The sequence below is a fragment of the Mus caroli genome, unplaced genomic scaffold, assembly GCF_978045245.1.
Source record: "Mus caroli unplaced genomic scaffold, Mus_caroli_1 scaffold_6, whole genome shotgun sequence".
In the NCBI taxonomy this organism is placed as follows: Eukaryota; Metazoa; Chordata; class Mammalia; order Rodentia; family Muridae; genus Mus; species Mus caroli.
Genome location: NW_028227261.1, coordinates 28,702,594 through 28,838,167, shown reverse-complemented (window position 1 = coordinate 28,838,167; position 135,574 = coordinate 28,702,594). Strand labels below are relative to the sequence as shown.

Sequence of the window (135,574 nt, the reverse complement as noted above, 5' to 3'; positions counted from 1 at the left end):
GAAGGAAGAAGAAAGGAATATCAAAAGACAAAAAAGAAAAAGAAACTCAGGGATGAAATCAATAAAATAGAAACAAACAAACATAAAAGAAAAATACAAAGAATGAGGGGTTCTTTGAGAAAATCAATAAGATTCACAAACCCTCAGGCAAATTAACAAGAAGGGAGAGAAAGAAGAACCAAATTAACAAAATCTGAAAACCAAACAGGGACATAGCCACAGACACCAAAGAAATCCAGTGAATGACAAAGACATACTTTAAAAACCTGCAGCTCAAAGATGGAGAAGGGGTGGTGACACACACATTTAATCCCAGCATCTGGGAGGCAGAGGCAGGTGGATCTCTTGAGTTTGATGCCAGCCTGGTCTACAGAGCTAGTTATAGGACAGCCAAGACTACACAGAGAAACTCTGTCTCAAAAAACCAAACCAGTCAAACAAAACAAAACAAAAAACAAAAACAAGCAAACCTATGAACTCCACCAAATTAGAAAATCTAAAAGACATGGATAAATTCTCAATATGTATCAAAGTGTACTGGCTGGTTTTGTGTGTCAATTTGTCACAAGCTGGAGTTATCATAGAAAAAGAAGCATCCCTTGAAGAAATGCCTCCATGAGATCCAGCTGTAAGGCATTTTCTCAATTAGTGATCAAGGGGGGAGGTCCCCTTGTGGATGGTGCCATCCCTGTGCTGGTAGTCCTGTGTTCTATAAGAAAGCAAGCTGAGCAAGCCAGGGGAAGCAAGCCAGTAAGTAACATCCCTCCATGGCCTCTGTATCAGCTCCTGCTTCCTGACCTGCTTGAATTCCAGTCCTGACTTCCTTTGGTGATGAACAACAATGTGGAAGTGAAGCTGAATAAATCCTTTTCTCTCCAACTTGCTTCTTGGTCATGATGTTTGTGCAGGAATAGAAACCCTGACTAAGATGAATTGGTACCAGGAGTAGGGTATTCATGTGACAACGTGACCATGCTTTGGAGAGGACTGTGGAAGGAGTTTGGAACTTTGGACTAGAAGAGCCATTGGGAGTTAAGAGCTCTGTGGGAGTTTCTGTGGGAGGTTGGAAGATAATGTTGAGAACAGTGCAAATGATGGAGGCCTGGCTTGTGAAATTTCAAAGGAAAGATTAAAGACTCTTATCAGGGCCATTGCTATTTTGATTGTGAACATTCTGTGTTTTGGTTAGCGGGGGCTGAAGGGTCAGCTGTGATTAACAAAATACCAGAACTACTAAAGTGAAACCTTTGCATTGCTGGAACTATTGATTCTGGTTAGCTAGAGCTAAGGAATTAGTGGTGATTAAGAAGAGACCAGCATCATGGAGGTGAACTCTTCTGGGAGGTGTTTTCTGAGAGCACAAAGAGACTGTGTTCCAGAGATAGCCAAGGTTGTACCTGGTGTTGCAGCTGGACTTGGTAATGTGCAAAAGTCACTCAGGGGTGGTACTGGTTTTGAAGGCATGAAGGAGTCATGAAGAGCAGATGATACTTGGCACTATGAGAGGCCATGGAAGGCCATTGGTGAAGGTGCAGCCTCAGTTGCAGTTGATGGTCCAGGACTAAGGGAGTCATGCAAAGCAGTTGAGACTTGGCACCATGAAGAGAGTCTATGAGAGGCTATTGGTGAAGCCTAGTAGCAGTGGAAGACAGCAGTGTTTTGGAGATGCTGGTACCATGAGATGGCCACCAAGAAGAGCAGCAGCAATGGAGTAGATCAACCTGAGCTGTCTACAGAGGACAGAGCTGGAGAAGTGATGGCAGCCCTTTGGAGGAGCCCAGAAGATCATGAGCGGATCTCAGACATTGGATGGTTAGAGTTTGATTTTGATTTTAATTGTGACTGTGCCCTGATATTTTTCCCTCTAGAAAGAAGAAAGTATTTTAGTGGAGCCTACAGTTAAGAGAATTTGAATTATAAAAAGACTTTGAATTTCAAAAGAGATTGAATATTTTAAAAGGATTGAAATTTTAATATGTAAGAATTTGTAAAGACTATGGGACTTTTAAAGTTATTTAGATCTTGAGGATGAATAAGAAAGTAAAGATTGAGGTTTAATAGTGATGTGTTGTGTGTCAAGTTAACAAGGGGTCAATTGTTCTGGCTGGTTTTGTGTGTCAACTTGACACAAGCTGGAGTTATCACAGAGAAAGAAGCCTCCCTTGAGGAAATGTCTCCATGAGATCCAGCTGTTAGGCATTTTCTCAATTAGTGATCAAGGGTGGAGGGTCCCTTGTAGGTGGTGCCATCTCTGGGCTGGTAGTCTTGGGTTCTGTAAGAGAGCAACCTGAGCAAGCCAAAGGAAGCAAGCCAGTAAGGAACATCCCTCCATGGCCTCTGCATCAGCTCCTGCTTCCTGACCTGCTTGAATTCCAGTCCTGACTTCCTTTGGTGATGAACAGCAATGTGGAAGTGTAAGCTGAATAAACCCTTTCCTCCCCAACTTGCGTCTTGATGTTTGTGCAGGAATAGAAACCCTGACTAAGACACAAAGTTAAATCGAGATCAGATAAACAATTTAAAAGTACCTATAACCCCTACTGAAATAAAAGCAGTAACTAAAAGTCTCTCAACCAAAAGAAGCCCAGGGACAGATGACCTTAGCACAGAGTTCTACCAGACTTTCAAATAAGAGTTAACTTCAATATTCCTCAAATCATTCCACAAAACAGAAACAGAAGGAATGTTGCCCAATATTTTAATGAGTTAAATAAGTTAATAATAATAAATAAGTTTAATGAGTTAAACAGTTATTCTGATACCTAAACCACATAAAGACCCAAAAAGAAAGAGAATTACAGACAAATTTTCTTTATAAACATAGATCCAAAAGCTATCAACAAAATACTTGCAAACTGATTCCAAGGACTTATCCACTACGATCAAGCCTCATCCCAGAAATGCAGGGATGGATTAACATTCATAAATCAATAGATTTAATCTACTATATAAACAAAGTGAAAGAAAAAACACACAATCATCTCATTATATACAGAAAGGTTTTATATAAAAATCCAGCACCTGGGCTGGTGAGATGGCTCAGTGGGTAAGAGCACCCGACTGCTCTTCCAAAGGTCCAGAGTTCAAATCCCAGCAACCACATGGTGGCTCACAACCATCCGTAACGAGATCTGGCGCCCTCTTCTGCAGTGTCTGAAGACAGCTACAGTGTACTTACATATAATAAAAAAAAAAAAAAAAAAAATCCAGCACCCTTTCACGATAAAAGTCCTGGAGGGATTAGGGATGCACAGGACACACATCAAGACCTTTCATGATAAAAGTCCTGGAGGGATTAGGGATGCGCAGGACACACATCAAGATATAAAGGCAATTCACAGACAGTCCATACCCAACATCAACTTAAACTGGAGGGAACCTCAAAGCAATTTCATTAAAATCGGGAACAAGACAAGGTTGTCCACTCTCTCCACACCTATTCGTATAGTATTTGAAGTCTTAACTAGATTAATAAGACAACTAGAGGAGATCAGGGGGACACAAATAGGAAAGGAAGAAGTCAAATTATCTTTATTTGCAGATGACATAATCCTAGACATAAGTGGCCCTAAAATTTCCACCAGGAAACTCCTGTAGCTAATAAACACTTTCAGCAAAGACGCAGGATACAAGGTCAGCATATAGACGTCAGTGGCCCTCCTATAGACAAAGAACAAGTGGACCAGTAAAGAAATCAGAGAAACGGCATCTTTCACAACAGCCTCAAATAATATAAAGAACTTTGGTGTAACTCTCACCAAGCAAGTGAACGACTTATATAATAACAAGTCCTTGAAGAAAGAAACTGAAGAAGATATCAGAAGAGGGGAAATTTGTCTATGCTCATGGGTCAGTAGCTTTTCACATAGCAAAAGTGGCCATCCTACTGAAGCAATCCCCAGATGCAGTGCAATCCCTGTCAAAGTTCCCATCCGACTCTTTATAGAACTTGAAAGAGCAATTTTCTGCTTCATTTGGAAACACAAAAATCCAAGGGTAGGTAAAACACTCCTGAATGATAAAAACAAAAGTGCTGGTGGTATTACCAACCCCAATCTCAAACTGTGCTGCAGAGCTACCATAGTAAGAACAGCATGGCACTGGTACAAAACTAGAGACAGCCGGGCATGGTGGTGCATGCCTTTAATCCCAGCACTCGGGAGGCAGAGGCAGGTGGATTTCTGAGTTCGAGGCCAGCCTGATTTACAAAGTGAGCTCCAGGACAGCCAGGGCTATACAGAGAAACCCTGTCTCGAAAAACCAAAACAAAATAAAAAAAAAAAAACTAGAGACATTGACCAATGGAGCAGGATTGAAGACCCAGAAATAAGTCCACATACTTACAGACACCTGCTGGGTTTTGTTTGTTTGTTTGTCTTGTCTTGTTTTGTTTTGTTTTGTTTATATAAAGAAGCCAGAAATACACACTGGAAAAAGAACATCTTCAACAAATGGCGCTGCTCAAATTAGGTAAAAGAATGCCTATAGAAGACCGCAAATAGAGCCGTGCTTATCACCCCTGCACAAAACTCCACTCCAAATGGTCAAAGACCCCAGTAGAGAGATGCACAGAGTATGACAGAGAGAACATGGGGAACAGGCTTTAACTCATGGCACAGGAAAAGACTTTCTGAACTGAACACCATTAGCATGGACAGTATGATCAACAACTGATAAATTGAAACTCTTCTGTAGGGCAAAGTACATCATCACTGGGGCAAAATGACAGCCTACAGAACGGGAAAAGTTTGTTTGTTTGTTTGTTTCCAACTACACATCTGTTAGGATAATATCCAAAATATATATTTAAAACTTAAAAAAAATAAAGATTGGACATTGGCAAAACAACTCAATTTTAAAATGGGGTACAGATCTAAGAGAATCTCAAGGAAGAGAACTTAAGTGGCCGAGAAGCACTAAAAGAAATGTTCGACACCCTTAGTCATCAGGAAAATGCAAACCAAAGCTACCTTTAAGATTTCATCTTACCTCCATCGGAATGGCCAAGATCGGTAACACAGATGGCAGCTTATGCTGGGGAGGATACGGAGCCAGGTGAGCAGTCATCCATTACTGAAGGAGGTGCAAACTTGTACAGCCACTATGGAAAGCAGTGTGTTAGTTCATCAGAAAGATGGAGACCCATCTAGATCCAAGAGCCAGCAATACACCCAAAGGACACTTCATTCTACTACATAGACACTTGCTCAGCCGTGTCCACTGCTGCTCGATTCATAATCATTTGAAATTGGAAACCACCTGGAGGTCGGCCAACAGATAATTAGAGAAAGAGAGTGTGGTATATTTCCACAATGGAAGACTACTCAGCCATTAAAAAGAAGTGAACCCATGAAATTCACAGGTAAATGGATGGAACTAGAGAAAAAGTCATCCTCAGAGAGCTTACTCAGACCCAGAAAAACAAATATTCTCTGATATGTGGTTGAGTGCTGGTTCATCTTGTGTGTCAACTTGACACAAGCTGGAGTTATCACAGAGAAAGGAGCCTCCCTTGAGGAAATGCCTCCATGAGACCCAGCTATAAGGCATTTTCTCAATTAGTGATCAAGGTGGGAAGAGTCCAGCCTGTTGTGGGTGGTGCCATCCCTAGGCTGGTGGCCCTGGGTTCTATAAGAAAGCAACCTGAGCAAGCCAGAGGAAACAAGCCAGTAAGCAGCACCCTCCATGGCCTCTGCATCAGCTCATGCCTCAAGTTCCTGCCCTGTATAAGTTCCTGTCCTGACAATGTGGAAATGTAAGCTGAATAAATCCTTTTCTCCCCATCTTGCTTCTTGATCATGATGTTTTGTACAGGAAAACATGCTCCGCAGCATAAGCTGCCATCTGTGTTACTGATCTTGGCCATTCCGATGGATGTAAGATGAAATCTTAAAGGTAGTTTTGGTTTGCATTTTCCTGATGACTAAGGGTGTCAAACATTTCTTTTAGTGCTTCTCAGCCACTTAAGTTCTCTTCCTTGAGAATTCTCTTAGATCTGTACCCCATTTTAAAATTGAGTTGTTTTCTCAATGACTAAGACAGGTGAGCTGTTAAGTCATAGATGAGCAAGCTATAGTCCATATAACCAGTTTAGGTAGAGAGTAAGGGACTAGAAGAGGTCCGGGACTGGAATGGGAGGAGCAAACAGGGAGGGGGAGGCAGGAAAAGTTGGTGGATGGAATATGGGCGGGACGGCTAAAATTAAGGGTTACTTGAAGGGTCACATGAAAACCTAATACAGCAGAAACTCCCTAAAATACATACATCTACAAATGCAATCTAAATGGAATCACCTAATTACGGGGGAGAGAGCCCCAGCTGAACAAATGGAGTTTTCTGTAGTGGGAATATGTTACATCTAATCCAGTTTTTGGCCAAATGAGTCCCATAGGAGTCCCCCAAACAACCCAGTCCATTGCCAAGGCTACTGGTTGCTCTCCACAGCCAGACGATACACAGAGACGAAGAGACCTTGGGACAATCAGCCTTATAAGGGACGCCTCCATCAAATCCATCCCTCAGGGCCCAGGAGCCCTGAAGAAGAGGGAGTGAAAGGGTGTAAGGGCCTGAGGAGACAGAGGACACTAATGGATCTGGATTAAGACTTTCTAGACACAACAGGGCTGACACACATATGAGCTCACCGAGACTGAGACAGCATGCACAGGGCCTACGAGGGTCTGGACTAGATCTGGACTAGATGGGATCCCAGAGCTGAAAGAAGTGGACACCGAAACGAAAGGGACACACGCCCTCCATCCCTAACCAGGAAGGAAGCTAGTTCCAATTGATAAGCCTCTTGCAAATGAAAAATTGGTTTTCTTCAAGGGAGTCTCACTGGGGGGAACAAGCCACTCTTAAGGGCAGGCTCCATGCCCAGAAGTAGATGCACAACCCAAAACAAACCCAACTGCATCTCTGGAGGTTCTTTGTCTCACAGTTAGGTCAGGGGGTTTTTGTTATCATTGTTCTCCCTTACAGGATCTTTGCGTATAGGTTATGTCTTCTGGTTTGGGGTTTCTATGGGATTCCTGTGTGTGTGAATGTGTGTGTCTCTGTCTACACGTGTTTCTCGTACTTCCCCTTTGCCTGTCTGACTCCTTTGATTGTTTTTCATGTCATTTCATTCCATTTTATTATTAGTCCTTAGATGCCAATCTGTTTTCTAATGAGATACAGAGAGAAGATGGATCCAGGTGGGAAGAGAGACGGGAGGAATTTGGAGGAGTAGGTGGAGGGAACCCTGTAATTAGAATATATTGTATGGAAAAATCTATGTTCATACAATATATGAAAATTCATGAAAAAATTAAGTCTTAGGTATTCTGTGGCGGTGGCCTGAAACTGACCAAGATTCAGGAAAGGGGGCGTGTTCTCTACCACAAACCATCAGTTCTGTTCTTGAAAGGAACTATCAAGTCTTCTGTAAGCACCGTATACTCGTTCTGTCACCTACTGTCTGTAATACATGGCTTCAAGGCTGATGTGTTCTTACCTGGCTGGCAGGTTAAAGAAAGGAAGAGGGGATGGAAGGCTTTCACTCCAAACTGGTTCAAAGCCCCTTTGGTAAGAACTAGTCACATGGCTCTATGGATGCAAGGAGCAACAGACTCCCCTCAGACCCATAAGATCGATCGAATGTGCAGGCTGAGCATCGAGTCTCTCAGCCACGGCCTCTGCCTTGGGTTATGATGAGGCCTGAGTAAGAAAGAGGACACAGTAAGGCTTTGAACATGTAACCCACAATAAATGTTAGCCATGGGTAAGCATCTCAAAGCCTGAGTCAGAAGGGAAGAACTTTTCTTCTTCTTCTTCTTCTTCTTCTTCTTCTTCTTCTTCTTCTTCTTCTTCTTCTTCTTCTTCTTCTTCTTCTTCTTCTCCTCTCCTCCTCCTCCTCCTCCTCCTCCTCCTCCTCCTCCTCCTCCTCCTCCTCCTCCTCCTCCTCCTCCTCCTCCTCCTCCTCTTCTTCTTCTTCTTCTTCTTCTTCTTCTTCTTCTTCTTCTTCTTCTTCTTCTTCTTCTTCTTCTTCTTCTTCCTGCAGGCTGCAGCTGTGGCTCCTACTCAAAGGCAAAATCGAGCATAGGAGGAGAGACAGCTCAGTGGCTGAGAGCTGCTCTTACAGGCTGTTCTTCCAGAGGACCATGATTCCATTCTCTGCACCAACACAGCAGCTTGCAGCTATCTGTAACTCCAGTTTCAGGGTATCCCACGCCCTCTTCTGGGCCCTACGGATACTTTCCTGTATGAGGCACACAGGCATACATGCAGGCAAAAACACCTATACACATGGAAAATACGTTTAAACAAATTTCAACCAAAGGAAAGAACATAGGCGTGCTCAGATAGAAGCCCCAGAGGCTGGAGAAAGAATTCTGGGATTATTGAGGGGTCTGTGAGGCAAAGCCTGTCCTTAGTGTTTAATCTGCCGCTGTCACAGCCACAGAAGATAGTAAGTCTTACGATGGGCCATGTGCTGGGGTGGGGGGTGGGAGGGAGGGAGAGTAGCCCAGGCTAGCCTTAAATTAACAATTCTCTTGCCTCTTGATAGTGGATCTCAGGTTTGAGCAACCACATTGATCTATATTGTTAAGCTTTCATAGATATAAGTAAAGTGTGTGAGTGTATGAGTGAGTGAGTGTGTGTGTGTGTCTGTGTGTGTGTGTTGCATACATATGAATGTGTACATGTCATTTATTGTTCTCCATCTTTTTCCCTTGAGACGGGGTCTCTTATTGAACTAGAAGCTAACAAGCTTTCAGGACGGCCTTTTCCATGGCTCACAGGTGTACACAGCAAGGCCCAATTTTTTTTTCCTTAAAGCTTTATTTATGTCTTGTGTATGAGTGTCTGCATGTATTTAAGTGCACCACGGACCTAGAGTGTGCAGTACATAGAGAGGCAAGGAGGGGGCACTAGATCCCCTGGAATGGGAGTTATAGATGGGTGCTGGGGTCTTTGGTCCTCTGCAAGAGTGGTGAGTGCTCTTACACTGAGCTCCTATACCTAACATTTTATGTAGGTGCTGAGATTTGAACTCTGGTCCTTGTACTTCCAGAACAGACACTCTTTATTTGTTTGTTTGTTTGTTTGTTTGTGTGTGTGTATGCCCATGACTACATGCACATGCTTGTGGGTGTACCTCCTCTGTGTGCACAGGATCAGGGAGGGATTCAGATGTCCTTCCTCTATCTCTGCCTTACTCCTTTGAGTCAGAGTCTCTCCTTGAACCTAGAGTGTGCTTCCCCTCCCCCCCCTTTGGGTTTTCGAGACAGGGTTTCTCTGTGTAGCCCTGGCTGTCCTAGAACTCACTCTGTAGACCGGGTTGGCCTCGAACTCAGAAATTCGCCTGCCTCTGCCTCCCAAGTGCTGGGATTAAAGGCATGCGCCACCACGCCCGGCTTAGAGTGTGCTTTTTGTTTGTTTGTTTTTTGTTTAGTTTGTCTGGAAGCCAGCAAGCCCCAGCAATTCGCCAGGCCTTGGCACCCATATTCTCGGAGCTCTGTGCATGCATGGGCTTGCTCCATGATGTAGGATTCCAAATCATGCCCTAGTGCTTGCCCAGCAAGCACTCCTCCCCCACTAAGCTATTTCTCCAGGCCAACATAACTAAGCTTTAAACCTCCAACTTATAGCAGGGAAAGGAGTATTAAATTATTTTTAAAGCCAGCACTTTGTTTTTGTTTTTGTTTTGATAAGAACTTGCTGTATAGCCCAGGCTAGTCTCGAACTCATGATCCCCCTGCCTCAACTCCCTGAATGCTAGGATTATAAACATGTGACCCCAGGCTGAAGTAATTTACTTCTCTCTCTCTCTCTCTCTCTCTCTCTCTCTCTCTCTCTCTCTCTCTCTCTCTCATATCTATATATTGGGCCAAGGATGCTAGACAAATGATCTATCACTGAGCTATACCTCCAGCCTTCAACGTTTGTTTAAATAGATTATTCTAGAACAGACTGAACTGGGACCGAAACCATCACAGCATTTCACGTTTCATAAAAAACAAACGCTGTTTTATGGACTCACACCGTACATCTATCTCTCTGTGTGTCTTATGTCTTGACTCATGCTGTGCACTGTTTTCAGAGGCGGAAGTCTCTGCCTAATTCACTGATGCCAATGATGCTAAGAAGGAGGGGTTATTCTCAACCCTGTCCTATAGATCAGGAAGCAGCAGCAGCAGCAGCAAGAGGTGACCTCACTTGCTGGGTTAAAGCAGAAAGGGTCCCAGTCAGAGTCTGCAGCCCCAGTCTGCCTGCTGACCCTCGCTGTGGTATCTGGCAGAAGGTTTCTCTCATACATCAATGGCTCTCTGGCTTTAAGCTTCTTCGAGTCAGATCTCTGCATTGTCACACCTGAGCATCCTGAATTATTGAGTGAGAAAGGAGAGTCTGGACAGAGCTGATGAAGATTCTTGGCTTACCCAAACTCCAGTCCGGCTCCTGATGCCCCTCCTGGGTCTCTCTGTACATTTCTTTGTAGATCCAGTTTCACAAGTACCCAAGCTAAGTCTGGTAGGCGAGAGCTTCCATCCTGGAGATCTGATCATCCTTGATAGCCTCCTACCAGTCGCCCATCCTGCCTTCCCTCTCATCTGATGTCTGACCATCCTGGCCTGCCTCCAGCAAGAAGCCAGTTAGTTCGGTTTAAGCTCCAACTTCCCCTGATGTTTCTTTCCTCTTAATCATGTTCTTCCCACTGACCCTGCCTGCTCCTTATCTATAAATCCCCTCTTGTTCCCACTGTATTTGCATGAGTCTACCCTCTTCCCCATTGCAATCCCACCATAATGGTTCTTATCCTCTGTGATAGCCCTGAAGGAAGTCTGTTTCCTGTGTTTTAGAGAGTACTGTTGATTTAAAAAAAACAAAACAAAACAAAACAAAACAAAAAAACCAACAACAACAACAAAAAAACAAACAAAGTACAGGAGGCAGGTCTCAGGCTAGGCTCAGCCTAGTAGAGCTTGGTGGAGACCTTCCAAAAGATACCTGGGTCTCTGTTACCTCAGAAAATGCCAGAGTAAAGAGCCAGCCCCGTCTTTAGCCCAGCAGGTATAAAGACTTAGGAGTGTTGGGCAGAGTCAGGAGAGGACGGCCAGCTGAGGTGCAGGATGGGGGATGATCGTTGTTGTGGTTTATAGAAAGGGAAGGAGAGAGGGGATGTGTTTGGTGGAGGTACAGTAAGGTGTGGGGGAAGGGTGTGCCTCTGCAGGCCCGTGCTGAGGCATCCCTGCCCTTGAGGGACCAGCCACAGGACAGTATAGAATAGTGTTTATTCAGGGCATGGGAGGGGAGTTGAGAGAAAGGCAGAGAGAGAGAGAGAGGGAGAGAGAGAGAAGAGAAGTAGAGGCTGGCCATGAGCACATGGAGGGTGGGGGAGGGGAATGGGGGGAGAGAGGATAAGAGAGCAAGAGAGAGAGGAGGGGGCAAGCAGCCGCTTTTATAGTGAGTCAGGCACACCTACAGCCAGGTAACTGTGGGGCGGAACCTAGACTAACAATTGTCACTTTGACTGAATCTAGAATCAGCTAAAAGACATGCCTCTGGGCCGGTCTGAGAGGTCAGTTGTAGGAAGGCTTGACTAGGGGGAAGAGGATCCCCTCTCAAAGAGGATGTTCCCTTCAAGGGTGGCTCAGTGTGAAGAAGTCTGAGGGGTGATGGGGCCACTTTCTGCCTTCTGCTCCTTGTTGGCGTGAGCATCTGCTCTATTTGCGGGCTTCTCCGGTTTTCCCAGGTAGCCTGAACCAGGGCTTCTCTGGAATCTTCCAGGCTTTTAGCACTACCTCAAGACTGCTAAAGCATCCAGCTTCCTGGACCGAGGGAGCCATGGCGTCCTCGACCTCTCCAGAATGCCCATATCTGTATTGTTTGACTGCTTAGCCTGTGCCGTGTAACCAACCTATCGAACCCTTCCAGAGAACTCTCGTACTGACAAGAAGTCAGGCGTGAAGACACCATTTGGTCTCAATGGCCAGTCAGAGTATAAATGAGAATTAACCACAGAGAAATAGTGAGTGGTTTTAGAGGTGTAAAGAAGACATTACGCAGTGTCCTGAGGTTCACACAGATGTTTCTAGAACTCAACAGCACAGGAGGGAAAACCATGATTAAGAATCTCAACCCTGTGACCCAGGACTGGGGCAAAAAGATTGAGGAAACACAACATTTGACGTCAGCAGAGGCCTCTGCTGTTCCCAGGGCTGCACAGCAGGCCCTGTGCAGAGCAGGAAGCCAAGAGCTACTCAGAGGGCAAGCAGCTGTAAGGCCTCCTCTGGGAAGACACCCTTTGATCTCCCCAACAGCCAGGGGGTCTGGCTTCCTCCATCCCAGAATGCCTTCTCCAGGAGAGATTGCTGAGGTCACGGAGTCTGACCCCCACTGAACAGACAAGGCTCGTGGAATCATGAGAGATCCAGTCAAGGTCACGCAGGGAGCCAGCACGGACAAGTTAGGACCAGGATCCAACCCCCAACACCACCACCGTTCCTTCTGTTTTTGCTCTTTCAGCAGGAAGCCTGCAGGGAAGGCGAGTTCTCTGCTGTGGAGGGGGTCCACTTCCTGCCAAAGCCAAGCGAGTTCAAAGGCCCCTGGATGGTCTGGGATCTGGACCGTCCAAGCAGGAGACAGGGATCCTTTAAGTCACAAAGACTTCTTTATTCTTTGAGATTTTAAGTGGACCGAAGCCAATTCCCTAACATTCTTCCTTCTGATGTGGCCCTTTGGCAAAAAATTACGCTGCGCATATACTGGGCTTGGTGCCAGGCGCATCCTTCACAGACACAATCTTTTGGGGGGGGGCTGGGGTATTGTTTCATGGTTTCCCAGATGAGGAAGTAGAAGTTCAGGAGGGTGAAGACAGTTGCTCCAGGTCACACAGCTAGAAGCTGAACCTAAGCTTGTCAGGTTGCAGAGCCTTAACCAGAGCTGGCCTTTGGGTCACTTTAGGGCCATAGGGAGCTGTGTTCCAGCAAGCTGAGGCTGCCAAAAGCCAACAGTAGATGCCTGCCAAAAGCCAACAGCTTTGAGTGTAGAGATAGAGATGACAAGGGGTAGAACTGACAGAGTCCCGACTGTGTGTCTGTCAGCCATTCTGCTAAGCATGCTGATGTATATGAACACTTCTATAACCGTCACAATTGCACATGTCGGGGTGTTCAACATCTCTTTGTATATAGGCAGTAAGAGCAGAGGTGCAGGCAGTCGAGTGGTTGGTCAGACGTCAAACACGGAGGCTCTCCATCGCCTGTAGTGGGAGCTTCACGAACTTCGTCTTCCTGCCTCCACCTCACACCGTCCTTGAAATGACAAACCAGAACTCAGAGACACGGGTAAGTAGACAAACACCATGGGACCCATGGGCTCCCTCCCACCTCTCGGGAGACTGTGAGCAGCAAGTGCCCATCCCCACCCCACCCCACCCCACCCCACCCTATCCCACCCCACCCCAGCCACCTTGGTTTGAGCTGTAAGGAATTCGTGAAATTGCAGGGAGAAATTTGGTGACTTGATCTTTTCAGGAGCCAGCCTCCCTCACGCCCTGATAACATTTCCTTATGATCAGAGCATGAATGGAGCAGTGTCTGCCTTTGTCTGCAGATGTGACCACTGTTCAATGAAGAAGGAGTTTTCTTTGTGTGTCTTGGCAGGAGGACATCCTTGACTGAAAGTCTCCCCTTGCATCTCATTGGCCATGACGAGGTCACATGCTTCTCACGACAGGAGGAATAGAAACACCGCCGTTGGCTCCGGCCAATCATGACTGTCAGATCGTAGCCTGCCCTCGGAGTGTTTAGCTTTCTGGGAACAGGACCAAAATCCCATGCCTTCGCTAAGGAGCTATCCTACACCGTGCAGATAACAAACAACATGCTCAGAGAACTAGAAAATAATCAAGAGGTCCAGCCAGCCTACAATGCCAAAGGAATTAAATCTGCGTGTTACACAGATTTCTGCACTAATGTGTTTATTACAACACTATTTACAACAGCCAAGATGGTAAATTAGCCAAGGTATCTGTGGATGGATAACTGGGTGTACTGGCTAGTTTTATGTCAACTTGACCCAAGCTAGAATCATCTGAAAAGAAGAAACGTCAAGTGGGAAAAAAAAAAAGCTTCCAAAAGATCAAACTGTAAACGAGCCAGTAAGGCATTTCCTTAATTAGTGATTGATAGGGGAGGACTCTCAGATTCATGGGCTGGTGGTCCTGAGTCCTATAAGAAAGCAGGCTGAGAGAGCCACGTGGAGCAAGCCAGTGAGCAGCAGCCCTCCCCTGGCCTCTGCATCAGCTCCTGCCTCCAGGGGCTTGTCCAGTTTGAATTCCGGTCCTGATTTCCTCCAATGATGAACAGTGATATGGAAGTCTAAGCTAAATAAACTCTTTTGTTATCAACTTGCTTTTGGTCATAGGGTTTCAAAACAGCAATAGAAACCCTAACTAAAACAGTAAGGAAAGAAAATAGAATATGTATCATGGAATATTACTCAGCCATAAAAAGAAGGAAATTCTGTCTTCTGCAGACCATGGATGGGACTGAAAGATGCTGTGCGAAGTGAAATAAGTCAGACGCAGAAAGGCAAACACCATGTGTCTCCATCGATGTGTGAGTAGTAAAAAAGTTGATTTCCCAGAAGTAGAGAATAGAATAGATCAGGACTCACAAGAGTGGTGGAGAGGGTCCAGGCAAGCAAGCACTGTGACCTGGATGCAGGTTCTCACTTGCCCACGGGCTCCTTATGTGCCCTTGACAGAGGCCTGGCTCTCTCAGGATTCCACTGGCCTCATCTGTCCAATGGGGCCAAGCTCCATAGCCTGACAATAGGTACGATACAGCACTGGGCACAGCATGGTGGTGGGGACAGTATGGCAGTGGTAGTGTGTCTCCAGTGCATCAGGGACTGAGAGAAAGCTACCCTCACTCACTCACTCAGTTGACATGTATTGGCAGGACAGCTCTTTGTGGTGGATACTCAGAGAAGATGGAAACCTAGCATGCAGCTGGCCATGATGAGCCCGCCCTCCAGCTAGGGAGACTTGGAAACAGCCATATGGGTGAGGATGACCACGGTGAACTGGGACTGTGGTGCTCTGGTGCTATGAGAGGAAGTTTCAGAGGGGGTTACAGAGATGTCTCTGTCAGTGAAGGGGTTGCATTGAAAGGATGAGAACCTGAGTAAGGAGCTCCAGTGTCGGCTTAAAAGGCCGTGTGCAGAGGCAAGCACCTATCATCCCACCATAGAGGGAACGGGGATGGGAAGGTGCCTGGAGCCTGCTGCCCCCCAGTCATGACAAGGAATGGAAGCACTCCAGAGTCAGTGAAAGACCTCGTCTCAAGACTAGAGAGGATCTGATGGCAACCGTTGGCCTACACACACACACACACACACAGAGAGAGAGAGAGAGAGAGAGAGAGAGAGAGAGAGAGAGAGAGAGAGAGAGAGAGGCTGTGTGACTTTTCAAAGCTACCTCATTTAACATCTCTGTACCTTACATTCACTGGGAAATGCTATTGTCCAGGACCATTAGAAAGAAACCAAACAGCAGACAAAGTAAGCTGCCCAGTGGTTGGGCAATAACAAAAGTAATAACAATCCTGTGGATCCTCACGCAATCAACAATACAGTGGGATAGCATGGTGGCTGTGCTGCTGACTCTGCTCTGCGTGTGTGTGTGTGTGTGTGTGTGTGTGTGTGTGTGTGTGTGTGGTGTGTCTGTGTGTGTGTGTGTGTGGTGTGTCTGTGTGTGTGGTGTGGTGTGTGTGTGTGTGTGTGTGTGGTGTGTGTCTGTGTGTGTGTGGTGTGAGTCTGTGTGTGTGGTGTGTGTCTGTGTGTGTGTGTGTGGTGTGTGTCTGTGTGTCTGTGTCTCTGTGTTCTGTGTGTGTGTGTGTGTGTGTGTGGTGTGTGTGTGTGTGGTGTGTGTCTGTGTGTGGTGTGTGTGTGTGTGGTGTGTGTGTGTGTGTGGTGTGTGTCTGTGTGGTGTGTGTCTGTGTGTGTGGTGTGTGTCTGTGTGTGTATGTGTGTGTGGTGTGTGTCTGTGTGTGTGGTGTGTGTCTGTGTGTGTGTGTGGTGTGTGTCTGTGTCTCTGTGTGTCTGTGTGTCTGTGTGTCTGTGTGTCTGTGTTCTGTATGTGTGTCTGTGTGTGTCAGTGTGTGTATGTGTCTTAGCTACTTTTCCATCTCTGTGATAACATGCCCTAACAGAAGCATCTTAATGGATTTATTTTGGCTTACAGTTCTGGAGAGATAAAGTCCTTTACGGTAAAAGAGACACCAGAGGTGTGGGCACAGGAGCAGGATAGTCAAACACTGCCTTCCACACTCAGGAAGCAGAGTGCAAACAGGAAGTGGAGCCAGGCTATAAAGCTCTAACGCTTGCTCCCAGCTACCCACTTCCACCTCGGTGAGGCTCCATCTCCTAAAGGTTCTATAGTCTTCCCAAACAGGACAACCAAGTGAGGACCAAGTGAGTTACTGGGGGACACTTGATATTCAGCCCACAACAGTGTATATTCACAGAGACAATGTGTATCCACAGAGAGGCCGACAAGACTATGTCAAGGTTAATTCCTCAAGAGACATCCGAAGGTCTGTCTTCTCTACTTTCTGCTGAGCCAAGCCTCCAGAGGACAACTTTATGGAGCTGTTTCTGTCCTTCCTCCTTTAGATGGATGGAGTCTGGGAATCGACCTCTGGTCACCAGGCTGAGCCATGTTACATGGCAAAGAGCTTGCTGATGACGCTAGGCTGAATGGCCAGCAAATCCCAGGGATCTGCCTGACACAGCCTCCCAAGCCCCGGGACAGCAAACATGCCCCACCACATCCGGCTCTTTACATCAGTGCTGGGAATCAAATTCAAGGTCCTCATGCTTGCACAGAAGACACTTTGCCAACTGAGCCATCCCCCAGCCTCACTGCCCACTTTGAGCAATGCCTTCACCTTCTAATGCCCTAAATCTCTCCATCTGAAACACAACGCCAATTATAGAGGATTACTGGAAAGGTTAACTAGCCCTCTGTGTCGAAAGCTGTTAGCACAGAGTCTGACACACAGTGGGTCAACAAATGCTGGCAAAGGTTGTTAGTTTTTATCCTTCTGGAATTAAATGTGGGAATGCAGTCAGGTAGGAGATTTGCAAAGCCATTCTCATTTACATCTCAATAACAGAGGTGTTTGTCATAGCGATGTCAGCAAAGCTGTGACAGTTCAACACCCTCAACGCCCCCAGATTTCTGTTGCATTTATACTTTCCTCCAGAGTATCACTCTTCCTATTTCTCTGCCACTGACATCGTGGGTACCACACCTTGAGAGGCAGCCGTGGTTAAGATAAACAAAGCAACGCCCAGCCCACGGCAACTGCAGTTTTCAGCTCCTGTGATATTTAACCAATCGCCAGCTTCAGGGTGCAAACGGTGCTCCCTAATTGATTCATCAAGCGCTGTACAGATCAGGTTATGACAAAAGGCCCGGTGGGAGGATTGGGTGAGCACCGAACCCTTAGCATTGAACCAGGCGGGCTGAGGAGCAGTCAACGAACACCAGCCTCTGTCTTTGTCAGTGCTGACTCCTGTGAGCTGGAGAGAGCCAGGACAAGCTTTGCCTCCATTGTAACCATGGGAGCTTCCTCAGACTTCTGTTATTGTCCTTGTTCTGAGGGTGGTCATGCGCCAGATGGATGCCAGATATACATGGTTAGCAATAGCAGCTAACACTAACTAAGCAACCGCCAGGTTCACCTTCCAGATTCAATCCTTGCTAATGAGGAAGGTCAGAACACCACTCTTAGCTTACAGCTGAGGAAATAGAAGCAACAAATGTTAAACAGGGAGGGCTTGAAAGGTTGTTTGGTCATCAATAAAGTTGCTGGACTTGCATAGGTGAGGGCCTGAATTTCAATCTCAGAATCCACACGCACAAAAGCCATGCATATGTATGATCCCAGCTCTGGGGAGGCACACACAGGTGAATCCTGGGGGCCTGCTAGCCAGTCAGCTTAGCCCACTTAGGACTCACCAAGTTTCCAGGCCAGCGAGAAGCCTTGTCTCAACAATAAGGCAGACTATACCCAAGGAATCATATCCAAGTTGCCCGCTAGTCTCTGCACACATATACACTTGCGCGCCACCGGCCCCCTCCCCCAATACATACAAGATTCAATAGGGCTGAGGACACAGTGCAGCAAGCCTGGGTTTTGTTCCCGGCATCCCTAAAAAAAATAAATAAAAGTTAAATAACCTGTTTAGAGTTGCAGAGCAAACGAAAACACCAGCTGCTACCACGTAGTCTTTCTTTCTTTCCTCTTTTTTTCCCAAGTAGGGCTTCAGCTGTCGAGTCAATGAAGGCGCAGCTACGTGTAGAAAACACAGCTGGGTGTGTGGCTTGGTGACAGCGAGCTTGTCTAGCACGTTCATGACCTTGGATTCTGTCGCCACTACCCCGGGGTGGGGAGAGGTGGGGGCATAGCTGTCAGTGATGCTGGTCTCTAGATTTTAGGCTGTAGGGATGTGGGTCGAATTTTCCCTTTCATTTTTATTTATCTGTGCCTTCTATATATATTTTTTTTTCCATCAGAAATACATCTTGGAGGAAACAATCAAAAGTAATGCTTTAAAAGGGTGTGGCGAGAGCCTGGATGGACGGTGTCGGGGGTGGATTAATGATCAGCTGCAACTGGCAAGGCAGGGCAGGGAAGGTGTGAGCCAGGGTACTTGACTGGGGTGAGTACGGATGAAGGAAATGAACACGTCTTTATTTCTTCTGCGGATGGCGTGTCACCATGCGCGTGATGGTCAGAGGACAACTCTGGGGAGTTGGTTCTCTCCGTTCACCATGTGGTGTGGTCTCTAGGGATTGAATCAGGTCACCAGTCTTGGTGGCAAGCACCTTTACCCTCTGTGGCATCTTGACCACTGGGTTACAGAGAATTTAGAACACAAGATAAAGATGTCAGGAGGAGGAGGAGGCAGCTGACTGGGATCTGTTCATTCACCCTGTAGGTGACTATTACAGCGCATCTGAATGCCCATGACAGACATGTTTCTGGCCTCATAGAACCTCTGTGCAGCCGGGGGAAGACAAATCATTGTGAGACGCTTTGGTCTGACAACAGAAAAACCGAGAGTTGAGGGGACTTCAGAGTTTGGTGGAAAGCCAGCTAGACTGGCTTCCCCTTTTAAAGCATTCAGACAGACGTGGGAGAAAGTAAGGGGCTTCCATGAGTTCGGGAGGAAAGTCCTTCTTAGCAGAGAAGAGCGATGTTGAAGATTGCATCAGCAGGAACTTCGTCACCGAGGAACTGGCGAGAACAAACAGCTGGAGTGAGGTGGGGTGAAAAAGTAGACCCAGGAGCTACCTACCGAGCCACTCGCTCTGGGGACAAGCTGGATGAGACAGACAGCTGACTGAGCTTCCAGCAGAGGAGGGGCAGACTTGACCTTCATCTCAGAAGGGTCACTGAAGCTGGTATGTGGGGCACAGACAGGGGCAAAGTCGATGGTAAGGGGTCCGTGTGGCCAACCTGGAGAGAGATAACAGAGTCACCCAAGTGGCTGGATCCAGGAAGTTCCTGCAGTACACCATTAGCATCCTCAGCTTCCAGCGAGTGTAGTGAGGGAAAAGATGCCTGGGGCAGCCCAATCTTGAGGAGCTGGTGTTCCTGGGGAGATTCCCTTCTGGTCCTGTCTGTTTGGCGTTGTATCTGTATGGGTGTGCTTCTCCTTAATTTGGGGACTTTTTTTTCTTTCTGTGATCCTGTTGAAGTTCTATCTATGCCATTGACTCTGGATTCTTCTTTATCTACATCTGTGATTCACATGATTGGTCTCAGCACAGTCTCCTGCGTATTCTCTTGGTGTTTAAAGCTGTTTGTATTCTTTGCTCATGTGATCCAATTCTCCTACTTTATCTTCAAGTTCTGATATTATGTCTTCTACTTGATCCATTCATCGGGAAGGCTGAGTGAGTTGTATAAACAGGTTAGTGAGGGTTTTGTTTTGTTTTTTAATTACATCATGACTTTAGTTTGGGTTTTCCTTGGCATTTCTACCTCCTTACTGAATTCTGTTTTCAGATCCCAAATTGTCCTTGTCGTTTGATTCAGCTGGATTGTTTGCTACTTGGATTTGTCTCGGGAACTTATTCCTGTCCACTTTAAATTTAGTGAGCTGTTGTCTTTAAACTCCTTGAACTATTTGATCATGTATATAGTTGTTCTTTTAAATTCTGCATCCTGCAATGGTCTGTCTAGGTACTTCTCATTGGAGTACATTCCCATAGGACTGGTGAGACTGGGAGGGTGGACGTGGGAGTGGAACATACTATCTTGACCTTCCCTGGTGTTTGTGGTTTTGTGGTGTGACCCGAGAGTGTGGATTTCTTGAGTTGGATGTACATCTGGTGTGAGATTCTGGGCATCCTCTCTGAGTGGAAGTTTGGTTTTGCTTTTGTTGTTTCTCACCCTGGCTTGATCTTAGATCAAGTGTGAGGAGGGAGCTGGTGGGTCGAACCTTCCGATGCTCAGTGCTGATGAACTGGAGGAACAGGGACGTTTCCAATCCAGTGGTAACTGTGCAAGCAAACAGGGACAGTCAGGATGTCTCAGTGGTTAACAGCACTGGCTACTCTTCCAGAAGACCTGGGTTCAAGTCCTAGCATTCACAGGACAGCTCATAACCATCTGTAACTCTAGTCTAGGACATCTGATGCTTTCTTTTTCTCCACAGGCCCCGGGCATGCATGTGTATGTGTAGGTGTACAGAAAATGTTTAAGCAATATGCTCATCACATAAAATAAAAATAAATTTTAATTTAAATATATGGTGCTGGAGAGATGATTCATTGGCGGGGGGGGGGGGGTGCAGAGAAAGCACTGGCTGCCCTTCCAGAGGACCCCGGTTCAATTTCCAGCACCCACATGGCAGCTCACAACTGTCTAACTCCAGGGTCCAAAACCCTCACACAACATACATATTTACATACATACAGGCAAAACACCAATGCACATAAAATAAATTAAGGGCTGGTGAGATGGCTCAGTGGGTAAGAGCACCCGACTGCTCTTCCGAAGGTCCAGAGTTCTAATCCCAGCAACCACATGGTGGCTCACAACCATCCGTAACGAGATCTGGCGCCCTCTTCTGGAGTGTCTGAAGACAGCTACAGTGTACTTACATATAATAAATAAATAAATCTAAAAAAAATAAAAATAAAAATAAAATAAAATAAATTAAAAAAAAAAAGCTGGGCATGATAGTCCACACCTTTAATCCCAGCACTCAGAATGCAAAGACAGGCAGATCTCTGTGAGCTTGAGGCCAGCCTGGTCTATAAAGCAAGTTCAAGGACACCCAGGGCTCAACACAGAGCAACACTGTCTCAAAACAAAAACAAAAACAAAACAAAGCAAAAAAACAACAAAACCCCAAACAAACATTAAAAAAAAAAAACATGCCAATGAGATAAATACCTGAATCTTCTTGAGCTGATGTGTTGGCTGCAATACCCTAGCTAAGCTTTAGAGTATGAATATGCGGGGCCAGGGTCTGAGACACTCAACAAACCAGTGCATGGGCTGTGCAGCCGAGGCTAGACCTGGGAACTGGAGACAGCCTGGGTGGATAGGGGTTCCTGGAAACTCACCAGGTTGAGCCAGTATACTGGATGCATCACTAGGGCTAGGCTAGGACAGGACAGGGCAGGCAGGAGAGGGTGTAGGCCACCAGCCTGAGCTGGCACACAGGATGTGAAACTGAGGCTAGGGGTAAAGGTTGAGGATGGCTGGGTGTGGGGAGCCGCCCTCACATTCGCCATTACAAGATGGCGCTTACACCCTGTGTTCTAAGTAGTAAACAAGCAAGCTGCGCATGTGCCGGGGTAGTTTTCCACTCCATGTGCTCTGCCTTCCCCGTGACGACAACTGCAGCCAATCAGGGAGCGACACGTCCGAGGTGGAAGACAATCCTCCATAAAAGGGACGGGGTTTCGCCATTCTCTCTCTCTTCTCCTCTGGCTCCTGAAGAAGTAAGCAATAAAGCTTTTGCTGCAGAAGATTCCAGTTGTCCTGAGCGTGTTCTTGCCGATGGGGACAAAAGCTCGGGATAGCTGGGGCTTGTGAACTGGGAAGATAGAGTCATCACTGTCTGTGAAGAAAACAGTGCCCAAAGGCACATTTGCAGAAGGCTAGCCAGGAATTGCTGGAAGGTGTGTGGAGTTTACGGTGATTTTCAAATATCCAGGTAGAGAGGTCTGATATTACATGCTGGGAAGACATACAGAGGGAAGGCCAGGGCTGGAGACAATCAAAGCACAGATGGCTTTGAAAGGCCATGTAGGGGGCTGGCGAGATGGGTGTACAGGTAAAGGCACTTGCTGTCAAGTGTCTGACCTGAGTTCCATCCCTGAAACCTGCATGGTGGAAGGAAAGAAAGAATTCCCACAAAGTATCCTCTGACCTCCCCATGTGTGCACTTGTGCACGCGTGCACACACACACACACAAATAACTGCAGTAAAGTTTGTTTTAAAAAGAAGGGTATGAGGAAGAGGATTTAGGAGCCAGCATAGAGGGGAAACGTGGATACTTCTTCAGTGACAGAGGACCCAGAAGATGGAGCAGCCATTGGAGGGAGGGTGATGGTGTGTGTGCTCGCTTTGAGGCAGAGAGTGGGCTGGGCACCTGGGTCAGAGACAAGAGTGGGGAACCTGAGCGGGGCATGGTGGCACACGCCTTTAATCCTAGCACTTGGCAGGCAGAGGCAGGTGGATTTCTGAGTTCAAGGCCAGCCTGAGCTACAAAGTGAGTTCCAGGACAGCCAGGGCTACACAGAGAAACCCTGTCTCGAAAAACCAAAAAAAAAAAAAAAAAAAAAAAGAAAGGAAGAAAAAGAAAGAAGAAGGAGGAGGAGGAGGAGGAGGAGGAGGAGGAGAAGAAGAAGAAGAAGAAGAAGAAGAAGAAGAAGAAGAAGAAGAAGAAGAAGAAGAAGAAGAAGAAGAAGAAGAAGAAGAAGAGGAAGAAGAGTGGGCAACCACAGAGAAGAAATAAAACTCGATGCAAAGGTGAGCACTTTCCCAAGTCCCAGAGCCAGGGCAAGCAGCTGTTGGTGCTGGTGTTCCAGAGCACACCAGTGAACCCCTCAGCAGTGTGTACTGTTATTGCCCGCGCTTTTGTGTCCCCCTGGTAAGAACACGCTCAGGGCAACCGGAATCTTCTGCAGCACAAGCTTTATTGCTTACCCCATCAGGAGCCAGTGGAGAAGAGAGCCAGAGAGAGAGAGAGAGATGGCGGAGCCCTCTCCCTTTTATGGAGGACTGTCCTCCGCCTCGGACGTGTCGCTCCCTGATTGGCTGCAGCCCATCGGCCTGAGTTGTCGTCACGGGGAAGGCAGAGCACATGGCGTGGAAAGCTACCCCGGCACATGCGCAGCTTGCTTGTTTACTACTTAGAACACGGGTGTCAGTGCTATCAGCGCCATCTTGTAATGGCGAATGTGAAGGCGGCTCCTTACATACTGTGGAGAAAACACATCAGAGAAGAACTGGAAAAGGCAGACCCTGCCTGCCCTGCCCAGGCTGGTCACCATCTGCGTCTCCAGGGTTCCTGAATGAGCGACTCTGGAGACACCTGAGGAAGGGTCAGACAGAACGGAGTTAGATCTGAGAAGCTGAGCGGGAAGTCAGAAAGCAACCCCTTCACAGCCTATGCCCAAGCCACAGCCTCCAATATAAAACAGTTTTATTTGAGAGTTTGTCTGTCTGTCTGTCTGTTTAGTAGCACTGGGGATTTCAGACAGGGCCTTACACACCCTAGCAAATGCTCTGCCAGTGAGCCACGTGCCCAGCCTGCCTTACTTTCTTTTATCTATTTATTTATCTATTTATCTATCGATCTATCTATCTATCTATCTATCTATCTATCTATCTATCTATCTATCTAAGGTTTGGGGACAAGGTTTCACTAAGGTGCCCAGGTTGACTTTGGACTCCCTCCATAGCCCAGGCAGGCCTTGAATTTGGGATTAATCTACCTCAGCCTCCTGCATAGCTGATCCCTTCGTTCATCCACACAGCTGATCTATGTCCAGAAACTTTTAATCCTAAGGGGGAAAAGGAAAACTCAAAACACAGGAAAGTAGGCAGTAAGTACAATTTCTGTTTCTGCTGACATGGCATGTTACAGACTCCAAATAACATAGATGGAAATGTGTGTGTGTGTGTGTGTGTGTGTGTGTGTGTGTGTGCGTGTATGTGTCTGTGTATGTGTGTGTGCATGTGTGTGTGTGTATGTGCGTGTGCATGTGAAGGGGTATGCATGCACACATGTTACAGTGGTCAGTTTACATCTAAGTCAAAGGAGACAAAAATATAAATATATGAAGATATAGTATACCAGAGGCTATGGTTTTAGAGCTTTATTGTAGAAGATTGTTAGCCAGGAGTGTTTTGTTGGGACTGGGGGAGGGGCGGGCAAGGGGATCTCGGTGAGTTTTCAGACCAGCATGGGCCACATAGAGAGTTCCAGGCCAGCCAGGGCTCCATAGTGAGATCCAGTCTCAACAGAAAGAGGAGGAAAAGAAGGGGGGAGAGGAAGAGAATACAGCAGGGATTGAGACAGGGTTCGAGACAGTGTTTCCTTGTAGGAGTCTGAAAGTCACACTGGTTCCATCGTCTTCCTCCGCCATGGTTTCTGTGGGGCATTCGGCCTCTGGTTCCATCAGAGACACTGTGAGATTTGATGTCTTCTGTCCTCTGGCTGCTCCTCACCTCTCCTTCAGGCTTCTCCTAAGTACTCTGTTTTCTACGTTTCAGTGTCTCCCGGCTTCAGTCTGAGCATTTCTTTTGGCCTATGTCGAGTCTGCTAATTCTTTCTCTACCTGCGTCCAATCTGCCGTCTGATCCACTTACTGAGTTTCAACTGCCATACTTGCTAGTTCTAGAATTCATTTTTACAATCTTCATCATTTATGTTTTTCTTCTGAGACACCCATCTTTTTGTTAAGTCATCAATCCCATTAATCGCTATTATTATTATTATTATTATTGGTTTTTCGAGACAGGGTTTCTCTGTAGGCTGGCTGGCTGTCCTGGAACTCACTTTGTAGACCAGGTTGGCCTCGAACTCAGAAATCCGTCTGCCTCTGACTCCTGAGTGCTGGGATTAAAGGCGTGTGCCACTATGCCTGGCTTAATCGCTATTATTTTTAAAGTCTGATGATAGGGCCGATGGGATGGCCCAGTGGGCAGACACACTGGTCGAACAAACCTTGAAACCTGAGTTCAATCCCTGAAAGCCATACAAAGGTGGGAGGAGAAGGGGGGGCTGGAGAGATGGCTCAGTGGTCAAGAGCACTGGCTGCTCTTCCAGAGGATCAGGTTCTGTGCCTAGCTTTCACATGGGCCGCTCACAACAATCTGTAATTCTACTTCCAGGGCATCTGATACCCTCTTCTGGTCTCCAAGGATACCAGGCATGTAAGTGATATTCAGACACGCATGCAGGCGAAACACTCAATATCCAAAAATTTTAAAATTTTAAATATTGTCTACTGACCTCCACACACTTGCTGTGTAGTACACACCCACTCACCCACCACCACCACAAATCCCCACCACACAATAATTTTAAATTAAGAAATAAATAATAAATGCCTAATCATGGTCACAATTTCCTGTGGAGATTTTTTTTCCTCTCCTGGGGTTTTAGTCAGTGTGTGTGTCTTTGCATGTGTGTGAGTCACACGTCTCATCACAGTAACAGCCCCTGAGAGAGCAACTTGAAAGAAGAAAAGATAGAATAAATCTCAGGGTTTCAGAGTTTCAGCCCACGGCTGTTTCCACCATTGCTGATGGCCGGCAGTGAGGTATGACACAGCGTCACTGACGCAGCAGCAAGAGGTGACAAGAGGCGATAAGAGCAAGGTCGCTCACCTTGTAGCCAGGAAGCCTTTCTGCTCAGACAGAATTCTTTTTTCTTTATCTTTTGATCTACTGACTTTCATGCATGGTGTTGCCCAGTTTAGGATAGGCCTTCCCTCCTTGGTCGCTCTTCTCACTAAAAGCCCTACTAGACGCACCCGGAAGTGTGCGTCACTGATCTGCCAGGCACTTCCTCAACACAGTCAGGCAACACAGATCAAGATGAAACACCACCAAGCTGGAGAGAGGGCTCCATCAGTAAACTGCTCTGCCGTACATTGTAAGGACCTGGGTTTGAGTTCCCAACACCATTTCAAAAGTCAGGGGCCCTGTCACATGCCTATAATCTCATCAGTGAGGAGACAGAGAGAGCAAGACCTCTGAAGCTTGCCGACTAGTAGCCTGGCTGAGAAAAAGATCTCATCTCAAAAAAATAAAAAATAAGGTGGAGTGCAAATGAGGAAGACATCTGATATCTACTTCTGGCTTCCATATACACATGGACACAAACATGCACAATCTCTCTCTCTCTCTCTCTCTCTCTCCCGTGTGTGTGTGTGTGTGTGTGTGTATGTGTGTGTGTGTGTTTCACATACTTGCACACAACCATTACAAGGTGTTTAGTGGGGTTTTTTAGTTCATTAAAACTGGTCATCATGTGTGAAAAAAATGTAACAATACTTTGATGTTCCACCTCACCTGCTTCTTCTCAGGGGAGGATATGCGTTTGCTTCACGTGGGCCGTGGAGGCGGCCAGCTCACCTCAGTGAACCCACACAGATCCAGAGCTGCCTTTCAGTCTATGGCTCAATGACTAGTCCGTCTGAGTCACTCACGATCATCCACCGTGACTAGTGCCACAATGGAGGTCAACATGGTGCTGTCAGAGCGAGGGCTGTGGGATGGGCCTGGGAGCAGGTTCTGTCTGAGCCAGGACACTGCAGGAAGAAGATCTCTTTCAGCGCGACACCCGAGTGGAGGCTCCCTCCGACAACAGCAACCATTTGAAGATACAGATCATTCCAGACAGCGAGCTAGCGATGCAAGTGGCCTGCGGCAGAAATGGGTTTGTTATCTCTGTGGAATATAAAGAAGGCAGGATGGTGTGAGGTAGAGAGCAAGGCTGGCCATTAAAGCCTTGGCAACGAGTGTCGATCTCATTTCAAATGCAGTGGGAAATTATTAAAGAACCCTGTCCAAGGGAGTGATGTAATGTGATTGGTGTGTTTGAAAGATCACTCTGGCAGAAAGACCAGAAAGGCTGCCTGGAATCCTCCTGGTGAGAGAGGACTGACCTGGACTAGGAGACCAGGCAAATGAAGAAAAATAGAATCTGGGCTGTACTGTGGAAGATGGTAGAAGGGTTTGTGTTTTAACACAGGCCCAAAACAGAGACACCATGTCTGGTGATTAGATTTGGGGTTGGTGAGGAAGAAAAAGAAGTGCTTATGCGAGCCGGGTGGTGGTGGCGCACGCCTTTGATCCCAGCACTCGGGAGGCAGAGGCAGGCAGATTTCTGAGTTCGAGGCCAGCCTGGTCTACAGAGTGAGTTCCAGGACAGCCAGAGCTACACAGAGAAACCCTGTCTCGAAAAAAGAAAAAAAAGAAGTGCTTAATCAATTGAGTGATGGTAGAGCCACTGCCAAGATGGGGCATGGGAAAGGCATAGGTTCAAGGAATAGAAGCCAAGAATTCCATGGAAAAGCCATTTACCTTTTACACAGGTGGCATTAATTGTGTCCTTTGGTTGCAAGTAGCAAACTTGCTTAGGTCATTTTGACCTAAGCAAAAATGAGAGCTTATTGGCTGACACTGTTGAGAATTAGAAGCTCATGAGTAAGTTGAAGCAGGGGCTGTAACTGTGGTAGACACATAGACTCAGGGCTCTTGTCACCAAGGATATTAGTGATTTTCCTATTGCTGTAGTCAAACACAGTTACCAAGGCAACTTACTGTTGTTGTTATTATCATCATCATCACCACCACCACCATCACCATCATCACCATCATGGTTTTTTGAGGCAGAGTTTCTCCCTATAGACCTGGCTGGCCTTGAACTCAGAGATCTGCCTGCCTCTGCCTCCTGAGTGAGGATCAAAGGTGTGCGCCACCACTCTTCCTTACTGTGCACACAGTGTGACCATCTGTCTTAGTTTGAGTTTTATTGCTGTGAAGAGACACCATGACCATGGCAGCTCTTATAAAGAAAAACATTTCATTGAGACTGGATTATAGTTTCAGAGGTTTAGTCCATTATCATCAGGCCAGGAAGCATGGCAGCGTGCAGGCAGACATGGTGCTGGAGGAGCTGAGAGTTCTACATCTTGATCCACAGGCAGCAGAAGGAGACTGTGAGCCACATTGGGTGTAGCTTGAGACCTCAAAGCCCATCTCCCATAGTGACACACTTCCTCCAACAAGGCCACACCTCCTAATAGTGCCACTCCCTACGGGCCAAGCACTCAAACACAGGGGTCTATGGGGGCCTTACCTATTCAAACCACCACACCACTTACCTCATAAACCTGCGGCTTGATTTTCCCTGCCATGATGAACTGAACCCTCAAACATCGAGCCAGAGTAACGCCCCTTTTCTTGTGTTGCTTTGTCAGACATTGTGTTACAGGGGCAAGAAAGGTGACTTGTACCCCAACCAAGGGCAAGATAAGCTGAGACCGTGAGATATTAACTTATGGCTCCAGGAACATACTGGACACACCATAAGCTTCAGACATCAGTCTCGCTGAACCCCCAGTGTGGAGAAGCAGAATGTGGGTCAGCCTTGGAGCTGCATGGTGAGTTTGTGGATCTGATCTGGGACTCTGAGGTTTGCCAGACACCTGATGTAGGTGTGTTCTTTATCCTCTCTGAGCCTCACTGTAAACCAGGGGTTAAATATATACACTGGGTGGATTTCGACAATTAAAACTTATCTTAGGCCAGGCATAGCGACACATGCCTTTACCACAGTACTCGGGAGGGAAGCAGGGTCAAGGGGGTTCAAGGCTAGTCTGGTCTACAGAGTGAGTTCCAGGCCAAACAGGTCTGAATATGCAACCCTGTCTAAAACATGCAAGCACACACACACATACATCACTTCAACCAATAAATACCCTGATGCTGTGTTTTGATAAAGGGAGACATGACAGAGCCAGAACCAATCCAATGAGTTGATCTGCAAGAGCCAACAGGGTGGAGGAAGCCGGGATGGACCCTGGCAGCAGGGAGGAAAGGCCAGCTCATGCAAAGGGCAGGAATGCCTAGGGCTCTCTGCCAATTCCACCTCAAAGCTGGCCTTGGCCCAAGCCTGCCTGATGAGGGCCCTTCCAGGCTCCCCACCCGTAGTCAGGACAGGTCCCAGCCTGTACCCCACTCCTCTGCCTGCAGCTGGGGTTTGCTGTAACCCCACACATTCCTTTAGAATTGATAAGATTCTGAAAGCCACACCCTCTACCCACTACCTTCTGGAGCTAGATAGGGGTGAGGCACTCAACCTTCCCCTCCACCCTACAGGCCAGCTGCTGGCGACCAATCCCACTCTGTGAACATACATGCCAGTCTTTCCTCATAGGCTTAAAGAACCCCCAGAGGGCCCCTGCCCATCTCGTGCTGACCCTGCCCCAGCTATTTTGTGGGGCTCCCCTCCTCAATCCCCACCACGCACCCGTCGGCTTCATTCTTTCCCGCCATGTGTGTGCTGGCTTCTTTTTATGTCAAGTTGACATAAGCTGAGGTCTTCTGGGAAGGAGTCTTCATTCAGAACACGCCTACGGGTCTGTAGGCAAGTCTGTGGGAGGTTTTCCTGATCGGGGATCAGTGTGAGAAGGCCAAGCTCACTGTGGCAGGTGCCATCTCTGGACAGACAGTCCTGGGGTGTGAAAGAAAGCAGACTAAGCAAGCTACATGGAGCAAGCCACTAAGTGCCACTCTTCTGTTTCGGTTCCTGCCTTGAGTTCCTGCCCCTGCGTTCCTGGATAACGGATTACAAGCTATAAACGGAACTAAACACTTTTCTCCCCAAATTGCTTTTGGTCATGGTGTTTATCACAGCAATAGAAACCATAACTAAGATATCATGAAGTCCATAAGTTAAAAAAACTTGCAGGTCTGTGCAGCCTTGGGAAGACCATGACTTGAGGGGTGAGCAAAGGCGCCCCAAACCCTCAGACATTCTTCATCTTTATTATGGCTCATGGATACCAGGTATCCCGGGTCTCTGAAGGAAGCTTGCAATGTTTTTTTTTAATATTTTTTAAAAGATTTATTTATTTTATGTATATGAGTTCACTGTAGCTGTCTTCAGACACTCCAGAAGAGGGCATCAGATCCCATTACTGATGGTTGTGAGCCACCATGTGGTTGCTGGGAATTGAACTCAGGTCCTCTGGAAGTCAGTGCTCTTAACCCACTGAGCCATCTCTCCAGCTCCTTGCAATGGTTTTTTATGAGTGTCGATGGCGGTCCAGATAGCCAGACTCCCAAGGCCTCTTCTCTCATCTTCCTAGATCTCTTCCAATCAGTGGCACCTTCGTGCACACCAAGATGCCCGATATTGGGTACAGAACAACCAGTGTTTTGGGGGTCCCAGAGGACAGCTCTTGCCTTCTGGAGTGAGTACAGGACTTTGACTCATTACTGTGACCTGGAGCAAGCAGCGGAAACCTGCACATTTCCGTCACCTCACCTGGCAGTCACCTACGAGAGATGGTAGACCAATCACCTAAGTGGGATTTGATGAAAGAATGTTCTGGAAGAGCTGAGCAGGAGGCGAGCAGCATAGCAGCTGTCTGTAAACAGCAGTAGTTGCTGTCATTATCAATATAAGCAAGAGAACAGGAGTCTAGAGCAGTTCAGGCCTTGGGTGGAGGGGAGGGAGCTGCAGCCACACCCTCCCTCCCCCACTCTGCGGGGAGCCCTGGGGAGTGAATTACTCCTCATCTGCTGGCCCCTGCCCCCACAAGGCCCACACATCATTCCAGCCAGCCCTTCTCTGCTGCCACACTGGTGAGTCTAGTAACTCTGAGGCAAGTGTCTCAATGTCCCTTGGTCACAGTTGTGCCCTCAGAAAGCCATTCCTCTGTGTTCCCTTCATGAGCCAAGTGAGGGCCCCCTTGGGCCTGCCTTACTTCTAGCCTGAGGGAGAGGCAGGGTTACCCCAGTTAGAAAATGGCTCCCCATCCCTCTATCAGACCTTGAGTGTAGCAGTGTTGGGGGAACAGCAGGGAAGACAAAGGAAGGAGATGACCCCTCCCCCTGCTCTGAATTAGTCTTAGATAACTCTTGTTCTAGGGCAGGAGTGGCCTTAGGATCTGTGGACCTAAAGATGGGGCTGCGAGGGACTGGACACCCCTAGAGTCTCAAACTGAGCCTGGTGCTTTCAGACTTCCATCATTTTTGGCAAAACTGCTGTCCACTGGGCCCCCAGGTAGAACATCCGGCAGCCAGTCAGAATCTGACCATTAGATCCCAATGGTCCCTCACTCCCAAGCCTCTCCCATAGTGTGGGTCCTCACAGGCCTGCTAACCTGCACTATTTAACTGTTTAGCCCACAGGGAGTCTGTTTAGACACAGAAGTCTCAAACCTGGCTGGGAAGGAGCTCTGCCTCACCTCCACAGCAGAAGCTGGGGCCAGTGAGAGGGGGCAGAGGCTGATGCGTCTAGGCTCCAGCTCTCTCTCTCTCTCTCTCCCTCCCTCCCCTCTCTCTCTCTCTCTCTCTCTCTCTCTCTCTCTCTCTCTCTCTCTCTCTCTCTCTCTCTCTCTCTCTCTCCCTCCCTCCCTCTCCCTCTCTCTCTCTCCCTCCCTCTCTCTCTCTCTCCCTCCCTCCCCCTCCCTCCCTCCCTCCCTCCCTCCCTCCCTCTCTCTCTCTCTCTCTCTCTCTCTCTCTCTCTCTCTCTCTCTCTCTCTCTCTCTCTCTCACACACACACACACACACACACACACACACACACACAGATGCAGGTCCCTCTGATCTGAACGTGAATCTTGCCCACTGCTGCCCTCCACTGGCCAGAGGCAGAGTTGCTTCGGTCTCTTGGGAATCTGACTTCCAGACATATGGTTCACCTCAAGGGACCCTAAGATACCTGATACTCTAAAGTTAAATCCTTAATAAACAAAGAGCTCTTAAAAAGCAGTAGGATGGAACATCTCTGCACATGCTTTTAATCCCAGCACTTGAGGGGCAGAGGCAGGAGAATCTCTGTGAATTCCAGGCCAGCCAGGACTACACAGATAAATCCAAAAGAAAAATGAAAGCAGGTAATAGGCGTAGTTCATTGGCTCAGGCTTACATTCTTCCAGTACCTCACCCACCCCCACTCTCGTTTTCTCTCTCTGTCTTTGTCTCTTCCCCTCCGAACTCTGTGTGTGTGTGTGTGTGTGTGTGTGTGTGTGTGTGTGTGTGTTCAGGTCCAACTCAGCACTTGAGAGGCAGAGGCAGGACAATCTCTGGCATCCATCTCCACACATCATGCACACATATAACAATAAACGAGTAAGTAAATAAATGGTGGATTGACTAGGGCTGGAGAGATAGCACAGCAGTTGGGAACACTAATTCTCTTGCAGAGAACCTGAGTTTGATTCCCAGCATCTTCTTGAGGTTGCTCCCAATTGTGAATAATGCCAGCTTCAGGGGATCCAGCACCCTCTGCTGGCCTCTGCTGGCACTGCACTCACATGCACATACCCACACACAGATATGTATACATGGGTAATTAAAATAGAAATATTTCCCAAAAAATGCCAAAAGACTCAGTGGACCATGGAAAGGGAACATGAAGTTGGGAAGGAGAACTGACACAAGGAGGGTATGGGAGGAGTTGGAGTGGTGGGGGTTGATATGAACCAAATACATTGTATGTATATAATTAAATTCTCAATGAAATTTTAAAATGCCAATGGAGGGACAGCAGAATGTCCCCACAGGTAAAGGAGCCATGAAATCTGATGACCTGAGTTTGATTCTCAAGGCCCATGTAGTTAAAGGGGAGAAATGACTATAGCAAGCAGTCTTTTGACATCCGCATTTGTGTTTACTTCACACACACACACACACACACACACTAAATAAAAATATTTTAAAAGTTTTTTTAATGAAAGAGGAAAGACATTTAAAGATGTTCATTGTGGCAATGTTGAGAATCTTACACAAGAAAGTAGAAGCCACTCGACATAAAGCTGTAAGTCCGTTGTGACAGTGCATACATCCAATCCCAGCACTTGGCAGGCTGAGACAGGAGGATCTTGAATTCAACCTTGGCTACACACAGAGACACTCTCTCAAAAAAAAAAAATTTCAGTCACAGTCTAAGGTGCTGGGGATCACAATATGAAAGGGATGTAATCTACCTAGCTCCTGTTATATTTTTTCATCATTTCACATTTAATTTATGTTTCTTAATACTAGAACTGAGTTTCTTTTAAATAGCATATACTTTTTAAATCTTAAAATTTTTCAAAAGTCAGCCCCTCTTTTTAAAAATTTATTCAATCTGAATGTCTCTGCTTTTAGATTGAAGTCTTTAAGCCTTTTACATTTAATATAATTTTACTATTTTGTTTCTACCTGTTATTTTTATAAAGACCTATTTATTTGTGTGTGTGTGTGTGCCCATATTTATATGCAGGTCTGAATGTGCCTGTGCACACTCACAAGGCCAGGAGAGAGCACTAACTGTTCTCCTCAGTCTCTCTCCACCCCTGAGTCGGCCCCTCTCCCTGAACCTGAGGCTTGCACATTCCTGGCTAGACTGGAAGCCCATAGGACCCAGTGACCTTTCCGTCTCTGTCTCCCTGGGAACTCAGGTCACAGGCCTGTGCAGGATGTCTGGCTTGCTATGTAGACATCAGACTTCCAACTCCAGTTCTCACGGTTGCACAGCAAGCTCTCTTAGCCAGCCAGCCTTCTCGCTGGTCCCTCCTCTTGTCCTCTGTTCCCCTTTCTCTTTTTCTGACTTCTCTGGGCTTTCTATAATTATATTAGATGTTATGTGTTGGCTTCCTAGTTAGGTCAGTGTGATTCTAGGAGTTGCTTTATGTATACACTATATACATTAGCACCTCAGCGATATCATAGCGCTTATCAGGAGTGTAAGAACTAGGGGGTGGCTGCTCTTCCAGAGGACGCAGTTCAATTCTCAGCACCTACATGGTGGCTCATAATTGTAACTCCAGTTTCAAGGGCTCTGATCTGATGCCCTCTAATGGCCTCTATGGACAGTATACACACACACACACACACACACTGAGAGACACAGAGAGAGACAGAGACAGAAAGAGAGAGAGAGAGCTAAAAATAAATTTAAAGAGTGTAAAAGCGCATGACCGTGTGCCCCACTGTGCCCCAATGGCCTCTGAGATGCTGACACATATCTTTTCTCGACTTAGAACACTACAGTCATCAAGCATTATTATGCAACTTTGAATAGTTCATTGTATTTTAAAGTGATTTAAGTAACTGGAGCCGTTCTATTTTGCCCACACAGTTATTACTTCCGTTGGCTTATTATTTCTTTATGTGGATCTAGCATCCCATATTCTCCTGTGTGAACAACTTCCTTTAACATTTCCTGTAGGGAAGTATTCTCATGTACAAAGCACTAGGATTCGGTTCCCTAGCACCATAGACACACAGACAAAAATAATAAAATAAATAAAATATGAAGATAACTAGAATTTTCCTCCTTTTTATTATCTAGTGATTTTTATATGATGCTAGGTGTTGTCAATTTCATTTGCCTTCTTGAGTACTGGATATTTTTTATGCTATAAACGTTGGCTTTATTCTAAACATGGTTGAGTGATTTAGGAATAATTTGGTTCTTTCTGTCTTGCTCTTATCATGATTGCCAGGATCAGCATTTAAACACAAGTTAATTTCCCCGTTGCTGAGGCCCAAGAATTCTGAGACTTTCTGCTCTGGCTGGTAGGCACGGCGGGCACTCTCCCTCTGCTCTGGCTGGTAGGCACGGGCACTCTCCCTGGTGGGTGAACTCAGTAGTCAGTACCACAGAGCCTGCTCTCTGTGTTTCTCAGTCCTACCGACTGCTTCCCCAGCCTCCTTGGAGCCCCAGCTCTGTCTCCTCATCTCAGGAAGGCATCCAAGGCCCAGCGTGGGCTGTCCTCTGGTTGGAGTCTTGCTCTAGGTCTTCAGCAGGTGCACGGGGTGGATCTCATCTGGCGTGTCTCACTGCCCTTTGCTCCCGAGTGTCCAGGATTCATCATCTACATATTTTATTCCGGCTTAGTTGTTCCAGGTAGGGACATAAATCTACTTCCTGTGATTTCATCCTGGCAGGAAGAGAATTCTTCCCTTTGTGAGGCTAGCGACCTTAAAAAAAATCTTTTTATTGATTCTTTGTTAATTTCATATCTTGCAACCTAGTCCCGCTCATCTCCCGGTCCCCTCATATCTGCCTGCGAACCTTGTAACTTCCTCCCCTAAAATAAAGAGACATAAACATAAACAAAACAAAGTATAGCGATCATCTCATTGTGGACACTGTAGTGTGTCACAGTGTGTCCCACAGTACATCCCTCTGTTCACACATCTTCTCTTGCAAATGTCCACTGTGGTGAGTCATTGATCTGGTTTGAGATCTCTGGCTCCAGTGACACCATCAATATGGGATCCTCACGGGGACTGGTTATCCTGTTGTTGCCCTGTGTCACGGAGATCCTGCAGTTTTGGATCAACCGAACTGGCCCTTTCACGAGGCCCAACCTTTAGCGGATGATAAAGATTTTGGAGTGGACCAATTCAGAACCTTAGATCTTGATCTGGGTGGTAGCTGATCTGGACCAGGACTAGTTATCTAGCCACCAATGTCACCATCAGCAGGAGGTAGGGTCAGCTCCCCGGCTCTCAAGCCTTCTGGATAGCTCACCCGCACCCACACCTCCAGAGCCAGCACCATTGTGTTGCCCAGTCAAGGTAAAGGTCCCACTCTCCTAAGTGCTGCAGCTTGCGAGGGGCTGGTTCTCACATCCTAGGGGCATGCAGTGCTAGCTCCACTTTTGCCCGGGGAAGGTGCAGGGACTGCTCTCCCCAGAGTACAGCCAGTGAGGGGGCAGGGCTAGCTTTCTGCTCCCAATGCCCTTAGGGCCAGCTCTCAAGTCTAAACGCAGGTGGCAAGGGGGAGGGGGAAGGGCATCACCCCGCACCCACACCAGAGTGGTGGGGTTAACTCTCTGTGCTCTCTCTTTCTCTCTTGCCCTCCTTCGCAGCGCCTCACCTGCACCCGCTTCACCAGGGCCAGTTCTACTGTGCAGCCCAAGCAAGGTGCAGGGCCGGCTCTCCTGAGTGCTGCAACTGTCAAGGGGCAGGGCCTTAGTGACTTTTTACTAACATTCATCCTTCATACATTATTTGAGCAAATGTTTAAATATTACATTTAAATGAAAAGCGAACATCACTTTTTAGTAAACCATGGATAAGCATCGAGTCCATGTCTAATTGACAGTCTCTTTGTCTTCAAAGGCCAGCTGGCTGAATGTAGGTTTGTAATTGTCCTCTGGCCACTTGGAAGCTGTGAGAACATTGGCATCTTTCGCTGCTGCTGAAAAATTGGCTTCAGACAGAATATCGTTTATTTGTGGGCGTTTCTTTTCTGTGGGGTTTCGATGCCTTCTCCTTTGTCTTTATTGTTTTGTAATTTCTCTCCAACATGTCCAGGAATGGAATTTTTCCCTTACTCGGAACACATTGTGTCTTTTCATTCCTGAGGCTTCTTTGTCTTCACTTACAGAAAATTCTTTACCCGTCTTTCTTCAAATGCTGCTCCCGCTATGGATTCTTTCCGAAGCTACCAATCTACTGGTCTTACGTAGCTGCAGCTTCTCGTCCACTGCTTCTAAGTCTCTCTCCTGTTTTCTATTCGTCTGCAAGATTGGCTCCAAGCTAGAGGGATTTTTTTAAAGGATTATTTATTTTTATGTAATGAGAATTTTGCCCGCATATATGTCTGTGCACCACATCTGTATAGTGCCTGTGCAAGGGGTGTCTGATCCCCTAGGACTGAAGTTAACAATGATTGTTAGCCTCCATTTAGATGCTGGGACTTGAACTTCCGGGGGAGCAGACGATGCTCTTAATCTCCAGCCTCATGAGTGGATGTCTGTGCTAAGGACAGCAATCTCAATCCTTCTAGTACCCTCAGGAGCAGCTTGCTAGGTGATCTCCATCTTTCAGATGAGAAACATCGAAACACAAAGAGGTGTTCAAATACACCTTAGGCTGGGAATACCGAAGACTCAGCAAGCTAGAGTTGCGTGTTCATTCACTTATATGCATGTGTGACAACAGTGGTTGAAGAAGAGGCAGCCATGATTTTGGAGGAATCATGGCAGGGTGGGTGGGCAAGGGAAGGGTAGGCAGAAGTGGGAAATAATGTAATTATATGCTAGCTAGATACAAATTATTAAATTAAAACTACATGCAGTTTCCTTTTGGACATTTCCACTTCGGAGAGGCAGGAGGGATGGCTCTGCGTGTGTATACTTTATTATTTTTAAAAAGTCTCAAAAAAAAAAAAAACAGACACTGAAATTGACCAGGTCCCAAATCTACAGATCTCAATGACCTTCTATACAGTTAGAGTAGCCATTCTGAAACTGTGGAACTTAAGACTGGATTTTACACTTTCACTATTGAATTTGAATGTATGTATGTATGTATGTATGTATGTATGTATGTATATTTGGTTTTTTCGAGACAGGGTTTCTCTGTGTAGCCCTGGCTGTCCTGGAACTCACTCTGTAGACCAGGCTGGCCTTGAACTCAGAAATCCACCTGCCTCTGCCTCCCAAGTGCTGGGATTAAAGGCATGCACCACCACTGCCTGGCTGCATCCTTTTTCATAGTTCATGACCATTCAGTTTTCAAAAGTTCATATCTGTTAATTCAACTTGGTTCTTTTAAAAACATTTTTAAAATGAGTGTGCAATGTAATGGATCTCATCAGGGCATGCTCTTACACCCCCCCCCCTTGCCTCTGTCTGGTGGTCCTCCCCTCATCCCTGCCTCTCTGTCTGGTAGTCCTCCCCTCATCCCTGCCTCTGTCTGGTGGTCCTCCCCACACCTCTACCTCTGTCTGGTGGTCCTCCCCCACACCCCTGCCTCTGTCTGATGGCCGCCCTCTTCCTCCTGAGCCCCACCCTGCCGATGTCATATCATATTTATTCTCTTATCCTTCCCTTAAGATCTCTTCCCGCCTGCATAGAAGCCTTTCAAGTTCGTGACCTCAAACCACCTCCCAAACATCCTTATATGTGAGGACATAAAATTCAAATCTAGGACTCAAATGACAGGAAATACCTGCAAGGATGCTGAGTCTTTGCTGGGGGGCGGGGGAAACTGGTGTGGCCACTATGGAAATCAGCACAGAAGTTTCTCAAATCAAAACCCTAAAAGTAGAACTGCCATGTGACCCAGCTGTGCCACCCCTGGCTCTGTCCCCCAAGGACTCTAAATGCTATCACAAAGATGCTTGCACATCTGTGCTGACTGCAGCACTATTAACAATAGCTAAGAGCTGGGCAGCGTGGCACACACCTTTGATACCAGCACGGGAGGGGGAAAGGGGCAAAGGCTGGTGGGTCTCTGAGTTCGAGGCCACCCTGGTCTAAAGTGCCAGGACAGCCAGGGCTGCACAGAGAAGCCCTGTCTCAAAACAAAACACCTAAGAAATGGGACCTGCCCAGAGGCCCGATAACTACAGAGAATTCAATGCTCCCTTCGTTTCTCAAAACCCCTGAGCCATCACTCCAGCCCGTAATTCTGTTTCTTTTAAACATTCTTGCATTGAAGTCTTTTGGGTCGTTTTGCAGGCCTATTTTGGGGAAGGTGCACTCCTTCAAGAAAGAACTTGTCCCTTAACCACAGGGAGTGCTGTCAGCTGGCAACCTCGAGGTGTGGATGCCTCAGCCTCTGAGTCAGGGCCAGGCTCTTCCCTGGCAGCCCCTGACACTGCCTGAGCAAGGGATGGAGGCGGGGCCCTTCTATTGCTGCTCACAGAACTTCTCTGGTGGGCAGTATCTGTTCTATGGGTCCTCTTTGCTCTTGTCAGATTTTTGCCATGTTTGAGGTTCTCAAGGCCCATCCCACCCCCACCCCCACCCTTGCTTGCTTCTCACCTTTATCTTGTCAGTCACTGTCCCTGGATGTACCCCTTCCCTGCTACCTCCATCTGGGACTTGACTTTGTGGAGGACCCATCCAGTGCAGGGCATGGCCTGCCCTGCTCCCTTTGTCTCTCCTGACCTGACCTCTCCCATTCTCATTCAGACTGGTTTTTGTTGTTGTTGTTGTTTTTACTAGATTCTAGAAACAGTGGGAGCTGTTTTGTGTGGAAATCCCATACATCTTACAAGGTGGTGCAGTGTCCTGGGTCATTTCCCAAGAATTCCTTTAGTTTAATCAGTTCTAAGAGAAATTTGATGTCTGTTTCTTGCCTAGGGTTCTCCCCAGGCACCAATCTCCCTGAAATACAGTTAATGCAGGTGCAATCCCACACTCTACCAGTTTAGACTGTGGTTATCACAGCCTCTTCTCTACTTACATGCTTGAAGTCTGGTCTCATATTTTAAAATGTATTTGCCAGCTATGTGGCACACAGCTCCCATCCCAACACTCAGGACGTTAAGGCTGAAGCAGAAAGCTTGCACATTTAAAGCCAGCCTGGGCTACAAAATGGCTTTGAAGGACTGGAGAGGTAACAGTTAAAAGCACAGACTGTTCACACAGAGGACCTGAGTTCAGTTCTCAGCACCCACTTCAGGCAGCTTACAAACACCTTTAACTTCAGCTCTAAAGGGCCCAACGCCCTCTTGTGGCTTCTGTGGGCACTGCACACAGGTACACAAACCCTTGCTCTGTGTGCGCGCGCGCATGCACACACACACATGTATACACATAATTTAAAATGAAATAAAAACAAAATGAATTTGAGGCCAAGCCTGGACTATATAACAAAACCCTTAAAATAAGTAAATAAAATAAAATTAATTCATCTCTTATCCAGTGTTTTTATATATTTAGGGCAAGAGATGAAAAGGGTTTCTTCCTATCTTACAGTACCTTGCACTCACAGAATTAAAACCCAGGAACCTGATATATGAACATATATATATATGTATATATATATATATATACACACACATATATATATGTATATATATATATACACATATATGAATATACATATTTATATATGTATATATAAACCATATATATGATGTATAGAACTTTATTAATGATATTCAAGAGAGTAGGAAGGGGCCGGGCATGGTGGCGCATGTCTTTAATCCCAGCACTTGGGAGGCAGAGGCAGGCGAATTTCTGAGTTCGAGGTCAGCCTGGTCTACAGAGTGAGTTCCAGGACAGCCACAGAAAAACCCTGTCTCGAAAAAGACAAAAAACAAAAAACAAAAAACAAAAAACCAAAAGAGACAGAGAGAGAGAGAGAGAGAGTAGGAAGGGATCCCTAGGCCCCTCCTGTTATTATGGGGGTCTGGGATGAAAATTGTGAGGGAGATGCTCATTGTTGGGGCTCAAGTTGGGATAGGAACTCCTCAGCAACTGAGGGCCTCTCTCTTGCTCTCAGTGTCCTTGCTGGGGCGGGTGGTCCAGGGTTCCTTATTCCTTGAAGGCCATATAGGCCATGAGGTCTACCACCCTGTTGCTGTATTCATTGTCATACCAGGAAATGAGCTTGACAAAGTTGTCATGGAGAGCAATGCCAGCCCCAGCATCAAAGCTGGAAGAGTAGGAGTTGCTGTTAAAGTCGCAGGAGACAACCTGGTCCTCAGTGTAGCCCAGGATACCCTTCAGTGGGCCCTCAGATGCCTGCTTCACCACTTTCATGATGTCATCATACTTGGCAGGTTTCTCCAGGCAGCATGTCAGATCCACAATGGATACATTGGGGGTAGGAACATGGAAGGCCATGCCAGTGAGCTTCCTGTTCAGCTCCGGGATGACCTTGCCCACAGCCTTGGCAGCACCAGTGGATGCAGGGATGATGTTCTGGGCAGAGTCATGGCCATCAGACCACAGCTTTCCAGAGGGACCATCCACAGTCTTCTGAGTGGCAGTGATGGCATGAACTGTGATCATGAGCCCTTCCACGATGCCAAAGCTGTCATGGATGAACTTGGCAGGGGGCTAAGCAGTTGGTTGATACAGGATGCATTGTTGACAATCTTGAATGAGTTGTCATATTTCTTGTGGTTCACACCCATCACAAACATGGAGTCATCGGCAGAAGGGACAGAGATGGTGGCCCTTTTGGCCCCACCCTTCAAGTGGGTTCTGGCCTTCTCCATGATGGTGAAGACACCACATGGAGACTCCACGACATACTCAGCACTGGCCTCACCCCATTTGATGTTAGCTGGGTCTTGCTCCTGGAAGATGGTGATAGGATTCCTGTTGATAACAAGCTTCCCATTCTTAGCCTTGACTTGCCATTGAATTTGCCATGGGTGGAGTCATACTGGAACATGTAGACCATGTAGTTGAGGTCAGTGAAGGGTCGTTGATGGCAACAATCTCCACTTTGCCAACTGCAGAGCAGATGGCAGCCCTGGTAACCAGGTGCCCAATACTGCCAAATCCATTCACACCGACCTTCACCATCTTGTCTATGGGATGAGGCTGACACTGCATAAGAAGATACAGCTGTCTCTGGAACAGGGAGGAGCAGAGAGCTGATGTATAATCTTGAATGAAGTCTTGCTTGTGACTTCTGTATAGCACATAGAGCCAGTGAGGTAGTGCGGTGAATGGAGGTATATTGGGAGCCAGACAGATCCAAGGCTTTCTTGGAAACCTTATTGAAATGACAAATGGGGACACTGGTTCTGTGTCCTTGTCCAGAGCAGACTTGGTAAGACCCAGTCTAAGGTTAAAGGTTGCGACTCGAAGGAATTAAGTCTTTTGGTTCCTTGGAACTCGGCTTTCCCTCCTGAATGGCTGTGTTTTTCCATCCCGAGGCAGCTATGTCTGAGGTAGTCTATGTTTTCTTTGCCAACATTGTTTGGTTTAGCTTCCTGCTGACCTTGCCCATTCTCCCCCTGCAAAGAGTGTATGAGATGCTGTAGTTCAGGCTAGGCGTGGTAGCAAATGCCTTTAATACCAGCACTTGTGACCATCCTGGTCTACACATCGAGTTCCAGGACAGCCGGAGTGACAGAATAGAGAGACCCTATCTCAAAACAAACAGACAAAACCACAATGCTGTACTTCTTACTAACTTGCTTGGCATCAATCATCAGCTTACACGAGACTTCCCGTCACCTTTATTCCTCTGCTCTGATACGCCCACCTGACACCTCACCCGTATTCCTGCAGGTTCGGGCACAGGTGCTTGTTGCTGACTCTAATGGCCTGCATTCCATCCCTAGAGCCCTCACGGCGGAGGGGGAGAATCAGCCTGCATACGTTGTCCTCTGACCTCCACACAGGTGCTTGGCATGTGTGCCTCCCACACACACAAAGCAGGTAAATAAATGTAAAAAGTATCTTACATGGATATATATATACACACACACACACATACACACACACACATATATTAATAATACAGTTTGTTGACTTGGTCATCTTATATTTGGTTGAGAAACACTGCAGTGTCCAGGGAAGTTGCAGAGAAGTCACATGTTGGCATCACAGTTTCTCCTCATCAGGGCTGTGCCTGCGAAGAAAGGGGCTGAGGGCTCAGGCGTGCTACGGCAGAACCTATCAGCTTCCCACTCATCCCCCCAGTAACTTCCTCCTGCCTGGCGAGCCCACCCTTCACCAAGGACACTGGGATTTGCTGTGTAAATACCCCCACTTTCTTGCTCCAGAGACAGGTTGATTCTGAGGCAGATTTTGTACAGTTCACTGCTGAGTGAGCTTTTCTGTCTCTTATCATTTCCCTTTTCTCTCCAGTGTAACTGAGCTCCCCCCCATAAAGAATGCTAGTTTAACTCAAGTCCTTGTTTGGGGTTGGCTGCTGGTGTTCAGCAAGGCAGCTTGTACCATAAGCATCTTAAAAAGCAGATTCTGGGCCAGTGGCTTAGCAAGCAAAGATGCTTGCCACCAATCCTGCAGACTTGGGTATGGTCCCTAGGCCCCACACGGTGAAAGGGACACCCTTTCGCCCTCTCACAAGTCGCCCACCTCCACATGCAAACCATGGCACATGTGCACATGAACACACAGAATAAATAAATGTAATTTTAAAAACCTTTAACTCGCCAGTCAGTGGAGCACACCTTTAGTCCCAGTGCTTGGGAAGCAGAAGCGGGTGGATCTCTAAGTTTGAGGCCACAGGGATCTGCAGAATGTATTATAGGACAGCCAGGGATATACAGAGAAACCCTGTCTCTCTCAAAAAAAAAAAAAAAGATTTAAAAAAATTTTTAAATAGCGCTCGAGAGAGAACTCAGTGGTTAAGAGTATTGACTGTTTTCCCAGAGGACCTGGGTCAGATTTCTTACATATCTTACATATGGTGGCTCACAACTGTCTGTAATCCCAGTTCTGGGGATCCGATACCCTCTTCTGGCCTCCACAGGCACCTGGCATGTATGTGGGGCCTAGATATACATGCATACAAAGTACCTATACATATAGAATAAAATACTTTTAAAAATATTTTTTAAACTAGGTCCTTAGGAATCATTCAAGAATTGAACAAATTGCCTGCCGAGGTCAGCAAGTTTCCCCTTAGCTTGTGGTCCGGACCCTGGAGCTGGTCTTCGATACTTTGTGGGTTCTTCTTTTTCCCACCCTTTATCCCCCACCCCCAGTTCCACCCCTATTACTAAATAGAGGAGAAATGACGACAGAAGAGAGAGAGAGAGAGAGAGAGAGAGAGAGCCCTGACTCTATGTTCTTTCTTCTTTTATTTCCTCTTTGAGCATGGCTCCTAACAAAGTGAAACCAACCCCTCTGAATGACCAACCACCACCAACCCCACCTCCCTGGGCTCTAGCATTTATATAGCCTCTGAAAAGTTCCCAGAATTCCACACATCACACAATTGCAGAAACTATCTGCAGCTGCCAAAACCATGCCTCTGCTAGAGCATGAGGCAGAGCATAGCTGCTGCAGACAGTCTGAAGGAGCCCCAAATCCCCACACCTGGGATTAAAATGAAAGCATATTCTTGTAATATTTCTGTGTGGGGTTTTTTTTTAAAGAAAATAAATTCTAGAATTGTCACTACAGAATCCCGTTCTAAGGACTTGTGTATTGTTAACTGGGGCTGAGATACAATCAGTATACAGAGGTATAGTGGGTAAGTGTCTCTGCATACAACCCTTTGCCAGAGAGCAGTAGGTCCCTTCCCTTGCCTGGAGGTCACGAAGAGGCCTCACCTGTTACCTGCTCTCCTCAGAATCTGCTGTTACCTCCTCTGTGCCATTAAGGCCATGACTAGGGTCGAGTCTCAGAACGTTAGCCTTGGGAGCTGCTATCTCTGCCTGGGAAAATGAGATTCTTGTACAAAAGAATTTCGGGCCCCAGTTAACAGGTACTAAGAGAGAGATGGAGAGCATGGCTGGGAACGGACGTTGAGGCTGTTGAGTGGGGGAAGGGATGGAACAAAGAGATGGACGAGCATTATTGATGAGGAATCTGTCCTGACCTTCAGCATTTACCTCTCTGAACAGGATACTTGGAGCGGTTTCTGGTACTGAAGGGAAGACCGTCAGAGTCCACCCCAATACAGTGATCTCAGCACTAGTTTAAGCTGAGAATGTCAGTAAACCATTGATGGTGTGGAGAGCATCAGGAAGTGTAACAGAAACGGTAGAAGTGCTCAGGGCTATAGAGACGGCTCGGTGGCCAAGAGCACTTAGTGCTCATTCAGAAGGCCTGAGCTTTGTTTCCAGCAACCATGTCAGGAAGCTCACGGCTACCTGGAACTCCCGCTCTAGGGGTTTCTGCTCTTCTGAACACCATGGGTACCTGAACTTCACACACACACACACACACACACACACACACACTCATGCTAATACACATGCCTGTACACACACATGAATAAAACAAATCTTTCTTTCTTTCTCTCTTTCTCTCTTTCTCTCTCTTCCTCTTCCCCTTTCTCTCTCTCTCTCTCTTTCTTTCTCTTCCTCTTCCCCCTTTCTCTCTCTTTCTTTCTTTCTCTCTCTCTTCCTTCCTTTCTTCCTTTCTTTCTTTCTTTCTTTCTTTCTCTCTCTCTCTTTCTTTCTCTCTCTCTCTCTCTCTCTCTCTCTTTCTTTCTTTCTTTCTTTCTTTCTTTCTTTCTTTCTCTCTCTCTCTTTCTTTCTCTCTCTCTCTCTCTCTCTTTCTTTCTTTCTTTCTTTCTTTCTTTCTTTCTTTCTTTCAGGAGTGTTCTTTATCCCCCCCCCCCCCCCCCCGGGAAGCAACATCAGGAACAGATACCACGGAAGGCTAGTGAAACAAAAGAAGCCGGCAATGCTTTCAAGTTTAGCCGCTTTGGGGGGGAAGCGTTCTAGGGAAGCGTTTGGAGAGCCTGAAACTCCGAGGATGGGCATCCTTGTGTTGGAAACTGGAGCTCCCGAGCGTTGGGAAAACTGCAAAGTGGGTTCAGCTGCTGCCAAGGAAGGCGCTGCTGATGCCAGGGTGAAGAAGTGTTGCCAGGGCGACGTTACAGGAACAGGAAGCCAATAGAAATAAGCAAGCCCCTTCTTCCTGCTGCTGCGTTCCCAGCATCTGCCCTGCGCTCTTCCCTGGCAGCGCAAAGCGGAAAGCAACCGTGGTCTTCCGAGCCAGCTCCAGCATCACGCACGGCACGGATAGAAGGTGAATGTGACATGAAGAGGCAATCGCTGAGCTAACAAAAACACGGATTAACATAAATGAAGGGAATGTACAAGTTTCCAGAACTAGAGAATTCAGTTGAGAAGTGAGCCTGCTGGAAGAATGACACTGTTTAACATAGTAGGGCCATTTGGAGGCTGAAGAGGTGGCTCAGCAGTTAAGAACGCTGGGCTGCACTTTCAGGGGACCGGGCTTCAGTTCCCAGCACCAACTATACGTGACTCCAGTTCCAGAGGAAATGATAACCTCTCCTGGCCTCCACAGTCATTGTATGTTCAAGGTGCATACACTCACAAGGCAAACAAAACACCTACTCAAATAAAATAAAACAAAACAAAACAAAATAAAATACAGAGGCCCCACCAGTTGTGTGTCTCCCCCGATGTTTCTCTCATTGGAACAAACAACAATGAACCCTGGAGTCACCAAGAGCTCATGGGTGACCGTCCATTCCAGGTAGGTGGACAGGAGGTAAGGTTGCTGCAGGAGCCAGGTAGTGGCTCTTAACGCACCAAGAGCAATGTGGAACGCGACCATCAGCAAAGTCAGAAAGCCAGCCAAAGGCTTTTTTCTTTACCCACGGAAATCTATGGGAACCTCGAAATCCTAAACTGACAGCAATGGGCACTGTTGGCCAAATAGACCAAGGGTGTGTGGTCTGATGGCCCAAGGAGCCACTAGCACTGAAAATCGCTGAACCCAGAGCCCATTGTCGGCAGGAGAGACTAGGTTCTATGCTATTGTCTTATTTTCTTATTTGGTGTTATGTTGTTTGAGACAAGGTCTTGTGCCACTCCGGCTGGCCACAAAGTCACTCTGAGTTTGAGGATGGGGTCGAACTTGTGCTCCTCCTACCTAATCTCTGGAGTGCTGGGGCTACAGGCAGGCATGCACCATCATAGCCAGTTTTATGCAGTGCTTGGGTTCAAACCCAGGGCTTTGTGTTAGATCTCCACCTACTTGGAACAGATGGCGGTACGCATGCTCAGTCTTACCTCAGGGACCGGAGCGCATGCTTGGTCTTACCTCAGGGTTCTGATGCATTACAGGAACTGTCATTCTGGTTCACTGTGACGACGATCACATGTTCATCTAGCCTGACGAAGGGGAAGCAGCAAGAGTTATGGAGGCCCTGTAAGACAAAGGCAGGTGTTGTGTGAATTTTCCTGGGTAGTCGGGAAAAAGGTCCATTTACCCTTAGATATGGTACCAAGGGCAGAATAAGTCCACTTTGGTGTGGCTTGGTGAACCATTGAGTTTATTTATTTGGTTGGTTTTCGTGTGTGTGTGTGTGTGTGTGTGTGTGTGTGTGTCTGTCTGTCTGTCTGTCTGTCTCTATGTCTGTTGCACACATATGTATTCTCTCACCCATGCATGCACAGGGTCAGAAGAGGATACCGGGTATCCTGTTTTATCAACATCCCTCCTACTCTCTTGAGACAGAGTCTCTCACTGAACCTGGAGCTAGGTTGACAACCAGCAAGCTCTGGTGACCTTGTCTCCATGTCCCACAAGGCTGGGATTATGGGCATGTGCACAGCCACTGTTAGCTTGCCACACGAGTGCTCCAGATCTGAGCTCAGGTCTGCCTGCTTGTGCACCAGGCAATTTTCCCCTCTAGCCCCAATGGGACCAACCTTCTGCTTCTTTAGGGTAATGTTGGTTACTCTGATTCCAAAATGGCAAATGCTGTGTCATACTAGGAGGGAATGAGAGGACAAGAGACAAAAGATTCAGGGCTCTGACCCAACTCCTAGGGATAACGTGATTCAGGACAGGTAGTAACAGCCTTTCCAAGGACCCAGACAGACTATCATATTGTGGTAAATATGATTTTGGCGGTTTACCCCACTTAAACCATATAGCTCCCAAATAAAAGATACAGAAGCCTTTATGTTTAGAGTGAGCCGTAAAGCATTAGAGCTGGGCAGATAACCCTCTGTCTGCTTCGTCTAATTCCCTGTCAATAACCCCGAGATATCACATCCCATGATCCACCTGGGCTGCTCCTACTCCACCTGGCTGGCCCTCATGGCCAACACTCATGATTTAACTACGTACACCATGGAGACCTCTCCTTTTTCCTCTCTCTCTCCTGGTCCCTACCTGAGCCCCCAAGCCTGAGAAACTTCACTCTGCGTCCTCTCTTCTGCTCAGCCCAGGCAGTAGGCATCTTTATTCACCAATCAAGGATGCCTTGGAGAGCAAAGTTTACGTAACGAACGCTGGTGTGTGTATATATATATATATATATATATATATATATATATATATATATGAGGATCTCCTCTTCTTGGAGCAACCTGATCTTGGGGTACAGAATTCAGCATTCAGGTAGCACCAGACCAACCCCCTATACTATCCGACTTTCTACTTACTACTGAGAAAGAGGCATTCAGTGGACCTCGAAGTTTTAGAGACAGGTGCATCTCATGTGAGAATGCTGCTTCAGTCCACTGACTATGTGACTACTGCCCATGCAACAGAAGTATACTAGTGTATAGAGACACGCTGCGGAGCCCTTGACAAGTTTCTGTAAGAAACACCAGGGATTCTGGAGTAAGGACATGTGCTGTACATCCAGGGATCAGGATCCGTCGATATTTGAAATACTTGGCATTGCTTTGAAGATACTGAGCAGTTAGCCGTTAGCCATACGGGACCTGACCTCACCATGCAACCAGAACTTGCCATTGTAGGTTGTGTCTTAGCAGCTGTACCAATCCAGTCAGGCATGTGCACCACAGAAGCCGGATCAGCATTTCTGTTTACACAGGAGCCTCTTCTCCCACACCTGTGAGGTCCTGGGAGATTCCTTCTGACCAATTGACCCGAGGAGGAAGAACATCTGGCCTTGGCTTCTGGAGTGTATTGAGCCCAAGAATCTCAGAGTGAATATGTATTGTTGACGTGGGCACAGCCATGTCAAGGACGGAACCCCATGGGAATTCAGCGGAGCCTTTCTCCAACCTGGGGCCAGGCTCAGAGTATGACAAAGCCTTCCTCAGGTCCAAGTCCAGATGTGTGTCAGTGTGTGACAAAATAACAGCTGCAGCTTCCTCCTCCTCCCAGATGCTCGCCTGAGACTGTTTGCCTACAGATGTGTCCTACCAAGACTGGCTAACTCCTCCTGACCTGTACTGTATAGGAGAAACTCACTGCTGTTCCAAGTTGCTGCAGTAGTCTGTGACTCCATCAGAGCCCGTGGCCCAGCTGACTCCAGCTTTTCTGTACATGGGTCTGTACGTCTGTACTGTCTTCATTTCCTCATTGTTCCAGGTAGTTCTGCTGGGTGTGGTGCTGGAGATTGACTGATGGGAGACAAGAGTTCTTTCTGCACTGCAGTCCCTCTCAGGGGACCTGAAGAATGATGTTTAGGGATGATTCTCCCCACTCTCACCCCCCTAGAAGGCAGAACTTCAAGCAGTCTGGCAATCAACTCCTCGGCTTGGTGGAGAAAGAAAAGTAGAAAGAAAAGCAGTTTGATTGGTTTAGCCAATTTCTCAGGAACTTGTGAAAAGTGGGATTTTAAAGATCACACATAAGGTCTAAAGAAGAATGGCTCCTCCAATGATCTTGCCTCTTTTCTCAAACATTTATGCCTGACTGGCTAATGAACCAAAAGCCACAGTGGCAGAAATAGATGCCACGTGTGGGCCAACAGCGTGGAATCCCTAGCACCAAAGCTAAGCTAGGCATTGCCACCACTAAGTGTCCAAACTGTCAGAGCAGATACAGGTAGAACTCCTGCCTCAACAGTGTTCCCGGCCACAGATTGTCCGGGACCAGCATGTCCTGGAAAGACATTGACTCTTCTAGGATTTCAAAGAATTGATCAATTTAGAATGCCTTCTGTATACACAGTGTCTTGGATGACACCATTCTCTGAGCCCCAACAGTATGTGGAGTCCTCCAGAGCATGACCATGAAAGAGGTGGGTATATGACTGATACCCGCGTTGTCTTACACTATACCACTAGCTGCCATCATAAACAAAACAAAATGTTCAAGTAAGCATTTGAAGGCAGAGGCTAAGGCACCACCCTAGAGAGTAGGTGTACATTGTCCTTAATGTGATTTTTATCCCTTGAGCCAGCATCGCCTTGGATGGATTGAATCCCTTGACTGACTGAATCCCTATAATCTAAGTCTATGAACCAAGAGACCCCTGGCACCTTTATCGTTAACGTCCTGCCTGATAAATCAATGCCTCCTATCTCCAACACGTTAGTCTATGTCAGGATAAAGATCCTAGATCTCAGAGAGAAGGGAGAGAACCCAGAGGCCCTGTTCACAGCTGTTCCCTGGTAGTGTGTGTGGGGGGGGGACTCTCACAGTCAGTAGCCCCACCAGCAAACTAAGGAGACTGCCATTGGTGAGATAAGCTACCAGTGCTAACCCAGGAGGGGAGAAAGAAGATGAGAAGAAGATGACGTGAGTCATAACAGTCTAAGCAATGGGAACTAGAGCTTACCTTACTCTCCCAATTCCCCCCACTTAATCCACCCCCTGCTTTCTCTTGCATCAGCTTTCCTAATGCTGAGACTGCAAGCCTGTGACAGACACCCCCATCCCTCTTCTCCTTTGAATACATTGTGCACGGCCACCACGGAGAAGCAGTGCTGGCTAGTGAGTTTGCTATGTGGGAAGAGAAATCTGAGCATGTGCAAGAGGGGAAGCCATAACAAAGTCTGTCGCTAGCCCGCCCTTACTGCTCACAGCTGCCAGAGTATCCCCAAGAGTGGCAGCCCCTAGCCAGCGCGACTGAGAGCAAGCTGAAGTGTTGCTCAGTTGTGGCAAGGAATCAAACACCTTTGGAGAGCTGTCTCCACACTCCAGTGGCAAATGGATGCCCCAGCTCCTGCACCTTTCTGAGCAGATGACTCTGAGATAAGTGTTTTGTGCCGTTGCTCAGGGTTCCTCGCAGAGCCACTTCATAGCCGTCCTCTGTGATAAAAGCATGCCCCTGCCCACCTCGATTCCCACTTCCCTACTCCTGTTATGCACACCCCAAACAAGCTATATTTGCTGGAGTCTTTCTCTCAAGCTCAGCTCTTGGAAGAAACCACAGTAAGACATGATGGTTTAGAGAGAGAATACACTGCTATTTTCAAAGATTTCTTTCTGTTGTGTGTGATGTTTGTGTGTGGTATGTTTGTGGTGTGGTGTTTGTGATATGTGTGTGTGTGGTATGGTGTGTGTGTATGTGTGTGTGTATATGTGGTGTGTTATGTGTGATATGTGTGTATGGTATGATGTGTCTGTATGTGTGTGTGTGTATGTGTATGCATGTATGTATGTATGTATGTGCGCACCCTCTCCTGGTGTGTGTGATGTGTGTGTGTGGTGTGTGATGTATATGTATGTTTGGTGTATATGGGGGTGGGTATGAGTGTGTGTAGTGTATGTGTGTGTTTGTGATATATGAGTGTGTGTTTGGTGTGTATGGTGTATGGGTATATGTGTGTGTGGAGTGTATGGTGTGTGTGGTGTATGTGTGTGTGTAGGGTAATGTGTGTGTGGTGTACATGTGTATGTGTGGTGTGTGTTTGGTGTGTATGGTGTATGGGGAAGTATGTGTGGTATGTGTGTGTGTGGTATGTGCATGGTGTGTGTGTTATATGTGGGTGGTGTGTGTATTACATGTGATAAAGGATATATAATACAAGTATTAATCCTTCTGATAGTTGGAGTCATGAATGTTTTAAATTTCCTAGGTTTTATCCTAGGCTTGTTTTCATACACAGCACTTGCACATCAGAAGCTATTTTTAATTGGCAATTAGGAGATTACTAGTGACTTCAGCAGAGTCGCAGGCCGACACATGGCAGGGGAGGAGGTGCAGATGATTCTTTCAAGAACCTGGGCTAGAGAAAGACCAGCCTGGGGGTGGCAGCCAACAGTGGGGGGAGCACAGTGCGGGAACTGTGGAATGTCCTTTTGGGAGAAACTTGAGCGTGTTTATAGGCTGGAGAAAAGTAGCCAATCGCAAGGAAGGAGGCAGAAATGGAGTCAAGAAAGGGATAATTGAAAGAAAGAGTCAGATCCCAGAGGTGCCCTGAAGGGATCAGACCACGCCAGGCCCGAGTGGAGGAACTCCCTTTGAACCTCAGGCCGGCTTCACCCTCTGAGGCTGGGAGAAGGAGGGTGAATAAAGGCGGAAGTGTGTTGGCTTCATCAGTAGGCTAATTCCACACAGCCTGAAGGCACTCTGCTTGCACAGTGTTTCTATAGAGACCTTGGCGGATCTGAGGGGGTCAGAAATGGAGCCGTCCCATACAGGGGCCCTTACAGGAGGAGGCGAGGCCCCTAACTGAGAAGCAGCAGGGGGTCTCCCTGAGTCTGTGAAGTCAGGGTAAAGCTTTAGGTGATGGGGAGGGATGGAGTGGGAGCCCCACCTCAGAATTAGCCCACAGGGAAGGCTTTGTCTTGCAGATGGACTGGATGGCAGACCAGACAGGGGACTTGGTGGAGCTTGCTCCAGCAGCTTGGGGTAAGGAAGTTTCTTCTATTGCCTACTGGATTCACACAGGCCACTTTGCACCTCTGAGCAGTTTCCAGCTCTGTAATCACAGAGAAAAAAAAGTCAGCTCTAGAGGGCTACGTTGAGGTTTTCATAAAATAATGGGAGGAGGCACCTAGATCAGTGTGTGGCCCAAGAGAGTCCCTCAGACCTTCTCTCTCCCCTTCCCCTGCCTGAGCCTGTATTACCTGGATGGAAAGGACGGGGTTGTTGGTTCCTTGCATTAGTAGGTGCTGTTACACATAACCACTTTATACGCAGCCGCCTCTCACTATTTGTGGTGCTGTGAGTCTATAAAGTCACTGCAAGAACTGACTTTGCAAATCCTGAATCATTGCCCTATGAGGAAACACGGGGTCAGGTTCCTGCAAGTCCCTGAGCAAATTTTCAGCCACCGATCAATATGTAACTTCATTTTACGTGTGCTTCTGTTTAAAGACACTTTATTTAAAATATCCAGCGGTCCTTCAAGATCCTGGAGGACTCTCACACTAACCAAAATCCATGGGCGTTCAAATCCATGTGAAATGGCATTGCATTGTATTGTATATAACCTATACACTCCTATCCATAGATTTAAATCACCAATAGATTGTTGGTAGCACCTTACATATGAAGATGCGACATAGTTTTAGGTAGCAGTCTTAAAGAGAAAGTGACAATTTAAAAGTCTGTTCATGTTTAGCACTGACATTTTTTTTTCAGTTATCATGGGTCTATAGTTAGTACCTCGGGTCTTAGTTTCCAGGGCACAGATTTTAACAGTAGGTGAACTTGCACATATGGAATCCACCAATAACAAGGCCCACTTAAATCTTTAGTTTGCTCATTACAAAGAACGTAGAACTACACAGCGTGAAAGATAAAACCCTTCGAAATTCCAGCTCACAGCTGCACACACTTAGAATTGCTGCGTGACTCTGCAGAACTTTTGGTCTGAAATTCATGTATAATTAATTCTACATGTGCCCGTGTCTAAGTGTTGGTGTATAGTTTTGTTTTGTTTTTTCACTCAACAGTATTTCTTGGAGAGCCCCCTCTTCCCCTCCTAAAAATCCTGATGTTATTTCTTAGAGTAGTAAGTGGTTCTCAGAAACAAGTGGCTGACATGGTAATCAGGATTTCTGTCTCAGCTCTGACCATTCATTCACATCCATGTCAGTGAATGTGGGGGGTGGGGGGAGGCGGGGGCAGGACAATCCCACGCCACACAGTCATTCAGGAGCCCAGGTTCCTTCCACACCTTTGCTCTGTTAGCTCCTTATTATTGAAGCCAAATCCCTGGCATATCCCTGTTCCAACTCAAGGGGACACAGCACATGGAAGAACAAAAATGCATTGCCTTAAAGCCTGTTTCTACTTACAGTCCACCGGAAAGAGGTTAGCAAAGCCACGCTCTGCCCGAGCTGGGGAACCTAGTTTCTAGCAGAGCTGCTACTCTTCCAGGAGCTTCTTTACTTTCAACACGAGGAAGGTTTTTGATGGACAGCTTAGTGATTCTACTCCGTTTCCATTTTCTGTTCTTTAGTACTTTAGTACCTATCTTTGCAAAATTGGGATCATGATCTAAACTGGTGAGGACTGCTTTAGGACTCACATCCAACAATGCACTGTGCAAGCATAAGACTGTCTTCTTGTTCTTCCAGCGTGTCTGCAAACTGCATAGTGTATTTCAGATGCTAGTAAAAGACCTGCCTATATCAGTCAATACACAGTGAACATCAAAGCCTGTTGGATACATCACCTGGCCTTTTATTATTATCATTTTTTTCATTTCTCTCCATTTGCTTCAATAATTTAGACTCTGCTCTGTTTGAAAAAAATTGGGGGAATACCTGTTAGTGTATCAGTCATGATTCTTTAGGTTTCCAAGTGACAATCTGCCACTATGAAACTTGCTTAAGCAATAAGATCTTACATATCCAAAAGTCCAGGCTCTGAACCAAAGTAAGTTTCCTCTTCCCCTCGGGCACTGGCTGCATGCTCAGACTAAGCACGGCATGGCTACTCTAATGCCAAAGCATGCCTCCAGAAGGCTCCTCTCTCCTTAGTCTCTCTCTCTGTTTTTTTTTTTTTCAAGTCAGACACCACCAATCCATTACCCACAAGAGGGATGCAACCGTCATGATTTGGATCAAGTACAATTCTCTCCTGGAGCTGGGTGGGGTCTGCCTTCCCATGATCATATTGGAAAGAGTGTCACTTGAACAGAATCCAGGCTCTGGATGTAAGCAATAGCTGTCACATGAACAGCCAGCCTGTCTCTTGTGAAACAGGAGCCGGGTGAGGGTGATGGAGGGCATGTACACAGAATGAAACATTTCGTTCTTAAATTCTACTTCAATGAAGTTTAACCCCAGTGAAGACACTGGTGGAAGAGGCTGGTGCTGGGGAGCCACCCTGATGTAGAGTTATGTCCTCTGGATGAAACAAGTGTTCCAGAAAGAAAGCGCCTAAGACTCTACGAGGCATCACAAAGGCTCAAGAACCTTAGGCAGTTACAGGATGCACGGAGCCCCTCCCCTAAGGAGAAGGGACCGTCAGGCCTGCAGAGTTGCCTGCAAGCAGAGCAGGGAATCCTACGAATGTGACTTTCATGATTTGTCACCCATGCTGGGGTGGGATCCTTTGAGTCACCCATGTTCCTTTAACTAACCCCAATAAACCGACTGGTTCACTATGCCCTGTCTGGAATGAATATACCTTTGTTCATGTCACCACACGAAAAGTTATGCAATGCACCCTCAATACCTCCTCCCCATCACCCCCTTTATCCACCACTAACTGTCATGGTGCTTTTTTTTTCCTTTCTGATGGTGTTTTCCTGACAGACAATCACGGTGCAAACTGACCTCTTGCAGGTCCTGAGACAGCAACCACCTCCCTGGGGCCAGCCTTTCTTTCCTCCTGCATGCCTCGGCTTTGCCACGGTTGCTCACCCGTGCCTAGCACTGCATACATGCAAAGGGTCCCCCTCCTTCACTGTACTGATGATGTAGTGTGTATCCTACACACCAAGAAACCCAAACCAAGGCAGGCCATTTTTCTGCTTGAAAGCCCAACACCTTCAAGAAATTCTTCTCTAAGATGCCCATGCCTTTCACCTTCCCCAAACTTCTTCCTTATCCCACTCTCAACAGAACAGAACAGAACAGAACAGAACAGAACAGCATGCAGGTCTCCATGTGCCCCCCTCTCATGCCTCTGTTCTCCCTGTCTCTGTCTGTCTCTCTGTCTGTCTCTCTCTCTCTCTCTCTCTTTCACCTTCTTAGAAATCCCTTTCCTCCCCTCCATCTGGCAGAGATGACAAGGTCTCCCATTATACTCTTTTTCTTACTCCACCTTCTTATACACACACACACACTCACACACACTCACACACGCGCTCAGGCAGCAATGCAGAAAGATCTGATGAATGGCAAGAACCTTTGAGCTAGACGTTAGCCAGGGTTCTCTCCATGATCTTCTACTAAGAGCCCTCCTTAGAAAGGGAAGAGGAAATAGAACCTAAAGGTTTAGGCGAATGGCGACTTTGAACTTAGCCCATGCCAACAGGGCAAGTCTCTAATTTTATCACTACAATCTATGCAAACATTATATTCTATGCAGACTACAGAGCACCGTCTTGTCTTAATACTCAATTATTATTTCCCTGAGTTCTTTAAATTGATCATCCGGAGAGATGTTCCTTACTTAGGTGCTGTCCTCTCACTTTTTCTTCATTAGCTGTCCTCTCGCCCCCTGCCGCCAGGACCCTAAACAAACCTGACAGCTGTGCAGACCCAGAAGAAACAGCTGTTTTCCCCGGTCCCTGGGGGTCAGGAGCACAGTGGCAGCGAGGCGGGGTCTGGAGGCCCCTCCCCTCCCCCCGCCCGCCGCGGGGGCGGAGCGGCTCGGGTCCCGCCCGCGGGGGCGGAGAGGGAGCCGGGGCGCCGGGCAGTTCGGCTCGGCTGGTTCCGGGTTGAGAGGCTGCGCTGGACCGAAGCGGTGGCCGCTGAGCTGGTGCGGGTAAGGGGCCGCGCGGGGCCGGGATCTGCGGCCAGGGTCGGGCAGCTGAGCGGGCCGGCACCCCTCCTCTGCTCTGCCGGGCAAAGCCGCGGTGCGGCTGGGTCTGGCTGCTCTGTCCCGCAGAATTCCCCATCCCCAGCTCGACCCCCTCTCAAAGCTTTTCGGGTCCCGGGATTCCAACCCCACTGTGGCCTCCGCCCCTCTTCGGGATCTCCTCCTCGCAGCATCTATCCCTTGGGAGTGTCTGGTCCTCTAGATCCTCCTCGTCTGGAGCCCCTTCCTTGGGACGCCCTCGGCCTCTCTCCTCCAGCGCCCATCGCTGGTGGCCACCTAGGACCTCGAAACCGAGCTCCGGTGCTCGCATCCCGGGTGGCACCCACTCGGCACCGAGCCCTCGCGCCTCCGGCGTCGCAGACAGCTCCCCCCGCGCTCCCCGGCGCCTGTCGCCCGTGCCCCCGTGGGCCTGGTCCCCGGGTACCGCCCCCAATCGCGCCGCGCCGGCCGCCGGCCTCCCGGGCTCCGCTTCGCGCCGCCCCTGGCGCCATGGCGTGCAGCCTCAAGGACGAGCTGCTATGCTCCATCTGCCTGAGCATCTACCAGGACCCGGTGAGCCTGGGCTGCGAGCACTACTTCTGCCGCCGCTGTATCACCGAGCACTGGGTGCGGCAGGAGGCTCAGGGTGCCCGCGACTGCCCGGAGTGCCGGCGCACGTTCGCCGAGCCCGCGCTCGCGCCCAGCCTCAAGCTGGCCAACATCGTGGAGCGCTACAGCGCCTTCCCGCTGGACGCCATCCTCAACGCGCGCCGAGCCGCGCGACCCTGCCAGGCTCACGACAAGGTCAAGCTCTTCTGCCTCACGGACCGCGCACTGCTCTGCTTCTTCTGTGATGAGCCCGCGCTGCACGAGCAACACCAGGTCACTGGCATCGACGATGCCTTCGAGGAGTTGCAGGTGCGAGGCGGACAGGCGGGGTTGTAGGTGGGGTCAGGGTTCCAATAGGGGTAAGGGCCACAGGCCGACTTAATGCCAAAGGGGCGTGGCTCCGGTGAGGGGCGGGGCAGGGGCGGGGCCCTTGAGCATCACTGTGTCAAATGGGCTTGAGAGAGATCTGGATGGGAGACAGGTCGAGGTGGGATGGGAAGATGGAGAGAGGAAGCCACAGCTGGACCAGATGCTGGCTGAGGCTGAGGCAGAATGGGAGACAGCAGCTCCTTCTGGACTTTTGGGCAAGGGAAGGACCACTATCAAAGCTAACCTGGGAGTCGGAGTGGGGTGTGTGGGAGGGTTGAGCTACTCTAAATGCAGCTACAGAATTCTGGCATGTTTGGGGCATTGTGGGATGCGGCTTGCTGCTCCAGATGTCCATTGAGATCTAGAGTGAGGCCTGGGCCTCGGTTGGATGATGAAAGTGAGAGTTAAGCTTAAGACTTGCAAATTGTTCAGAGGGCAGGTTTGTGTGCCAAGATTAGATCAAGCAAGGTATGTGAGGTGAGAGTCTAAGGTCGGCCTCAAGTTCAGATATGACAAGAACCTTTTTTTTTTTTTTTTTTAATTTAAACCAGGGTAGGGGCCAATTGAGAGTGGAACCATGAATTAAAGATTCAAGATTTGGAGAATTAGACAAGAATTGGAGGAGGGGGAAGACAAGCCTCTAGGAATTCCCAAGGCCTGGTGATGACCCCTCTTGTCTTCTACATCCGAATCTTTGCGTACTCAATTGGACATAGCCCTTAACTGCAGCTAGTCTCCCCTAAACCTTTCCATTGTCATTGACAAGAGGGCAAGACCCCGGTCAGTGTCTTTAATACTCTAAGACCCCACCCAAACATTTTACATTCCTCAAGCTCCATTGTCGTGTGTGTGTGTGTGTGTGTGTGTGTGTGTGTGTGTGTTTGTATAGAGAGAAAGAAATATAGGTAGATACACATGCTGAGAACTACATTTCCCTGGATGTCTTCTATCAATAGGATAGTATTAATATCAATAATCAATTATTTTATTGTCCGTGTGCAAGTATTTTGCCTGCATGTGCACCATGTGCATGTGTGGTGCCCAAGAGGCCAGAGGAGGGCATCAGATCCTGTGGATCTGGATTACACATGATTGTGAGTCACCACCGTGGGTGCCGGGAATCAAACCCAGGCTCTCAGCAAGAGCTCTTCGCTGCTGAGGACGGTGATGTTGCCGCCTCAGGGGTGGGACTCTAAGGAGAAGCATTCCACGATCCGCTTTAATGGGATAATACAGCATATCTTCCAAATCCTCCCCATTAGAGGATTCTCAGTTACACAACCGTGGTGGGAGGATACCCACTAAAGTCTATTTAATGATGCTCAGGCATCTTTGACTTCTTTTCTCAAGCTGAGCAGTTTCAGCCCAGCCAGTCTCTTCCCTGGCTTTGGGATACCAGTCATAGACAATACCTCAAGGGAGCAACAGCTTTTTCCCTGGCATGTTTATTGTCCCCAAACCGGCACAGGCTTAGCCCACAGGACCTATCAATAAAACTTGAATGAATGAATGAATGAATGAATGAAAGAATGACCAAACTTGGCCTAAGTTCACCCCAACTGGAGGATTCCAAAGTGGAAGATGTTTTTCCTTAAAAAAAAAAAAAAAGAAATAGTCACTAACCTGTGAGTGGTGAGTTCTATGTCCCTCAAGATACTTAACCAGGAATTTAAATACCTACTCTCCTGCCTGGACTTTGATGAGGCTGACCTGGGAAGACCTTATCTGAAGTGTGTAGGGTGGGAGGGAGCATCAGCAGTTGCTATTGCCGTCCTCCCTCCTCCCAAGATCTCTCCAGACCCCCTGTACCCTGCTGGCTAGCCTCATCTCCCTCACCTGAGGAAGAGACTTGCCTCAATGTCCCCCTTTGGACTTAGGCAGGTGCTGGCAGAGAAACTTGCCTCCCCTTGGGGAGGCTGTGCTGAGAGGTGGGGTTCAGGCCCTTCTGCCTCTCCTAGGCTCATTAGCTGCTGGGAATGGGGCAACCTCCACCCTCAAGGTCTGCTCATCCCTCTAGCAGCTAGTGGCTGCTGGAGCCTCTGCTGAGGCCCCTATCCTGGGGAATGACCGAGAAGCTGCCAAAGCCTTGGAGATCATCTGGCACAGAGCTCACTTGACAGATGGAGAACCGGTAGAGTGGGGGAGGGGACTTGCCCGGGGTCTTGAAGGCAGAGGAGTCCAGGCTCATACACAGCTGGGGGTCTCCAGGCCCCCTACCCAGAATTAGGCCTGCAGCTTTTACCTTTATTCCAAAGCTTGGAGGCTACAGAATGCAAAGATTAGTAGTAGCTTTGTCTTCATCAGCAGGCTGCTCCACCCTGGCCCTGCCATCTGCTGGCTGTGTGACCTTAGGAAAATGACTCGCTACCTCTGAGCCTCTGGCCCCTTGACCTGCTGCGCAGAACTGCTCTGTGCCCTAGATGCTGGAGGGCAGGGGCTCTGCACCCTGGTGTGCTGCGTGAGTTCAGCAGTCAAGTCACCTCAGTTGTCTGAGTCTCCCCGTGTCACCAATTACATTTCCAGGGAAGGTGATGTAAGGGTTAATAGTTCTTGATCCAAAGCGCCGAGGAGAACTGTGGCTGGCACAGTCAGCAACCATAACTTTTAGACATCTGTGTTTATTCTAATGACTATGTTTATATAGAAAGTGGGACAATATGACATAAAAAGCCAAATACCCCTCATCCTACCTGAGGCTAGGCATGAGTAGAATTACTGTATAGTTGTGTAGAAATCTCATGTGTGTGTGTGTGTGTGTGCGTGCACATGCACACACACACACAAGTGCACATGCATGCCCCCCCACCCCCTGCCCCAGCTACTGCTGAGCACCTGGACCACAGAGCGAAGAGAAGAGAGGAGTCCATCTCCAAAGAGTTTGAGGTCCATGAGCCAAGGGCTGCCCCCAGCTGTCCTTGTAATGCCTCGCATAATCTTTCACAGCACCTGCTGTGGGGACTGCTGAGATTTATTCTCTAGTAAATGGAGGCAGGCTCACAAGCTAAGTGATAGTGTCAGGGTCAGGACTTGGGACCTGTCCAACTTGGGCCACATACGGCCTCTCTGGTGCCTCCGAAGGACATTCCCTGGCCTCCCCTTTATCATCCAGAATTGTCTCCTACCCATTCCGCTTGGTTTTTGTGTCAAGAGCACTTAGCACGAGACCAGACTAGGGGCACAGTCTGTTGGTGCCAGCTGACGCCACAAGGGCAGGTGGCTGGGGTGTCACTCTGATCAAGCATCCGGCTCCCAAGCCATCTCAAGTTCCTGACCCCCAGAGAGAGGATCCGATTCATCCGAGCCTCCCTCCCCAGGCCTCATGTGATCATTGGAGCCTTTCCTAAGGCGTGCCTCAGTGCCAACAAAGGCATCAGGGCTGAGCCTTGGATGGGAGCCTGACAGGCTGGGCACAGGGATGAGAGCCATGAGGCAGCCCCAGGAGGGGAGAGTAAGGTTGGGGATGGTAGGACCCAAATCTTTGCTCTGACTTTTCCTGCAGGGTGAAAGGCGTGGGCTTTTCTGAGCCCTCTTCCTGATCTAAGAAATGAGAGCCAGAGCAAGGCTGTTCACCGTCCATGTAAAGAGAGAGCCACTCGTATCCCTAGGGGTACCCTGGTCAGAGAGACAGATGAATGTTTTTGTCCTGGGGAAATGGCGCTCTGCAGTCACATTTCCTAGGGAAGCACAGGTTCTTGTGCACACAGCAGCCTGTAAGAGGGTGAGCTGACTGCAGCGCTTCTCCTTGAAGATGTCTGGGCAGCCAGGGATGTCTCATCCATAGCACAGGTCACAGGGGACAGAGCTGGGGGTTGAAGTTGAAGCCCCCAAAACATTATTTTCTGGAACAAAGTGGTCTGATGACAAGGCCGACAACAACAAAATGCCACCTCTAAAAAGCAGAGTGAATTACCTGGTACTGTGTGATGGGCACAGTCCCTTGAGACAGCCCTTCCTGTATCTACACCCTGAGAGGGTCAAGGGACAGCTGCACTATTCAGTCACTCCCTGAGGCTGGGAGCCTGGGAACTTGCCTGAGTCCTCCCTACAAACAGGGGGAAGAGCTGGAAGCTCCAGCCTCTTCATCAGGCCTCGCTGTAGCCTCCAGGAGCAACCAAAATTATTAGGGCTTCAGACACCCTCTCCCCATTTTATATAGGGAACCAGGTTTGGCAGACCTCTATACATATTGGGTCCAAGGTCATACATAGCCTAGCTGACCACCTTACCTTGAATTCTGCTGGACACAGGGTGAGCACGGAGGATTTGGAGGTGGCATCAAATTTGGATTCAAGACTGACTTTAATGTTTTGTCCTGGCCTCATAGCTATGTGCCTGGCTGAGGTCCTGTGTTGAACTCAGGATATAGCTATCTGATCCTGGCCCTTCCATGGTTCTGGGAGTCAGGTCCCCTCGTAGATTGGTAGCTATTTCCAAGGTCTACTCAATTCACTAAAGTAATCCAGGCCAGGAGAGAGAGGGCATGAGCAGAAAAAAAAAGGAACTTATCCACAGCTACTGCCAGTGCACTGTGAAGGGACCGGGCACACATCCTCCTCTCTTAATACTCACAACCGTTGCCTCATTTACAAATAAGGAAACCGAGGCACAGAAACTGTGCTTAGGTGACCCAATCAGGAAGTCAACTGGACCTTGAATTTGGATCATGAATATGGCCAGGGGCACAGATGTGTGGGCACACATGCAGATGTTGTTGGGGACGGGCGTGAAGATGGGAAAGTGGCTTAACTTGCTTTAGATGGGCTCTGGGTCTGGCTGTGGTGGCACAGGGGTGGGCAGGCTCCAAGGATTAGGTGTTGATCCTGAAGACGCTGAGGAACCAGAGACAGGTGTGAGCAAACTGGTGTGGCCTGTCAATTATATACCTGGAGCAGTGTGCGTGGCCATCTGTGGGAGGCCCTAGGATGAGGAAGCAGCTGTATTGTCAAGGACTGTGAGGGCTTGGCCTCAAAAACAACCATGCCGGGGAAGCACTCGTGGCTGCCAGGAGGAACTGGAGCACCCAGCTGAGGGCCTGGAAGGAAGGAAGGAAGAAGGAATGAAACAAGTCTACCCTGGGTAGGAAAAGAGGCGAGCAGGGCCAGGATTCTGACCCAGGATTCTCACATGGAGGTTCGACTCCATAGAGATGAGAGAAGGGTCCCTGAAGCCACAGTCAAGATGGCGCCTATAGCATCTCCCACCAGGGTCAGGAAGAAGGACAACCTCGTAGCAGAGGTGTCTGGCCCCCCATAATCACTACCTCTGTACTGATCCTTCCAAGTAGGTGAAGCGCCCCAGGGCCTGGCAGCTGATAGAACTGTACAGCTGTGTGTATATGTGGTCCTATAAGATGCTCCTTCACTCACTCTCCTGCCATGACCCAGCTCTGATGGGCCCTGAGGAGTCCAGCTTCCCTCCAGCTGACACCCAAGGCCTCCACTCCAGCCCAGCCAGCCCTAGCCAGCCTTTCCGGTTTCTGACTTCTACTCACTTGTCACCTGCCTGACTCTGGCCACTTCCTGCCTGACCAGTCCTTACCACTTGGAATGGCCAGAAGAGCCCTATCACCTGCCTTCTGTGTCCTTCCAACAGAAATGAAGTCAGACCCCAGTGTTCTCTGTGTTCCAAGGTCCTGTTTCTCTCGGTCTTAGGGTGGCTTATTGCCTGACTTTTCCTGGTGATCCTGGACAGAGAGGGCAATGGCAAGCCAGAGAAGTGACTGCACCCAGGTCCAGCTTGGCGAACCAACTAGACTGCTACTAGGGTTCCTTACAGGAGACTGGGTGAGAGGTTGTTTATAGAGAGATGGGTAGCTCTCAGAGCCCTGTCATGGAAAAGGACACTCTAGCATAGGTGACAAAGCACACAAATGGCTTATGGCTCTCCCCTTTCAGTTAACCTCTCACCTCCTATATACTCTCAAGGCTGTGGCTGGGTTAATCCGGCAGGGGAAGCAGTCGGTATCGGGTGGCCAGAATCTCAAGTGAGGGTCTGATGACCCCTTTCCTGCTTTTGCAAGGGACTGTTAACTCTGCTTTTGAGACAGGGTGGCCATGGCGGTGTCCCTGGAGGACAGGGCTCCATAGCCATGACAGTAGCACCTTAGATTGAGCTTACCCTGTGCAGGGTGTCATGTCAGGAGCCTCACTATTTAATGGTCCCAGCATTTTTCCAAGACCTGTGCTGTTATAGACAGGTTAGAGACCCAAGATGAAGGGCGGTGCTACCAACATGGCCAAGCGGTGATGGCTGAACTGGATCCCAGGCAGACCCCATGCTACCCCTGACACCCACTGGAGGTTTTGCCTCTACAACGAGCTGCAGACTATTAGAAGTTTAGGGATTATGTCTCTCTGATTAGGATGATCACACAAACCTGATTCCCAGAGGGTACTCGGAATTCGTTGCTGTTGAATAAAGGGAACAGAGAGCTCAAGGGGTCTCGAACATGTTCTTGGAGTCACCCAGGCCCTTGTCTCTGTCTCTTAATAGCTTTGCATCCAGGGCAGCTATGCTCACCCTGTTTTTCCTCTGTGGCTGCTCTGTCACCTAGGAGTTTATTGACAGTTTCCTGTTTGCTAACTGGCCTCTCAACTAAGAGTGTGTTCTCTGGCTTACTCTCCCCTGGCAAGCTGTATGGCCACGGGCCAGTCAGTCCCTTCCCTTAGATTTGCTTCCCGTCCTGGCAATGGCAGGGGTTGAAGCAGATGGTCCCTCCCACCCCTTCCTGCTTCTGCCATCTCAGGAAGCAGGGAGGGGCCACCTGGGCACAGCATGGAACCAGAACAAGAAGCAGTGGCAGGAGCCTCAGATGGGACACAGTGACAGCATCCCAGGCACCCTGTGAGTGCCAGGTTATGAGCCCCGGAGGTTTAAATACATCAGACATCACTTCGCACTCCCCTCCGTCGGACCTAGGATTTATCCCCATTTTTCAGATGAAGGCCCTGGGGCTCAGAGAGGTTAGATGATACCGTGGTGAGACACAAGCTAGTTGGTGACCGAGCCAACTTTCTCACCCAAAACTGTCTGATCGTGGGCTGGAGAAGACAGAGGAGTGAGAAATGAAACACGGCTCCTTCTGCGCCCTGCACCCACCCTGTGCGCTCCAGGGTTTGGGCCAGCTGTTTCCAGGGCTGTATATTGGTCCCAGCGCTGGGTCCTTCTAGGCTGTTCTCCCTATCTTTCTATCTCCTGTCAATGTCACAGTTGGCTCTTCCCATCCGAGCATGGGGAGCTCAGACCATTCCAAGGTCCTGGTCTCTGGACAGGTTCAGTTGGCCAAAGTCAGAAGTTAGGCATGCCTGGCCCTGTCCTAGGTACTGAGGATGGGAACAGCTCCAGGACATGGTCCCTGCCCTCAAGAGCCCAAGATCTAGTAAGAAAGACTGGCGGGTAATCTTACAGTGCGTGGAGCTTGGGATTCTGGCTCAGTTAATAGGATGCTCGCCTAGCATGCCTGAAGCTCTAGGTTCGATCCCCAGCACCACATAGTTTGGGTGTGGTGTTACACACCTACAGGAGGGTGAGAAGTCCAAGGTTAGTCTCTGCTCCAGGCTAACCCGGGCTATCTGAGACCCTATCTCTAAGGGGGGAAATGCATTTGCCACCACAGTGCAAGGCTGGGCCCTGCACAGAGGAATGTCAGACCGCAGGGGAGAGCTGGGGAGCTGGGCTCTCAGGACAGGTGACCTCTGAGTCATATGAGTACCCTGAATGAGGCCACATTGAGCAAGGCAGGGAGGCAAGCCCCGCACAATGCTTAATGCTGTCCAATAGAACTTTCTGGAACACTGGAGAGTTCTGCATCTGTGTTGCCTGGCGCTCTAGCTGCCAGTCCTAAGTAGATATTGAGTCCTTGAGATGAGACGAGACTAGTACAGCCAAGAAATTGAATTTTCCACTTCATTTCATTTTTGACCCATTGCAGTGTAAATAGCCACACGGAGCTGATGGCTGTCATGCTGAACAGAGCAGGTTTAGACAGAGATGACTAGAGATGGTGGGGGTAGTGTGGAAGGCTTTGAATGCTGCCCCCAAGGCCTCGTGCTCTTCTTTCCAGACTCTCAGGGGTTGGGAGAAACCTTTTGATGTCCACTGAAGATACTTGGGGAGGGGGGCGGCATAAGGCACAGATGGCCTGGTCCTGAGGCTGGAGTTTTCAAAAGAAGGATGAAGGACAAACTAAAAGCTGTGGGTGTGGAGAGAGGACCAGACTCCATGGCCTGAGAGTTGACTGGTCAGGTTCAGAGCTGATTCTCAGGGTTCTAGCCAGGATGGCACCAGTGGGTACTCTTCACCTGGTAGAACCACCTGTTCTCAGGAAGGAAGGGCAGGTCTGATGTCCCCAACACTACCTCTAAGTCCACTGTGATGAGTTTATCCAGGTCTTGATCCTCAGTCCACCCTGCCTCCAGCCTTGACAGTGCCATAGGAATCCCAGAAGGCCTTGCTGTGTGTGTGTAGAGAGGTGGAGAGTTTCCACTGCCCCTGGATAGATATAGGAGGAAGAGAAGAACAGATTTCCTCAGATCCTAGGTCCAGAATCAGTGAGGAGTTTGTCCATGTCCCGGGATGTTCCCAACCAAGTGAGAAATGGGGTTTCCAGGGCCTTAGAGGACTCATGGGGACCACCATGGGGGAAAAATGTTGTACTAGCCAGCTCTCCAAACATCTACCTCTTGATCAGATGAATTCCCAAGCTAGATTAGACTCCAGGATATCAGGGACCAAAGGAGCCACACTCTGCCCTGTGGTGAAGTAGACTTGCCTGTCCAGGAGTTGGGGGCCCAAGAGCCTTAGGAATGACCCTCAGCTGCTAGTACTGCAGGTTGAGGAGCTGAAGTTAAGCGAGGGCGGATTTCTCTCTTGTGAAAAGCAAGCCTTCCTGAGAGGCTCTGGTGTACAGGGGATGTGGAGCTGGCTTTTGGTTTTCACATCTCTGTCAGGGCCCATCCAAGAATCTCATACTGGTGGCTTGAGATCCACTCTGAGGGAAGCATTGACACCATAGGAATTAGCTAGCAGTATTAGGGCTGACTGGCCTTCCTGCCTTCTCTTCTTTCCTTCTTTCCTTCCTTCTCTCCCTCTCTTCCTTTCTTCTTTCTTTCCTTTATCCCTTCTTTCCTTGCTCCTTTTTCCCTCCCTCTTCCTTCTTTTCTTCCTCCCTCCCTCCCTCCCTCCTTACCTCCCTCCCTCCTTCTCTCCCTCCCTCTCCCTTCCTTCTTTTCTTCCTCCCTCCCTTCTTCCTCCTCCCTTCCTCCATCACTTGCTCCCTCCCTTCCTTCCCTCTTTCCTTCCTTCCTTCTTTCCTTTCTCCCTCCCTCCCTTTTACCCCCCACCCCAGGAGCAGCCCTGGTGATGACACGCGAGCCCCCACAGTCCTCAGACACAGAAACCTCTTCCTTTAGCTCTTCTGCTTTCCACTCGTGACATTTGTCTCTACTGTTGTCTCATACTGAGATGGCAGCTAGAGTTCCTCCATTGTGTCTGTTGAAGCAATCTACTCTCACAAAACGTGCCACCCCCATTTTGTTGGTTACCCGTTTCCATGACCACAGCATCGCACACTCTGTCATCTTTTCCAGAGTGTGGACCACAGTCGTCATCCCCTTGCTCTTTGCTTACTTTTCTGGTTTATTATCAATCTTTCCTGGAAAATTCCCCCTGGGCAGAAACTGCCTCTGTCTTGTTCTCCCTTGTAGCTTCGGAGCCATAGTGGTGCCTGTTTAACATAGCTGCTCAATGAACACTTGATAAATAAGTCTACAAAACGCATCCCAGGGTAGCCAGGACTACACAGAGAATCCCAGTCTTGAACACCGCCTCCCCCACAAAAAGGAACCTGTTTTTAGCCTGTCTGACACTGCTTGGCCTAAGCTGACTGGGGTCCCTAGGACTTGCTCAGGGTCTCTTTTCATGGAAATTCATTCACACAGCTCCTTCTCAGAGCCCCTGCAAGTACCAGACAGCCACTAGGTGCAGACCACAGAGGGAGGTGGAGCAGTCAGTGAACCATAAGGAACCTGAGGGCTAATATGGGAAAGGAGGAGGGACAGACCAGAGGACACGTCCTATGATACTGAGGCTAGAGCCTCAGTAAGTGCAGACAGCTGGACTCTGTTGGGGACTATCCATCCTCACCCCCATTTATGTATTTGACAAATAAGCAAGTACACCTGCTATGTGCTGGTACCACTCTGGGCGCTGAGGATACAGGAAGATATAACAGCAAACGAGCTGCACAGACAGGACCCTGGTTGATCAGTGAAGGATACTAAGCCTGAGCAAAGTCCGGCGGCTGGAGGGGTGAGATTGCAATATGCTTGCCTGGCTTCTGCACCTGCTCCCCATCTCTATCCCCATCCCCATCCCCGCTCCCACCACCAAAATAATGTCCCAAGTTTTGAGCCAGCTCTGGATGAAGGAGGGGCACCATTTTGTCTGGATGAGAGCGAGAAGGGAGAAAAAGAGGAGATCTGGGAGATGCAGAATTGAAGCAGACAGCACACTTCAGTGGTCAACATAAATGGCACCCAATGCAATGTTTTCCCTCAATCAAAGTTAATGCCAGAAAAATCTATAAAGAACAAACTATCAATGTTTTAAGCAAGGCCAGCACAAGTAAGCCAAATGGAATTCTAGACAGGAAAAATCGCAATACCAAGCCTGGTTTGGGTCAAAGGGGGAGGCAGTTGGGTGCATGTGTGTGTTTGTGTGTGTGCGCACGCACACTCGCTCACGTGCACAAAACCTCACCTGTCAAAGGTCGGCAGCAGTCCACTCTTTAAAACAGAGCTTATCTTTGTTATTCTTTTAAAAATTTATTTATTTTATTTAATGTGTATGAATGTTTGCCTGAATGCATGTCTGGGCACAACATGCATGGGTGGTAGCCAGAGGTCAGAAGAGGAGGTCTCATCCCAGCCACTAAAGTTTACAGACTTGCAAGCCACTTTGCAGATGCTTGAACTGAGCCTGGCTCCTCTGCAGGAGCCGCAGTGGTCTTCACAGCTGAGCTAGCTCTCCAGCCCCTGGCCATGTGTTGTTGTTGTTGTTGTTGCTGTTGTTGTTGTGTTGTTTTGAAACAAGATATCTCATTGGGACCTAGAGCTTGCCTACTAGGTTAGGCTAGCCCCAGGAATCCCCTGGTATCCCCTAGTTCTGGGGTTACAAGCATGTGCTACCACAAGCAGCTTTGTACACCAGGGCTGGGGGTTGAACTTGGGGCCTCGTGCTAGTGTGGCAAGCACCCCACTGACTGAGCCACCTCCCAGCCTCCAGTCCTGTCTTCATTTCTAGAGGCGATCAATACCTTGCCTGTCAGGATTGGTCACAGTGGATAGCGTTAGGTGTCATCACTGCAGAAAATATGAAACCTGGCTTTAAGCTTGTAGGCGCCAGCTCACCATGCCAGCTCTGACCAGTACATGCTGGCTATGTGTTCTTGACCTTTTTATACCCTTTTTTCTATTTGAAAATGGGAGTAGCAATAGTGTTCCAGGAAGGCTTCCATGACCTAGAACCAGCCCAAGGCTGAGAGCAGGACTCAGCCAGGTGAGGAGAGACTGCAGGCAGTGAGTGGGTTTGTGCTGCTGCAGCCTGGGTTTCCATTAGAAACGGATGCCAGCCAGTGGCTAAAGGGAAGGCTAAGGGAGTGTATGCAGAGGTTGTTTGGCAGAGGGGGACAGAGAGTGAGGCCTGATAACTTATGACGGTAACCTAGCTACTTAAGAAAGTAAGGCAGAAGACTTGTTGCAAGGTTGAGGCCAGCCTGGGCTACATAGTGAGTTCTGGGCCAGCTTGGTCTACAGAAGGAGACCCTGATTTCAAAATCAAAAGAGATCTAGGATATGGCTCAGGGACAAAGTGCTCTCTCTTGGATTTAGGGAACGAACTCAATATGGTGGGTGAGCTATGATGGGAGATGGACATTGGGGTTGGCGGGGTCAAGGGCAGAATAGGCCCCAGCTGCCAACAGAAGACTGCCCTGGCTGGGTGTGGCCTTCTCCCCCATGCAGGCCCTGTGTGTATTTCAGAGAGAACTGAAGGAGCAGCTTCAGGCCCTTCAGGACAGCGAGCGGGAACACACGGAGGCGCTGCAGCTCCTCAAGCGACAGCTGGCAGAGACCAAGGTGAGCCTGGCCCAGTGTGGGAGTGAGTGGGGCGGGAGGTGCTGAGGTAAGGCTGTGAAGGCTCAACCCTTCCGACCTCTGAGGAAACCTAGCTTCCGGGTGCATAAGCGTGGTGGGAGAGAGGCATGGTGGGTAGGAGCGGAGCTTTTGAGAAAGTGAATGGGACCTACCCCCAATGTCACTGAGTGGGTTGGTGCCTGAGTGGGGCCATTTCTCTTCAACTGTGACAGAGTTGTGGGACCAGGGACCTTCTGAAGACTTCTGGCTATCTGAGGGGCTGAACACATCTGCTTGGTCTCTTTTGTTCTTCCTGTCCCTTCTCTCTGTCATTATCTCCTCCCTCACTGCCCAGAAGCCAACTGTGCCATGTCTCCTCCAAGCCATGACTGCTGTCATTTCCCCTCTTGGACTCAAGGATAGAGATAAGGATTCTGAAGCCAGATGTCATGAGACACACCTGTAACTCAGCCCTAAGGAGGCTACCACAGGAAGGGGTTGAGTCTCGGGCCAGCCTGGGCTACATGGCAAGACTTTATCTCAAGATGTTGGGGGAACCTGATTCTATCTCTGAGAAGTAGGCGGAAATTCTGTCCCATGGTCTCTGGCTATAGTGACGGCAAAGAGCCTTTTATCCTTACCCTGAGAGGAGTCCTCATGTCCAGCCTAACAGTGACCCTGTGACCCTGGGTAAAGCATATCCCTGACCCATCTGTCCAGACAGTGAGGACTCTGACCAGTTCAATCTAGAACATCGGGTCTGGAAGCAGAGTTTCACATACTCGGGGACTCTGGGAAATGACTTTAGGCTGACCCTGCTCTACAAGATGAAAGGCGTTGCAGCTGGAACAGAGCCTTGGGGGTCCCCTAGCCTGGAGAAGCCATTGGTCATTGGTAACCTCCATCTGGGAATCAGCGGTGGCCACCACCCCACAGAGTGGTCTTGGGAGGGTCATGACAGACATTCAGGACATTCCAGAGGGCCTCTGAGCAGGGCCCCTCAGTGGGAGAGAGATGAGAGACCGCCACGGGGTTGCGACCTCTGTTTCTCCTCTTAGTTTCTCTGTCCAGCAACTCCACACTGCTCCCGTGAGGAGAAACAGACGGGAACCTGTTTGAATGGGCCTGTTCTCCCCTACGGCAGCTTCCCTTGTTCACCCCTCTTCTCTCCCCCCCACATTCCTTTTCCTCCACTGACCTCCTGCCCGCCTTTCCTGTCCATCTGTGTGCTGCTGGGGCCCCGCCCCCCCTTCACTTTCCCCAGCCTGGCTTCCTGTCTGGACCCAGTGTATTTATATAAGAAATGCTGATGGAGGTTTTGAGGCTATATTTCACCTGGTGTCTGACTGGCTTCGATGCCGCGCCTGCCTGCCCTCCAATGGCCTCGCCTAGGGGCCTGTCTGCTCTCCCTCCTCCAACCGTGTTTTCCTTGGTAGGCTCTGATATGACATGTTTTTGGCCGAGTGTTTCTGAAAGGGCCACAGCTGCCCCAGACCCAGTGTGTGTGTGGGAATGTGGTAACCTAGACTGCCTCCCCACCAAGGAACTGAATGACAGCCCAAGTTCAATCCCGGGGACCCCCCAAGTTGAAAGTAGTCATGAGAGCTCAATACCCGCCCCCCCCCCCCCAGTCCTAGCACAGTGCCTGATCTATAGTGACTAGTTGTCAAGCAAATTGAGTTTTTTAAAAAAAGTAACAATGATAATAAAGTAGGAAAGCGTAACCCCAATGAGGAAATTTCAGCCCGGAGAGACTGGACAGCCAGCCAGAGCCCCCAGCCCCTCCTGCAGCTTGTTTTAGTGGCAAGATGTATGACACTGTGAAGAGTTTGGAAGACCCCATAGGGCTGTGTGCAGCACTCCTGGACTGACACTCTGATATGCCACTTCCTGATCCCCTTTCTGCCTCCATCCTCTTTCTCCATCCGTCCTCTCTTCTCCTGGGGATGCTGGATTCATAGAAAGGAAACGCAGTCTGCCCCAGCTTTGTGGTGCCATCTTAAGCAAGTCCCTCCACCCCTGTCCCCTCCATCCCTTAAGCTGCCCCTGACCTCCAGCCTGTGCCAGTCCTGGGGTTGCACACAGACAGGGAACATGACATTTCAACCTAGGAAGGGCTTGTGCAAGGGCTAGAGGAACAGATTGTGGGAGAGACAGCAGAGAAGAATGCTGGCCTGTCTAACACCTGAAAAAATGAAGCGAAGTCTCTGGGGAGGCGGGGAGCTCTCCCCCCACTAGGTCTTGGGGAGACACAGAAACAGAGACTAACCCAGACAGACAGGGTAGCCCTGGAAGACTGCTCCAGAGGATACAGGGAGGTGGAACCCATCCTCCCTGGTGTGGCTGCTTCACCCTCTCTGGGTGAGAGACTCCAGGAGGCCTCTGGCAGCCCATGCCTGCATCCCCAGCTCCTCAGTCCACTCTTTCTTTGTCTTCCTGGAGTGTTGGGTGGGCATGCGCAGGGAGGCTGGCTCACCGCCAGGAGTTCTTCTCAGCCACCACAGGAAAGAACAGGCCCTAATTGAGCCTTTCTGGAGCCTCCCACAGAGCCCCAGGCACTGAACACAGTGGGGTCTCTGACTCTGTGAACTGCCAGCCAGAGGCCCACAAAAGTGAAATTGCAGAGGCAGGCCCCACATGGTGGCTACATCCTGTGTCGCCTGAGTGTCAGTGTTCCTCAAGCTGCCCCCTCTGCCTGCCCACCCCCATCCCAAGAGCCCAATCAGAAGCTATCTCTCCATGGGTATGCCTATTAGAAACCACATCAGCTGTCTTTCTGCACAGGGCCCATCTGATAAACATCTCCACCACTCCCCTGCAATGAGGCTTGTGTAACCCCTCATAGAGAGGGAGACTGAGTAAAACCAAGCTTAGGTAGTTGAGCCCACTACAGCTAGAGACCCAGTCACTCCTGTGCGTCCTCTTGGGCCTAAGAGAGTGTCTCTGTGTTCAGACCTCCCTTGACAGTGTGGCCTTGTTCCCACAGAAAGGTCTTGGGAGGAGCTGTATGGGCAAATTACTACCAAGATTTGTCTATCCTGTGCCTGTTTATGAGTGTCACTGACCGCAAGATCCCCTTTGTCATCCCTTAGAACCTATAGATGCGTTGTTTAAATGTCAGACCACTAAGTCTGGGGTTGGACACGTAGGCATCCCCTACCTAGCTTTCCCATCTCTCCTTCCTTCATGCCAAGCGTCTGGGCTGTACCACCCACTCATGTCCTTCACAGCCTCGGTGGCCCCACTGTGCCTTTGATGGACCTCCATGGAACAATGAGATGAGCCCTTCCGTCCTGTGCAGGTCCCATCTCACTCCCTTGCTTATCACCTGTGTGCCGTTCCCTGCCCAGCAAGCCTCCCCTCCCCCATCTTTGTGTCAAGGCTCCCCCTCCCACTAGCAACTGGACACACGTAGACTTTCCCACAACCCCTGATGGTTGCTCCCCTGCTCCCCCCACACACACAGTCCTCTACCAAGAGCCTGCGGACCACCATCGGGGAAGCCTTTGAGCGGCTGCACCGGCTACTTCGAGAGCGACAGAAGGCCATGCTGGAGGAGCTAGAGGCTGACACAGCCCGCACACTGACGGACATTGAGCAGAAGGTCCAGCGTTACAGCCAGCAACTGCGAAAGGTGCAAGAGGGGGCCCAGATCCTGCAGGAGCGGCTGGCAGAGACTGACCGGCACACCTTCCTTGCAGGAGTGGCCTCCCTGTCTGAGAGGTAAGTGCCACCTGCCTGCAGTCTTCCTCAAGTGCCTCTCCCAACCTAACCAAGGCAGTGAGGGGGTTCTGGGAGATGGGACTGTCAACAGATTAATCATATTATCACCATTGTTTATAGGAATCTGGTATAAATGTATTGGAGCCAGACCTAAAGGTCTTCCATATTCGTATTATTCTGTGTATAATATATTCTGAGCTGGGTGTGGTGACTGACACCTGTAATTACAACACTGGTAATGTAAAGGCAAGAGGTTTGTCACAAGTTTGAGGCCAGCCTGGGCTATGTAGTGAGTTCCAGCCTGGGGTACATAGTGAAATCTTATCTCAGAATAATATATGCATATATTCTGTCTGTATTATAACAGCATAAGCAATATTTGATGATGTTATAGTTATTTAACACACTTTTGTATTATTTTATGCTGTTTCGTTTTGGGGAGATGGGGTATATGTGGTCATGTGTGTAAAAGCCAGAGGACAAACTCAACTGTCATTCTTCAAGCGTTCTCTACCTTGAGGGGTTTGTTGGGGGTGTGATGGGGAGAACTTGAGACAAAGATTCTTTGTGAAGCCCTGACATTCTGGAACTCACTCTGTAGACCAGGCTGGCCTAAACTCAGAGATCTCCTTGCTTCTGCCTCCCAAGTGCTGGGATTAAAGGCACACACCACCATAGCGCAGTCATCTTGGGTTTTTGGTTTTTATTTTAAGACTTCGAGTGTGTGTGTGTGTGTGTGTGTGTGTGTGTGTGAATGTATACCACCAATGTATGGATGCAGTGAGCACTCAAAACCACTGATGGGTCTCTTCAGCCCCAACCTTGTCTTTTGAGATGAGGTCTCCCACTGACCTGGAACTCTCCAAGCAAGGTAAGACTGTCTGGCCAGCGAGTCTCCAGAGAATCCTCCTATCTCTACCTTTCCAGTGCTGGGATTTCAAATGTGCACTACCACACATGTTTTTGTTTTAATGTAGGTGATCAGGATCGAACTTACGACCTCTTGTTTGCAAGCAGGAACTTTAGGAACTGAGCCATCTCCTTAGCCCCTTATCTACAATAATAAGGATACTATGTATCATTCTATATAGACAGTAGATTACCCTATCCTTCTGAGCCTCACACAGGGAGTTACAATACTGTCATCTTCATTTCACAAGTATAGAATCTGAGGCTGGGAGATTAGATCAGTTGGCCAAGGCTATTTGGGCTGGTGGTGAAGCCAGCGGTCAAGCCCAGGCTTCTCAAAGTTCCTATTCATGGCTTCCGTGAATATTGGCTTGCTGGAGATCAACACTTACCACTAACGTCATGTTTGATGTTGGCCCTGAGCCGGCCACTGAGCTAAGCTTTTTTTTGTCCACTACTCCATGCCGTCCTAGAAAGGCAGGGTCTAGCACTGGGTCTAGCACAGGGTCTAGCACAATACCCTTTGCACTTGACTTTGGTCAGAAACCTGAGAAAGGACCACACAGTACCCATCTTACAGAGGAGCAAACAAACCAAAGGTAACAGAATGGTCACAAGTGGGAGAAGCTGGCACTTGTATCTTGGGTCCCACAGACACGTCACTCATTGCCCCATCCTGGAGGTGGGTACCGGACCCCACAAGGCCTTCTCTCCCGCTGTCCTTCCAGGCTCAAGGGGAAGATTCATGAGACCAACCTAACGTACGAAGACTTCCCGACCTCCAAGTACACCGGCCCCCTGCAGTACACCATCTGGAAATCTCTTTTCCAGGACATCCACCCAGGTGAGACTCTGCCTGTCCCCTTGGCGAGAAAAGGAGAAATATGGATTGCCACCAGGGATCAGGTGTGACAGGTGGCAGAGCAGGAAGTGAGCAGAGTGCCAGCCTACGTTCTGTTCTGTCCTGTTCTTTAACTGCTTCATGTCACTATGTCCCACTCGGGTCCTGGGATACTTACTACAATCATCCACATGCCACACGTGTGGGATTGGAGGCTGGGAGCTAGAGTGATGGGGTGGGTCCTCTGCTGTGCCCGGAGCCTATGCAGAAAGCCCTCTACTAGCTGTTCCATTGCTGTGCCTGTTCCCCAAGTGGAAGGACAGATGTCCCCTGTCCTGACACAGGAGTCAGAGTCCATCTACCTGGATGGATTTATTATTGTATCCTATAGTGAATATCCCTTGGTTTCGAGAGTCAAAAGAGACAGACAAGTGACCAGCCCTTGACGGTCTAGCAGGATAAGTGCTCTGACATGAGATGTGCACATATCATAGAAGCCTCGAATATGGCAGCAGCAAGGGTGGGAGCAGCGTCTGCGGGGGAGAGAGGAGGAGAGATTAATCAGAAGTTCCAAAAGGAGTGAAGGTCACCTCAGGATGTCCCCAGTTGAGCCCCAGCAGGGATCGATACAGCCTTGCAGGGAATAGATGCTGGATCAGAGTGCTGTGTGGGTGAAGCAGTACACCCGAAGAGAGACAAGAACCCCTGAGGTCTTTTTCTCTCCTCCCCTGGAACCCAGGGACACCCCTCCAGTAGGTAGTCTAGGAGCTTTCTGCCTTGCTGCCGTCTGTTCCATCCCTGTCATAGGTGCCTCACCCCATCAGTCAAAGCCCTCCAAGACACCACACTCGGCTGTACCGAGCCATCTTCAGACTGTGAGCGAGCTAAATTCTCTGTCCTCTGAGCATTTGTCTGGGGACCTTGGCACCATTGTCAGTCAGTATTTGATGACCAAAACTCACTCTCCCTTGTAGCTTTGCTTTTAAACACCTCTGCTGAACCGCCGCCATCTTGGTTTCCTGGTCACGATGCCTGACACAGTCTGTGTGGGTTCACTCTCTCTGGACTTGGGACTTTAAGGGCCCAGAGGCTGGGTTCAAGTTATCCCCAATAGCCAGCAATCAGTGTTTGTTCATGAAGGAATGAAAACAATGGGTGTTAGACCCAGGTCTACCTCTAGAATCGCGCCTAGCGTATACAGTAGGTACTCTGTAAGTGTTGAATAGAATAGTCCTAGAGTATACAGTAGCTACTCTATAAGTGTTGAATAAAGGGCCTTGCTGCAGGTCCTTAGTTCCTCCTCTTCCTTCTCTAGGCCAGTTAGGTCCTCTCAATGACAGGGATGGTAGTATTGCTTTTTTGCCTCTGTCACAAGTGAGCAAACGATCGCTCCAAGCAGGGTATACCTCCCTCTGTACCACTGAGCAAGAAGGTCTTGCCGGAGGCCCTGTCCTACACCCAGGAGGCTAGCAGCACCCTCAGCCTCTATTCGGGAGATGCTACCATCCCTTCCCCTCTGTTACAGCAACCCAAAGTGTCTCCGGCCATGGTCAGACTTCTTTTGAAAACCAAATTGCCTCAGTTGAGACCACAGGCCCTGAGAACACGGCCTGCAAAGGGACCAAGGGGACAGGTGTGTGACCTGAGCATTCTGCCCTGAGTCAATGCCCCTGGGACTTCAGACAACAGTGACCCGGTTGGCTGGGCCCCTTTCTTTGTCTGCAGAACCTATGAAGTCACTCCGGCTCAGCACCAGAGCCTTTTATGTCCAGATGGGAGGGCTGCTTTCCCCCCAGGGACGTAACTGTGGCTTCTAGTGGCTTCCTGCCTACCCCTCCCAGCCCAACCTGCCCATTAGATCACCTGAGAACCCCATTGAACACCTGTCCCTTACTCTGTAGTCTCCGCTTCACCACCTTCAGCCCCCTGCCCAGTCCCCCAGCTCTTCAGCCACCAGCCCCTCTGCCAAGCCAGTCTAATCCTCCCCTCCTCCCAGGTGCAAACTCCCAGTGAGCCATGCAGCCCATTGTCCCAAGGCCACCAGACACTCCTCTCCCTCCTCAGCCTCCCCGGCCTTGTCTGGCCTCTCCCCCACTGCTCCTCATCTGGATTTAATCATTTTGAGTGCCAGACTGTTCCCCGCCCCACTGTGTGGCCCAAGGCAAAGCTGTCCCCCAGCTGAACCTCAGTTTTCCCATCTAAACCTTAGGGATGGTCCCAGTTGTTGCCCAGGGTAGATAAGGGAGTGAACCTGTTTCTTTGTAACTTAGTAAGCAAGTTTTACTCTTTGTTGTTATGTATCATCGTATCATCGGACACTTTTCCCCAAGCTGGTTAGACTTTCTGGGGCCACAGGATGGAAAGTCACAGCTCGAGTTCCAACTCACTTTTCACACCAAGTAGAATCTGAGCAAGCCACTTACTTCAGAGAGCCTCAGTTTCCCCTTCTGAAAAAGGGCAGCAACCATCGTGACCTCGGGTTGCTGTGGTGCTCTCGGTATGGCCAAGCCTATTCCATGCAGGGACGGTGACAGGAAGCTTGGACTGCAGAGGGCCTGGGGAAGTGGGAGGAAGCCCGTGGGAACAGATTTCTTTTTCTAAGGCTTGGCTTGTGGGGGGTTTGGGGGGGAACAAGCGTATTTCCTGTCCCATCATTCCCCTGCTATACTGGAGAACAAAGAGTGTTTCTTGCTGGGCGCCTGGGAAGTCTTTCTCTGCTGCTTGGATGATAGTTGAAGAAGAACAGGAAACATTCTCATGGAATCTGGAAATCTGTGGCCCTTCCTGGGTGCCTTCTGACCCAAGGCCTTAGAGAGGTTTGAGAGCCTAGGGACATACCTGTAGAGGAGACAGGCCTCAGGCCCAGCCTTTGGTTTATAAATCATGAATGTCGGAATGTCACAGCTAGAGGTGGCCTCTGACCTGAGCGAGCCTGGGGAAAGGCTTTGGTTCCTCAGGGTCTCACCACTCTCCAGAGGGTACCTGGAGTAGGGGGAAGGGGAGCTGCCAGGGTACCTCTCAGGTCCCTAACTGCTCCCTCTGAAGGCCACTGCCTCTGCCAGCTTCAGGGAGACCTTCAAGTTCTGGAGAACTTCTGTTAAGTTCTTAAGAACTTCTGTTAACATCTTAACCTCTGTTAAGATGAGATGGGAGAACTTCTTGTAGCCTCACAATCTCTGGAGTGCAAAGGACACTCAGAGTCAGGCCACACCTCTATCCTATGGAAACCATCAGGCTCAGCCCCAGCCCTAGCCCCAAGGAGCTGGCCCCATCCCTGGAGAATCAGGACCTACGGCGCAGAGGATGAATGCTTCTGCCCTCCTCTACGCAGGACTCAGCCGGGTCAGGCTTTCCCCTGCCCACAGGCTCTTCACTGTCACACTGGTCTCAGAACCACCAGGAGCCCAACCCACTCAGCAGTGGCTCTGGAAGGGACCCACAATGTCCTACACAGACTTAAGAGTCAGGTTGAAGCTGGGCGGTGGTGACGCACACCTTTAATCCCAGCACTTGGGAGGCAGAGACAGGTGAATTTCTGAGTTCAAGGCCAGCCTGGTCTACAGAGTGAGTTCCAGGACAGCCAGGGCTACACAGAGAAACCCTGACTTGAAAAAAAACAAAACAAGCAAACAAACAAAGAGTCAGGCTGAGTCTTAATGCTGCTTGCCAGTATCCCCCTGACTATTCCTTGACCCCTGGGGTCTCCCCACTACCTATTGCTGGTGTTTTCCCCAGAACCCTAAGGATCCCCACATCCACTCCACCCCAACGGATCCCAGTCTGTAGTGTAAACAATGCAGCGTCTGTATCTAATTAGTTTCTTACACACACACACAAACACACACACACACTCACACTCACACATCCTTCTAGCCTTTCCTCTTACTGTGGGAGTTCTTCACACTGCACAGGGCAGGACCTTTCTTGTTCTGACTAACTGCCCAGGGACTGACAGAATACAGGCACAGGTTCATGTGTGTGTCCATTAACCTCCCCGTTCACATCCTTGGACAAAGGATTGTTCCACAGGCCCCTCTAGACCCAGGGCTCCTGGTTCCCACACAGCTCTCTGCGCTCTGAGGAAGCGTGAGAGGCAGAAGTGAATGACCCATGACCTAGCTCACTGAAGAAGCCTGTTAGGGATGCACCAGAAATGTGATGCTGGGCCGACTAGAAACATGATGCCTAGTGGGACGGCCACAAGCCCTGGGGCATCTTATTTCTCTGTGGAGATACAGCCTGCAGAGGCACTGACTGGGGAGTAACAGTGGTCCAGGTCTAGAGCCATTGTGACCCTGCTCTCGCTGAGAAGGAAAGAGACAAGGAGTTGGGAGGAACTGTAGCCATAGTCCATCGCCTCCCCCAGTTCTTTCTCCCCTCGCCATGCTCTGGCCTGGAGAGACTCCCGTAGCTGAGAAGTGCCAGTCCCAGGTTCTCTCTGTCCCTGGAGGGGGTTATCAGAGTAAACAGGAGGAATAAACCAGAGTACTTGACAAGAGTTCGGGAGACTGTCAAATCAGACCTGCTGAGCCGGTATGGCCAGCTCAGAACCAGGTGACCCAACCTGCACCACGAGCTCAGCACTGTCAGAGGCGAGTACATGTGAGTGCCCGGAAGCCTGCCTCTGCTGGGCTCTGTGGTCACCACTGAACTCTCAAGGAGGAGCTGAGATCACCGCAACCTGGGCCTTGGCCTCTGGTGCAAAGCCAGTGAGAAATGTGCTCAGAGGGCCATACCCTGTGTGAGAGAGTGGCACAGAGAGAGAGAGAGTGCACGAGTCCCAGAGGGTAAGCTGGGAACCAGCTCATTCCTCCAACATGAAGGCTCCCAGAGGGTGGGCCTCTGAAAGAGCCTCTTTGGGTGATCTCAGCAGAGAGGATGTAGGGCAGGTGGGGGTGGGGTAGACAGCAGGAACAAAGGAGCTGGGCCTGAATGAAGAGGTGGGCTCTGGCCAGGGGCCAGGTGCCAGGGGCTGGGTGCCCTTCAATAGTTCCAGCTCTGCCGGCATCTTTTGACCTAAGATCAGTCAGGGCTCCTGAGGGTCTCAATTTTCCTGTCTGTCAAATGGGAGAGTTTAGTAGGATTAGAGATTCCCAACCTCTGGGGGACATATTGTCTGTTTTTTTAAATAACAAAATTTAAAATCTGGGGTCATACCTAAAACCTTTTTAACATATGTGTATGTACAATAAGGTACATGTACGTTTGTAACAACTGACCATGATATAAAGGGGGTTGTAGCTAGACTTCTTTGGAGACAGCACCCCGTGCTCCACAGCCTGGCTTCAAACTCACTGTGGAAGAGAAGATGATCTTGAATTTCTGGTCCCCCTGCCTCCACCTCCAGAGTGCTTCAATTACAGGAATATTCCACCAGGCCCAGGTTTATGAGGTGCTGGGAATCAAACCTGTGGCTTTGTGCATGCCAGGCAAGGACTTTGCCAACTGAGCTATGCCTCCCAGTTCATAATTAAATATTTTGAATGTCAGTATGTAGAAGCTTGTGCAGAGTTACACTGGAAAATACAACGCAACCAGGTGCTCATATTGTAACTGAAACACCATTCAGGAGGTTGTGTCGATGGTGTCACCCTTAGAGATGTATTTTCCAAAAGAGCAAGTGACTCTTAGTTCCATAAAATGTAGCCTCCCCTGGTTCGGTCACTGCATTCCAAAACCCTCAATGTGTTTTAAAATTAGAAAACAAAAACAAAAACAGTCTCACATTTATACATAACTATGGAGGTAGGTTGTACTTTAAGATCATCATAAAAAGATTTCTCGATCACTTGCATGTCCGGCAAGGCATTTGGAATTCAGTGGTGGGCGTGAACAGTCCCTCCTGAGGCAAGCTGACCCCATCCCGCCAGTTTTAGAGACACACGTTTCCAGATTGTCCTCTAGGGGGCAGTATCACCCAGCTAATCTTCACCAACCAGCAACCAAGTAGCCATCAGTTACCACCCCTGCAGCCTGGTGCAAAGATGGTAGGCTGCTCTATTTTGCAGAGGAGGAAGAAACAGACAAGAGGGCAGGCACACAGTAGGTCAGCAGCCTTCCAGACACCAACCAGGACCCTCTCCCCGGGGATAGTGGATAGTGGGTCTACAGCCTTCTCTCAACTGGTCTCTTCTTCCTCCTCTCTCTCCCATCTAGTGCCAGCTGCCCTGACCCTGGACCCAGGCACTGCCCACCAGCGCCTGATCCTGTCCGATGACTGCACCATCGTGGCCTATGGGAACCTACACCCACAACCACTGCAGGACTCACCAAAGCGCTTTGACGTAGAGGTATCAGTGCTGGGCTCTGAAGCCTTCAGTAGCGGTGTCCACTACTGGGAGGTGGTGGTGGCAGAGAAGACCCAGTGGGTGATTGGGCTGGCCCATGAGGCTGCCAGTCGCAAAGGCAGCATCCAGATTCAGCCTAGCCGCGGCTTCTACTGCATCGTTATGCATGACGGTAACCAGTACAGTGCCTGCACAGAGCCCTGGACGAGGCTCAACGTCCGTGACAAGCTTGACAAGGTGGGCGTCTTCCTGGACTATGACCAGGGCCTCCTCATCTTCTACAATGCCGATGACATGTCCTGGCTCTACACCTTCCGAGAGAAGTTCCCTGGCAAGCTCTGCTCCTACTTCAGCCCCGGCCAGAGCCATGCCAATGGCAAGAACGTCCAACCACTGCGGATCAACACCGTCCGCATCTAATCTGGGCAGAGGGAGACCAAAGCCTCCTGGGGCTGTGACCACCAGCAAGAGCCTTGCCTGACAGATGGAGGACCTGGACTGCTCAGGCCCACTGTGGCCACCCTGAGACCTCAGACCAACTGTTTGCCCCCTCCTCCTCCCCTTCTGCGAGCTGGAGATTGCACTCCATGGTTGATGCCCTGTAGCTCTGATCTTAATGGGATGTGACATGGCTTCTCCCCAGGGCAGCCCTTGCCCAACCCCTCATCCCCATTCTCCCAGGAACAAGGAAGCTCCCTGTTCCCCTCCTCCTGCCCAGCTAACCTAGCATCGTGACAGGTCAGATGTGATCAGTAGCTAGCAGCCCAAAAGGTATACAGAATCCTCTTATGCCTAAGAATTGACTCACCCTTGATCAGGAGAGCTATGGGCCATTTTACTTTGGATCCAATTCCTTAGGGGACCCTGGCAGTAGCTGGATTATTTGAGGGTCACCCTCTCTTGCTACCCGTGCTCCAAGCCGAGAACTGTGGGTTTCTTCCTCTCTCACTGATCTGCAAGTCACACAAGACAGGTAGCTCACAACATACCATTACCTTCTAGCCCATGGATTCTGGGGCAGAGTGAGGTATAAGGACCCTAGAAGCCCATATAGCACACCGTCAGGACAAAGCACCAATGGATGATCCAAATCCCCAACAGCCCCTGGGGACAGAGGTCCTACAATCCTCATCAGCCAGGTCTCTGACCTACTGCATGGATGGAGAGGGTGCTGGCAGCAGTTCTTTCCGTCAGGACCTGAAGCCCAGGAGATTGTTATCGGATACCACCCTGGACTTGACATCTGGCTCCCTTAGGATCCTGAGGCACAAACAAGAGCTGCCTTAGTTGACTTCATCAGACAAGAATTTGCAGTCAGCTCCCTGGTGACTTGCAAGATCATTGAAAGGGATGGAAGAGGACAGCCTTGGCCAGAGGTTCCAGGAACAGCTCCCACCAACTAGAGGTATTGCGTCTTGTGACCAGAATGGTGCTTCCATTTGCAGCTGCCCCACAAGCTGCTGGCTGCCACCATCCACGCCAGAAAGTTATTGTCCGAGCCTGTCCCACCACACCACACCCCCCCCCAACTCAGGTCCCAGTTCTACATCTTTCAGAGGGATTCTTTTTGTGGAAACTTGAGCCCAGAACCTAGACTTTGACTGCAAAGCAGTCTGGGAAATGTAGTTTTTCTCTTCCAGCCTCAGCCACAAAGTTACCACGGAGGTGGAACAGACCCATCCACAATTTCCTTGCCAACGAATCCAACTGTGAAGAACTCAGGAGAATCCATGAATCCACCTCAAGGCCTTGGCTTTGAAACAGAACTGCTAAAAATGTCCTGCTCCGTGACTCTGTCCCTGCCTGTCCCTGCCCAGAGGCAACAACCTAGGGAGTCAGTAGCATCAGAAATATAGACAAAATGACTCCCTTTGTTGCCCTGGGTCCTCAATTCTGTACTTGGGATTCAGTGAGCATGTCCATCTCTGGCGAGCCAGAATATGAACTTGAGGGGTTCTCACTCACAACTGCCATGCGCTAGGCCCCCCTGAGCAAGAAGAATCCTGAGCCCTGCTCTTCCTCTCAACTCCCAGACACCAGGCCATGCCTGGCAGTATTTTTATTTAAAACATGGCCCCTTTTGTGCATTCTGATCAGTTTGTATTAAATTAAAGTTACAGGGCACAGGTGTCCATTCCATTCATTCTGACGAACGCAAATCGATGTGTTCCACCCCCAGGAAGGGGACAGTCATTGGCATGGCCAGTCCAGTTCCCCAAGGCAGCCCTGCTGGATACAGATCAGGAGCACAGTGAAGTCCAGAGAGAGGATGTGACGGCTGAGAAGCCCACAGCCCACACTGGACAGTGAGATCTGAGTTCTCAGCCAACACCCTCATCAATCGGGGAAGACCTCGTCTCTGCCTAGGGGAGAACGGGTGTCTTAGTCAGGGTTTCTATTCCTGCACAAACATCATGACCAAGAAGCAAGTTGGGGAGGAAAGGGTTTATTCAGCTTACACTTCCATACTGCTGTTCATCACCAAGGAAGTCAGGACTGGAACTCAAGCAGGTCAGGAAGCAGGAGCTGATGCAGGGGCCATGGAGGGATGTTCTTTACTGGCTTGCTCAGCCTGCTCTCTTATAGAACCAAGACTACCAGCCCAGAGATGGTCCCACCCACAAGGGGCCTTTCCCTCTTGATCACTAATTAAGAAAATGCCTTACAGTTGGAGCTCATGGAGGCATTTCCTCAACTGAAGCTCCTTTCTCTGTGATAACTCCAGCTGTGTCAAGTTGACACAAAACTAGCCAGTACAACGGGGTAGCCAGGAAGGCAGAAAAGAGTCTTATCTCTTAAACTATGTAGGCTTGGGTTCTATCAGGCTTCACTCTAGGAAAAACAACTTAACCTCGTGGGGCCTCCATGACTCCCCTCAGAGAATGGGGCTAATAGCTTGCAGTTCACATGTTTTACTAGGAAGCTGTACAATGTACAGTCACAGAGGCCTTGCCTCTCCTCCACTGCCTCCTGCAGTCACGCCTGAAACAACATAGATATTCTAACCTGCGCTCCCTTGACCGGTGAGAAGTCCACCTTCCTCCTGTATGCTGTGCGGAGCGTGAGACAAGGTACACAGAGAAGGAAGTCCATCCTGCCTCTAACTGATAGGGAAGCAGCCTGGCCAATGTCCAGCAGGGCCCTGCCCATGAGCGCTCGCTTGCTCAGGCTGTGACCATGGTGAACAAGAGGTCTGCCTGGTTCTCTACAGCTCTGCAATGTAACTCAGGGTCTAATCCTGGCTTTTCATTGATTCGTGCTACCGTAAAGTGATAATTCTTCCTCTCCTTACCCGAAGACTAGATCAGACCCTCTTAGATACCAGCTGTGTATATACGGTAGAGGTAGGATGAAAAACTCCATACTAGGTCCTGGATTGTTCTTAGGCAGAGGGACATGGTGTGTGTGTGTGTGTATGTGTGTGTGCGCACATGCGCACTAGAGACCAGAAAATTGAGCACTGGAGTCAGAAGCCTGGACTACAGAGTGAGACTTGGAGGAAGGATATGGGGAAGGAATACAGGAAAGGGGATCTTGGGATTGTCAGGATGACAACGCAGTTGAGAGGGGAGGCTGCAGGGAAGGACTAATTGATTGTCTCGGGCTCATTGTGGGTCCCCATACACGGCCTGTAAGCAAAGTGCTAGTACACTTTACATTTTATCTAACCACAGAGAGGAGCCCATGAGGATAGCGTCATTATCTTAACGTTAGAACCACGAAGCAACGCTGCCCAGGGGATCCACAGCTGTTCCTCAGCAGGGCTAGAAGCAGGCCTGTTCGCACTAAAGCCACACTCCACTGGACCTCTCTGTGAGGGATGTTCTCTACTCTGAGGGCTGCTCCGTGATGGGCAGCCACCAGGACTAGGCTCCTGGGCTTCAGAGGGGCCTTGAACCACAGGTCCCTATGGTGTAAAAGTGGGCTCATGAAGCCCACTGTGTGACTTTGAGCAGGTTCCTTACCCTCTCTGGCCTCAGTTTCCCCATGTCTAGTGGGGAGAGTTCAGGGATCACCTCGATTACCAGGGTAAGTGAAATATTGGGGCCCACAGCTTGGACTATTTGGTTCCCAATAAATGAGGCTATTATCTCTTTGTCCTTCTCTCTGGGGTGGTGGCAGAGACAGAAAACAACAAAGATAAAGTCTCTTGGCAGTACCCAGCTCACCTCAGAGGCTCTGGGGACAGGCCTTTCCTCCTGCCAGGGAGGCCATCCCAAGAGGCCGACTGCTCACATGGACAGATTCCTCCCCTCCTGCCTGGGTCTCTCAGCTCTGTTCAACAGCCCCAAGCTCACCACCAGCTCAGCTAGAACCAGGACCACCACACCAAGAGGTCGGTTGCAAAGGCCTGAGTCACGGGCTTAAATCCTGGGGGCTGGGTGAAGGCCAAGGGGGAGGAGAGGGGAGCTGGCCGAGGTGCTGAATAAGATCCTAACTGTCCACTAGGTCCTAATTCTGCAAATTCTGGACCACCTGAAGGAGGAAGGGTCTTGGGAAGCAGGACAGAAGTGGGCTGCACAGAAATACCAGGGGAAAGACCAATGCCTTTCTTTTGAAATGCTCTTTTTCATATATATATATATATATATATATATATATATATATATATATATATATTTGCCCTAAATACAGAACAGTCTTCCAGTAGTTGGGAAGATAGCTCAGTGGTCAAAGCGCTTGTGGTGCAAGCATGAGAACATGGATATGAATCTGTAGAACACACACCAAAGCTAAGAGCATCAGTCCACACCTGCAGGCCCAGCACCAGGGAGAATGGGTGGAGACTGGCAGGTCTTGATAAGACTCAATCTCAAAACTAAGATAGAGAAATATACCCAGACTTGACATCTGATGCCTACACTGTACACATGGGCAAGCACACACATGCACATACATACACTGTACACACAGGCAAGCATACACATGCACATACATACACACAGTGGAGTTTTTTTTTTTTTATCCCCTTTAAAGGTTTTGACGGTTCTCATTTTTCTTATTATTGTAAAGTGTTCCTCCCTTACCCTAGGAATGAGGTAAAATGAGAAAAAACATCAACACTTCGGATCAGATGTCCAGGGGAGACCTACCCTGATGTCACAGCAAGCATACGGTCGTGGGGGCTGAAGTCAATAGCACAAAAGACCAGGTCTCGGTGCAGTCCTCCCAAAACAGTGGGCCCAGATGTGAGTCTGAATCCTGAAGGAGCCTGACTGATACCCAACCCAACCTGAAGCTCAGAGAGGGTTAGTTTATAGCTCAAGGTTCGCAGCATGGGGCAAAGGTAAGACTAGAATCTCTGTGTACTGATTCCTAGGAGGCTCACAAGGGAGGGAGAAAAGCCAGCTAAGAGGGCTCCTGCCCAGAGAAATAGAGGAGCCACAGGGTGAGCTCAAATGGTAAGGGCAGGGATGAAGGTGGGGTGCTCAGAAGAAAGGGGCCTCATGTAAGGAGGTCTAGGGTAGAGGGATGTCTTTCAGGGTCTGGGACTGCTGCACCCCCGAGATGATGAAGGGTGGGAGTGTCAGCATCAGGGAGTCTTCTGAATGGAAACTGAGCACGAATGGTCGTTCTCTCAGGACAACTGGGTATGGCTTGAGAGGCATCTGCCTCCAACCCATCTGTATTTATAATAGAGACGTCACCCAGAAGGTTGACGGCTGATGGTGGCATTCCAGGCACTGTGGCAAGCATGTGGGATAAAGACAACATCAGGGTTGCATATGATATTGTGCAGGTGGCAGCAGGCACTCTATTCATCCCGACAGGCTGGAAATACCTGGGCTCTTTTCGGCCAAGCTCATCTGACCCTCAGCCCTTACTTCTCCTAGTGGCATTTCAGTGCAAGAGAATGGTCCCCTACCACAGCCCGGCAGTTCCAAAGTGGCCTCCTCCAGAGGTGGAAGATGCTGTGCCTATGATGGCAGTTATAGCACTTGGGCTATTAAGGTCCCTGATACAATGGACAGTGTGCTTCAACCCCTCACGCCTCTGTTTGGGGAACACGCTCCCCATGTCTGTTTGGGGAACACGCTCCCCATGTCTGTTTGGGGAACACGCTCCCCATGTCTGTTTGGGGAACACGCTCCCCATGTCTAGAACACCGGTCTCTCCTTTTCCTTCCCTCGACACCTGGCTTAACTGGTCATGTCTAGAACATCCAATGGCCCCAGAGTCCGTTGCCCTGCACCTGATGCACATTTGGTCTCCACTGGTCTATGTCTTAAGATGGAGAGCAATCTTTCACTTCTGCCAGCTGCAGACAAGAGAGGGCCCCAGAAAACAGGTACTGTTTCTGGAGTCGTGTAACCACCATGTCTCCAAGTTGAGAGAAATCTTAGGACCAGAAATACAATGCCATCTGAGAGACGCTTACACAGAAGGGAGGGGGGCTGTCAGGAGGAACCTCACTGGTTACCCCAGACTGCTCCAGGAGAAGCAATGAGAACTGTCAGAGACCCAGCAAGTGGTTTGTCTGCCTTGGAAAGAAATTACAGAGTAACCTTCATTCATTAAAACAGACAGACAAACAAGCGAACAAACAAATCAGGAGCTAGAGATCAGGGGTTAAGAGCACTCACTGGCTGCTCTTCCAGAGGACCCAGGTTCAATTCCCAGCACCCACATGGCAGCTCACAACTGTCTGTAACCCCAGTTCCAGGGGATCTGACACCCTCTCCTCACAGACATACATGCAGGTAAAACATCAATGCACATAAAATAAGTAATATAAAAAGCAGAAGAACAGAATTCCCTTCGTTCTGCATTTAGAAACCACCAGCTACTAACAGTTCATGTGTGTTCTTCCAGGCACTTTTGCCTTTACATGAACAAAAATGTCATTTTTTCTACACAAGCATGATCATTCTTTATACTACTGCTCTTTCTGGATATTCCCTAGTAGATTCCTTCTGATGGAGCAGTGTCAAGACGTTTGCCCCCTTCTTTGCCAAGTAACTGGTGTTTCTTATATGCATTATGGAAAATACAGTCAAGATGTCCAAGGCAGAGCTCCTGCCTTATTAGGCACTGCTCGGACACCCAGTAGAGTATTTTGCCCATAAGGTTTAGTCTTTTTTCCAAGTGATTACGTTTTACAAAAGCCAGGGTACTGGGAAGATGGTTCAGTCCTTAAAGTGATGCTGCTCACACGTGAGTTCTGACCCTCAGTATCCATGTAAAAACCCCAGTGTGACTGAGCCAGTCATGACTCCAGAGCCAGGAGGACAGAGACAGGTGGACCCAGGGAGCTCATTGTGTAGCTGGCCTTACATTCAGTGAAATATTGATCAAGGGGGAAGAGCCAGTGAGAGAGCTCAAATGGGTAAGGGCAGTGAGATAGCTCAAATGGGTAAGGGCACTTGCTGTCAATGCTGATGGCCTGAATTTGATCACTGAAGCCAATGTGTTGGAAGAAAAGATCCAGTTCTCACAGGTTATCCTCTGACCTACACACACACACACACACACACACACACTCAATCATCAATCAACTAAAACATACTCTATTTATGTTTCACAGCCTGGCTTTTCCCCCACTTAATAAAACATTGTGAGTACACACTCACCCTATTAAATCTCCTTCTACATACAGCATGGTGTTTGACCTGGATCTATTTGTCCCGCCCATTCTGAACAGGGAGTACTTGCAGCCAGAGGCTAAAGCCTGTTGATCCGGAGTGAAACACTTCCTGCCTCTCCCTCTCAGAAATGAAATGCCCTCAAAGATCCTGATTACACGCCACATCCAGAACCTCCTGACCTGAAGTTCCAACACCCCCGATGGGCACTGGGTCTTCCTGCAATTTCTCCACTACTGCCCACCTGTGCAGTAAGTAGATGCCAGCCCTTCCCTGCCACTGCCAGGACACTAGGCTCCTCCATCTTTGCTGCCAATCCAAGACCCAACATGGGGAAAGTCTTGACTTTGAGATAGGTGGGTCTCTGGATTCAAGCTAGATAGGAGGGATGGGTCACTTGCTTTGGTAACTAAGCCAGCTTCCTCTCAGCCTGGTGGGCTAAAGGAGGGACAAGTGATTACCAGGTATGGGATGGGGGAGGCGATGATCCAAATAGCGTTGAACTAAGTGTGATTTGGGGCAGGCAACTCTTTTCTGCTCCAGGATCTCAGTTATGTAACTGGAACCATGGGCCACGCGGTCCCTGAGGCACATCCCCCATTCAAATGTGAGGCTCGATTCAAATCCATGTTTTCTTTCTTCTCCAAGTCCCAGCACAGCTTGTGATTGGTTTAATCCAGTCACGCACCAGGCCTTGAGACATTTTTAACACGATAATTATTAGCTGTCACCTCGTTTAACTTGCACAATAAGCCTACAACAGGAGGTGACATTTTTATCCCTTTGTTACAGAAGAAAACATTGAGTTCAGATCTTGCATCTCAACAGAAGAGTCCAGATTCTAAGCCAGGGCGGTCCCAGACCCACACTCCTGAGTAGCCTCTAATCGCTGTCTGCTTGGTAAAGCAGGTGGAGAGAATCCTCTCATGGCTGCAGTTGTTGGAACTGAGGCCAGAGATGGGAGATGACCTTCTCCAGAGCACACAGCAAGGCCATGGGCAGAGCTAGGGAAACCCAGGCTATGCGTTCCTCAGCCCACCCTCACCTCTTACCCAGAACTCAGTGTTCAAAAAGGGATGATGGGAAACCAAAAGCAGCCTTGGGCTACAGCCAAATGGCCAGGGCTGATGGAGACGTGGAAGTTGGGGGTGGGGGGAAGTGTCAACTGACGAAGGCTGTTTATTTAGCCCGAGATCACTTTAGAGAAGTGTTGACTTTGGCCAGGTCTCCAGATTGCCTGTGGGGTGGACAAGGGCTGTGTCAGGAAGGTTCTCTCTTCCCTCCCCTCCTCTGACAGACCACAATGGTCACCTCACACCAGAGATCACCATCTCATACCTACTCTGTGTTAGGCATGGAGGTATGCAGCCACAGATAGGGTCGGAGTTCTGTCAGGAAGTACATAGTGACCAGACCACTCACCACAGCAAATATACTGAGGGCTAGGAGAAAGGGGGCGGAGAGTCGCTGGAACTCAGACAAGAGATAACTCCCTGAAGCCAGGACCTGGAAGATGAAGAGGAGCTAGGCAAAGTGTTTCTGGAAGACAACAGCCTCTTCAGAGACAGGAAGAAGGCTCTGTTCCAAGGATTGAATATGAAGGTGATCTGGTTTTCTTTTCTATTGCTGTGATAAAAAAGCAACTGAGGGAAAGGCGTTTGCTTGGCTTACACTTCCGGGTCATGATCCATCCCCCAAAGAGTCAGGGCAGGAACTGAAGCTATGGAGGACCGCTGCCTGCTCCTTCAGTCTCCTGCTCCTTCTTAGCTAGCTTCTCATACAACCCAGGTGAGCCAGGGTCTGAAGTCACTCACAGTGGGAGGGGCTCTCCCAGACCAATCACCAACCAAGCCAATCTCTCCCATACAATCGGATCTGGGCGATTCCTCCATTGAGGTTCCCACGTCCCAGATGAACCTAGGTTATATCAAATTGACAACAAACCTAACTAGTGCAGAGAGCAAAAGGCAGGGCAGTGGAGCCTAAGAGGAGAGCAGGGGTGGCTTGTGTCATGACGGGAGCCATCCTAGAGCCAACAGGGAGCCATGATAACCTTATAAACAGAAACAGACAAACACAGACACACAAAGAGACAGAGACACACACACAAATACATAGAGAGACAGAGACAGAGAGACAGAGACAGAAAGAGACAGACTGAGAAAGACAGAGAGAGAGAGAGAGAGAGAGAGAGAGAGAGCTGCCAGGTGCCCAAACACTCACCTAAGGTCCCACAATCTCGGCCTCTGTTGCCCTGTCCCATACCTCCTCCATGACATGGGAGCATAATATCATGTGGGATATGACTGCAGAGGTCAGAGGCACATCCTGCCCCGGGAGAGCAAGCCACCTGATGCCCCACCCCTTTGTGCAGATCAGGGCAGCGTGCAGACTGTGGTGATCATCATCCCAGCCCTGAACTCCCTGTCCACGCTGCTGGTCGTCAGCTGCATCTTATGGAAGACATGCCGACGGCGGGCCCGCCTCACCTATCCCAGCCCTCCATCTCCATGAAAGGACTCAGGGAAACCACTCCAGGACCCTGATGGGCATGGCAATTTGTACAGGTAATGCCAGAACTTGGGAGGAGGAAGAGGGGGAGGAGGATACATAAAAGCCTGTCTGGAAAAGAGAAAAAGGAAAAGAGGGCTACTAACTATAACTGAAGGGGGAATTTGTCTTTGATTTGGTTACAGCACCATGGTGAAGCCCTGTCACGTCTGCACACCCTTGATACTTCAGTGTGAAACAAAGAGGAGAAATCTTCTTTGCTCTCTCAAGGCAACAAGTCATGAAGTGCTCCACTGCCTTGAGCCTTAGCCACAACTAGGGTAGAGCCTCTTAGAGTCCTCTGCCCTGCCTGCCCAGGTTCTACCGGACCTTCTTCAACAACCCCTTAGATCTAGAAGGGCTCATTCAGTCACTTTTGTTATCATGGCCCTGATGACTGTGAGCCATATGTCCCTCCCTGTAGCCTCTTGAGTGTGTGTGTGTGTGTGTGTGTGTGTGTGTGTGTGTGTGTGTGTGTGTGTGTGTGACAGAGGGGATGGAGAGCAAGGTATGAGTGTGAACCCACATTCCTTTGCACATGCATGGAGGACAACTTTGTGAAGTTGGCTCTCTGACCTGGACCAGCAGGTTGGTCTTCAGTGTCAGGTCCCTAAGAGAAAGAAAGGATCATGGGGTCAAAAAAATACAGAAGATAAGGAAGTTGGGGTCATGGGGTCTTATGCAAGCTATGCCTTATGCCAAGCAAGTTATCTTATATACAGTTTTCAGGGATAGGAGTGGGACAGAGTCAGTGGGAAGCTAATGAAGCAATGAACACGGAGGAAACACGGGAGATCTCACGTGTGTCACAGGCAAACACACAGAGGAAACACAGGAGATCTCACATGTATCACAGGGGCACACATGGAGGAAACACAGGAGATCTCACATGTGTCACAGGCGCACACTCTGCTGCCTTGGAACCAATAAACCTAGCTTAGGATGAGAAGATGGAGTTCTTAGGATGAAGTTACAGTCCCGCTAGGCCCTGGACCCCAGGCTGCTACTGTCTCTGCCAAGCATGTTCCTGGCTTTAGACAAGGATCTATGTTCTTTCTCCAAACAACAGGGCCCCAGGAAAAGCCTTGGGTTAGCATGGCTCCTAACAGTTCTCTCTTACCACCACCATCCCCTGAATTCTGTGGATTAAGCAAGCAAGCCACCTCATTGTCCCTAGTGTTTGCAATTTTTTTTAAGGCAAGATTTTTTTTTCTGTGTAGCCAAAACTGTTCCGGAACCCACTTTGTAGACAAGGCTGGCCTCGAACTCATAGAGATCCGATTGCTGCTACCTCCAGAGTATTAGGATTAAAGTCACGTGCTACCATGCTTGGATACTTTTTGTACTTTTAATGAAAAACAAACATACAGACACAGATATATACATACACACACACACACACACACACACACACACACACACACACACACAATTACGCACACACTCATACAAACCAGCACTAGGGATACAACTTTGGGCTTCGGCATGCTAGGAAAGCTCTGTCCCACTGAACTACATCCCTAGCCTTCTTTACTCTTGAGACTAAATTGTCCAGGCTGGCCCTGAACTCACACGGTAACGTTGGCAGTTTGCAATCCTTCTGCTTGAACTTCTAAGCATCTGGGACTCCAGGCCTATGCCACCAAACCAAGCTGGGGGTTGGGGGAAGTTTATTAGCTAAAATTAAAGAAGAGAAATGAAACTTAGGGGCACAGCTTTAGTCACCATAGCACAGTATACATATGAGACACATATTTTTTTAAACTTTCTAATAGCCACATTCAAAAGTATTTAAGTGAATTTATTTCAGCAATATATATATATATATATATATATATACACATACACACATATACATACGCACACACACACACACACATATATGATTTGATTCTATTTTGGTATATAATTGATACTTTAAAATTAGATTTTTTTGCAATCTCCTTTTATTTAATTTTTTAAAAAAGATTTTTTTTAATGTGAGTACACTATAGCTGTCTTCAGATACACCAGAAGAGAGCATCAGATCTCATTACAGATGGTTGCTGGGAATTGAACTCAAGACCTTTGGAAGAGCAGTCAGTGCTCTTAACCATTGAGCCATCTTTCCAGGCCCGCAATCTCCTTCTAAACTATTGCTTTGTATGTTTACACTTACACACCACTCACCATAGACTAAACAGATTTCAAGTACTCTGCAAGCCATAAGCATGTGACTGACATAATAAAGGATGTAGATTTGGGCTCTCAGGGTTGGGTGGACCTGGCATAAGTCTTGCTCTCTGAAAGCAAGGGGTATCCATTAAGGCTACGCAAACCAAGAATTCATCTGACTTCTTCAAGACCAGACTGGAGAAGAGCTGAGGTTTTGGAGACAGGGTTATAAGGCAGATGAAGAACTCCACATGAGGCCACACTGTCTCAGACTTGATGGTGGGACGATAAAGTCAGGAAGTGACTAGGAATCTGGGGCAGCAGACCTCGCTGCCATTTTGCTAGTGCAGATGCTTGAGAGAACAGGTGATGTTCGGAAAGGGAATAAATATAACCCAAAAGACAGTGAGTGTCCGAGGCTGTGTGGCATTGGTTCACCTTGCCATTCTTTTCTGGTCATCATTGGGCTTTGGTGACACTGGTCTTCACAGACGACACGTTGTGGTATTGGTTCACCTTGCCACTCTTTGTCGGTCATCGTTTGTTGTGACCTCATAGAGAGAAATGCCACAACAAGAGATAAGAAACTTGTGGCCATGGCCCACACCTGAAGGTTCTCCCTCACACACACACCCAATCCCCAATCCAGAAATAGAAGAACCTAGAACAATAGTGGTGCCCCCACCAAATATCTAGGATGGAGCAGAAGGGCGGCAGTAGGAAGTCCTTCCAGTTGTCTGGATGTGGGCAGGGTTGTATTTTGCTAGGTTATGCCTCACCTAAGACAGTTGAACAAATGAAAGAGAGGTGAGGGAGTTAAAGATTAATGCGAGAGAATGAGTATAAAGACCACTCGTGGTGATGAGGCTGGCAGAAGACCCTTTCCATGCTGTTCATAGCTATTCCAGCTTTCCTGCCTCACCAAACACTGAATAGGAAAGTACCCTCTGCCCACTTACAGTTAGGGGTGGCCATGTGCCTGACTTGGGCCAATTTGATGGTGCTAAGACCTAGATGGAACAATTTTGCCAACAAGGCACCCCCAAGTAAGTTCTCTTTTTATTCTAACAGATGGCCAGCATGATTTGAAATGCTGGCTTCTTCCATCACCTGCGTGACTCAAAGACTATCAGTGGTGCCCACAGAAGGCCCGTAGTGGTTAAGTGTTGCGGCCTGCCCGCAGTCCACAACACGAACGGTTCAACTGAGAATGGCAGTTCAGGCTGAAAAGAGAGGAATCTAGACGGGGCGGAAGAAAAGAATGGAGCCAAGACAACATACATTCTGTTCAAGGCTCAATTTTACTAATTCCAGACACTCAGTTATAAAGGAAGGGGGAGGGAACCCAATATCCTGCCAAGTAACTCAGGGTCCAGTAGCAGGACGAACACGTGTGTGCCTCCAGGCAGCAAAGGCAGGTTCCAGCAGTAGGTAGGCGGGACAGGACGAATGAGCCGGTAGCTCCACCCTTGAGCAAGCAGGTTCCAGGCTGGGGGAAGGGAGGCCACAGTTAAGTAGTATAAACAAGAAATGAATGTCCTTTTAAATCTTACAGTCTAAACCACTGGAAGGTGGGGATTGGTTGTTACTGCAGCACAGCTCAGCCTACCTGTCTTACAGAACCGGAAGAAAGGATATTAACATGGGAGAGTTAACACAAAATGTAGACTTCCTGGCAGTGCCTGGTGTTGACAGAGTCAGGTTACAAGAGCGAGAGAGGGGCTGGAAATGCAGCAAGTACCTCCTAGAGAATCAGATTCATGGCACATGGCCACTGTAAAGAGTGGCAGAGATGGAGAGAGGGCAAAGTCTCCGAAAGAGGTCTAGGAATGAGGATGACAGCATTGAAAGGCTCATCTTCGTGCATACGGAAATCCTCGAAGATGGAAACTGCTACACAGCATGGGAGTGGTACCCACAAACCAAAGTCTTATTGTTTCTACCTGAGACCGAGTGATAAATGCAGTGAGGACGAGGGGTTTTGTGTCCACTTTCCTGTCCCCAGTACCTAATCTCAGTCTTGATGCCATTGCTCCTAACATACTCTGATGGTCAGGATGGGATCATTGAGCCCCACCCCTACTCCAGGAGAGAGGATTGAAGCAGGATGTGGATTCAGGGATGCAGGATCATTGAGGACAATCTTAGAAACTGCCCGACATCTTCTCTTCAGGCCTCCTAGCTCACCGTCTAAAGTGTATAGCTGACATCTTCTCTCCCCTTTGAGAAATTCTGATGACTCACTGGTATGGCCAGAACACGCTCTTTCCTAATATGCCCCAAGCCTCCAGCCCATTCTTGCCTTCTGTTCTGCCCCTGAACTCCCAAGGACTTTGAGTTATCATGCCACTATTCCTGTCACATGCCATTCCCATGAAATGCCACTGCTTCTTAGCAAGTCTGTTCTGGGCTGTGCAGGCCGTTATATTTATCTCTAGTTAGACAGACATCCTTTGGAGATCTTGCTTTTCTCTAAAACAAACCTCAGCAAACCAAATTACCACTCTCTCTGCTTGAATATGTCACAGGATCGCAAATCTAACATGTTCAGGAATCTGTTTCTTTCCTGGGATTTAGCCAGAGTTGCATTTTGGACGCATTCATTCCCATTTCTTACAAAACCTGGCCCCTGGTCAGGTATACAAGACCCTCGCTAACTCCTTTAGTGTCATTAAAATATCCGGAGAACAGCCATTTGTGATAGGGTGATACTAAGTCAATACACACACTAATAAAAGCGTCTATGAGCATCACCAGCTGCCTACACGTGGGGGGAAAGCTGGGAGAAGGAAGGAGAGGTGCTCTAACCTGCTCCTCTAGTTACTGTCTGTTCTTAGACATGTTCCCTCATATTTACGCTTCTGTTTCCTCATTTGTAAACGTAAACGATTTAAGTAGTCACTGATGGTTAGCACATACCAGGGACTGTTCCGGTTTTTTGTTTGTTTGTTTGTTTGTTTGTTTGGTTTTTCAAGACAGGTTTCTCTGTATAGCTCCAGCTGTCCTGGAACTCACTTTGTCCCGTATGTTTTAAATATGTTAATTTAACAACATATATAGCAGGTACTATATTTCCATTTTACAGACACAGTCATTGTGGCACAGAGTAATTTACTCCGCGTGACGCGGCTAATAAATGGTAACATTAAGATTATGACACAGGCAGTGAGGGTGAGAATCTTGGTCGTAAAATTCAGTCCACGGGGTTGTGTGGGTAAAATGAATAATGCAAATTAAGGGCAAGGGCAGGCCAAGGCAGGCCTGACAGTAGGCATTCTTATTTTTAAATGCCCAGTATCATCTCTTGGAAACGGAGAATTCATTCAAAGACCCCGGTTTTCTGCACGAACTCAGCAGAGAACATCCACACTGCTTTGCGGGTCTCAATTCTGAAAGGCTCCTAGTTGGAAGCAACCGTAGCTGATGGACCAGAGGGCGGCTTGCTGCAGGGCCTGGGTCCCAGGCATTTCTGAGCGGGCGAACACGAGGTCGACCCCGCCCCATGTCGCTGCTGTCCCGGGTTGTCAGGTTCCCGTGGAAGCCCCGCCCTCGGCAAAGGCTCGAGTTTCCAGTAGTGCACGCCGAGACTGCGGAGCGCGTTTCTGGCTTTTCACCTATGAATTTGGCAGTTTGCCCAAGTCGGTAAAATCTATTCCTCCTCCCGGCAGGCAGAGGGCGCAGGAGCACGTGGCTCGAGGCCGGGGGGGGGGGTGTCTTGGATGCGGAAGTGACGTCAAGAGAACGGACCTCTGAGGGGCTTGGGTGCAGGGTTGAGAGGTTCTCTGGGTGCAGAGTGGAGAGGTTCCCCGAAGCCGAGTTAACTTCTTCGCATTTCTGATTCTACGAAGTGGAACTTAAGTGTGCTTCTCAGCTCTGACACTCTCATTTCTGTTTTTAAATGAGAAAAATCAATGTCCTAGACCAAGGGACCTCTTATAGTCTACTCGGTGCTTCTCTGAGTGGAGGGAGAACCCCAAGAAGCAGACGGTGCAGGGCCTAAGGAGTCCGGGCCAAGTGTCCCAACGCTATCCAGATTCAGGGAGGGAGGGACTTCCAAAGTCGAAGGAATGGTTTCCTAGGGTAGGGTTCCCCGTGTTAGCAAATAAAACGCAGGACACCCTGTTAAGCTTGAACTGAAGGTAAAGGACTAATAATGTCTTTGCCTAGAAATACGCCAGATATTGCACGGACGCACACATGTACACACATTTATCCGCATTCAACCTTCACTGAGTGTTGTGTATTTTACCTGGCGATCCTCCCTCTAACACCACCTAGGAAGCCATACGATACGTCCACGAGTCTGTCCACGCATCTCTCTCGTAGTAGCTAGTACTTTCTGAGCTCTGTTGTGCTCAGCTGTAATCCTGAGTCTCTCTGTAGGACTCCTAGCTCATCACAACGGTGACTGCACAATCTAAGGCTGCCTGGAAGCTAAGAGATCAAACGTCCTCTCTTTGGACTTCAAAAATACCCTCTGCTTTTAAGGTGTGTGCGTTCCTAGACACTAAGGAACTGAAATGCGAACAGGAGCCTGGGAAGAGAGTTGGACAGAGAAAGAGTAATCTATCTTTTACTGGCGTTTCAGTGGGAATCAACTGAAGGATTTTCCGCAGAATTGGGAAATCACTCAAAAATAGGACTTGTGTTTCCGAACAATTTCCAGGATGTCATAGCTGGTGATTGTTCACAGGGGGTTACAATGAGGCAAAGGGGTGAGAGAAGCCCTAAACTGTTGCCTTCTTTGTGGACCCTTCACTGCAGGACGTGAGCCAGTTTACACAGGCGGGCTTCCTGGATTGGGGTAGGGGAGAGGGATCCCAGATAAAGTATCTCTTGTGACCTCATGAGGTTCTGTGGCTGGGCCTGCTTCTCCCAGGTTGGAGAAAGAGAGACAGGGAGGACAAGTTACCACCAGGTCCTCCCCCTCTGTTCTGTTCTTTTTATAACTTTTTATTGATTCGTTGTGAGGTTCACATCATGCACCTGTGCCCCATTCATCCCCCTGTCCCCTCATGTCTGTCCTTCACTCTTGCAGCCTCTGCCCCCACCCCACCACCAAACAAAGCACTCACACAGAAACAATAAAAACAAAGCATAGAAAACATCTCACTGTGGAAGCTGTAGTGTGTCACAGTGTGTCCCACAGTCTATTCCTCTGGCCACACATTGTCACTTGCAAATGTTCACTTTGATGAATGAGTCAATGGTATGGTTCAAGATCTTTGGCTTCGGCCAGGCAGTGGTGGCGCACACCTGTAATCCCAGCACTTGGGAGGCAGAGGCACATGGATTTCTGAGTTCAAGGCCAGCCTGGTCTACAAAGTGAGTTCCAGGACAGCCAGGGCTGCACAGAGAAACCCTGTCTCGAAAAACAAACAAACAAAAAGATCTTTGGCTTCTACGACACAACCAACACTGGAACCTCACTGGGCCTCCTCCTGGATATCCTGGTGTTGCCTGTGTCGTGGAGATACTGAAGCTGTGGAACAGCAGGACCAGTTCTTTCATGAATCTCACCATTCACAGATGATACAGATCTTGGCGTAGACCAACTCGGAGCCCTGGTCTAGGCTTGGGCCGTAGCTGATGAGCTAGTCAACCCTGTGGCTCTCCCTTATCCATACCACCAGAGTGAGTTTCTCCGGCACTGCTCCAACTAGGCCACCCAACGCCGACTTTGGCAGGAGGCAGGGTCAGCTCTCCTGTTGTGCTGCACAATCAAGATGTGGGGCCAACTCTCTCAAGTGCTGTAGCCTGTGAGGGGCTGGGCCAGGTTGCCCATCTTCTCACCCTTGGGGCTGGCTCCCCTTCTGTGCTGTCCAGGTAAGGAGCAAGGCCATTCTCCTAAGTGGTATAGTTGGTGAGGGGAAAGGCTAGCTCTCCCAAGCTCATGAGTCTGTGGCCAAGTTTCCTGTCAGAGATGGTGGGAGGCTGGGGGTGGTGGGCATCATCTCTGCACCCGGGCCACCCCACTTCAGAGGAGTGATAGGGTCAGATCTTCCACATTCATGCCCTCGGGCCAATTAAACCACACCCCTGCCACCAGAGTCAACTCCACTGTGCTGCCTGGGCAAGGTACAACACAAGGCTTGCTCTTCCAAGTGCTGCCTCAGGTGAGAGATGGGAGCAGCTCTCCAGAGTGGTGCATCTAGTGAAGGGCGTGGCCAGTTCTGCACAGTCTCTGGACATCCATGTGTTCCCCAGCGACTGCCCCGACCAGGGACATCCCCATGTTCCCTAGTGGGCATCAACACTGACCCCTGCCACTGCAGCCATGAACCAGGCTGGACCTCACCAGGGCCCCAGGTGGTGGAGCTAGGCACCCACAACAGACTACTCTGCTCCACGCTTGAGTCTCCAGTTCCATCTCTCTTCACAATGCTGAAGCTGCTCCATTCTCCATGTGCCTTTCTCTCCCATCTGAACACCACGTGCTCACACACTGTGGTGGCTCCCACTGCAGCCTGGCTATGCAGCAGGTGGGTCCCTGGGTGACAGTCTCGGTCCATGCTGTGAATTGTGTTGCCAAGAGGGTTATGTATGACCCACCCATGCTGTGCACTAGAGGGCAGGTCTCTAGCTGCTGTGGTGATCTGCAAGTCTACGTCTGTTTCTTTCCCCCTGCACTGCATTGCCTGGATTCAATTTGATTTCATTTTTATGAGTCCTTGGCATAAGACAGCTTTGGCCCCCAAAAGCAAATATTAAGCTGGGATGAACAAAGGCCAGCCATCTGCTCTGCCCCGACTGATATAAGAACATCACCCACAGGTGTCTCTATGTCCATTATCGAGGAAGGGGAGAGAAGGAATCTGTTCTTTAAAAAAAAAAAAAGATTTTTTTTTTTATTTTATGTACATGAGTACACTGTAGCTGTCTTCAGACACACCAGAAGAGGGCATCGGATCCCAGTACAGATAATTGTGAGCCACCATGTGGTTGCTGAGACTTGAACTCAGGACCTCTGGAAAAGCAGTCAGTGCTCTTTTTTTTTTTTAAGATTTATTATTATACACTGTAGCTGTCTTCAGATGCCCCAGAAGAGGGCGTCAGATCTCATTACGGATGGTTGTGAGCCACCATGTGGTTGCTGGGATTTAAACTACGGGACCTTTGGAAGAGCAGTCAGTGCTCTTACCCGCTGAGCCATCTCGCCAGCCCCAGTCAGTGCTCTTAACCACTGAGCCATCTCTCCAGCCCTGTTCTTTTTTTTTTAGTACCATCTTTCCAAGGTCTTGTGTTTCAGAAGTATGTAAGACTTCATACTCTATCATTCCCTATTGTACTATGCGCTACTAGAGGACATATAGGAACTTATATCTCTGTGCCAGTTCCCACCACGGGTCACAGACACATTAAAGGGTTGAATGAATGTTGAGGAAATCACCTTTGATGTAAATGCTAGGCCTTGGGCTGGGGACTTGACAGCCATTGACTTACTCTGAGTAATCCTCCGAGGGACAGACGTTTAGTGTTCATCGTTTCCCTAGTGTGAACAGACGCCTTTGCCTTGTACTTTTGAGCACTGGCTCTGGCCTGGGTGATTAGATCACCGTGGACAAAACAGGTCCTGCTGTCAGGGAGCTCACATTCTAGAAAGCCTGAGAGATGACGCACAGACAAGCACACTGCCAAACGTGCCTACTGATGTTAGCAGCTCTGAGGAAAAGGAAAGCCAGCTACGTGAAAGGACAGACTGAGGAGCATCACTTTTCAAAGGCACTTTGAGCTTAGAAGTCTTTGCCCAAAGAGAACATGGGGATACGAGAACCTGAAGGAAGTGTGAGCTGCACACATTGTCCTAGGAGAGGATCCGTAGATACTGACTCAGCCGTGGAGTGTTAGCAGAAGAGAGGAGGCTGATGTGGCGGGGACTAAAGAGAAGGAGGATAGTATAGGAATCAGAGGTAGTTGGTTGGGGATTTGGGGGGTTATGCTTAGAGAAACCCGGTCACAGGAGTCACAGGATCTGCCTTCTGTGTGAAGGGTAGACTGTCATGCAAGAACTGGAAGAGACCAGCCTTTAGACGGAGAACTTGGGTGTCAGCTTCCGGCAGCAGCAGGTCTGTTGACCTCCTGGGAGCACATAAACAATGCAAGGAGAAGCTTCGGGGGAGAGGGGATGGGGTGGGTGTGGGGAGCTTGAGAAGGAAGATGTCCCTCAGTGAGGCCCTTGGGCAGAATTCGTCTGTGAGGGCCACTGGCAGTGGACTGCTTAGGACAGGGCTCCAAGGGGACAAAAGCCCATGTGGCCAAGGCTTGAGGTCATCTATGGCCAAATTCTTCAATACTGACCCAAAACCTCAGCATTCTTTACTTTCAATGCTTTTCTTCGTCTTCTCTTTGGAAAAGGAGACAAGAAACAGTGGGAGAGAAATGATTACTATGACTGGAGAGATGGCTCAATGGTTAAGAACATTTGCTGTTCTTACAGAGGACCGAGGCTCAGCTCTCAGTACCCACATAGCCACTGTTTCCCAGGCTCTGACTTCCTCGTTAGGCCTCTCTGGGCACTGCACGCATGTGGTGCATTTACATGCATCCAGGAGGAAGTTCATGCTTATGAAATAAGGAAAATACATCTTTTTAAAAGAAATGAATATGCATTAATATTCTCAAATAAGTCATATCAAGGTCTGTCCTCAGCAAAGGAAGTGGGACATAAACACACAGAAGATGACAGTGAAAGAGAACGAAACAAGTCCCATACCAAGCAAGAAGTCACTTCGGAAGTCACCAAAGGCCCTCCAGCGAGGTAAGACTTAGTCCTGAGCTGCAGCGCAGCCACCCATGGCTCGAAGGTACCCTCCACCTTTGGGAGCAGGGGCCAATTCCAGAAAGAAAATGACCCATGTGTCCAGCCACCCCACTCCCCTCAATCTGAAGCATGAGTGGGAACAGATCCACTCAGACAGCTGACATGGGCATCTCAAAAGTGGCTTCCCATAGAGCTGAGATCGGCATGGGAGTCAGAAACGGCCTCCCACAGTGCTGAGAGTGGCATGGGAGTCCCTGTAAGGTGTGGCTCTGGGTGGCTGGCGGAGGAACAAGGCATTAGCTCCTTATGGCTTTCCTGAGTCGAAGTCCTGAGCTTTCAGTCTGTCCCTTGTCAGTGTATGAAGAGTAGGCCCAGCCTTGAAGAGGAAGATATCCTTGATTATCATGAACACATAGCACATCGACTCCTCAGATGACCTCAAAGCCATGTACGAGCCGGAGACTAACTGGAACTCTGAGGCCAAGTGGCCAGGCTCACCCCCAAGAAATGCTCCATAAAGGCACAACAATGCAAAGATTAATATTTCCAGGGGCTGGGGAAGGAGAAAATGGAGGGAGAGGCCTCGGTGCTGAGATATCCTGAGAAGTATTCACTTTTCCATTTCACAGGGTGAGTGCGGGCCAGTGAGACAGCTCAGCAGTTAAAAAAGCTGTCTGCCAAGCTGACAACCTGAGTTCAATCCCCAGAACCCACACAATGGGAGAAACATCTCCTAAAAGCTGTCCTCTGACCTACACACACACACACACACACACACACACACACACACACACACACCACAAATGCACGTAACCATAGCACACGTGTGCCTGTACACATACACACAATAAATAATAACAGTTTTTCAAAAAAGTAAAGATAATTTTATGGCAGGTGACTTTGTCTCAGTTTCCCTTAAATCTGGAGGAAAACTCTTTAGGATGCCCACAGGAGCAAGGGGAAATCTAAACTTGAACAGCTTTTCTCAGCACACACACCCTCCCCTCCCCCACCCCACCCCCCAGGAGCATAACTTAAGACCGTGGCAGTAGGAAGTAGCCTGTGTCAGTCTGAGGAGACATCGGGACCCATGGTACTGGACACAGCAATGTGCTGGGCCAGCCTTGTTCTGACAGTCGCTGCATGAGCAAACCGAACATGGGTAACCGTTAGGGCCTTGCCAGCTTACACAGTGTACTCGAAACATCCTGGGGGCAGGGAGATGGAGCTAAAATTGTAGCTCAGTGGCAAAGCACTAGCCTGGCATGCACAAGGCCCTGGGTTCGAGCCCTGAGACAACAAAACACCCATCCCCCACTTCTCTGCTCTCTGTTTCTGAAGCTTCTCTGGGCCAGGCCTTATTTAGCCTTCATGGTTGGTCGCAGAGGCCATGGCCAGTCACGAGTTTAGGAAAGGTCACAGCTCTGATTCCCACCCCCACTCACCCCACCTCATGATGCCAGGCCCGGAGGCCTGCGAGGAAGACAGTGATGATTCAGGGAAGCAGATGACAGTGAGCAATGCTGGGGTCCAGGAGCAGAGTCCGGGCTGAGGCGAAGAACTGGTTTCTCCCTGTCGGGTGGGCCAGTCTCTCTCAGCCCCGCTAGGCTGCTTTGTGAATGATTCCACTGAAGGGCTTTTTTTTTAAAAAAAAACTAAATATTTATTTGATTCGTATTTACAGAGGTGGGAAGGAGACTAAGAGGAACCCCAAGCAACCCCCACACCTGGATGGCCAGGCCCCTCACGCTGCAGAGGCAGACACGGCTGGAAGGGACAGGATTTATGTTGCATACTTGAACTACAGCGAGTGTAAGACTGGTCCTATTTACAGGGCACAAACACTACAGGTGGAGCGTGGGGGTGGCGAAGCGAGCACCAGAGTCCTGGCCAGAGGGTACCAGCCTGCCGCCTTATCCACCTCTCCGGAGGCATCTCCTTGGCCCCGCTGGGATTCTCTGGGAAAACAGGCCCGCTCACATGATGCTTGCTGGGGTGAAGACAGGGCCCACACACAAGGTGTCTGTGATCTCCCAGCCGCAGGACAGAGGTTTGCACACACCCTCGGCGTCCTGGTCTTCTTCTGCAGGCAACAGCTGCCCTCGAAGCGCTTCCCTGAGAGCAAGAGACAAGTGGGGATGGCACCTGGCATGGGGACAGAGGCCCAGATCTTCCTGGGACCCCTGCTTCTATATAGAGTCCAGTCTCATTACACACAGGACTCTCACCTAAGCCCTAAGCACAGACAAAGGCCTGTGATCCATGTCCCCACTGTTTCTCCCCAGTGGTTCCCACCACCTAATAAAGGAAAGGTGTTCATATTTATTGAGATTTTTTTGTGTGTGCGCATCAGATACAGCGCGAGGTACTTTGCTCCCCGCACCCCATTACCTAAATTCATTCTCCCAAAAGCACTGTAGGAAAACCAAACCATCTCTATTTTCCTGAAGGGGAAACAGACTCAGAAGGGAGCAAACTGCTCAAGACTCCTCCCTAACAGGCAGGAGGACTAGGACCACGCAGCTCTCATCCCCACACCCAGGTCTAGTGCTTTGCCTGCCACGACCCGTTCTCACAAGCTGGCTGTTATCCTCCCTTCCTGTAAGGATGAGCTGTCCCACCATCTGATCAGCTGCTCTTGCCGCAGCCAGCAACCTTGCCCCACACTCAGCCCAGCCCTGCCCAACCCAGCTCCTAAGCAACCCACTCATCCATCTCTGTCTCTCGCTGGGATCCACCACCTTCTCTGACCTGCTTCTGTCTCTCCAGACAGACACAGCACGGAAGGTAAACTCTCCTCCTGCACCTCCAGCACTTTCCTGCCAGACTCACAGCCCAAGAGATTGGCCCCTGTGCACCCCATGTTCCCGGTGGCACCCCCAGATGTCACCATAGGGCCTGTCACACATCCCTCCCCAGCACCATGCTGTTCTATCTGCATTATTCACACTCGCTAATTCCTCCCCAGCATCCAGGTTTGGAGCCCTACAGACACTACAGGGCCCTACTCACAGACCAGCTCTCCTTGGATCACTGTCTGCCTCCCTGGCATCCCTTCACCAACAGTGGGGCAGGGGATGAGGCTGTATCCCTCACTGCTTGCCGTGCCCACTTGCCTAGTGAGATATGTCAGCATTTGGTGCCCCCTTAATGAATGTGGTGAGTGCGGCCTCATCCACCGGGAGGTGCTGATGACGGTCAGACTCACAAGGAAGCCTGCATGTTGTTTTTCTTTGCAGTTGTTTGTTTGTTTGTTTGTTTGTTTAGCTTTGTCAAATCCACCCCAATGGCAAATTGACTGCATAGGCCTACCTTGTACCCCACAGGGGAGACACAATGAGGACACTGAATAGATGAATGTAATGTGACTCTCCCTGTGCCCTTCAGACCTGGCATTTGGTGATGGATGCTCCTGGGGACTCTCAGGATATCCATCCCACTCAGTTCTGAGGGGCCTCTATACAAGCCCCTCCCAGATGCTCTGCCCTCCGAGCCCTGCCGTAGTCTGACACCAACCATGTCCAGAAACGACGCTGACCCTCATAGAGGTTTGTGGGGTGAAACGGAAGAGTGTGGAATGCCCAACTCGAGGCCTGACAGACATGAGGGTCCCTCAGGTGTTGGCACCCTCCACCTCAGATACCTCTGACCCCAGAGGAGGCAGGCAGGAGTCCCATTACTGCCGACTGAGCTCGCTGGCCCAGCAGAGTGAGCCTAGGTCACCTCGCTACCACCTCTGCCTGAATCTGTTCAAATCCTGCCTCCTCCATCTACAGCTAGAGTGGTCTTCAGAAAATGCTGCCAGGACCAGAACAGACCACGCTTCAACCTTGCCCTCACTTTCTGCATCCTTCTCTCTGCCTCCAATGCCTCCCCAGGACCAGCCCTGCTTCCCCATGCAGTCACAAGCAACCTCCACTGAGGAACACACCCCATTCCTTGCCTGCTTGCCTGCTGACCCTCCCCTCCTCAGGGAGCAGGCATGGGGCTCTGGCTGGGATAGAGCCCCTATCAACACAGTACCAGTCATAGGACTGCCCCTCTGCCCGACTCCCTCACCCCCACCTCACTGCAGGAACCTCTTACCAGGCTAGCCGGGACATGGCATAAGTGACTCTGCGGGCCTGGGTCCCCCCGAGGAGGGACTTTGTGTCCACGGTGTAAGCACCCATGTTGTCAAAGACCAGCCAGTCCCCTACTTGTAGTTGCGGCAGCCACAGGCCCTCAGCCACACAGTCGCAGCCTTCAACTGCTGGGCCCCACAGGCTGCTGCTGTACAGTGGTTGATCCACAGATGGTTTCTGTCAGAGAGAAGGGGGACATGTCAGCCCCGACAGACATACTACACCCTCAGCACTCCTCCCTCAGACATCTGCCATAGCTCCCATCGCCCACATGGGTAGTATATAAGGACTACCCATTTCTAGGTTCCAACACTAGCAGTGTGACTTTGGGCAAGAACACAAACCTCTTTGTGCCTCAGATTGCCTGTCTGTAAAATGGGGATAAATATCACCTACTTTGCCTGGCCACTGAAACACTGAAAGGCCACTAAGTCAAGGCACATAGATCATTTCTTTTTCTCTTTCTTTTTTTTTCTTTCTTTCTTTCTTTCTTTCTTTAAGTTGTTTTTTTTTTTTTTTTTTTTTTTTTTAGACAGGGTTTCTCTGTAGCCCTAGCTGTCCTGGAACTCACTTTGTAGACCAGGCTGGCCTTGAACTCAGAAATCTGCTTTCCTCTGCCTCCCGAGTGCTGGGATTAAAGGCTTACGCTACCACACCCGGCTACATAGATCATTTCAAGCCGGCTGGCAGAGGGGTTGACGCTAGTCTGACTGTTACTGTCACTGGGTCTGTGGGTCCACCCGCACTGGCCACTTTCAGACACCTCCACAGCCCGTTCCATAAGCTCATTCCCAGCCTCTCTTCCAGCCCTGAGGCTTCCTCTTCTAGGATTTATGGGCAGGAGACAGAAGCTGGAAGCCCACAAGGGGAGTAACAGTCACCCTGACTCAGGTCCCAGACCAACAAACTGTCACCGAGTCTGACCTGGCAGAGTCTACAGAGGGCCCCTGGGTCAAACACTCTGATTCCTAACTTCAGTGGTCTTGGAACTCGCTCTGTAGACCAGGCCGGCCTCAAACTCACAGAGATTCCACCTGCTTTTGCCTCCCAAGTGCTGGGATCAAAGGTATGTGTCACCAATACCCGGCTAACGGTAAACTTTCTTCTTAAATGATTTCCAAATGGAAACGAAATCTCTGACATCCATCTCTGGGCAACCAAAGTATCAGAGCAGTTCTGCCACAGTTTAGGGCCCCTGCTGGGCAGGGCCTAGAAGAGGGGTCACAGCTGAAGGAGAAACACGGGTGGGTCTTCTGCGTGGCTTCCCTGGCCCCTTGCTCTGCCTGCTGCAGTACTGGTCACACGCCACCTGCTCCTGGGTCACTCTCCAGCAAACCTGCCTCCCCTACACCCAATTTCACCCCAGATCTTCCGTCTGACATCAAGTGTGCCATGCTTTCTTTAGGTTCAGAGGTGGCATCCAAAGCCCCTGGAAGCTTGACACTCTCCAGAGTCCCACCTTTTGTGACAGTTGTGATTGGTAACGGAATACTGACGTGCTTGGGCCCAACTTCCCCACAGAGTGAATTCTGTCAGCTGAGGGGCAGTGTCTTCCTGTCCCCCACACTCCAGTGGTACCAGTGCTAGCAGGCACTAGTTTCAAGATTTGTAACCTAATGAATGCTGAGAGTGGATCGGGTCTATAGGGGGAAAAAATCGGTGACATGCATAGAAACCATCCAACAGGCCTGGGAGGATGCAGTGAGGGCTAGCAGAGGAAAAGCCACCAGTACCTTAGCCAGCCACAGGAGTGATGGGAAACTGAGAGAGAGGGACTCTTTCCATAAGTATAAATGAGGTTCACACAGATGACAAAAATTAACCATTGACCAGTCCTATCAATAAGGAAAAGGCCCAGGCTGAGAGCTAGCCTGTACTCACCAGTCCCTTCATTTACTTATTGAGACCTATTGTATCCCAGGCTCTGATCTAGAGGATATGAACGGAAGTCAGCAGGAGTAAGCACGGATCCACGGATCCTCCTCAGTTTAGCTTCATATCCTTTCTTTTTCTTTCTAGATAGGATTTCTTTGTGTAGCCCTGGCTGTCCTGGACTTCACCTTGCAGACCACGCTGGCCTTGAACTCACAGATCCACCGGCCTCTGCCTCCTGAGTATTGGGACTAAAGGTGTGTGCCACCTAGCCCCAGTGTTTAGAAAACATTGAGTTGATGGTCTGTTATGAGGGACGGGTGCTCTGTTTGGGCAAACCGCCTTTAAGGGCTTCTCCACAACAAAGAAAAGACAGCATTAGGTTATAAGTTACCAACTAGCCTCATGCCTGTTGGAGGGACAAGCTCGAGAACAGACAAGAAAGCAGCTGTGTGTGGGCAAACGTGGGCCGTGGGTGTGCCAGCCAGGAGCACTGCTGAGCCACACAGCTAGCCAGGAGCACTGCTGAGCCACACAGCTAGCCAGGAGCACTGCTGAGCCACACAGCCAGCCCTTTCTGGCTTTATTTTTATATTGAAATCGACACTGTGTGACTGTTCTGTCTCTCAACACTGTGTGCCTGCTCCTGTCTCTGGAAACCTTGTGACTGTTCTGTCTTTCATTCTATTCATTCACTTTTTCAGTCATTTGTCTTTTTTGTGGGATGAGGTGTTGCAGGATATCTGATCACACTGTGAACCCCAAGACTGTTATTTACAAAAAAAAAAAACCAAAAAACAGCAAAACAAAACAACCTTTTTCTAGTTGTGTTGTGGCTCAGCCCTTAGCACACACCTTTAATCCCTCTGGCTGGAATACAGACACGCCCTTAGCACACACCTTTAATCCCAACAATGAAGGTGAAGTTAGTTTGCAGAAGAAAGCACCCATGTTTGAAAATTGTCTTGAGTGGCAGACAAAGTGACAAATCAGAGAAAGATTTGATAGAACAGGATATGCCCAACTCTCATGAAGAGAGCACAGAAAGAGAGAAAAGAAGAGGCAGCTTACCAGGACAGTTATAGAGACAGATTGCAGAGAGAACAAGCTGGACGCAGGTGAAGACAGGATGAGTCACAGAGGGAGAAGGAGCCAGAAGGTTAGAACAGATTGCCAGAGTTAGTATGAGGTAAGCAGAGCCCTTAGTCCGAAGCTGAGAGAAGCCAGGTCAAATCAGTCAGCTTGGAGAGGGGTTTGAGCTGGAGCAACTGAGCTGAACCAGCCAGCTAGAGATCAAAAAGAACTAAGAAAGGGAGAGTTTATTCAGCAGCAAGGTTCAGAGGCTGAACACATTCTAGGTCTTGAGTAGATTAGATAGAGGCTAGACGCTTCCAAAACTAGGCCTAAGTTAGCAGATGGAAGCAGTAAGCCTTGGAGATAACAGTTACATCAGGAGAATAAAAGTACCCTAGTTGTAACTTTTACAACTAGGTTTGAATCTAGGGCCTGGCACTCGCTACACAGGCACTCTGCCACTGAACTGTATCCACAGTTCGCCTCATTCTGTATGTTTGAGACAGGGTCTCCCTCAGTCATCCAAGCTGGCCTTGAACTCACTCTGTAGCCCACAGGGGCCTTGAACTTGATGTTTCAGCAAGACTGTCTCAAAAATAAAAATGAGTAAGATGTTGGGGAGGGGTGGGGACATGGCACATGAGGACCTGAGGTCAGATCTTTCATACTCGTACAAAGCGGGACATGGCAGAACACGCCTGTAATCTCTGGCTGGGAAGGCAGAGATAGAGGATCCATGGCCAGCTATTCTTGATTAGTCAGTGAGCTTCTGGGCAGAGATAGACCCCTTATCTTTAAAAGGGGCTGGGGTGCATGGAAAGGTGGGGTACATGGACTTGATGGGTCCCTAAATAATCCACATAAACATATAAAACACTCAAAAGTATCTTCAATGGAAGAAAAAAAGAGAGTTGACAGGCAGCGACAAACACAGAGTAGGAACTGGAACATAACCTTAGGATCAAAACCCTATTTGTGGACATACAGGCAGAGATCGGACAAGAAATTTCAGGTAACCAAGTCCATCCATATGGTCAAAAGTCCCCTTCAGGAACCAAGAAATTCACCCCTGTAAGGGAAGGAGAGGCAAGATGCACATCGCCCAACACTGCCATAACACGGAAAATTCAGGTCGGCGACTCCAACTCAATGTCCAGAAAACGACAAGCTGGCATTCAGCAGTTGTATTCTTAAAGCTCCAGGCAAAACAAAGCCCCTCCACAGGACAGTCTATGTATACCAATGAGTTAACTCTAAGTATGTAGAGACTCGCTAGAACAGCCTCGCATAGAACCACAAGTGACCTCAGGAGTCAAAGGTCGCACCCTGGTTTTCTGAGAAACCAGAGCATCGGACTTTAGTAGCCATTCAGGGACCTGCCTACAATTTCTCTGCTGCTGTGTGGCAAAGCTGCCGGGTCCTGAACCTGTATTTTCTGACTCCAAGTCTAAGGCTCTCTGTTATATGTACATATATATATATGTGTGTGTGTGTGTATATGTGTATGTATATATATAGATATATATAGAGATAGATATAGAGATAGATATATGTGAGTGTATGTGTGTGTATGTGTATATATGTGTGTGTGTATGTGTGTATAATATATATGATATATATTACACACACACACACATCATGAGAAATACTGGCATTACAGCATTTACAATGTTACAATGGGAAGGATATATATAGAAAAATGAAGAAATAAAACACTCCATTATAGATATACCTAGCCTCCTAGAAAAAGCAGGAAGTGGCGTTGGCAAGATGGCCAGCAAGGAAAGGTGTGCGCTGCCAAACACGACAGCCTGGGTTCAATCTCCAGGCCCCACATGGGGAAGGTGGGAACCAATGCCCACAAGTTGTCCTCTGACAGACACATAGAGACAGACAGACAGACAGATGGAAATAAATAAATAAATAAATAAAGTGAATAAATAAATGTGAAAAAATGATAAAACTCAAAGGAGTTGGGACAATGAATGACCAGAAGAAATCAGTCAGTGTTTAGCACAAAAGTCAGGGTCTAAGCTCAAAGACAGAGTTTTCATTCATCAAAGTAATGGAAGCATTGGGGTATACAATTATTGGATATATCTGGGCCACACTATTATTTAATCCAGGAAAGTCTTAAGACTCTAATAGAGAAATCAAATAGATGAGCTGTACCCTCTCCTAGCTGGAAAATAATCTTAATAAAGCACAGGTAAATTCCTCCCTAATTTAAAACAGACTAAATGAACTACTCACGGATAATTTTCTTAGCACTAGAAGGCATGTAAAATAATTATGAGCTTATCAAAGAATATCAATAAAATAATGACATTGACGTTGGTTAATTCATGCAAGGCCACCCTTATAAGCTGTGTAAAATACAGAGTGACAAGAGAAGAATGTCTGTGTGCTTGTCTGCCAGCTAAAGGAATACAAAGCCAAGCGGTTAGGCTCACCTTGTATCCCGGAACTCCAGAAGCTAGGCAAGAGGCCCACAGGCCAGCAGCCTGGCTGCACAGAGAGACTTACCGAAGAACAATTATTCAAACAAATTCAAAAGAAAAAATTCCAGTTCCATCAGATGTCCCCTGGCACACCCAAGCACACCCCCTTCTTTCCTTTTCCCGGGGTGACTACAGTTGTGTGCGGAATTCTCTTGCTTAAAAAAAAAAAAATGTTTGTATGAATGTGCCTAACGTTAAATGAGAACGTTCACTCTGCATGCTTCTGGCAACTACACACTTGACATCATGGAACATGGGATCTCCGAGACCTGCTTTCTTGTTGACATTTCCACTCCTGAGATCCAGCCTGTCGACACACCTGTGGCCCCGGTGCACAGGGTTCCGTGTGGATCGCACATTTACACATTCGTTACTCTGCTGACAACGTTAAGGTTGCTTCTGGTGTTTTATACTGTAAACTGATGCCCTGTGTGTTCTGCCATAGCTCCTCAAGCACGTGTCGTTTCCTTAGCACCCGGGAACTTGCCGGGACAAGGGGTACACATGGCTAGCTTTATCTGATACTGTCAACGCGTTTCCCGACACAGACTCGCCAATGCTCACTGTCGCTGGATAAAGCACTCCCTTGGCTGCAGGGAGCATCTGGCTTTCCAGTTTGACTCCTCTTTCGTGAATTGCCAGACAAATGTTTTACAAGTTCTTCATTTAACACAGGCAAACACCAGTCCTCAGGCAGGCACGGCGATGCCCACTTGTGATCTCAGCACTCGGGAGGCAGAGGCAGGAGGACTGCTGCAAGTTCAAGCCAAGCCATAGTGAAGTCCAGGCCAGATGCGGGCACACAGTGACAGCCTGCTCCAAAATACATACGTGCATGGACTCGTGCATGCATACATACATAGACAGATAAAGCTTTAAAGTCTTTCCCTATCTAGTTTCCCATTTCAAACACTCTGTTTCACGCTTCTTTGTCCCGGGTGAGCTCCCTTCCTGTCATGTCACTGATGCTCAGGTTTCAGGTCACTTTGCAGAGAGAAGCCATTTCTAAGTTCCTTCCTTATGCAACTTCCCTTCAGGACCAGAGGTGGTGTTTACTCCACTTAGCAATTAGTTCACATGGATCTGTGTGTGTGTGTGTGTGTGTGTGTGTGTGTGTGTGTGTGAGAGAGAGAGAGAGAGAGACAGAGACAGAGACAGAGACAGAGAGAGAGAGAGAGAATGAATAAATAAATGAATGTGTAGTGCTGCAACTTAAACCCATGTCTCAAATATACTAAGTCCTATCACTGAGCTGCCATGAACATACAGTTTTATTTAAATACTAGTATGTTAGATATTTGTTGTTGTTGAGACAGTCTCACTATATAGACCAGGCTGACCTCAAACTCACAATCCTACTTCCTTGGCTTCCTATGTGCTGGGACTATAGGTGTGTATCACCATGCCCAGATATTTTGGGTTATATGCATATTCTTGTGTATTTAGGTGATCGTGTGTGTATGTGTGTGTGTGTCCGTGCACATGGAGGCCAGAGGTCAACCTCTGGTGTCATCCCTCAGGAACCATCTACCTTATATTTTGAGACAGGGTCTCTATAATGGTTTAAATGAGAACGAGAATGTCTTCTATAGGCTCATGTGTTTGAATGCTTGGTCCCAGTTAGAACTGTTTGGGAAGGACTAGGAGGTGTGGCCTTAGGGGTGAGCTTTGAGGTTTCATAAACCCATGACAGGCTCAGTCTCCCTTCTCCTCCTCCTCCTTCTCTTCTTCCTCTTCCTCCTCTCCCTCCCTCCCTCCCTCTCTCTCTCTCTCCTCTCTCTCTCTCTCTCTCTCTCTCTCTCTCTCTCTCTCTCTCTCTCTGCCTGGGGATCAGGATGTAAAGCTCCCAGCTACTGCTGCAGTGCCATGCCTGTCTGCTCCCTTGCATGATGATCACGAACTATAAGCAAGCCCCCCAATTAAATGGTTTCTTTTATAAGAGTTGTCTTGGTCATGGTGTCTCTTCACAGCAATAGAACAGAAACTAGGACAGTCTCTCACTGGGACCTGGGACCTTGATGATTAGAGCAGGTTTTACTGGCTGGTGATCCCCAGGGCTCCACTCTTCACAGTGTCCTCAGAGCTGGGATTACAAGTGTGCACCACCACACCTGCTTTTTTCTTTTTACATGGGTGTTGAAGACTGAACTTGGGTTCTCATACATATGTAACAAGCACTTTGCCAACTAAATTATTTTCATAGTACCTAGATGTACTTGCTATATATAAAGATTTAAAATACTGAGTTGTTTAAAATAGCATATATCCCAGTACTTCATAAATAGAAAGTACAACTGGTTGGGAGAAGGAATCGTAGTTTGAGTGGGAGGAGGGATAGTAGACTACAAGCGGATTTTATGAGAGTCTTGGGGTAAGATTACATTTTGTTTTAAAAAACCATTGACAGAACTGGAGAGATGGCTCAGTGTTAAGAGCACTGGCTGCTCTTCCATTGGAACCAGCTTTGGTTCCAACCATCCACATGGCAGCTCATAACAGTCTATAACTCCAGCTCTTGTGAATGCAATGCCCTCTTCTGGCCTCTGTATGCATGTGGTGCACGTGTTTGCATGCAGGAAAACACTCATACATAAAATAACAAACAGATCTTTGTAAAGGCATCGGCACCAAAGGAGAGAAAACAATAAACACAATCAGAAGGTTTCTATGAAAACAATAGTAAAGTATGCCATTTCAGATGAATTAGCCAACAAAAGGCCACTATGCCTGCTGCGGGAAGGGTACAAGTGGTGACAGCATGTAGGAAGACAGAGGCGATAGCGTATAAGACACTGGTGATGATGTGTAGGATACTGGTGGCGATGTGTAAGACAGACAGTCGTGACAGCATGTAAGACAGTGGTGACGGTGTATAAGACAGACAGTGGTGACGGCGTGTAATTCAATGGGAGAGTCATCTGGAAATGTACAAGCAAAAGGCTTAAAAGCACTCCTAAGCCTGGTAAAATTTTAGGGATGAATCATTAGAATATCATTCTTAAAGGCGATTCCATCTCAACAATGTCAGCTGGATCACTCCCATAGGATCATTCTAACAGGTGGATGTGCATTCATGGGAAGAACAAGACCCTGCAGCGCTCGAGCGGTGGGTGGTGCAGCAACTGTAGAAGGAAGGCGGTCTCGTCACAGGAGCTTCTTCTCTGACAGGAGCAGATAATCAATGCTGAGTAAAGCAAGCCCCCTACCCCCAAGTGGCAGTGAATGAGCATTCCGCCTTTCAGAGTCCGAGACTCTGAACAAGGAACTCCACCCACTAAGGCCAGTTTTCTCATCTGAAAACGAGATCAATAACATATACCTTAAAGGATTCGCGTATGAGAATTGAGAGTAATGACATGTGAAATGCTTAACACAGAACCCACGGCCATAAGCGCAAAGTATCAACTGTTTCCAGTACATCCGTGATGCGGGCAGCGATGAGGCACCGCATGCACACAGCTTGAGAGGAGCCAGGACGATGAGCGAAGGTTCATTAGGGTGATGGGCTTTTCCCATTTTCTGACTCTAACTGCCTACCCACGTTTCCAAAGTCTATTTAGTCCCAGCAGTGACACTCCAGCTGTGGCAGTCCCAGGAGTTCAGGAGGCTAAACCAGGAGGCCACCCTGGGCAACACAGCAAGATCCTGTCTTTAAGAAAAGGGTAGGGTCGGGAGGGGGGGGAGGAAGGGAGCGAGGAGTGGAAAGAGTGATGTAGTGAATGGATGATAAGCAGGCAGGAGGAGAGGCCAGAGGAGGGGCAGGAGGAGGGGCCAGAGGAGGAGCTAGATAGTCGCTAGAGTGGCTCAATCAGGGGATGGCCCACATGATGGTGACAACAGGAAAAAAGGAGATTAAACTCAAATGGATTTGGGACTCAAGAACTGCAGGTGCACTCCATGAGGAAAAACAGGGAAGACAAGAACCCACCATGCCAAGCTCTTCAGCCGGGCTGACCGCTGAGAGAAGGAACTATGTGCTGGAAACTAAGAGTTTGGAGCTGAACAAGCTTAACCTAAGGTGCCTGTGAGACATAGGAAAATCCTATTGCAAAAACAGAAACCTTAGGAAGGCCTGATCCTCAGGAGGGACTCATGCCCTGTGCAGTACTGCAAACCTGATCAGAAGTCCATGGCTCAGAAGTCAGAGACTTTAGGGGGAAACCAATTGCCGTTGTCTTTCTAAATGGACACATTGACAAAATGCCTTCTAATTATTTGTCTGCACCAGTAATTCTCAGCCTTCCTAATGCTGTGACCCTTTAATACAGTTCCTCATGTTGTGATGACCCCCAACTATAAAAATTTTTGTTGCTATTTCATAACTGTAATCTTGCTACTGTTATGAGTTGTGATGTAAATATCAGATATGCAGGATATCTGACCCCTGTGAAAGGGTCGTTTGACCCCCAGAGGGGTCGAGACCCACAGGCTGAGAACCAGTGTTTATAATCATAGATTAGTGCTGCTCTTGACGTACGCCCAAGACGCCTCTCTGTCGTAAGCACCAACACAGAGATTTGAAACTGGCTTTTGCACTCGTGAACTCATTACGACCGTGGTTACCTGCACAAGACAGTATCCCTGCAGGCAACCCTAATTATACTCAGTGGGTTATAAAGGCTGGGGGGCAGGACAGTGGTCATGGGGTGCATTAAGATGTGGGGTCAGAGGAAGGGACTGGGAGTATGAATGATCAAGACATGTTATTGACATTTATGAAATGATCAAAGAATAAGTAAAATATGTATTTTTTTCAAAGTAGGAAATGGGAACTGAAAGAGTAAGTTACTAGATTGGCCCAGTCTAACCTGGTCCCTAAATCTGAATAGTAGGATATGGACTGCCACAAAAATACAGAATGTGAAAAACTGAATTCCTCTGCATGTCAGGGAGGCTTCCTCAGACAAGCAGCTGTGACTGGAAACCATAGTTAACTTTGGAACGAGACATTGCAAGGTCAATGCACCATGTGGAGACCCCTGAATGAGACAGAGATGGGCTCCCTGCCTGCCATGGGGTAAGGAGTAGAGAGTGCCTGGGGGAGATGCTGATCTGTGAGGATAAAGACACAGACAGGCTCCTCTGCGCCCACTAAAGCTGCTGGAGATCCGTAGGCTTTGTCACTCCGGTTCCCCTGTTCATATGAAAATCTGTGACAGTCAACGCCAGAGTGAGGATCACAGATACCTGTCAACACATTCAGGAAGCCAAGCAGCCAGGCCTACAGTGACTGAAGTACTACACAGCCACAGAGAAACACTGGAAGCTGTGACAACGGCACAGCAATAGCCACACCCCGTGTAAACAAAGAGGAAGACCATGAAGCAACATCACACCAATGTTACAAGAACAAGTACTTTGTATTTTCCAAAAGAATGAAAAAAATACAACGTTCTGCTTGGTAAGACTATGAGCTTGCCCGGCAATGGTGGTGCACGCCTTTGATCCCAGCACTTAGGAGGCAGAGGCAGGCGGATTTCTGAGTTCGAGGCCAGCCTGGTCTACAGAGTGAGTTCCAGGCCTACACAGAGAAACCCTGTCTGGAAAACCAACCAACCAAACAAACAAACAAATATGACTATGAGCATTAATCTTCACCCTTACTTTACTATTATTATTATTATTGACAGGGTCAATGAAGTCTAAGCTGGCCTCGAACTCACAATTCTTCTGTCTCAGCATCCTGAGGGCTGAGATTCCAAGTACATACTATGCCTAGATCTTTTGTCTATTTTTTTTAAACCACTTTTAGTGTGCATTGAACCCAGGGCCTCTTGCGTGCTGGTCAAGTTCTCTACCACTGAGCTTCACTCAGGGAACACAGTTCGGCGACAGTCATGCTCAGCGTGACTCGGCACCTCTGAGGCCTCCGGTTTGAGCCCCGGCATCACAGAGACTGATTAAATAGGAGTTAGATAAAATCACATGCTTGGGAGGGCGGCGGCACATTCACAGGGGTGGGCTCACCTTCTGCAGGGCGGGGGTGGGGCAGGTGTTGTCAAACAGGACTGAGTTGAAGACCCCATAAACGCCCTCATCAAGGTGGTACACGATGCTCTTAGGGGCTGCGCCGGTTTGATCTGTGAGGAAGGGAGAGAACGGGGGCCACACAAGCAGAATGTGAGGGGCCTAGGAGTCGGAGGCTAGAACCACAGTGGACTCAATAAGGAGAGAGCTGTGCAGCAAACGGTTGCCCTTTCTGCAGCTATGAGATGGACCCTGCAACAAAAGCCACCTTTTTGGTGACATGGATCTTTTTGGTGACATGGATCCACTTCTGAGTTGGGAGGATTCCCTTGGGGCAGCTGAGTCAGGACACCATAATTCCCTGTTGCCTCAGGGTCCCCTCGAGGCCCCAGGAAAAGCAGGAAGGCAGCTCACCCAAACTCAGGTCACCAGGACAATAAGCCACTTTCTCAGAGGCATGTGACAGGGAGGAGGTGTGACAGAGTAGGAAACCAGGCGGGCTAACCACACTAGGTAGGATAGCCCCAAGTCTCTAAGAGGTCAGGAGAGTGCCCGAATGCACACATGCACACACAGCCCGGAGCTCCACGCTGCCCGGAGCCCCTGTGCTGCCAACAAGCTCTATCTGAGGATAAGCACAGCACTGTGAGGCTCTCTCCGGTGTGAGGGGCCTGGAGCAGAGGGCAAGGCCCAAAATCAGATTCACTGACCCCGCTCACTCATGGGGCTCTGACATGGAAGGGCAAAGAAGTCACTGGTGCCAGTGGTGTGGGCACGTGAGTTGCAAGGCAGCCTGGGCTGAACTTGAACTTCAGCACTGTTATCAACCCTGTGCCCGGACCTGATGACTTAACCTGTCCCTGCCTATGTGCTGTCCTGTGTCAACAAATCTGTCCTCATGAGGTTATGAGAAAGGATGGGCAGAGGCAGACCTGGGGTCAGAGGGAAGCTCACCTCTAGCTAACCATTATCCTCTTCGTTTACATTCTCTTTGACTCCAGTTCTCACAGCCAGTTCTCAACCTGTCACTCAAGACCCCCTTGGGGGATCAAATGACCTTTTCACAGGGGTCTCCTAAGACCATGGGAAATATCAGATACTTACATTATGAGTTATAACAATAGGAAAATTACATCTGTAAAGTAGCAATGGAAATAATTTTATGGTTGGGGGTTACCACAACATGAGGAACTGTATTAAAGAGTCTCAGCATTAGGAAGGTTGAGAACCACTGGAATAAAGAGATAAAATTGTCTTTGGGGTGAGGGGAACTGACTGCAACTTTCCCTAGAGAAAATACCCATTCTACAGAAGGCCCCGCCCTGCTTAGCCGGCCACGCCCATCTGGCACCACACCCACCTTCCCTGCAGGCCTGGTCCAGAACCTCCCTCTTGGCGACGATGCTGACGGCCACAGTGAAGGCAGACGTCACGTAGTAGCGCCCCAGCTCAGCAAGGATGTCCACACCGCAGCCCTCAGGGAAGTACAGGTCCAAGGCTGAGTTAATTACTGAGGCCATCTGGAGAGAAGAGCAGCGTGCGGGACCATGAGATTTCTGGAAGAATTTGGCAGTGGAAAGGTCCCACCTGGTAGCTGGGTGACAGCTAGCCAGGAAGGGGGAGGCTGGGCTGGGGCGGAGCTGGAGTGAGGATGTCATATAGCTCACGCGTCCAGATAATCCCACATAGAAATGGGTATTCTTTCCCATAATGCTCGGTGCTCAGATTCCAGGTTCCTGGGCAGGGATCCTTCCTCCATAAACAACTAGCATGTTACACAGTAGGTCAGATTCCAAGGGGAAAAAAAAGCAAGCGTGCAAAGCTAGATCTGCCATCAGGGTGGGTGAACCTGGTCGCTGACTTCTTTCATTCTTATGCACACACTACTTTTAATTATAAATACAATTGAGTTGCGTGGGCTTGGAGTTTTTTTAGCGTTGTTTTGTTTTGTCTTATTGGAGAAAGGTTAGTTATTGTAGCCCAGGCTGGCCTTGAACTCCTGACCTCCTACATTCACCTCCCAAGTGCTGGGATTATAAACGTGTAATGCCACCCCCAGCACATGTGTATTTTTATAGCCTGGTGCACTCAATGGATTCTGAATGTCCTACCTACATGAATGTTTTCATCATACCCAGCCAGTCTGAGCACTGGGAAGTCTACTAGACTTCTGCTATGTGCAAAGCCACAATTGTCAACTTCAAGGCTAATTCCCGGGACATCTGGGGCCTTCTCCTGGCCACTTGGTACAGTCCAGACTCCATAAGTAATGCACTACGAAGGAGATGCGCCCCTAGGGGTCAGAATGGGAATCACGACAACACATTTATGTTGGATACAATGGGAGCAAAACAAAGGTTGGTTTTCCTGACGTGCCCTTCCCACCATGTTTCTTACCAGCCCATTGGAGGGTAAATAAGACACACATATTCAGACCACTGTAGAGTTCATGGAAAGTAAATGTACCTTGGCTGCGCCTCTAACTAGCTAGCTAAGTGCATGGGCTGGAGTCAAGCAGAGCTGGGGTACAGCCAACTCAGCTATGGGCTTGGGAAGTGACACAGACCATGAGCCCAGCAGAGCCACAGCACAGGGTTAATAAATAGCAATAAAATCCACCAAGCCCAAGGTGTTGACAGTCGGGCCAAAGGTAGTGCACAGTGGGATTGTTATACCCCACCACAGAATAACCATCAGGCCATGCTTGACCACACATTACCTCTTCAAATCTCACTTTGGCTCCCTCTAAGCCAGGAAAGCCGCCGCCAAGGTCCAGGATGTTCATCGTGTGGCCCAGCTCCTCGCCCATCTGAAACACAAGTCTAGCATCCGCGATGGACTGGGCATAGGCCTGAGGGTCAGGACAGCCACTGCCAATGTGAAAACTGGGAAAGGAGGAAGAGCCTTGGCTTACATACAAGGTCCAGGTAGCCCCACATTACAGATGCAACCACTGAGGCCTGGGACCATAGGCTACAGAGGGTCACGTGGGAAGCTAGGAACGGAAAGGTGGCACTTCTCCCATCTCTCCATGCCTCTCTGGAGAGAAACCTTTTGGGGATAAGGGCTGGAGTCCCAAGGTATCATGTGGCCAGGGCAAGTCACTAGGCTTGCTTTGTTTATGTCTTGCCATCTACAGGCTGGGGACAAAAGTCCTTACTGTTCAAGGCATCAGGCACTGGGCATTGAACCTGAAGTACAGAATAAAGGAAACTAGAGATGTGGCCCCATCTCTGCACAGACAGAGACATCTCCAGAGCATGGCTATGGTCTCCGGCTTATAGGCATGCAGAACTACCTCAAAGCCACGCCCATGGGAAGAACCTCCTGAGATGAGACCTTCTGGGGACTGTGGAGCTCTGGAAAGAAATGCCAATAAACCTTCCTTCTAAAGAGAGGACACTCTCTGGTGGCAAAACTGCAGGCCCAGCTGAAGGCCCAGGATGTCCACAAATGATTCCTGGGGGAAAGGGTAGTGAGTCTGGCCTGGGCAGGGTGCCTGGTTCCCATTGCACACCTCACACCCACCACCTCCACGTGGCTCTTCTTGGCGTTCTCGAGCAGATGTCTGCAGGATTTCAGCGACGCCCCAAACCTCAGGCTCAGGTGATTCAGAGAGTGGGAGTCCTGGGTAGTGATGCACAGAACCATCCTGTGGAGAACCGAGGCAATCCTGCTGAGTGAGCCCCCTATCCCCCGCCCACTGCCACGCCCAGCTGCTCTTTCTTTGGACTCCGCCCGCTGCCACGCCCAGCTGCTCCTCTTTGGACTCCGGGAGCCACCATAGCTGAGAGGCCACTGAGCGCACAGCCTTTCTAGATCACCCTGCACTGCCAATCGACTTCTGAGGCACTTGCTGGGTCCCAACCTCATCAACCCAGGCGGCTCAGGTCTTCTCATTCAACTCCACACCAGGCAGGTTTCCTAAGTCTTCAGATATCACACAAGAGGGAACCACATGTCCAAAAAAAAAAAAAAAAAAAAAAATTCCTAAGGGGAATCCTCAAACATGAGGGGTGCTGTGCTTTGGATGAAGCAGAATGGCTCCTGGACGCCCTACTATCCCCTCAGACCCCTGAGGGCTAGTAACAGTCACAGCCAGAGCAAAACATCCATTCCCAGTCTACTTGCCCTGGGCTCCTCCCCTATGACCAACGTTAAAGCATCCTTCACCCACTGCATGTGGTGTTCCAGCAGCATGATGCTGGCGTGCATCCCTTGGATAGCCCATGCTGTTTACCAACACCCACATATTTGCTTGGCTGTTTACGCTTCCCCAAATTCCACTCATTCCTCAAGGCCCACTTCAAATGTCATCTTTCCTGATCTTCGGGAATCCTTTGGGTCTTTCCTGCCTAGAACTATAACAGGTCTGCCCTGGGTCTGACTCCTACCCAGGAGTACCACCCTACCCTCTGAGAGTGTGATGCCATCCAAGCAGCATCCAGGGTGAAGACCTCTCCCCAGCTCGCCACTCCTTCCCCCTCCATCCTCGCCCAGCTGCCCAGCCTCCCTCCCTAAGTGGCCCTCAGCTTACTTGGCACTGGGGTGGCTCTTGACCACCTTGGCCAGCTCCACTTCATTGTCGAAGCTCAGCAGCCTCACCCCGTGCTTGGCAGCATACTTGATCTGTGCAACTTGCTTACAGGGGTTGGCACAGATGATCTTACTGGCAGGGACACCAATGTGCTGGACCAACTCCATCTCTGCCTGTGAAGTTCCAAAAGTTGTGGTGAGGCCCCAGGGGAGCCAGATGAGGAGCAAATTCATAACTATACACTGACGTATCAACATAAGTGGGCCAGCTCGTTTTTAATTGGTTGGTTGGTTGGCTGGCTGGCTGGCTTTGGGGTTTTTTGGTTTTTTGGTTTTGTTGTTTGGTATTTTTAGACAAGGTTTCTCTGCGTAGCCCTGGCTGTCCTGAAACTGGCTTTGTAGACCAGGCTGGCCTCGAACTCAGAGATCTCCCTGTCTCTGCCTCTTGAGTGCCAGGACTAAAAGTATATATCACCACTGTGGCAGCTCTTTAAGATAGCAGATATACAACAATCATGTCACACTCATCTCCTGTTCTCTGATGGTAAGGCTGCCGTGGATAGACATGAGAGTGGTGTACTGTACAATTCATGACAAAGACAGGGCATATTTGCGTATTTATTCTTCCAGAAAGCAGAAAAATCTCATTCTAACACCATCAGTGTATTTATTCCAAAAGGTAAATGCCTTTAAAGGGAGGCACATGGGCTGAGGAGATGGCTCAGCAGTTAAGCACAGGTGCTGCTCTCGCAGGGGACCTAGATCCAGCTCCCCGTACCCACATGACAGCGAACAACCATCCAGAACGCCTGTTCCAGAGGATCCTCTGCAGGCACCAGGTGTGTGCAGGGACACACAGTTTCTAACTCACACTGGTACAGACTCACTGGCTTCTGACAAACAGATGTTTAATGAATATTGCTTGGAAAATAGAATGAAGAGTATAAAAAATACTCGGCATCTCTAATTACCTACATAAAACCTACAAGACCGGGAATGTGAGCATCTTACTGTGGAGTGGGGAGGAGCTTAGGGGGCCCCACCCCAGCCTGAGGCAGATAATAACATAAAGCTAGGTGAGGTGATGAATGCCGTTAGTCCCATCATTCCGGTGGCAGAGGCTGTCAGATCTCTGTGTTTGAGGTCATCTCAGTCATAGTGAGTTCTAGGCCAGACAGGGCTACATAGTGAGGCCCCCACCACCACCAAGAAAAAGATAAAGGACCGGTTGGGAAGAGAAAGAGGAACGAGGACCCGCTGAAATGAGAGAAAACAGAGGGAACCAAGATGAATGTGATTAAAATACTTTATAGCTGTGTACATAACGTCATCGTGAAACTGCAACCTGACACAGAAACACCATCCGGGTAACATCCAGAGGACTTGAAGTCAAAGAGATGGCCATGCTCCCCTGTGTACTACAGCGCCAAGCACAATAGACATGGCACAAAATCAACCTAGACATGTTTGTGGATGCGTGGGTAAAGAGAAGATCTTAGAACACAATTCCTCCCTTTGAAAGCAGGAAATTCTATTATTTGTAAGGTGAATGAACACAGGGGACATCGAGGCAAGCGTAATGAACCAGGCACAAAAAGAAAAATGCAGGAACTCGCTTAGCATAGGGTACATGCACAGTGTATACATGTTTGTGTGTGTGCAGGGTCATGTGTGTGCACATGTATGTGGAGACCCAAGGTCTTCATCAAGTGTTTTTCTCAGTCACTTGCCACCTTACTTTCTGAGCCAGGGTCCCTCACTGGAAGCTCACTGATGGGGCTGACTGTCTAGAGGGCAAGTTCCGGCAAGCTCCTGGTCTTCTGCCTTCCTAGCACTGAGACCACAACCACAGCCCAAGTCACCTGGCATTTTACAAACTCAGGTCCTCACCCTTGTGTGGTAAACACTGTATCAGATGAGCCATTGCCCCAGACCCTATATTAACTACATGGAATCTACAAATGCCAAGGTCAGAGAAGCAAAGAGTAGGATGGTTAAGCCCAGGGCTGAGGTGAGAAGCAATAAGATATTGCCCAAAGGATGCTGTTCCAGTTAAAAGTAAGTTCCAGCAATCTACCAGACATCAGATGACCACGTGAATAACAATGCTTAGACATCAAAAGAGATAGGATCACAGCTGTTCTTTTTTTTTTGGGGGGGGGGGGGGGTTCTACACAGAGTTTCTCTGTGTAGCCCTAGCTGTCCTGGAACTCACTTTGTAGACCAGGCTGGCCTCGAACTCAAAAATCTGCCTATCTCTGCCTCCCAAGTGCTGGGATTAAAGGTGTGTGCCACCACTCCCCGACTGGATCACAGCTGTTCTTAACACACACACACACACGCAAAAAGAAAGAGAGGGAGGAAGGAAAGAAGGAAGGAAGGAAGGAAGGAAGGAAGGAAGGAAGGAAGGAAGGAAGGAAGGAAGGAAGGAAGGAAGGAAGATGAGTTAAAGCCTGTGTTAGGTTGGTTTAGCCATTCCACTATGTGTGTGTATGTGTCTGTGTTTGTGCATGTGCACAAGTGTGCATGCGTACATGTGTATAAGACAAAGTCTTCAAAGCCATGGGTCTTTCTGACACAGATCACCCAGTCAGTCAAAAGCCTCTACTGTGCCAATGAATGTGTTCTCTCCCCCCACCCCCACCCCCACTCCCTACTCCAGGGTCTCTCCTTTTTGGTTACTGCTGTTTGGGGGGGGGGTTGTTTTTAATTTTTAAATTACATTTGTTTATTTGTAGAGGTCAGAGAGCAACTTTCAGGAGTTGGCTCTCTCCTTCCACCCTGTGGGCCATAAATTCATAAATGAGTGGCAAAGGCCTTTCCCAGCTGAGCCATCCTACCAACAGTCAAGAGGATGATACCATGTAGCTCAAGCTGGCCTGGAAATGAACTTTAATTTTTTTACTTCTTTATTATTATTGCATATGCATAGAATGTATAGGTGTGGGGATGGGGTGTGCATGTGTGTCTGTGCTATGAACACATGTGGAAGTCAGAGGACCGTTCTGTGGAGTCAGATTCTCCATCCACCACATGGGCTGAAGTAGAACTTCTTCTGTCGCTGAGGATCAAACCCAGGCTTCCATGCACCCTGGGCAAGCACTTTTATAGGATGTGCTACATCCTTAGTTCTGCTTTATGCAGCACTGAGCCCCCTCCCCACCCCAGCTCTTCCTCACTGTTACTGATGTTACTGATGGCTCACGTGCCTGCTGCATCAGTGATGCGGATGGTGACAGGGGAGTGGTGAGTAGCCATGTTCAATGAGCACCTGCCACAGGAAGGTCCTGACTGAGATGCTTTCCATCAAGGGCTAGAAAACATGTTCTGTGGTCGCTGGCTTCAGCTTCTTTAGCCATTCAGTCTGTCGCTACCCAACTGTCACTCCGAGCTCCAAGCCAGCCTCTGACCACTCCTAAATGAATTAGCATGGTGATCTGGTCAACGCTTATGAAATCAGGAGTGGATTTGATTTGGTTCACTGCCCATGCTATACTGACCTGCCTTAGATGGACTGTTTCGTTCAGTCCTTACAGCCCATGCAGGGAGTATGAGAAGCTGTGCAAAGCCAGCAATGTCTTAGCACACGAGTCCCCCTACACACACACACACACACACACACACACACACACGTGCACATAAAATAAAGTGTTATAAAAAATAAAAAGAAGCTATGCACTGGTAGTGGAGGCACAGGCCTTTAATCCCAGAACTCAGAGGGCAGAGGCAGGCAGGTCTCTGTGAGTTGAATCCAGCCTGGTCTACAGAGTGAGTTTCAGGACAATCAGGGCTACTCAGAGAAACCCCATCTCAGGAAAAAGAGAGAGAAGGGGAGAGGGAGGGGAGGGAATGGGAAGGGAGAGGGGAGGGGGGGAGAGAAGAGGGAATGGGAAGGGGAGGGAAGAAGAGGGGAGGGGAGAGGAGGGGAGGGAATGGGAAGGGAGAGGGGAGGGGAGGAGAGAAGAGGCTATGCAGCAAATGACAAAGCCAGCATCCAGCATCACGCATGCCTCTCCATGAATAAAGGAGTCAGCCTTGGGAACGTGATAGGAGAAACAAGAGCTGCCTGTGGCCACCGTTAGTGTAATTCTGACCAAGCGGCTTTCAGCACTAGTTGTTTACACACATTAATCCCTGAAAGGTCCAGAACCATCAAATATCCAGATTCACTCGGCACACTTCACAGGGGGGAAGCTGAGTTCACACACACACACACACACACACACACACACACACACGTCCATCTGCTGATAGTGACAGTCAGTGACAGTCAATAAGCGGCATCATAAGACATAGAGATCCAACTCTGGAGCTGGACTTGAGGTTGTCACAGCTCACATCCCAGATGCAGATCTGTCACCAGGTCAAGTCTGAGTGGATACGAAAGTGCTTCCTCTCCCCCCACACAAGGTGCAGAGAGGCAAAGGTGAGGGCCTGTGATTTAAATAAGTGTGGTTATAAATATTTAAACAGTAAGCGTCACTCGGAAAGGCTTGCTCTGATTCAGCCGCTGCGTTCCAGTCCTATACATTCACACTTAATCTTCAAAAACCACCTTATGAGGTAGATTTGGAGGTTTGGAGGGCGAGCTCAGCCTACCCTGGCAGGCATCTCCTGAGCATCCATTAATTTGCCAGACTCTGACAAGTGTTGAAAGAAGCAAGCGGTGAATAAAGACTGGATCTCCGACTCTGCGGAGCCTTCAGACTAGAGGGACAGAGGCACAGACAATATGGCAGAGTGGCCAGCGGGGTCAAGGTATCATGATGCAAAAATGTGCAGCATGCTGGAGAATTAGGAGGACAAAGAACAGACCGAGGAGTCAGAAGGGCACGCAGAGCCTCCACTGGAGCCCTGGACAAGTTGGGGACAACAATTTGGCAGGGAGGGAAGCCTGCGCAGAGGTTCTGAGGCTGAGAATGCTGGAGTGGCCTGGGTGGGGTGCTGTACCATGGGAAAGATGAGGGTCGACGATGCGGGCAGAGCCAGCCACCTAGGAACCAGGAAGCCGTGTGTGTATTTACACGTTCTCCTGTGTGATGAAACGTCAGCTTCGGGAGTTCCAAGGACATTCACACAGCCAGATGTGACTATGTACAGCTGCAATACCAGCACATGGAGGATGAGGCAGGATTGGGAGTTCAAGGCCAGCCTGGACTATTGCAGACCCTGTGGGAGGGAGGGAGGAAAGGCAGGAGGGAGGGAATGAGTCAGTCTTGCATTTTAAGTGAAAGGTCTGAGCACTTATTCTGGCTACCCGAGGAAAGGTTCCATGGGATTCTGGGGAGACTGGTCCATGCCTCTTACAATCACCTGAGAGAAATGGTAAAGCCACACTAGAAAGGACAAAGGAGGTGCTCTGGAGGGAGAGTGGCATGATGGATGTGGAGGTGGGGGGTGAGGATATGAGACCATGCACCAAACGAGTGGGCAGGTGTGAGGTGACCATTCAAGCAAGGGAGGCAGGGAACAGACAGCGTTTAAGGAGGTGGGAGAGCTTGAGTCCAGAGGGCTGCACCATTCCAAGGTATCGGAGGCACCAGCACCCAGAAACTGTGCAGACCATAGAGCGAGAAAAATATGCACAGGATAGATCAAGTGTTCTCTGAGGGCGAAGGCAGGCCCAGAGAATCTCAATCTCTCAATTGTGTTCTCTCTCTCTCTCTCTCTCTCTCTCTCTCTCTCTCTCTCTCTCTCTCTTTCCAGGGAAGTTATATTACTGTTGCATCTTATTTAATGCAACAGTATTTTCTGGGTTGAATACTGTTAAAAGATGAAGAAGAAAAGAGTTCCCCTGACTAGATCCAAACATTTCCACACAGAACGCTTCCAAGCTTTTTAGCCTGCCATGCTACAGTGACTGGGAACAGGCTACAGTGACTGGGAACAGGCTACAGTGACTGGGAACAGGCTACAGTGACTGGGAACAGGCTACAGTGACTGGGAACAGGCTACAGTGACTGGGAACAGGCTACAGTGACTGGGAACAGGCTACAGTGACTGGGAACAGGCTACAGTGACTGGGAACAGGCTACAGTGACTGGGAACAGGCTACACCACGGGCAGTCTCCTGATCACAAGATGCTTACTGTGTTTCCAGTCAACTGCTTGCATGTTCCCAAACACTCTCTATCTGCCAAGCCCGGAACGCAGATCTGCGCCCCAGGCAAACAACCAGCACCTCATGTTCTCTGTGAGTGGATAAATCAATATACCACTTGGATATTCACAAGGACCGGGTTGTGGAGATGTTGTGATTTGCTATTAGCTTTGGTTGTGTTGAGGTAGGAATTACAAGAATGTGCCACCATGCTTGGGCTTACATGGCCATATCTAAAATAAGGCGTTCACCAGAATCTAGGAGCAGTGTTCATGCCTATAATCTCAGCACTGCTACAGCCTGGGCTTTGTAGTTAGACTCTATCTAAAATTTAAAAAAAAAAAAAAAAGAGAGAGAGAAGCAAAGCAGTTGGATGAGGTGGTATATTTATGACTGTAGTCCCAGCACTCAGAAAGTGAATTAAGAGGACCAAGAGTTCGGGCTTGCCTCAGTTGCATAAGATTCTACCTAAATAAAAAAATTATAATAGTCACTGCATCCTCTCTGATCCCTGTTAGAAGAAATGCTGAAACCAGACAGCTCTGCTGTGTTCAGCCACAGGGGGGAGCAAGGGAGTAGGCTGGGGTGGGGGTGGGGTGCATTAATCCGGAAAGAGGCTGGGAGGCAAGATCAAAGACATGAGTCCCTTGGGAAGTAGGAGGAGGCTCACAGCACCTAAGGAGTTGCAGCCTGTGCCTCTGGTCTGTTTGCCTGTCTACACCCAGCCATTGCTCAGGCCAGACCTTTGGTCTAAGCGCAGAAAGGTATGACACCATCAAGCCTGGGCACCAACTGTGACTCACCAGAAGAGGGCAGCCTCCACCCTTAAAACACCTAGAAGGGGTGGCTAGTGAGGTGGAACAGGGGTATTGGTGCTTGGGTTATAAGTGCCAGAGGCCACACCACTCAAGTAAAACACACCAAGCCATCTGTGTGAGCCACCACTGCGGAAGAGAACGTCTCACCAGCCACACTGACAGCCAACTCTCTCCAAAAATCTTGGAAAAGGCAAGCCAGACTCAAGCTGGCATCTTCCAGGGCACGACCCCGGGGCAGGCAGCTGAACCTCTGTGACTCACTTCCTTATAGACCAAATGTGTATTCCAGGGACTGATGTCAGAATCCGGGTAAGAGAATGACTTCACAGTAAAGGAATAACCTCACAGCGCTGTTTTCGAGAGTGAGATCATTTGTAGAAAACTCCTGGCAAAGAGCCTGACCCAGCAGGAACGCTCAGTCAATGGCAGATACAGTCAGCACACCCCCTTTCTCCTGTCTTGGAAGCTTTTCTAAGACTCTATACCCCACAACTCTGCCCGTTGGCGTCCACTCCCTGAAACTAGAGGACCCAGCACCTCACTCCTGAGTTTCCAGAAGCTGAGGGATCTAGTCGGTGCGCTTTTGCCTTATTTTTCAGCCCTAGTTCAGAGGAACCAAAGGATCCGTCTCTTCCAGCCTCTGTAAGGAACCTGCAGTGCCATGGAAAGCCACAGGCGGAGCAAGGGCTTCTGCCTCACTGGGCTTCGTGGTAGACATACGCAGAACAAGGCCAGCCAAAAAGACCAAGAGGAGACTCCTGAACCACAACGAGTGAACAACAGTTAACCTTCAAGTAGTCAAGGTTAACCTGCCTGCTCGCCTCCCATACGTGGATTCACTCTAGCCCCACAGGCTTGGCCAGCCTAGCTGTCCTTTCTCCTCCAAGAATTCTTTCAAGGACTCTGTTCACATCAGCCCGTCACGATGCTGATCTCCTCAGAACAGCCATTCCTAGTCACCAAGAATGTGACGGTGCTGACATCGCAAGGCATGCCCAGCAGGCTTACTTCCTCCTCGGCGCTCCGCACTGGCCCTGACCTCTGCCTGGGAAGTTCTTCCTCTCGTCCTCCACTTGGCTCAGTCTTCTGCCTCAGTCAAATGTGAATTCAAAATCTCAGAGGAGACTTCCTCGGATGGCTCTCTAAAAGTGCAGTCCAGCCGAGTGTGGTGATGTGACTCCTCCTGGAATCCCAGCATTTAGAGAGGAGGAGACAGAACTGAGAGCGCCAAGCCAGGCTGTGGGAAACAGCGAGTTCTAGACTAGCCTACAGTCCGCAGGGACCGACATGCTGCTTCAAAACAAACCCCCTCACCCAACTTCACTACTTCCCACCTACAACAGCACACACCCAACTTCACTACTTCCCACCTACAATAGCACACATGCTCATTGTTTAGTTTTCTAGAAAGCACCATGAAAGGGGCTTTGTATCGCTTACTTACAGCTAAATTCCCAGCTGGGAGAGCATTTTGCTGAGTGAATGAATGAATGAGACAGCCATAAGCGAGAAGGCTCTTAACCCAGCAAAAGCAGAATGGATGAAACTCAATGAATGAGCAGGCTCTTTCTTGCTCAGTGCCACACTGCAAGCCCCACCCAGACAGCCACCACCCCACTGTAGCTCAGGACTACAGACTACACATAAACAGAGCCAACCGAAAGCCACCAGGAGGGAATTAAAAGCCGAAATCAAATTAGGAAGACGGCCTTTGGCAGCAACAGCAAAACTCTGAGCAGATTAGTCTGAAAAACACAGCCACGTGTTAAGCTTACAAAGGGGGGAAAAACCCAGCCACATAGGAGTGGTTTTGTTTTGTAATTACAAGATTGGTACCTACTGCTCTAAGCCAAGGCATTTTAAAACTGCTATTAAGTTTGATTCTTTTCTAAGTAGAAAAATTAAAATATGAGTATTTCTTTAAAAAGAAGAAAAAATAGCCTGGTATGATGATACATCCCGGCACTTGAGAGGATGGAAGTTAGGAGAACCAGGAGTTCAAGGCCAGCATCAGCTACATAGTGACTTTAAGGTCAACCTGGACCACAATGAATCCTTAGCTTAAAGAAAACAAAATGATAATAATAAAACAGAAAGATGAGTCCAAACCCATTTAAAGGGTGGCCCATATGCCCAGAGACTTCTCAGGATCCCATTTGGAACTTCAGAGTTCACAAGTTCCACCCATGTCTTCCTCCCTGGAGCCTCCTCTTCTCTTGAGTAGGTGTCCTTCCCAGAAGGTCGTGACAAGTACAGGTCCCTCCTGTTCCCTGGAGTCCCCAACACCAGAAGGGCCACATTTGGCAAGCATCGAGGCTACACGTGCGGTAGGGACCGGGGGGGGGGGGGGCTCACCTTGTTGGCACAGCTGAAGCCCAGCCCCAGTTCGGCTAGAACCTTCAGCACGCCCAGGCTGCTGTTGCACCCGACAGCATAAAAAGGCCGGACTCGAGGCAAGTGCTTCAGAAAGCAGAAGTGCTTCCTCACTACAGCACCCAGGTCGGCCACGAAGAAGGCAGCCGCCTTGCCCTGCACAGCAAGAGGCGAACGGATGTGAGACCCAGCTCCCTCCCTGTGCATGCCGGCTGTCCACAGTCCTTCCGGAGACCGGACACCAGCACCCTGCTGTAGCTTTCTGAGGCTCCCATGTCCTCCAGGACGGAAGGCAATCTCGGGCTGACACTTAAGGCTGTGTGTGACCAGCTCCAGTCAGTCCCTCCTCTCAGTCTAGCTAATGCCAACTATACACACTGTCCAATCTTTCCCATCCCAAGCCTCCTGTGTTCCCACCATGCCCCCTGCCAGGTCTGGCAGGTTCTCAATTTCCTGTCATTCACCCTAAATCTACCCCCACACTTATAAATACATATATACATACATACACATATATATGTATAGTTATACATAGTTATATATAAAATATATGTTATGCAAAATAGGTTTTAACCCATAATATTTAATGCTCTGGCTGCATTCTGCATGTCCTTTTAAAGCAGCAGACCTATATATACAGCTGTCTGCTCCACGGTAGCTGTCAGATACCGTGGTGTACAGCCCACTGCCAATGTCATGCAAGTGCTCGTCCCACTTGCAAGCCATGCCTGGTCCTCACAGACATGGTTGAGGCTGTGGTAAACCCTTCCTGGGATTCATTTTCCTCTTCCTGCAACTTTTTTTTTTTTAATGGATACCCATTCGGTGTCCAACATAATAATTGAGGCAGAGGCCAAAGACCTTGAAAGGGCTTGGATCTGGAGAGAAACCGCCCTTAAGTGGTTACAAGTCCCTTTAATAAGTGCTGTATGGGACTCTACAGAATAGGTTAGTGGCCATGGAGGCCGAGAATACAGAGCCAGCCAGAAGCAAATCAGGAAAAAAGTGAACCGTAGAGGGAGGGAACCCTGAAGATAAGCCCAGCAAAGGCCCAGTGAAACAGCACCTCACATACACAGTGACTCTGTTCTAACTGAGCAGAGTGCAAGCCTGAGCATGAAGCCGGAAGTGCGGCTGGGGGTCCTGGGGCAGTGGGGAGCTGTTGTGGGATTCTGTTCTAGAGGAGATTTGCAGCAAGTGGGAGAAACAGGAGAAGGTCCTGGGGGCTTCGGAGAGATGAGAACCAACCACAAAGGGTGGTTCTCCCGTGAAGTTCCTGGAGCTGGGTATGCCTGAGTGTAGAAGGGGAGAGAGCAGAAGGCAGGTACTCCGAAGTTCCACCTGGAGTGCTGGGGAGACCGTGAAGGTGGAGATGCTGTTCTTTTCTCAAGTCAGGAAACACAGGGAGGGCAGATGTGGGGGCAAGGACCAAGAGTTGGGGATAAAGGGGACAGTCTAGTAAATATCAAGTAAAGAAGTAAATACCGATACCGAATGAGAGAATGGGGGGTCCCCTACAGAGGAGAGGACAGGCAACCAACCCACACCATTTCCATCCCCTCACCGTGGTGGCCTGGGAGGCCCCCAGGGTGAGCTCCTCCAGCAGATCCCGGGTGCTGAAGCCCTCCTCCACCATCACAAAGTCCGATTCACTCAGATAGCCAGCCATGCTGAGCAGGAGGAGCCCAGGGGCTGGAGGAAACCGCTGCCTTGGAGCACCGCTGGCTGCCTTGGCCACCGCCTTAGAAAGTATGCAACACACTGTGGGGAGAGGGAGATGGAGGAAACCGCTGGGGAACAGGCTGCATCCCTCACCTCCCCAGGCCTAGGGTCCCTGCCCAGTCATGTTCTGCGCCCCTGCCCAAGCCCGAGAAGGCGAGGTTCGCTGGGAATGGTGAAGTTGTGTCTGCTAGAGCCTCAATTACCCCCATCTGTTAAATGGGATGTTTTGGAGTTCTTTTCCAGTTCTGAAATTTTAAACTGGAAGAAAAAAAAAAATGTAGGGACAGATCTGAGAAACCTAGTTGGGGAAGTCTCCTTCCAATTGAAGGATTTCTCCAGTCCAGACTACGCCTACCTAAAGGGCCAAAAATCCCCCGTGAGCTTGAGTTCGAGTCGGCTCTCTGCTTCATGACCTTGGGTCAATTTCCCCATTTATAAAATGGTTGGTTCTGACACACTAAGAATGCTCTAAGAGCCACGGGTGGGTTCTGTCCGCGGGACCGCTCTCTCAAGTGCAGGGCGGGGGTCCCGCACCCCAGCCCCAGGCCTTCTTACCAAGCCCCGTCCTCCTTCGCGGGGGCCAGAGCCAGGCGCGCTGCTAGGGGGGGTCGCCGGTGACCTCGAAACTTGTGCAACACCCCGAGGAGGAGTGGCAATTGCGGAGCCGAGGCCCCTGCTGAGAGGAGGCAAGGGGGGCCGGGGGAAGGGTCAGCGCCCAAAGCCTAGGACGCCCGCTCCCCGAGGCTCCCCCCCAGCCATCTCCTGCACTCGCCTTAAAACGCATTTACACGGCTTCGGCCCATAGGTCTCCCCAGCGAGTGAATCGGATCCTCGGCGCCTCCGCTCGCTCGCTCCCCCCGGCTCCGGCCCCGCGGCCTGCGCCCCGCGCGCCCAGCAGCCACCGACCCCACGCCCCGCCTTGCGCCCGCCGCTCGCTTATATAAGCCCCGCCCTAGCCCCGCCCCGGTGCCCTGGCCCCGCCCCTGCCTGCTCCGTAGCCAGGGCAACCGGGTGCCGCCAGCCCATTGGTCGATTCGGACATAAAGCATTCAGCCCTGCGAGGCTGCTCCGCAAAGCTGCGCAGCTAAGCAAGCTGGCTGACTGATGTCCGCGGAGGTCCACGCGGGGAAATCCTTCGAATCCTAGGCGTCTACGTGGTCTGAGCCGCAGATCCTGCGTCCTGAGTCTCAAAAAGTGACTCCGGAAAACTTTTCTGTCCCTGGCTGAAGTCGATGGCTCCCTGCTCCTCCCCTGGTGAAGTTCTGGCTCCGCCCTTGGAGCCCAAACCTCTCCTGTCTTATTTTGTAATATGACCTTTTACTTAATCTCCTCTTCTAGGCATTTTAAACTCCCAACTCAAATGCCAGCTCAAAAATGTATTCAAAGAGAATTTCTGTGGCTTCACGAGCTCAGGGTGATGCCTACCTTTTCATTCTCAGAATCCACAAGACTCTGGTGAAATGTGGCTTCGACTCAAAGCATGTCTCCTCTTCCATACACAAATTCCTTTCATCCATCAGAGTCCAGTGTAATGTCTTCCTCTATCGGGCCTTTCCTGGCCCCGAAACGCAATGGGACTCACAGTCCTTGTCTTTTTTGACCCCTCTCCTTCCTTTGAGCCTTAATATCAGTTGCTGAGATACCCTGCTTTCCACTTTTTTTGCCCGATAAAACATCTCAGATTTGTGCACTCTAAGGGCAGGGACTGAGACCCGGGCTCCTTGGAGTGCTTAGCATGCAGAGGGTGCTGCTCAGAAGCTAATTCAAGAGTTCTCCGGGTAGAAGTCTGAATGCTACTTGTCAATGCGCATGTGGCTGCTGACTGGGAAGAGACAGAATGGAACCTTTCCGGTGCTTGGTCATGGTTACAGGGGTGTGTGTGTGTGTGTGTGTGTGTGTGTAACTCCTCGAGTTAAACACATATGGTTAATGCCCTGTTGTACCTGTTATGTACACTACGTTAAGAGTTTACAAGTTTTAAGCCAGGCATGGTGGCCCATAGCTTTAATCCCAGCAAATCTCTTAGTTCGAAGCCAGCCTATTCTACACAAAGATCTACTGCCAGAGCTACACAGAGAAATCCTGTCTCAAAAAAAAAAAAAAAAAAACAAGAAAAAATTTACAAATTTTAAGAAAACCCTTGGTAGGGTTGGACAGATGGCTCAGAGGTTAAGAGCACTAGTTGCTCTTGCAAAGGACCAAGTTCAATTCCTAGAACCCACATGGGACCTCCACCTAACTCCAGTTCTAGGGTATCTACACCCTCATCTGACTCCCCTGGTC

At 49.1% G+C, this 135,574-nt stretch overlaps 2 protein-coding genes, 2 long non-coding RNA genes and 1 pseudogene across 10 annotated transcripts; 2 read left to right on the top strand and 3 right to left on the bottom strand.

Moving 5' to 3' along the window:
* Nucleotides 1-40,527: 40,527 nt before the first annotated feature.
* Nucleotides 40,528-41,547, bottom strand: LOC110293413 (glyceraldehyde-3-phosphate dehydrogenase pseudogene; annotated as a pseudogene).
* A 14,645-nt stretch (nucleotides 41,548-56,192) lies between these two features.
* Nucleotides 56,193-83,271, top strand: Trim62 (tripartite motif containing 62). The gene is made up of 5 exons (XM_021159394.3): nucleotides 56,193-57,205; nucleotides 69,304-69,399; nucleotides 72,863-73,119; nucleotides 74,757-74,872; nucleotides 81,026-83,271. The coding sequence occupies exons 1-5, from the start codon at nucleotides 56,798-56,800 to the stop codon at nucleotides 81,574-81,576; spliced, it is 1,428 nt and encodes a 475-aa protein (XP_021015053.1). The 5' UTR covers nucleotides 56,193-56,797; the 3' UTR covers nucleotides 81,577-83,271.
* On the bottom strand, nucleotides 65,157-91,058 carry LOC110292238 (uncharacterized). Its single transcript, XR_002377693.2, has 2 exons — nucleotides 90,963-91,058; nucleotides 65,157-65,755 (listed from the first exon to the last, which is right to left on the bottom strand). It is a non-coding gene; the product is annotated as an uncharacterized LOC110292238 (long non-coding RNA).
* LOC110292235 (uncharacterized) lies at nucleotides 88,779-104,529 on the top strand. 3 transcript variants are annotated; one of them, XR_015047308.1, is made up of 4 exons: nucleotides 88,779-88,990; nucleotides 91,114-91,306; nucleotides 102,093-102,201; nucleotides 103,889-104,529. It is a non-coding gene; the product is annotated as an uncharacterized LOC110292235 (long non-coding RNA). The 3 variants fall into 3 exon arrangements; XR_015047309.1 differs by lacking the exon at nucleotides 88,779-88,990 and adding an exon at nucleotides 89,879-90,341; XR_015047310.1 differs by lacking the exon at nucleotides 88,779-88,990 and adding an exon at nucleotides 90,361-90,527.
* Azin2 (antizyme inhibitor 2) lies at nucleotides 104,070-134,215 on the bottom strand. 5 transcript variants are annotated; one of them, XM_021159399.2, is made up of 11 exons: nucleotides 134,064-134,215; nucleotides 133,847-133,967; nucleotides 133,134-133,330; nucleotides 131,552-131,725; nucleotides 122,280-122,452; nucleotides 121,260-121,394; nucleotides 120,462-120,627; nucleotides 119,103-119,262; nucleotides 117,743-117,855; nucleotides 106,291-106,505; nucleotides 104,070-104,319 (listed from the first exon to the last, which is right to left on the bottom strand). In XM_021159399.2, the coding sequence occupies exons 3-11, from the start codon at nucleotides 133,236-133,238 to the stop codon at nucleotides 104,181-104,183; spliced, it is 1,380 nt and encodes a 459-aa protein (XP_021015058.1). In that variant the 5' UTR covers nucleotides 133,239-133,330; nucleotides 133,847-133,967; nucleotides 134,064-134,215; the 3' UTR covers nucleotides 104,070-104,180. The 5 variants fall into 5 exon arrangements, with proteins under 5 accessions (XP_021015058.1, XP_085695058.1, XP_085695060.1 ...); XM_085838932.1 differs by lacking the exon at nucleotides 131,552-131,725; XM_085838934.1 differs by lacking the exons at nucleotides 131,552-131,725; nucleotides 133,134-133,330 and having other exon boundaries at nucleotides 134,064-134,209.
* Between the last annotated feature and the right edge of the window lie 1,359 nt (nucleotides 134,216-135,574).

What these genes read in the sequence shown, in the direction of transcription:
- Trim62 (XM_021159394.3), top strand. Translation starts at nt 56,798, where the DNA reads ATGGCGTGCAGCCTCAAGGACGAGCTGCTATGCTCCATCTGCCTGAGC. An exon ending in GACAGCTGGCAGAGACCAAG is followed by an intron (nt 69,400 to 72,862) that starts GTGAGCCTGGCC and finishes CCACACACACAG; the next exon opens with TCCTCTACCAAGAGCCTGCG. An exon ending in GTGGCCTCCCTGTCTGAGAG is followed by an intron (nt 73,120 to 74,756) that starts GTAAGTGCCACC and finishes CTGTCCTTCCAG; the next exon opens with GCTCAAGGGGAAGATTCATG.
- Azin2 (XM_021159399.2), bottom strand. Translation starts at nt 133,238, where the DNA reads ATGGCTGGCTATCTGAGTGAATCGGACTTTGTGATGGTGGAGGAGGGC. An exon ending in AAGAGCCACCCCAGTGCCAA is followed by an intron (nt 121,395 to 122,279) that starts GTAAGCTGAGGG and finishes GGTTCTCCACAG; the next exon opens with GATGGTTCTGTGCATCACTA. An exon ending in GCCATGTCCCGGCTAGCCTG is followed by an intron (nt 104,320 to 106,290) that starts GTAAGAGGTTCC and finishes TCTTGCTCTCAG; the next exon opens with GGAAGCGCTTCGAGGGCAGC.